The following is a 144,179-nucleotide window of genomic DNA, read 5'->3' as shown; positions in this document are numbered from 1 at the left end:
ACTTAGGTGCATAGCCTATACTATTTAATTTCACATGAAACCCAAATGGCATATTTCAACATTTCTTTTCCTCTAGGCCTCTTTGTTCTCCATATGCCCACTTTAGTAGCACACATGGTAGGTAAAAAGGTACTCCTGAGATCTCAAGTGGTTGATTAAAGTTATGTTTGGAAAAGTGAGCCACCATCACACCTGGAACAAGACCTCCAACAAAAACCGGAAGAGGGTCAGGTGCTGGTGGCTCACACCTGTAATCCTAGCTACTCAGGAGGCTGAGATCTGAGGATCATAGGTTCAAAGCCAGCCTGGGCAGGAAAGACTGTGAGACTCTTATCTCCAATGAACCACAAGAAAACCAGGAGTGGAATTGTGGCTCAAAGTAGTAGAATACTAGCCTTGAGTGAAAAAGCTCAGGGACAGTGCGTAGGCCTTGAGTTCAAGCCTCATGACCAATAACAAGCAAACAAAACACAAAACAAAACAAAACTAGAAAAGGTCGCACCAAGAGAGCCAAGGGAGTTTCCATTTCCATTTGTTGCGACACCTCATCCCCCTCTGTCATATAGGGTATCTAGAAGCTCTGTACCCAAAGCTGCCTGGTTGGCCCAGAGGTTCACAATAGCCTAGAGAGCAGTTATTCTTTCATCCCATCATCATTATTTTATTGAAGTTATGCTTGAGAATGCTGTGTGTGTGTTAATGAAACTTAGCTTGCTTTGAGCCTTGCCCCTGAGTCCAACGTGGAAAATAACATGAGCATGAGCTTCATCCACTGCACACTCAGTCCTGTCTTCATTCCCACACTGGGTTCCCCATGACCTAGCAGACTCAGCTCATCAACTTTGCAGCTGGAGAAACTGGGAAGGGAGCAGCAGCTTTGATTGACAGCTGTCATTATTCTTGAAAATAAATGAAGGGGTGGAAGGTGAGGTTTCTCCTCTTTCCTCAGACCTGCAGGACCATAGCAATAACTGTTCACAGCCATGCTAGCCTGGCAAGCAAGCTAGGGAGACAATGGTAGCAGCTCTGATCTGGCCAGCCCAGCCTAGGGCAGTTGCCTTGGTATACTTTTGGGCAGTTACTACTTTTTTTCTTAGTGCTGGGAGGAGGGGAAGAGGAAGGACATGACAGCTGTTGTCCACACCTCCTGTCATTTAAAAAGCAAAAAATGAATAAAAGAAACAAAACAAACAAAAAACAAAATGAGAGAGCAAGGGAAAGGGGTGACATTGTCCAAAAAGGAATGTACTCTTTACCTGACTTATGTAACTGTAACCCCTCTGTACATCACCTTTATAATAACAATTAAAAATTTTTTAAAAATGAAAAATGAAACATTAAGAGTACATACTTACTCCTGGGACAAATAATCTTAGGGAGCATTGGGCTCTTTCGATTTATTTCCAAAGAGAAAGAAACAGCACTTATGCAACTGTTAGGACTGAAAATATTCAACTAGCACAACCAATTCTGGTTTGATAAAACCTCTTCTCTTCTTGAACTGTCTTTCCTATTCTTCCTGCTCTGTGGATTCCCTTGCCCTGGTCTTAGAAGGGTCTAAAAAGAATGGTGATGCCAGGCATAGGTGGCTCACGCCTGTAATCCTAACCATTCAGGAGGCTGAGATCTGAGGATCACAGTTCAAAGCCAGCCAGGAAAGTCTATGAGACTCTTATCTCTAATTAACCACCAAAAGCTGAAAATGAAGCTGTAGCTCAAATAGTAGAGCACTAGCCTTGAGTGAAAAAGCTCAGGTCCTGAGTTCAAGCCCATAATTGGAAGAGAGAGTAAGAGAGAGAGAAAGAGGGAGAGAGAGACAGAGACAGAGAGAGACAGAGACAGAGACAGAGACAGAGATAGAGAGAGACAGAGACAGAGATAGAGAGACAGAGACAGAGAGAGAAAGAAAAAGACACAGAGAGAGAGACAGAGAGAGAAAAGAGAGATACACAGAGACAGGGAGAGAGAGAGAAAGCACCATGTATAAATCATAGCGTATACTCAGTAATTTTTTTAAACTGCACTGAATTGAGTTGAGGGGTTTGTGTAAGTATTGGGCAAATGGGATGTGAAGTCTAGTGTTTTGGGATTCCAGTGAGGGATGTATGAACATTATCCTGTAAGTCCTGGGCTCTCATCTGGTCTCTGCTGCCAATAATGCAAAAGTTACCTTATGCATGTCACTAGAACTTTCTGGGCTTTAGTGTTCAGATCCGGAAAATAGAGTCAATTGGATCAGCAAGTGGATTCCAAACAAACCTCCTACATGCAAATCACTCAGGAAGCTTTGTAAACACAGATGACTGGGTCTGGGGTGTCTAGGATTTTAGAATTTCTTCAATACAAGCTGATGTACAAGTCAGGTTAGAAACTACTGGTTAAGGTGATTGTTAAGGTCTGTGCAAGCTTCAAGGGTCCACATTACGTGCCTTATTTGAAAAATGGGAATAATCTTAGTAGCTCTCCCCTAGAGTTCATGTCAGATTTAGATGAGATGAAGCAACTAAAGGTTGAGAATTGTTTCTTGCACATGCTGCCTACTCAGGAAGTAATCAACCCATACATTATGAAAACAGGTATTTACCAGTAGAGTAGAATCATCAATTTCAAAATGGGTTTGAAACCCACAAATACAATGCCAAATCCTTTTGGCTGTTTTGTTTTTTAATTTCATTTTCTTACACGTTTCTAGCCTGGGACATGCTCCGTATCCCTCTCATGTGCTTATAATTATTCCCTCTTTAAAATGTTTTCTTATCCCATCCCACCCACATCCCATGCCTGTCGTGTGTTTCTCCTTATACTGGAACTATGGATGTTGCTCACTGATTTTCCAGTTCTCCAGGCAAAATTCCATAAGCACCTCTCCCTCCCCCTTCCTCCTTAAAAAGCCTCTCACATGCAAGCAAGCTTCCTATAAGTTCTAGGGTGAGTCAAACCAGGACTCAGTGGGTGTCTGTCCTTCTGTGGTCAAGGCAGGCCTTGGGGACCGGGGAATGACTGTTGTCCTGGAGATGGGTGATCTCGGTCACGCTCAGCTTTCTGGCTGGTTTTCATTTGCGTCTTGACTTGGCTAAAGCCAAACATTTTGTGCTAGGCCAGCAGTTGTGAAATCAACGGCAGATCCAAGTAGTATTGTGTGTCTAATTTTAGATGTGTGTCCTTGGGGCCACGGAGAATGGAGGTTCTGTGGTATTTTGATGCCTCTTTCAGGCCTTACTGTCATGCAGTTGACCTCATTTTTACTCACCATCTCGTAATTGACTGCAGAGCCACCTCTGGGGTTCTCTGGAACTCTCTGAGAGCTGAAAACACACTGCCTGGTTTCTTGCTTGAGAGAGAAAATGGATCTTGGCCCTAGGCACTGCTTCCAGTACATTTCTCTGAAGCTGCATAAGAATAGGCCAAAGATCAGTGAATCCCAACCCTTCTGCAGGTTCCTGATTTTACTGAGCTATTAAGGGGAAAACTAGAACTGGAGAGGATTGGGTACTCTTATTCAAATCTATCACAAACCCAATGGAAGGCAATGGTAGAAAGAATTTTCTGCTGTTCTCACCTATCCCCTGCCTATGATAAAGTGTTCCCAATTGAACCAATAGTTGCATGGGAATTTGTCTGCATTCACTAGCTCAGGCTCAGACAATATGATTTAAGTGGATTTCAAATGAGCTACTTGAAGACTGGGTATGGTTCACTCTTAGTAATTGTACATGGCACTTGGTGGTTGGTCGGCCCTTACAATGTTGGCAAATGAAAGAAGTTCAGCATCTGGGTCTGACAGATGCCAGCACAGGTTTCCTGTCTGAGCTGTGCTTCCTCATCTGCATGACAGTGATCATAATCTTGATCCCCTATGGCAGCACTAGCTTGAGGTTGGTGGACTACTGTACAGTTAATAAAACAATTCCTATGGAGACATCCTCAGGGATCAATGGTGAAGAAAGGCAAATTGTGATGGAAGAGAGGCAGAATTGAGATGAGGGCCATAGCATTTGTCTATTTCTCTCAACCACAGCCCCTAATTATCTATAGGAGGATTGTCCCAACACCCCTTAATACTTACAACAGGTAGTTCCATTCATATTTTTTCCCTGTATGTATCTATCTATGATAAAGTATAATGTATATACTAGACACAGTAAGAGATTGACAACCATTTCATAATTGATAATGTATGGTATATTATGATGATATTTTTGATATACAATGACAGTATGATGATATTTTGATCACCTGATAATATTTTATAATAAAAGTTATGTGAATATAGTCTGTTTCTAGAATTTTCCATTTAATATTCTTGGACTAGGTAACTAAAATCTGCAGATAAAGGGGAACTAATGCAGTAGTCATAATGGTACCAGCCTGCATTTCACTTTGGGATCAGAGATTCAGGCTCAGGAAGAAGTGGAGAAGGTCCCTTCCCCACTATTCATTCTCTTTTTATGCTTCATACTACTATGAGGAGAAGACAATGGATGGATGCAACAGTATGTATGTTTCTTTATTAATTCTTTGACTCAGGATTTAATTTAGTGCCATCTGTTGGTTTCTTCTTGAAACAACTTGGCTTATCAGGTGAGATTACTTTAGTAATGGGCTTTAGTTTATTGAAGTTGAGAGCTGCAGGTTTAGGGGTAGGACCAGATGTCCTAACAAGTGGCTATTTTCTCTCCTTTAGGTTATGTAAAGCTAAGAGGCCTATTAATAAATGCTAGGAAACTTTACACTAACTAAATCTGGATTCTAGCCTTTAGGCAAATCAGCAGGCCTGGCTCTGTTGGGTCCATCACTTTACATCTTGGCACCTGACTGGTGTAGAGTGGAGGCTGTAATAGCCTTCAGGTAGTTGAGAATTCCGCATTGGCCCTAATGACCCTTTGTCCTCTGTGCTTAAAACCATTAGCTTTTCTGCTGTTGCTGTGATAAAGGTAAGCATCCTCTCCAGGTCAGTGAGGCCTGTGCAGTCTCACTCTGATCTCATCCTGTGCCAGTAATATGAGTATCAAACACAAACTAAACACAGGCAAGGCTCCAGGAGCAAGGCTCTGTTTCTCTGTTTCTCTGTTGCTCTGTTTCTCTCTCTCTCTCTCTCTCTCTCTCTCTCTCTCTCTCTCTCTCTCTCTCTCAGAAACACTAGGAGGACCTCATGTTTAGTCAGTTTGTTTTCTTGGCTGGTACTCTACCACTTGAGCCATGCCTCCAGCTTAGCCTTTTTGCTGGTTCTTTTGGAAATGAAGTATTTCAGATTTTTCTGCCTGGACTGGCTTTGAACTGCTATGCCCTGGATCTCAGCCTCCTGAATAGCTACAATTATAGGTATGAGCCACCTGCTCTGGCCTGCTTCTGTCCTCCTATTGCAGAAGAAAGTGAGGGACAGAGAAGCCATATATCTTGCCCATGGCCAACAGTTGGGAAGAGCCAGGGATGAGACTGAAACTCAGTGTCTCAGAGCCTCTGCCCTTCACCATTTCATTCCCTCTCTTCCATGGCCTCTCTCTTCCTTTTTAGGCATATCATATGATTCCTTCCTATGTAGGCCTTGTGGACCCTGTTCTCCTGGCCCAGAAGGTTTTCCTATCCTTCCTCAAGCTCTTTTTCTCTTAATTTACTTTCATCCTTCAGTTCTGGCTCCAATGCTCCTCCCACAGGGAAGGCTAGCACCTCAGCTTCTCACAGAATTTGGGTTCCTTTTCTGTCAAGCAGTGTCCTCTGGGAAAAGCTTCTGTGCTGATGGATGGAAACATTCTAATTTATGTTGCCCAGCACAGTGGCCATTAGCCATGCTGGGTGAGTAGCTGGCCTTACTTGTCGTATTGGCTCTTGAGACTTGAAGAACAGAATTTATACTCATTTTGTTTCATTTCAATCAATTAAATATATATTTCAATGTCCCCTGGAGCAAGTGGCTACCATATTGGTCCATGAAGCCTTCTGTTGGGATTCTTGTGTTGAATGTTCCTGTTGATTTGCTCTGTGTCTTTCTTAGGATCTCCATAGGGATTGGTTATTTTTTTATTTAATTTTTATTTTTGTGGTTTGTGGGGCTTGAAATCTGGGCTTGGGTGCTGTCCTTGATCTCTGCAGCTCAAGGTGAGTCTCTACCACTTGGGCCACAGCGCCTCTTCCCTTAGGATGTCTATAGGGTAGACACAGTGTTTGTTGCTCCCCATTGTGTCCCTGGCCATTTTGTGCCTAATAATGCATCTCAGGTGGCAGAATAGATCAACTTCTACCTTCTTGTCTCTAGAGGAGAGAGTGTTTGGGAGAGTCATTTGATACTCCCAGGGCAGGTTGATGACATGGCAACAGTACAAAGTTGCTTATGAACCCAGACCACAAAGCTTAGGAGTTCCACAAGCCTCAGTTTCCTCAGGAAAATGAGACATATTTTTGTGATGAATGAATAAGTGAATGACTTGTGCTCATCGCAGTTAAGACGTAGGGTGAGTTTGCCATGGGCTATTTCATCTGGCCCTCTTGGCAAGCTGAGATGTGGAAGGTCCGGGGGACATGGGTTCACCCAGGTGGTAGCACCATGCAGGAGCTACGTGTGTGCTCAGCAGCTCTCCTCCACAGCTTCTGCTCACAGTCCCTACACAGATGCTGCTCCTGGCAGGACCCCTAGCACTTCCTACACTATCTTTGCCTCACCTGTGGTTTTTCTCTGAGTCCAGGCACAGGAGTGAACCTTGGAGTATGAGCTCCATTGGGGCAGTTCTGGGCATCTCAGGCCTCTGTGGAGTCTTCACAGTTGGGCTTACAAGAGCAGGGTTCTCCCCTCACAATAGCCCCATGGCCCTGAGGCCCCGAGGCCCCGAGGCCTAGGGACAGGAGGGCATCAGGTATCTTTGAATGGGCTCGGTTGCGCTCGCTGCTGTCTCTCTAGCTGTGACAATGTGAGGTCACGCAGAATGGCCTCCTTTCACACACCTTGCACACCCCTCTTTGAGGAACTCATTCTGAGGCATGGAGCGGGGAGTAGAGTGGGTATGAGGGACAGTGAAGAATAAGGAAAAATGCTGGTAAACTGGATAAGTCTCACAGGCTTTTTGCTGGGCCTGTCTTTGAATCTCAGGTCTTAGCATCTTGAATAGCTGGGCTTACAGGGTGAGGAACTGAGGCCTGGCTTGTGTATTTTTTGATAACCACTTTCCTCTTTGTGTTTTCTAAATCTTCAAGTACTTGAGCTCTTTTGTAGTACTTTGAGTGCTGACTGATAAGCTATCTAAGAGAAAGGAATGATCTGAGTATCTATCAAGATGTCTTGGAGAAAGAAATCAACACCTATTATGTGGTAGTTATTTTACACAGAAATAAGATATGATGGTAGGGGAAAACAAAGGAGGAGGCTACAATGTTTGATAAGAAATGTACTCACTATCTTGCCCATGTAATTGTAACCCCTCAGTACAGTATTTTCACAATGAAAAAATAAAAATTAAAAAAAAGAAAAAAAAAGATATGAATCCTGTGTGATTTTTTTTTATCTCCATTTTTATAGTTTGGGAAACTGAGGCTCAGGGAGCAGAAATATCCAAGGCAGCCCCAGGTAGTTTTCAACCCAGATGGGCTTAAATTCAGACTTTAGGCTGGCTCCAAAGTCTGTGCTCTTTGAGCAGTGGGGTAGAACATAGAATATATGGATAGTGGAAAATGAAAAGAAACCAAATGGAGAAATGAGCAGGTTTTGGAGTAAAGAAATACGAACAGATTGAGCCCCAGAGGGGAGGAAAGTATGACTTTTGCTGGGCCCCATGTTTCTCTCTGGCCAGAGTGCTAGGACTGGAGAGATAATTGAACAAATGAAGAATAGGGTCAAAGTTTTTCTAAGGTTCACAATCCAATAAAATGACAGCCTGCATCTAGATTATGGGATGGAAAATGGGAGTAATTGAGAGAAATTAGCTATTTCTGCTTCCTTTGGCTGTGTCTGGACCCGACATGTGTTCACTCTGGATCTATCATGATTTTCCTGCTCTGGGCTTAATTTTTTTTTAATTTCTGAAAAAGAAAATGACTTTGAAGCCAGTTTCTGAGAAATGAGTTTCATTTTGCACTGTGCAGTTTCAATGACTTTATATTACTTATTGTCATTTACAATAATCCTTTGCATATTGGAAATATAATCCTTTGGAGACAAAAAGTTACTTTCTCTTCCATCCAGGACTGATTATTCTTTTTTTTTTTTATAGGAAGAATGACATGAAACTTAGGGGAATTAAATGAAAAGAGAGGGAGAAAAAAGGTCTGGCAGGCAAGCTTCTTTGGGTTCTGGTCAGAATATAGTAAAATGTGAGGCACTACCTTGCTGGTGAACTTGGGGGCAAGTTTTCTTAACTCTCTGCATCTGTTTCCTCATTTGTTAAATAAAGGTGTCAAACCAGATCATTTATAAGACTGATGTCTTCTGACTATAATATTCCATAATGATATGCCCCTTGAGCATATATGAAATAAATAAATGTACAGTGAAATCCTGGGATTACCCATGATGCTTGCTGAGATCATGTGACCCAGTAGTTCTAAAGGGTGAAGTCTCAGTCTGGAAAAAATATCTTAGGTGCAGGTGATAGCTAGGAAACTGCTGCCAATCAGCACTCAGGTGTTTTCCATTTCTGAGATGGCTCCAAACTAGTCAGTCAGTAGCTCTGTCTGTCTTTCTATCTATCTATTTGGTGCTTGAACTCAAGGCTTGGGCTCTGTCCCTGAGCTTCTTTTGCTCAAGACTAGGGCTCTACCACTTGAGCCACTGCTCCACTTGTCACTTTTTTGGTAGTTTAGTGGAGGTAAGAGTCTTACAGACTTTCCTTTCTGGACTGAGTTTGAATGTGATTCTCAGATCTCAGCCTCCTGGGTAGCTATGATTACATGAGCCACGTGCCTGGCTTACCATTTTTTTTTAAATACAAAGGATTAAAATCAGCCTTACTTGGATCATGACCCCTAACCCTTTGGTTTGAATTTTGTTTTTTATATAATGTCTTATTAACTTTGCCCATGATCTTCCTACCTCTGCCTCCCAAGTATCTGTGATTACAGGTAATACCACCATGCCTGGATAAATCAGTTACTTTTAATTTTATCAATCGAAGTAATGAAAGTTATTATGGTGCTGACACTGGTGGCTCACACCTGTAATCCTAGCTACTCAGGAGGCTGAGATCTGACGACTGAGGATTGGGCTGGTGAAGTTTGGCTCAAGAATCCTGTCACCTGTTATTCTCCTCCACCGGGGCATAGTCTACTTTGACTAAAAAAATGATTAGCATGTATTAGTTGTGCAAGGAGGTTTCATTGTAACATGTCCATTCTTACATACATACACTCTACCCCACCAAATTCATCCTCTCTATCATTCTCTCTCATCCATTTCCCTCTCTTCTTAAAAAAATCCCACAGGTTTCATTGTTCCATTTTCACACATGTTTCTAAAGTACTTCAACCACATTCACCCTCCTTTACTCTCTCCATTTGCCCTCCCAACTCTCGCAGGTAGCCCCTCCCCGACAGAGCCTGTTTTACTTCACTGCCATTTTTGAGTATGTTAATTGAACAAAGGCAACTCACCATACCATTTTGTACATGAATATATTATACTTCAGTCATATTAACACCCACTATTGCTCTCTCTGTCCTTCTAATCTCACAGTGTTTAAAATCTTTCAGTGAACTTCCTTATTCTGTCTTCCTATATAGACACAATATATTTTGATATTATTTGTCTTCCATATTTTCTTTCCCTTGTCTTTCTCATCCCCATAACAAGAACCATCATGTTTTTTCTCTATGTATATATCCATGTATATTAATATCATTCAAATAAGTGAAAACATGCGGTATTTAACTTTTGAGTTTAGCTTGCCTAGCTCAACCTGATGATCTCCAGTTCCTTTCATTTTCCTTCAAATGACATGACTTTTTCTTTTTGGATGAGTAGTATTCAGTGGTATGTACATATTATATTTTCGTTATCTCTTCATTGGCTGTTGGATATATCAGCCGATTCCACAATTTTGGTATAGCAAACAGAGCTGTAGTAATATGGGGATGCAGGTATCTATCTTATGAGTTGATTTATGCTCTTTTGGATCTAGGCCCCATGGTGGTATGTTAGAGTTAGAAGGTAGTCTTCTTTTGGCAATTTTGCATACTGATTTCCATAGTAGTTGCACTAGTTTACACTCCCACCAACAGATCAGATAATTTTTCTTCCTAAATCTTTACCAGCATTTCCTGTTGTTTGTTTACTTCTGAGTGGCATGAGACAGAATTTCCTTTATGATTAAGGATGTCGAATATTTCTTCATATATCTATTAGATGTTTGTATTTTTTCTTTTGAGAACTGTTCAGTTTGTTTGCCTATTTATTAATGGGGTTACTTGTTCCTTTACTATTGAAGTTTTAGGATCTTTGTATACTCTGGATATGAATCTTTTATCTGTTGAGTAGTTAGTGAAGATTGCTACCACATTGGGTAGATTGTCTTTTGGTCCTAGTAATTGCTGCTTTGGATGTGCAGAAAATTTTTAATTTGACACAGTCCCATTTGTCAATTCTTACTATTATTTTTCTGGGCTACTTGGATCCTATTCACGGAATAATTACCTGTGGCTATATCTTGCTGGGTTTTTCCCCTGGGTTTCTCATAGTTCTTTCAAAGTCTCAGATCTTACATTAAGATCTTTGATCCATTTGGAGTTGATATTTGTACAGAGTGAGATAGTGATATTTGTACAGAGTGCAAAGTGTATAAGTAGTTTTGCCAGTACCATTTATTGAAGAGAATGTCTTTTCTCCAACATATGCTTTTTAACCTCTTTATCCAAATTCAGGTGCTATAGTTGTGTGTTTTCTTTTGGGTCTTCTATTTTGACCCATTGATTTTCATGTGTGTTTTAGTGCAAGTACTATGCTGTTTTTGTTACTATAGTTTTATAGTATAATTTGAAGTCCAGCCTTGTGATACCTCCAACATTGTTGTGTGTGTGTGTGTGTGTGTGTGTGTGTGTGTGCTGTTCCTGAGCTTTGAACTTAGGGCTTGTGCATTGTCTCCAGGCTTTTGTGCTCAAGACTAGTGCTCTACCACTTGAGCCACAGCTCCGCTTTGATTTTTTTGGCAATTGATTGGAGATAAGAGTCTCCTTGTTTTCCTGCCTGGTTTGGCTTTGAATTATGATCTTTAGATCTTAGCCTCCTAAGTAGCTAGGATTTCAGATTTGAGCCACCAGTGCCCAGCACATTGCTTTTCACTTAGGTATTTTTTGTTTTGTTGTTATTTGGGGAAAAAAGTCCTGATTTTTATAAATAAGCCAAAACATCTGGATTTAAGAACATGAAATAACCTCTCAAGTTAAGTGATAGCAAACTTTTACCCTCCTTGAAGTTTCATCTGTTACTTCTTTGAGAGGGTGTCCTTCCTCTTTCCCACCAGTATGCCTCATCCGCATGCTATCAGACCATCCTCTCTCTCCTCCATCTTACTCTATCACTTTGCATGACCCCCATGTGCTGTTTGCCTCTCTGACTTTCACACTCATCTGTGAGTTACAGTAGTTCCCTTTATCCATGACAGGTCCATTCCAAGATGCCCAGTGGATGCCTGAAACCATGAATAGTATCAAATCAAGGTGGCTATTGGGTGACTAACCGGCAAGTAGTATATATGTTGCAGAAACACTGGACCAAAGGATGATTTACACATGCTGAGCAGGGCAGAGAGGGATGGTGTGAGATTTCATCTCGTTACTCAGGATGATGTGCAATTTGAAACATATGAATTATTTATATTTGCAAATGTCCTTGTGATTTTCTGGCAGTAGCTGTGAAAGAAAAGCTACAGATAAGAGAGGAGGCTAAGCATTTTGATTTGAAAGGAGCCCCCCCCCCCCCCGCAGGGTGTCAGATTCTTGGAATGACCCATTCAGCTTCCTGTAGCCTAGCACAAGACCTGGTCCATAAATGTGCCCAATAAATATGAAATGAAAATATGAGGCAATGACTAATTGAAGAGCTAAATCAATATGCTATGCTGCTACAAGAGACAGCTTACAAAGTGCAGGAGCAGGCTGGTTAAAACAACATGCCCCACATCCCTGAAGCTACCTGGACTTGATACCATAGAAGCCAGACTGCTTGTAATGTGAACAAACTTGTTTCTGTTCCATTACGTAAGTTAAACATACTGTCCAACAAAACATGCCTTGGGGCTGCCATTCTTACATCCTCGCATCTCTCAAGCCAAGTGGGAGTGGACTATATATTATGCTCTGAAAAAACAATAATAACATCCATGAATAAAGACATGAACAAATAAACAACAGGATATAAATGATGACATCACTTGTTATGTTGCTCAGGATACAAGTGACATTCTTTCCAAGAAAGAATTATTATTGGATGGCAATTAATAATTCATTGAGTTGAAAATAAGTGGATAGGGGCTCCTCATCTTGAATGGCTGATAACATTTTGTCTTATGTGTTTCAAATATTTCTATGTGAAACACACATAAAATGTGAAGGTAAAGTTGCATGTCTCAGCCTTCTTCTGCCAGCCTCCTTCTCCTTGCCTCACATGCCACAGGACCAGTCACATGCAAGGAGTCAGGCTTTTCTTCTCATCTTTTGGTCACACTTGACGATGCTATTTTAAATAATAGGTAACCGGAGAAAAATGAAATAATTTCACTTTTTATAATCACAATTTCTCTCTTGTTACTTGTCAGAATGAGAGACGTAAATAGTTCACTTTTAGGACTAGAATTTTCCAAAAAACATTACCAGGATGAGAGTAATTCTTAGCCCTGGCAGGGGTGTCCTATAGGGCAACGTAGATATCCAGTGGCATTCTACCTATGGATTATAGCCAGAGAAACAACTAGACACTGACTCTTCACATCTATGACTTCTCCATCTTGGGTTCAACCAACTTCAAATTGAAAATGTTGAGAAAAATATTATCTATAGGCTGGAGGTGTGGTTTGAGCAGTAGAGTACCTGCCTAACAAGTAAGATGCCCCAAGTTCCAACGCTACCACCGCCCAAAGAAAATGGTGGCACATATGTTCAGACTCCTTATTTCTTGTTATTATTTCCTAGAGGCTATGCTGTCAAGACTGTTGGTACGGTATGTACATTGTATTGGGTGTTACAGGTGATCTAGAGACGATTTGAAAGCTAGAGAAGGCTGTACATGGGTTCTATGTAAATATGGTCCTACTTTATTTAACACATTTGAACAGCTACAGCTTTTGGCATTCACAGGGGTGAACTGGTCCTTAAGTGAGTCCTTTCCAAATATGAAGAGTTGGCTCTATCTTCAAGATTTAAGGCTTCAAGGCTCTGGTCACTGGTGGCTCACATCTGTAATCTTAGCTACTGAAGAGGCTGAGATCTCAGGATCATAGTTAGAAGCCAGCTTGAGCAGGAGAGTGTGATATTTTAAACTTCAATGAACCACCAAAAAGCCAGAAGAAAGGGAGCTAGGAATGCGGCTTAGTAGTAGAGTGCTTGCCTAGCATGCATGAAGCCCTGAGTTTGATTCCTCAGTACCACATACACAGAAAAAGCCAGAAGTGGTGCTGTGGCTCAAGTGAAAGAAGTGCTAGCCTTGAGCAAAAGAAGCTCAGGGATAGTGCTCAGGCCCTGAGTTCAAGCCCTGGGACTGGCAAACAAAAACCAGAAGTTGAGCTGTGGCTCAAGTGGTAGAGCACTGGCCTCGAGCAAAAACAAGCCAGGTAAAAGGGCAAGACCTTGAGTTCCAGCCTCAGTACCAGCACACACGTGCGCGTGCGCCTCTCCTCTCCCCCCCCCCCCCCACCAGAGTTTCCTAGAAATCTCAAGTGTATAGCCATGGTTAATTTTTCCAGATGCCTGTGTGAGGGAGGTATTTCACTCTCATTCTGCTGATGGCAAAACTAAGACTTAGAGAGATGAAATGACAGGTTTAGCTAGCCAACATCCGAGAGAGCTGGATTTGAACCACAGACTCCAGTGCTCATGAGAGGAGAATTTAATTCAACAACCCAGGCATCCAGCGGCCTCAGGCGTGCAGCCCAAGGCTCTTGTTCTTATTAATAATAGGGATGCCATTTGGCTCTCTGTTTTCTTTAACTCACAATTTTTCTGAAAATTTCTCTCCTTAGGGAAACTTTTTCCATCACAAAAGGTGATTTGTTTTGGAAAAGTTCGAGTAAAAACAGCTCTATTATTTCTTGAATTCCAGAGAATGGAAAAACACATGCTATTCAGTTGTATTTTTAATGGCAACTTTAAGAAATGACAGTCACTCACTCATAAATGATTTCTTGTTTGTTAATAACTCCAAATGTTATCCAATAGCCTTTCCAAAGAATCATTGGCAAGCAGCTTCTGTATGAAATATGTGTTCTCTGCTCAGAAAAGAAAGCAAACTGACTATTTCTCAGTTTTCAGTTGCTGAATATTTTCAAACAACTGGCAAACTTCCAGGGGTAGGTAAGATGGGAGCAATCCAATTAAATGGAGGTAATTCCTACATATTCAATTTTCAACTTCAAAATCTTCTAAGATGCACAAAGGTATATGGGTTTGTGTGAACTTTTTATGGCTAATAGATTTTCCAGTTGGTTTGTTTTGTTTTTGTTTTTGTGCTCATCCTGGGCCTTGAATTCAGGGCCTGGACACTATCTCTGAGCTTTTTTGCTCAAGGCTATTCTACCCCTTGGGCTAGAGCTCTACTTCTGGCTTTTTGGTGTTTCCTTGGAGATAAGAGTCTCAGACTTTCCTGCCCGGGCAGGCTTTGAACTGTGATTCTCAGATCTCAGGTTCCTGAGTAGCTAGGATTACAGGTGCTGAGCCATTGGCATCTGGCTTTTCTAGTGCTTTGTACTTCCAAAGCCCATTTACATACTGGGTTTCATCAGACAACCTTTGAAGGTAGAGGTCTTCTTTAGAATGGGTAGATGGTGTGAGTAGTCAGTGATTGGGTGGAGGGATGGAATCACATGGCCTGGGCCCAGCTTGTATGTCATCATCTCCAGTAAAGCTGCCTAGCAGTCAGTCAGAATGAGGCCAGATTTCTTCTGTGAGCACCACAGTCCACACTCTTTCCTTTCCAGGAGCACTTCTGGTGGAGAATTCTAAGACATGTGTTTGTTTTGATGATCCTAGTCTTCAATGATAAAGTTGTTGTTGTTTAAACCTGGACTGTCCATAGGAAAGTCTGCGCTGATCATCCTCCCTTGCAGCTCCCGTGTCCCTGTGGCTGAATTAGACTCTGGATGGAAGTGACATGGGATCTTCTGGACCCTTATGAAGGGAGAGCCTGTGTACCTTCCCCTCCTATTCCCATCAGCTGGGAGGCACATGGATGGTCAGCCATCTTGGCCATGGACATGAAGGTAGAACCTTTAAACTTGCTTATTGTGTCAGCCATGTCCAAGCCTAGGGGACTTCAATGACGGATAACTGTTGTCTTATGGCTCTCGAGGTGTTGACAGAGGGCTGGCAAAGTTGATCTGAAGTTGGTGAGGGAAAGAGCTGTCCGGATTTTTCCAGGCAGGTGTCCATCTTCTCCTTGTGGCTTCACATCATCTTCCTTCCAGATGAGTCAGTGGCCCATCTTTCCCTTCCTTGTGTATACTCCAGCCGCAGGAGATTAAGGGCTCATCTGCTATCCTATCACCCCATCAAAACTTAATTACATCTGCAATTGCCTTATTTCTAAGGAAAGCCTTGTTCCAGGGTCCCAGAAACTAGGGTTTTACCTATGAGTTTTGGAGGAGACTCAATGCAACTCCTAGTAGCCTGACAGTAGATGCTGCAACATACTACCCAGATTGCCTGGGGACTTAGTCCTCATGCTGCCAGCTCCCAGTCCCCAATTCTTAGCTGAGTCTAAGAATTCTTAGGCTCCAAGGCCACACTCCTTCCTGGGGTCTGACAGTCTTTTGTCTGTGTGTAGAAATGAAGCTGGATAGACTAGGAAAAATGAGGTATGGTCAGCTAACAGCAAACACAGGAGATATTCCTTCATGTACTTCCCTTAAGATTAAGGGAACAAAAGTCATTTGGGGGGAAAGTGAAGCAGGATAATTTATGGAGGCTTGGTGTAGGCAATCAGAAATATGGTATCTAGAAACTTAGAAACGCTATCTTTGCTTCAAAGAGATGCAACTGAATGCATTCTTTCCTAAGGGATGCCTTTCTCGCCCAAGAATTCACAACTGCCTGACAGGATGCCCCAAAATGCAGACAGAAGGGCATCTTCTTGTTTCAAGGGTAAGGATCTGTTTTATGGCACGATGCATTCTTACCTGGAACTCAGAGAATAACACCAAGTGTAGTTAAGCAAAGACAAAGTGCATAGTTTTGCATAACTTAAAGCCAGACCCCCTGCCTTTACCCTATAAATACCCAACAGCTCAAGGAGTTGTGTGTCTCTCTGAGTGTCTCTGTGTCTGTCTATGTCTGTGTCTGTATCTGTCTTTGTGTCCCTATGAGAGCACCCACACTCTTCTAGAATGTGCCCTTGCCCTTCTGTTTGTCTTCTTTTTTGTCTGTCTCCTTGCTTGTTTACTTAATAAAGCTCTGCCAAGTTTTCTTACCACTGTGACTTGTCCAGAAATTCTTATTCTGTGATCGAAGTCAAGGACCCTAAGTGAAGAATTCCTATATTTAAAGGGGAGCTTGGCTAAACCTCACCTCTGTCCGGTGACTGAAAGACCTCAGTCCTTTATCTTGTTTTGGTCAGCACTAAAAGATCATCACGGCTTCAGGTTTCTTCAGGGATTGGCTGGCTCCTCCTCACAGCCTGGCTCTTTCCTCCGCTCCGTCCAGTTTTGTGTCCTCTGCTACTGGGGCAGATCCTGAAAGCAGTGGTTACTAAGCTTCCTGCCTGCCAATCTCGCCACCTTGAAACACCTCACGTGGAAGCCAAAGCTGAAGGGAGTGGTGTGCCAGTAACACAACAGAATGACCTGTCAGCCCTCCACTGACACCTGGACAGAGATGTGGACCAGAAAGAAATTTCTCCTCCAATCTAGTTGCTGCTATTTCTGGTCTGGTCTGGCACCAAAGCTAACACCCTGAGCACTTGCTGAAAGCTATGGAGGATGATTTTTTTTTCTGCTGAGCAGGGTAGTAGGAAGACTCTGATGGTCTTTCTAGATCTAGGTTGGCTACTCCAGATCTCTAGATCCTGTGAACAGCTTCGTGTGCGTAGGGGAAGGAGGCTCTCCAAGTTTCTCTGACTATCACTGAGAAATGCTGGTTTGGGAGTTGTATGAAAGATGTGAGAAACTTGGCTGGGTTAGTTGTAGCAGTTGAGATCCACCTGCTGTTGGTTCTTGGGGCATCCTGGTAGTGTCAGAGGGAAGGTCTGAGCTATGATTCAGGGATTTAGTTCCATTTCTTGGCTCTGTTACTTTTTTTTCCCTGAGGCTCCAGTTTCCTTATCTGTAAAACAAAATCAAGTTATTTTATTTGGAAGTCCCTTGTCTTGCCGACTTCAGAAAGTCGGGTGAGGCCAAATTGAGGCCAGATGAGGCCGGGGAAAGGTCAGCAACACCGCCTAAACACACAGGTGCTATTATCATGATTGGTTTTGACATTAAAAGGTTGTTTTGGTCATAAGTTGTATGAGCTGATGCTTGACAGATGGTGCTCCCCAAATGCTCCCAGGGGCCTTGTTGGGGAGGGGGGTGATTTTCCACTGCACACAGCTCTCTTTCAAACTTTTCTTTGTTTTGAAACCAGAGAGCCAGTGAGGAGCCTGGGTTAATCCTGGATGCTGGATGAGTAATTCCACTAACTGTGCCTGGCACAAGCCTTTTTTCCAAGCCTGAACCTTTGGTTAGCCTGGGAAGAGATGGTCTTTCAATCTCTAAGACACCACAATTGACCACATAGGAACCTCAGGTTTGCTGAAGTTTTGAGAGATCTCAGGACTACATTGAGGTCAACACTGGCTTTGTCTTTATCTGATTTCTTTGGAGCAAGTGTTGGGAGTGGGAGGGAGAGGAAGAAGAAGGAGGAGAGGTTCGTAGTACAGTACAGTTGGAGGGGACTTGGAGTAGTCTAATCTAATCCTGAAATAAGGATACTGGAGCAAACTGGCACCATCTTGGCAAGTAGATAGGAAACTGAGTCTGACTTGCACCATCTTGGCTTCTTGGTGGATAAAGGGAAGTCCCACCCTAGATGATGGGCACACCTAAATATCTAGAGGCAGGGGCGAACACCAATAGGTTACTGGACCACCAGAACTGTACTCTGAATTCTCAAGACTCTGAACTCTGGAGCTCCCTGTGACCCTGTCCCCAGACCATGACCCTATTTAGACCCTGACCAGCTCAGCTGCCATTTTGTGCCATGCTTCTTGTCTCCTGACTCCCCTCAGTCACCATGGTGTCCCTCTTCAGCTCTCCATTAGCGTTGATCTGGTTTGTTGAGATTGTTTTTCTGCTCTTTCTTTATTACCCTCATGGCTCAGTTTTCTAACAGTAGTTAAGTGTATTTGAAGCTGCAAGCTTTTTGGGGACATGTGTCTGCATTCAGTCACTGGCTTTCTAATGAAGACTCCAGTTTAATCTTTCGAAATATGGCTTCTCTGTATCTTGCAATTGAATTCCTGTATAATGATCCAACCGCTTCATATTGCCAGTCCTGATTCAGGGCCCAGTGAGGTTTAGGATCTTGTCTAACATGACCCAGAAAACTTAAAGACACAACTAGGAGCAGAACATAGGATTTCTAGCCTTTAGAAGTTAACAGTCACCCTAGATGGGCTTGCAGATCATAGTAACTTAAGTGTGTCATCAGAGGTGGTGATGAGATGGAAAGGTTGGCCCCAATATCATGTCCTCCGAGATCTCTCTCATCAGGGTCTTCCTGAAGCAAGACACCTCATGGAAACTGACAGCATACAGCTGTTAGTGAAGTGAGAAAACTGGGTCTAAATAATGTGTCACAGGAATGGGGGCTGATCATCCAGCTCCAAGGCCTTGAGGTGAGACTAGCCATCCTTTAAATTACAGATGCCTGGCTCAAGGCGTAGAGCCAGGAGGGCCCTGCTTTGGGAAATGTATGGGTACACTGTGTTGTCTAGCCCCAGGAGAGCTGTGTTCCCAGTGCCTACGTATAATGCTTTGCTGAGGCTTGGTCTCCACCCAAATGTGTGGCTGTTGTCCTTCGGGACTACAGGTCCTTATGATAAATGGCTGCCTACAGACTTCTAGGGACTCAAATTTGGCCTCTCAAAGTATGGCTTCTCTATTTTCTTGTGATTGGATTTATATCTAATGTAAGGCACAACATTAATACTCTAATTAAGAGTTATCTAGCCGGGCGCTGGTGGCTCATGCCTGTAATCCTAGCTACTCAGGAGGCTGAGATCTGAGGATCGCGGTTCAAAGCCAGCCCGGGCAGGAGAGACCGTGAAACTCCTGTCTCCAATAAACCACCAGAAAACTGGAAGTGGTGCTGTAGCTCAAGTGGTAGAGCGCTCGCCTTGAACTGAAGAACTGAGGGACAGCGCCCAGGCCCAGAGTTCAAGCCCCACGACCGACAAAAAAAAAAAAAAAAAGAGTTATCTGGCTTAGCAAAAATGTAACTTTTAAGGACTTAGGATCTATTTCCCTTCACTGTTAAAACTGGGACTAAGTTTCAGAAATTCAAATGTAAACTTTAAAAAAATCATCATGAAAGAGATTGTCCGTTCTGTTTTATCTGTCTAAAATTGCTTTAATTTCTCTCTCATTCAGGAATCAAGAAATTCTCTAAGGGGGCCCAAGGAAAAGCTTGATTCACCTAAGGAAGGAATCAAGGAAAAGGCACAGTTCATCTGAGCCCTAAATGTGGTCAGGATGAACTGGCAAAGGCTTGATTCACTTCAGGAAGGAAGGAACCAACGAGAGAGAGTTTGGTTCACATCAGCTCCTGGGGAGGCCCAAGGAAAATGGCTGCCCACCCTGGATCTGGGGATGCCCTGTGCCAGGTTGTGGCGTGGTTGTGTGTGGAAACAAGGGGACACCCTCTCACCAGGACATGGCAGGCTGTGTATGGAGGTAAGGATGCTTCCACGTGTCGGAGTAAGGGGATGCCTTCTCACCAGGACTTGGCTAAACAGAATGGGTCTTCAATGGCAAAGGCCTGGTCCATTCTGTCTAATGGGTGTCTATGCCCATTCCAAAGGTGTTTCTATTTCTTTCTTGTTCTCTTACACATGGACACTGCCCCGGCTGGCTTTGAACCACAGTTTTCAGATCAACGAGTCTTTATAAAAGACCATTTTACTCCAACTAAAGCAAGAAGGAGGTCATTAAGTCTCCCAAGCATGGTCTTACCTGTAGCTTATTAAGGGCCAAAGTTACATCTGACATACTTATAAACATCTTTTGTCCTTCTCCGGGCCTGCTGGAAACAGTTACAGAAAATCTGTAAAAGCAAAGCTCTATAGCAGAAATAATGAGAGTTTTGAAATAGTAATTGATTAAAAATCATATAGATATAGATTTGTTAGCTGGATATAGCACTGTAGGACAAAAATTGAAACCACTGTTACTAAACCAAACCTTTGTGATTACGACAAAGAATGGCTCTGTATCCAAGGCAGTTCACTTCCTTGAAAAAGGGATGTAAGGAACTTGACATAAACATTGAAGTAAACTTAGATTTAATTACCATTTAGTTTTATACATCAAAACCTAGACAAACTTACAGGACACTATGTTGAAAAATGAACTTTACAATTTAGGGGGGAGGGGAAGGGGAAAGGGGGGAAGGAGGGAGTGTAGTTGTGGAGGTGGGAAGGAAGGGAGGGGAGGGGGAAAAACAAAAAAAGAGGTAACAAAACTTGATAGGAAATGTACTCATTACCTTATAACTGTAACTCCTCTGTACAGTGTTTTCACAATAAAAAACATATTTAAAAATAAAATAAAATAGGAATGAAAAGTTCATTGCTAAAAAAAAATTGACAAACTTAACAGTACACAATTTTATAGATGGACATAAACAATGAGATGTTGGTTTTACATCAGTGTACATCTTGACCTTATTTTAATCTTAGCCAACTTAAACACATACTAATTTTACTAATATTTTATAATAATCTTTATTTTATAAAATTTAAGACATATACATGTCATCTGCTACTTACTAGAACCTTTTGGGGTTTGTCTTATTTTTTCCCTTTTTAACAAACATTTAAGACAATTTTTACTTTTAAAATCCTTTTTTTTTTGCTAATCAAATTGCATTTTGAATTACTTTTTAGAAAACATTTCAACTCAAGTTTTTCTTAATGTAAGATAAAAACCCCTAGATATCCTATGACATAAAATCCTTCAACAAATATGTCCAACAAGCCTTCAATGATATTGTTAAAAGAAATTTCTTTGTTAAATTTAGAGGTACAAATAATGAGACAAGTGGTGCTCCAAATAGGATGGCTTTAGACAGCCTTACTGTAGCCCAAGGAGGAACCTGCACAATTAGAAAAGTTGATGTTGTGTTGAATGTTGAATATTCCAAACAACTCAAATGCTGTCTTCTCATCCTTTCAGGACTTACATGCTCGGATTAATGCCATGTTTGACTCTGCTGTTAGCTTTAATGAGCTTGTGGTTCTCTGGAGCTATTTGGTAGGAAAAAATTGTTGATTGTCCTGATGGCATTAATATGCGGGGAAATATTAATCTGCTGTATCTTGTATTGTTTCTATGGCTTATTATCCTCCCTAATTTCTCTTCTGGCTTCCTTTCCAGTTCAAAATCTAAAGATGCTCCTAATGACATCTGATCCCAGCAATAAACGATCTTCCCATGTCACCCCTTGATATGATAGGACATGACTTTAGGTCCCTGGCTAGGCAGGGCCAACGACCCGACTCAGCTTGAAGCAGTTACTCAAGATGGGTCTTCACTAATCACCTTCCCTTAAGATGAAGAGACTAAAGTCATTTAGTGGAAAATGAGGCAGGTACCCTAGGAAAATGAGACATGGTAAATGGATGCCAGGGATTCAAACATTCAAGTTTAAACCTTTGTCCATCTACTTCCCTTAGGATTAAGGGAACAAAAGTCATTTTGGGGAAAATGATGTAGGCTAGACTAGGAAAAATGAGGTATGGTCAGCTATCAGCAAATGCAGGAGATATTCCTTCATGTACTTCCTTTACGATTAAGGGAACAAAGTCATTTAGGGGACAAAGAAGCAGGATAATTCAAGGAAACTGAGTCCTGGAGGCAACTCAGAAATACAGTATTTAGAAACTTGGAAATGCTGTCTTTGCTTCAAAGAGATGCAACTGAATGCAGTCTTTCCTGAGGGATGTCTTTCTCACCCAAGAATTCACAACTGCCTGACAGGATGCCCCAGAATGCAGACAGAAGCACATCTCCTTGTTTCAAGGGTAAGGATCTGTTTTATAGCAGGATGCATTCTTACCTGGAAACTCAGAGAATAACACCAGGTGTAGTTAAAGCAAAGACAAAGCATGTAGTTTCCTATAACTTAAAGCCTTTACCCTATAAATACCCAACAGTACCTCAAGCAGAGGTACTGGAAACCAAGGGCTAGGGAAGAGGGCCAGCTGCCTCTTCTGGCCATTTCTGGGGTGTAGAAAGTCGTGAAGGCCTTTCTTATGCTTGAGGCCTCAAGAAGGGAGCAGAGATTGGGCTTGGCTGCTGCCACAGTGAAGGGGTGCTGGTACTGGGAGGGTCTATTGTAAAAGCAGAGGAGGCTCCCTGTTTCTGAGATGGCTTCAGGGCAAAAGAGGAAATATCTCCTGACTCCTAAAGACCACCCACTGCCATTGCTTCTGTCCTCTTGCCAAGGTTCAGCATTTGTTGAAAGTGCAACTCACTTCTCTCTTTCCTTCCTCTCTCCTTCACTTCCTTCCTTCCTTGCCCTTCCTTCCTTCCTTCCTTCCTTCCTTCCTTCCTTCCTTCCTTCCTTCCCTCTTCTTTTCCCTTTCTTGTTATCTCTCTTTCCCTCCTTCCCTCCGTCCATCTCTCCCTTCCTTCCTTCCTTCCTTCCTCCCTTCCTTCCTCCCTTCCTTCCTTCCTCCCTCCTTCCCTCCCTCCCTCCCTCCCTCCCTTCCTCCTTCCCTCCCTTCCTTCCTTCCTTCCTTCCTTCCTTCCTTCCTTCCTTCCTTCCTTCCTTCCTTCCTTCTTTTCCTTCCTCTTCTCTTTTCCCCTTTCTTGTTATCTCTTTTCCTCCTTCCCTCCCTCTCTCCCTCCCACCATGTCAGCCAAGCCCCAAGTCCTCTCTTCTACCTCCTTTATTTTTGAGGCAGGATTTCTGACTAGACTGGCTTCACACTTGTGATATTCCTGCTTTTGTCTTCTGAGTGGCTGGGATTACAGGTATACACTCTGCCCTGTAGCTTGTGTGAGTCTGAATTGTTAATTTACCTCCGTTTCCTCCTGTCACAATGAGATTAATGTCAGTTGCCACTGGTCTTAGATGAGTGGCTAGCTAAAGAACAACACCAGGCACAGAGTAGGAACTAGATCAACACCTCATCTCCTTAAGAACTAGTGAATGGTTGGGTGATATTTCCTAGTAGAAAAAGAGCCAACTTGGGTCCTGGAGGTGATGCTTAGATCTCTTGTCACCTACTTCTCATATTGGGTCACCTCAGGTTAGATTCGGCACCTCCACCCCCAGTTCCAGATGTGGCCCCAGGGGACTTTCTCTTTCTGGTTCAGCCTTTGAAAATGAAAATCTTCCTGAGAAGGAGTGGTTCTCACTGTGGTGCTAAGAATTTAACAGATTCTGGCTGGCAAGAAGGAGATAGTTACTCTGCCCCGACCCAGAAGGAGAGGCTGCAGAGAAGGCCAGAAGAAAGGAGGAGAGGAAAGGCTGCAAAAGGGACCCAAGGGACACTAAGGCCAGCTGCTTGGAGAGGCAAGTGCACTCAGTTTCCCTTGCTTCTTTTTTTTCACAAGTTCCTGCTGCCTGCACTGCTATGTGACTCGGTGGGGTCATCCAGTTCCTTCTCGGTGTGCCAGGGGGAAAGTCCCCAAAAGAACATCAGTTCCCTTATGTGTAAAATGGGCACAATAATCTACCACATGCAACCAGCGAGTCTAAATGGATAAGGCATCTGTGAGCTGCCAGGGTACTGTCACCAGACGGAAGTGAGGTTTAGTGAAGCTCCCCTTTAAAAACAGGAACTCTTCACCTAGTCCTTGACTTCAATCACAGAATAGAATTTCTGGACAAGTCACAATGGTAAGAAAACTTGGCAGAGCTTTATTGAGTAAGTAAACAAACAGGCAAGCAGACAAACAGACAAAAAGCAGACAAGCAGAAGGGCAGGGGCACACTCTAGCAGAGTGTGCTAGACACTCTTGGGACACAGATACACACATACACACTCACGCAGAGACAGACCCAGAGAAGAAGAGTCAGAGACAGATACACACAAAAGGAGACACCCAGAGAGATACACAGCTCCTTGAGCTGTTGGGTATTTACAGGGTAAAGGCAGGGGGTCTGACTTTAAGTTATAGGTGCTTTTTCTTTACTCTTGAGTTTCAAGCTAAGAATGCATCCTGCCATAAAACAGATCCTTGCCCTTGAAACAAGGAGATTCCCTGCTATCTGCATTTTGGGGCATCCTGTCAGGGAGTTGTGAATCCTTGGTGAGAAATGCATCCCTCAGGAAAGAATGCATTCAGTTGTCCCTCTTTGAAGCAAAGATAGTATTTCTAAGTTTCTAGATATCCTATTTCGGAGTTGACTTCACCAGGCCTCAGTTTCCTTGAGTTATCTTGCTTCAGTACCTGGCACAAAACATGAAAGATGATTGTGTGTGTGTGTGTGTGTGTGTGTGTGTGTGTATGTATGTGTGTGTGTGTGTATGTGTGTGTGTGTGTGTGTGTGCCCATCATAAATAAAACCAAGACTCAAATAGACAGTTCTCCACAGAAGGTATACAAATGGCCAATAAGCACATGAAAGCATGCCCAAGCCCATTAATCACTTGGGAAATGAAAATCAAACCACAATGAGTAGCCACACTTCAAATGTTCTAGGATTGCACCCATTTTTTAAATTTTATTTTAATTTTATTATCTTAGGTTGGACAAAGGGGTGACCATTCAACACATCCATTTATAAGTATAATGCATCTTGATCAATACCTTCCTTTACACCATTCTCATGACCCCTTCCAGCCCCTCCCCTTAACTTTCCAAGTTTCATAGGATATTGGATATTATGACTGTATTCTCCCTCCTCTTCATTCCCCTTACCCATTGTGCTCCCCCCTCCTCCCCTTTCAAGTGTCAGTTTCCTGGTATTCATTTGGTTGGTCTGTGAATTAGTTTTTCTAAGGAATTATACCAACTGAATTCTCCCCAGCAAATACTATATTTTGGCTCGTTTTATATTTACTTGTATATTTATAAATTCAATCTAGTTCCCATATATGAGGAAAACATGTGGGCATTTTGTCTCTCTTGCTTACTACACTTAACATAATTTTTTTCCAGGTAGGATGACATTATCTTGTTTAAAAAGAAAATGAAGAGCTGGGAAGGTGGCTCAGTGGTAGAGCGCTTGCCTTGCATACTGGAGGCCCTGGGTTCGATTCCTCAGCACCACATAAGCAAAAAAAAAAAAGAAAAGAAAACGAAGACCGCTAACAAATGTTGACAAAGAGGTGGGGAAATCAGAACCCTTGTTCTATCCCAATTAGAACAAGTTTGGTGGGAATGTAAAATGTCATTGTAGAAAATAGCATGGTAGTTCCTCAAAAAAAAAATCAAGCATTGAATTGTCATATGATCCAGCAGTTTAACTTTTAGGTATATGTGTACTCAACAGGGCATGGGGGTTTTAACTGATAGACTTTCACTTGGGAAGATGGATGGTAATGATGATTATGTAACAATATGAAAGATTAGGATGGTAATGTTTTTTGTCTATTTACTGCCAGAAAGCAAAAACCAAACCAAACCCAAGGAAGTTATAACAGTGTAACTAAGAACAATTACTATTATCATTGTGTAAGAAGATCCTATGTATTAAAATTACTTTTCCCTGACCCAATGTCAAGCTCCCAATACATGAACACTACAGACAAAAACAAAACAAATCTCATCATCCTAAGAAACCAAAGCCATAGTCATTTTTGGAGAATGTCTCTTCCTCTGCTCATCTCCTTCTCCATGTCCCCTTCTCTAGTAGCCAGGTGCTGTGTCTTTCAGTCCTATCACTGGGCTTACTACAACATTTACAATACATATATGACGAAGAAAAGGCTATCTCTGTCCTCCTTAGACCAGAGAAATACCAGGTGCCTGTTGACTTGGGGGTGTTTAAATGCAGCAGAGAAGAAAGACACCAATAAAAAGAAAACTCTTGTCCCCTGGAGCTATGAGAAGCTACCATCAATTTATCAAGTTATTCCCTTTTATGGTGGCTACTTTGAAATAGGCACTATTTCTTTGGGGGCAGGGTTTATGCATTCTGATGTGTTAAAAAATTCCTCCCCTCTCCCCTCTTCTTTCCCCCCCTTCCCTCCCCTCTTTTCCTCTTCCTTCCTCTCCTCTCCTTTGCCCCCTTTCCCAATTGCACTTCTGGGGTTGAATTCAGCTACATTCAATATTCACATAGCTCCAGGAATGCACAAGAAAAAAGACTTCTAGATACTGCCTTCAAGGAGCTCATAGTCTAGAGGGTAGAATAAGGGCACTAAGTGTAGACAAAAGAGGGAACTCAGGATGGTGATTTGAAGCTAGCCTGGATAGGAAAATCCATGAGACTCATCTTCTATAAACCACCAAAAGGCTGGAAGTGGGGCTGTAGTGAGTGGTAGAGCCCTAGCCATAGGCAAACAAAGCTCAGGGACAGCGTACAGGTCTTGAGTTCAAGCCCTAGGAAGGGCTTTAAAAAAAATGAAGACAAAGATAGAGGTTGCTGGTGTTTTTGAAAACTGTGGTCAATTTTGTCTTTGTCTTGGGCTTTTTCTTGCTTTAAATTGGAGGCTGCTACTTGCATTTCATTTCAATTTCAAAGGGACATAGAGACCCTCAACTTGGAAGCATAGCAGGCATTTCACAAGTACAAGTTTCCTTTTCATTTTGATGATAGCCCTAAGGCGCTACCCCATTTTATAGATGGAAAATGAGGCTCAGACAAATTGTGTGATGTGGTGGAAAGTGTTGGGGGATCCTGACAAAACAAAGAATTTTTTTTTTGGGTCCGGTCGTGGGGCCTGAACTCTGGGCTTGGGCACTGTCCCTCAGCTCTTCAGCTCAAGGCTAGCGCTCTACCACTTGAGCCACAGCGCCACTTCCGGCTTTTTGCTTATGTGGTGCTGAGGAATCGAACCCAGGGCCTCAGACATGCAAGGCAAGCGCTCTACCACTGAGCCAACTTCCCAGCCACAAAGAATTTTTTTAAGTCTAACTTTTCAATCCATTCACCTTCTCCCCTCATATTCTGTTCTGGTGGTGGACTGGGCTTCTTTGCTCAAGGTGGACACCCTATCACTTGAGCCACACCTTCACTTCCAGCATTTTGCTGGTTAATTGGAAATAAGAGTCTCATAGACTTCTTTTCCCCCAGGTAGGCTTTAAATTGTGATCCTCAGATCTCAGCCTCCTGAGTAGTTAAGATGACAGGTGCAAGCCACAGCACCAGATATTATTCTGTTTTCTTTCCATCATATCACTTCTTCCTGGCTCCATACTTTTCTTTGAGCCTTATTCGTGGAAGTTTTCTGTGAGGGTCCAGATAGTAAATGCTGTAGTTTTTGATGCCCCCCCCCCACATTCAATTTCTGTTGAAACTAAGTGATTCTACTCCTGTAGCTCAAAAGCAGGCATCTATGCTAGAGGAATAAATAGGCAAGAGTGTTTTAATAAATCTTTATTAGGTCACTGAAATCTTTGTTGCATGTGATTTTCATATATCACAAAATATTATTATTGTTGTTATTGTTATTAGTGCCAGTACAGGGGCTTGAACTCAGGGCCTTATGTTCTTCTGTAGCTTTTTCTGCTCAAGGCTGGAGCTTTACCACTTGAGCCACACCTCCATTTTCACCTTAATGCTTGGTAATTGGAGATCACAGTCTCTTAACTTTTGTGCCCAGACTGGCTCCAAACTGCATTTCCCCAGATTTCAGCCTCTTAAGTAGCTAGAATTACAGGCATGAACTACCAGTACCTGGCAAGAATATTATTCTTAATTTCATTATTTTCCCCCAACCACTTACAAATGAGAACACCAAGGCACCAAAATAGGTGATGGGCCATAATAATGGCCCCTGCTCTTTCTCTATAAATTTAAGGAGTAGTGACACCTTTGTCTTAGATGTACAGGGACTAAATGACATTGTCCAGAATCCATCCTTGCCCTCCCATCAGGCTATCAGGGCATGAATTTTCCGGCATCTCAGACTTCCCATCTGTTCAAGGGTCATGTTAGCTACTTCCAGTCCCGAGAGTCTTCTCAGCCTGTCTCCAGGGTTACCCCCCAGCTCCTGCCCCCGAATTTCCATGCCTTTTCCATGATGCCATTCTTGTTCTCAGTCCTAACTGTTGCTCACACTCAAAAAAGAACTACATTTTTTCCTTCCTGCTTTTTAGAGTTTTCAGTGGGCAGACATTCAGCCACTTGGTGGTGCTGTGGGAATTTTTTTCCCCCCCTGAGAACGTCACCTGGATAGTTCTCCTGGCGGAAAATTTGGAGTTTTAAGGTAGAGTCAGCAGTAATGGTGGGTGTGGGGAGGGAAGAGGGAGGGAGATGTCATGGCTTTTCAGCATTCAGTCCACACAGTGTTAATGAGGGCAGTCAGTGGTATGAGTCAAGGTGTGTCAGGACTCTTGGAGGTGGGGCTAATATTAGAGGGACCTGGATGGAAAGCTGGATAGATCTGATGATAAGCTCCAAGTTCATGGACGCTTCCAGGTCATCTGGTCTGTCCTGGAATAGACCTGTCCTTCTGCTTAGCAACTATAACATGCAGTTTCCTTTTGGAGTCCCTAAGTTTCCAATCCAATAGCCTTCATCTTCCAGTAAACTGCCCTTTTCTTTTTTTGGACTGTCCTATAAGGACTGTTTGTTAGGTGGGATATCTGGACACAAACTGCAGTGTAGCTAATACCTGAACCAGAATTCTGGCTCCTCATTAGTAAGCAGTGAGACCTCAGGTGGAGTCTCTTAATCTTACGAAAAAGGAGGAAGAAAATCAAAATATCTAAGCCCAAGTAAAGTATCATTATGAGGACTGAAAGAGACCACACTCACAGGAAGGAGGCTTGTAATCTTGTAAACTAGAAAGCATCCTCTGCATAGGGGGTCTTAGAAACCCCTTGAAGGCAGGGGACCATGTTCTGGTCCTTTCCACGCCAATCGTCACAGGCTGCATCATCACAGACGCTGAGGTCATGAATGTTGAATGAAGGAATGAGCAGGTGCTGCAGGGGGATGGCGGATTGGAAATCTGCCTGGTAAATGAAAGACTTCAAAGGATGACCTGGGAGAGGGAGCCAGAGAAATAGGCCCCTGAGAAGAATCTGGGGCTCGCACCTCATCTGCCAGGAGGACAGCTAGCACGTTCTCAGCCAGCTGGCTGTCTGGGTACCCTAGTTCCATTTTGGCCCAGTTGCCAGGCCCAGGCCATCTTAGGTCTGTGTGGCTGCCTCAGAGCAGGTGGCCTAGAGCTTTGCTGTCCATCATGGACACACTAATGACCCGCCTGGAATGTCCTCCTTCTCATGCTTGCTTTTAGTCTTAGTCCCTAGTGATGATAAACAGAATGGATGTAGTAGGTGATATGGAGCCGTACTGGGCCTTGGCAGGCCGGAGTTGAGGGAACTGTCTCCCATGGTTAAAAAACACAAATAAAAACAGTACAGGTAAATATAGGAGAAAAATCTGAGCCTGGTTTTTTTTTCCCCCTGACCTAGTTTTAATTAATTATTTATTTTTGTTGTTGCTGTTTGGGATAGATAGGATTACTTGGAAAATTGCAATTGCTTCACATGGTTTCTATAGACCCAGTTTTTTTTGTAAAAAAACAAGTCTACTACTAATCTTATGAAACAGTAATAATAGCAGGTACCATTTTTGTCTGTGTTTACCATATGCTAATTTAGGTATGAGGCTAAGAACTTTCTAGACATTAGGTTCATCAGTTTCACAGGGGAAGTATGAGCCCTGCAGGATTACATCACCCCTAGGAAGTGTCCCTCTTTTGCAGCTGAGGGATTTGGAGGGGGACAGTCACTTTCTAGAATCAGAGAGCAGGCAGATGAAGAAGCCAGAGCTCAAACCATTCATTCATTCATTCATTCATTCATGGTACAAGTAATTATTGACCACTTGCCTATTATGGATTCATATGTGAATAATACAGATAAAAATCCTTGCTCTGTGCAAATACAACAAGCCAGTTTCATACTATATTACATGCCAGTAAATGCAATAGTGAAGAATAAAGAGTCAAAGGGAGGAAGGTAGTGGAATGGGATGGCCATCAGAGGGTGGGCTGTAGGTTTAAACAGGAAGATCTGGAAAGACACCATGGACAAGGTGCCATCTGAGTAAAGAGTAGAGGGTACTGACTTTTTGAGCCACATGGATCGAAAAGTACAACTAGGGGCTAGGAGGTAGCTCAGTGGTAGAGCGCTTGCCTTGCATGCATGAGGCCCTGGGTTCGATTCCTCAGCACCACATAAGCAGAAAAAGCCAGAAGTGACATTGTGGCTCAAGTGGTAGAGGGCTAACCTTCAGCTGAAGAGCTGAGGGACAGTGCCCAGGCCCAGAGTTCAGGCCCCATGACCAACCAAAGAAAAGAAAAGAACAACTGTCTGCTCTTGAACTTTCTCCAGTGGGGCAAACAAGCAAATTGGAGTTTAGAGAAGACTTTTATGGACTTACATTTTCCTTACATTCATCTTTACTCTCTTTCCCCTGGACATTTCCAGGATTGGAAATGAGATAGTGAATTAAGGAGGAAGTAAAAGAAATTCATCCAATTACTCATCCACTTATCTACCTATCCATCCATTCATCCATCCATCCATCCATCTACCCACCCACCTATCCATCCATCTACCTACTCATCTGTCCAATGTATGTAAGGCACCCACTATAGTCTCGATCTATACTTATATTAGAAGAATAAAATCTAAAATATATGTATCTTTGGGTATAGTAAATACTAGCAACATGTGGCTGTCAGCCACATAATATCTGGCTATGTAAAAATCCTATGTAATTAACTCAACTGTACACTTAAATCATGACAAACCTGTTAAACACAACTTAATAGCTTGGCTGAGATTACATTTCACTTTAATAATTGAAAATCTAGGTCTATTAGTAAGAACTATTAGTATAAACTACTCAATGGATTTGGTAGACAGCATAAAAAATAAGTTAGGCTGTGTCAAGAATGACTTGTTTATATCATTAATTACTACAATTATGATGTTCTCACATATCTGGTAAAATTATTATTGAAGTTCATCTTTCTCACTTCTTTTTGCTGTGTGTGTGTGTGTGTGTGTGTGTGTGTGTGTGTGTGTGTGTGTGTGTGTGTGTGTGTGTGTGTGTGTGTGTGTGTGTGTGTGTGTGTGTGTGTGTGTGTGTGTTTTAGGCAGGGTTTTACCACATCGCTCAGGCTGGCCTAGGAACTTGCTATATAGTCTCAAACTCAAATCTTCCTGCTCCAGCTTCCCAAGTGCTGAGATCTCAGGCATGTTCCACCATTCCTGGCAGGTCTTTTGATACTTGTTTTAAATGTGGCTGCTAGAAAAGTTTAACTTGTGTATGTGGCTAACATCATATTCCTATTGGACACCGACATTCTGGATGTGGCCATTGTCAGTCCAGCGATGACTGGGCAGCTAGGAGAAATGGAACACACAATGGAGTCATTGTAATGTCATGAGGTAACTGCTGTAACTGACCCAGGAACCAAATGCCCTGGAGATAGAGAGACTTTAGTTCTGTCCAGGGGAGGATCAGAGGTGACATCTTGGTCTCTGAGATGAGTAGGAATTTGTCATTTAGAAGTCAGGAAGGGAAACATTCCAGGTACTGGGCATAGCACATGCAAAGGCCAGGAGGCACAGAACATTGAGAAGTGGCCTAGAATGCAGAGTGCTTTGGGGGAAGGAAGGGGAGTACATACTCATCAGGAGATACCTGTTTGGGTCAGACCAGGGAGTGGAAGAGAAGGGCCAACTACTCAGGGAAGAAAAGGAACATTGCATGGCCTCTGTCTACCAGCCACCGTACCTGAGGTCTGCTCTTGCCTGGGCTCGTTTCTTGATTCCACACTTATTTGCTGAGCACCGACTATGTGATACAGCCATTCTTCCCGTACTGAGCCAGAATTGTACAGCAGGAAACAAGAGAGATAAATCCCTGCCTGCAAGGAGCTGAAGTTGGATGATGTAGACAAAGTCACCCAGCTGGAGAATAAAAAGGCTGGGATTCGAATCTGGTGTTTTCTGCTACTAACACTAATGCTCTTCTTGCTCTGCCAGGATGCCTGTGTGTTGGGTTCAGGCCACAGGAGATCAACGAGTATTTTAGGATTGGAGTGTGGTGGCCATGGGGGGGAGGAGGCATGGTACTGCAAAGATGGAAGTACTGTTCCTTTAAAAAGTTTTTGTTCTGTTTCTGGTGCCAGGACTTGAACTCAGAATCAGGAAGCTGTCCCTTAGCCTTTGACTCAAGGCTTGTACTTTACTGCTTGGAGCCACAGCTCCACATCTGGCTTTCGCTGGCTTAATTTCAGATAAGAATCTCTTGGATTTGTCTGCTTCAGACCAGGATCTGGAGATTTCAGCTTCCTGAGTAAGCTAAGATTACAGGCATGAGCTACCAGCGCTGGTCTTGAAATATTCTTACATATGTTAGGGGTTACATTGTCCCTTCCTTACCTCTCTAAGCTTATTTTCAATTCAGTGGCTGGAGGGAAGCTTTTCAAACCCAAGTCTGATTAGGTCATTGCTCTGATCAGATCTGGCCAATGGTTTTTCAGTCTTACTCAGACTCTATGTTCCTTGAATATGCTGAGAACATTCCTGCCTCTGGGCCTTTGCACATACCAGCCCCTCTGCCTGGAAGGTGCTTTCCCTGGATATCCAGATTGTCTTCCAGCTTTCCAGATTGTCCACTTGTTCATGTCATTGGGATTTGTGCTTAAACCACCTCCCTCCAGAAAGCCCTACCCTACCAGCTTCTTCCCTCTCAGATCCCCTACACAGCTTTCTCTTTCCTGCTGGCCCCTTGCTATTAGCTGACATTGAATATAACTATTTGTTCTATGGCTGCTATCTTCCATAACCCAAGGGAAAAGGGAACTTTTTGGTTTACTTCTCTATCCCCAGTACCGTGTCAGGCTGGGCCATGGTGAGCCCTTAGTTCCTTTCATTGAAGGTATTAGCCCACTCCAGGAGCATAACATAGAGAACTGGGTCCCTCCATTCAGCCTCAGTGAAATCCAAGCCCCTCCCACTGCAGCCCATTGGAGTTTTCCTCCCACAGGACTCAAAACTACAGCCACACAGGACATGAATTTGCTCTCTCTCCACGCTCTAGGGTCCTGCTTTGCAAAGTGGCAGTGTATTTCCTGCTCTGGAGGAGTCCTGACGGTTATCTTCGCGATGAGAAATGATCCCATTTCATTTTCAACTCCCTTCCCCCCCTAGAACCTTCTTAAGAACCGGTGCTGTTTCTTCCCTCAGCAGGAAGCCATCTTACTTTTCATTATGAAGTTGAGGATAGAGAAAACAAGGCAGATGGAACTTCTGTCAATCATCCCCAGGCCCCACCCCCTTCACACCTGCGCAGAGAAGGGAGGAGGAATGGGAACTCCAAGGGAAGGCCAGGGCTGGAGGCTTAGTCCTGGGAGCCCTCTTCTTCTGTCCTGTCGGTTGTTCCCAGTGCACCCCTCTGCCTCTCAATGACAAATGGTCAGAGAAACAAAAGAGGAAGGCTCAATCTAGGCGATGCTGTGAATTCTGAACTATCTACTGATTCTTTCATCCAAAATGCTTGAATGGTTCAGATTCAGAATTTTATCAGATTGGGAACGTTTTTAAATATATATTTTTATTGTAAAGAGACTGTACAGAAGGGTTAGTTACGTGCGCAAGGTAAAGAGTCAATTTCCTATTGAACATTTTTACCCCCTCCTTTGTTTTTCCCATCCATCCCTTTCCTCCCCCACCTCCCACAAAGTTGTAAAGTTCATTTTCAACATAGTGTCTTGTACATCTCACTGTTACGATGGGTCACCCTGAATCCTTATTTCAGCATTTTGTTATCCGATTGGGAATATTTCTGTATGAATGATGAGACAATGTGGAATTCAACTCTAAACACTGAATTCATGTATGTGTCACATGCACTGTGTGTGTCCAGGCTGAGGTTCACTTGATATACACCTTTCCATAATTTTGTATAAGCATGATGTGAGATATTTTTCCTTTCTCACCTATTAGTCTGCTTTCCGATTGTTATGAGTGACACAGACAAGTTATAAAGAGAAAAGATTGCTCACGCCTGTAATCCTAGCTACTGAGGAGACTGAGATAGGAAGATTACAATTTGAAGCCTGCCCAAGTATGAAAGTCCATGAGACTCTTATCTCCAATTAACTACCAAATAGAAAAACAATTCCAGAAATGGGGCTGTGGCTCAAAAGGTAAAGCACTAGCCTTGAGCAAAAAATATGCTCAGAGACAGAGCTCAGGGCCTGAGTTCAAGCTCCAGGTTCAGCACACACACAAATAATAGAACAGCAAAAACAACAGAAACCACCTGTTGGAGTAGGGGTTATTGATATTCCCATTTTAAAATGGCAAAACTGAGAAATAACATGAGTTTTTCAAGACCACCCAGCCAGAAGGTGGTAGGGGTGGGATTTGAACTTGGTTGTTTTTGGTTCTGGAGCCTAGGTGCTCAGTCACTATTCTTATTGTCTCTCTAGCCACTAACTGGGGAAGAAACACAGGTGTTACTTTGGATTGGGAATAAAGCTTCATTTGTATCAATTCCACCTTCCAATAGCCTGGGTTTGCCTAAGTTTGGAGGCTGGAGGTCAGAGGACTGCTGGTACTTGTGCATCTTTCCTTAGAATGGCAGCTTGGAGTGGTACTCCTGCCCTGCACAGAGAATCCTGGCATGTCCTCAGCTCCCCATTAGGAAGTTGATATTGCTGGTGAATCCATTTCATTCTGCTGAATGAAATTCTGTTGTTGAAATTCTTATTTGATTTTTTGGTACATGTAATAATAAAAAAATATGAAAAGACCCTATTCTACAGTTTTTCTTTCTCCTCCTTCCCCTTCCCTTCTTTTTTCCTTCCTTCCCTTCCTTTTTCCCCTCCCTCCCTCTTTTTCTTCCTTCCAATACATATCTTTAGATTCTGTCCTTGAACTCAATACCTATTCGTATCGCCTAGGCCTTGAACTCAAAACTCTCCTTCCTCTCCCTTCTGAGTGCTGGGACTTAGAGGCATGTGCAACCAAACCAGCTTCTGCTGTTTTCTTGAAACAAGCAGATAGAGAATATGAATGCATTATTACTATTTTCTTGGTTCTAATGATCATGTAGTTGTCTCATTTTTTATGCATAAATATAAACTTAGTGTGAAGTGTACGCATTAGTTAGGGTACTTCTAGCTGCAGTAATGTCTAAACTGTAGTGATTTCAAGGATTTGACACAATAGAAGTTCGTCTTTCTTGTACGAGTCCAATATTCCAGTTAGAGAGTAGCATTATTCCTCAAGGTGACGGAGGCCCGCCAAACTTCTTTTCTCTTGGGATTCTAGTATCCCCTGGGGTCTTAAAAGACTTGTTTTTTCAGCTGAACCAAGTAGATAAAAAGGTGCCTCCACTTCTTAAACACTACCTGCAGACAACAAACCTCAGGAGTACACTAACATTCCATTAGCAAGAATGAGTCATGTGACCCCCTGCTGCAAAGGAGGCTGGGACATACATCTAGGCCAATCTACACTCTCCTCTGTGGACACAGGAAGACGGACTTTGGGGAAAACATCAGCTGTTTTCTCACATGGAGAGTGCTCTTAGGTTGTGGTTTAAAGTGAGCCCTCCACTGACCTGTTCGAGTTAGAAATATCACAACCTTAGGGCATTTGTCAAGCCTTGTCTAGCCGAGCTGATGAACAGTCTCACATGAGCTGTGCCTACAGGCAGCTTCGGGTAGAGGTCAGAGACTTGGCCATTCACGTTTGCCCAAAGAGCATCTTATTAGGCAGTGAAATGGTCCTGCCAACACTCACTTTGTAGCTTTATGTTGATCACAGTCCATTATAGATAGACAATAGATACGTGATCATTGAAGCCAAGATTTCCCTAGAAACAACATGTCCCCTTTCTTTTAAATTGCTTTGAAAATCCCAAGTATGATAAAGGATAGTAGTGAACTCATGGGTACTTAAGAAGCAGGGCGCTTTTGGGCCATGTGTCCTATCTACCTACTCAGTATCCTGCACAAAAACCAGAAATCAGAGGCTAAGCAAGCTGTGTAACTAAACTGCTTAAAATCGGTCACAATTCCAGGAGCCATGGTACAACAAGAAGTGTAACATCAATGACTGTGACTTACTGAGCATCTATTAGATGTCGTAGGCCTCACACCAACTTTGTGGATCATACACAAAGGTTATCACCCTTTCACAGATGCGTGAACCCAAGAGGACAGAGGAGAAAAGAACTGGAACAGTCATGGTAAGTGATAGGACAGGGACTTGAGCTCTGTTTTTCTGACTCTAGACCTTACACTCTTTCTTTTGAGTCCGGTTGTGGGACCTGAGTTCTGGGCTTGGGCACTGTCCCTCAGCTCTTCAGCTTAAGGCTAGCGCTCTACCACTTGAGCTACAGCGCCACTTCCGGCTTTTTTCTTTTTGCTTATGTGGTGCTGAGGAATCCAACTCAGGGCCTCAGGCATGCAAGGCAAGCGCTCCACCACTGAGCCACCTTCCCAGCCCTAGACCTTACACTCTTAAGCCTTGGTTCTGGTTGGAGGAAATGCTCTCTCCCTGCAAGCACACACACACATGCACACTCACACACACAATGTGCCATAACATCATGCTGACAGGTGGTTCAAGTTATAAATACTCCAGGAATTCAGGCTACAGGTACTTCCCAGGGTTGGGCATGGCTGTGTGCCAGGCATTGTACTGTGCTTTGCATCTTTCCCATTTAAGGAGAGGTGGTGTGGCACGTGAGGAGAGCAGGTGTTTTAGAATCAGACAGGTATGGTTTATATCCTGATGCTGTTTACCTGCTGGGTCATCTCAGCTGAAGGACTTAACTTTTCCAATACAATTTCCTCAACTGAAGATAGGGGTTATAATGGCTACCTTACAGGAGAAAGTTTGTTGTTCAAAATGTCTTCTAGCATTTACTGTCTATGCAACAGATAGGGATTAAGTCCTAATGCATTTGGGGATAACACATGTAGCTAGAGTAAGCTGGGTTATGTTGCTGTAACAAATACCTATAACCTTGCTGGTTTAACACAACACAAGCTTAGCAAGAGTTCGCTGGGAAGCTACCTTGAGAACCTTCCACTGTGACCTAGAGGTCCCGGTTGGCCCTGACTCTGCACTCTCTTTTTTGTTTTTGTTTTGTTTTTTGGTCCAGTCGTGGGGCCTGAACTCTGGGCCTGGGCGCTGTCCCTCAGCTCTTCAGCTCAAGGCTAGCACTCTACCACTTGAGCCATAGGGCCAATTCCGGCTTTTTTCTTTTTGCTTATGTGGTGCTGAGGAGTCGAACTCAGGGCCTCAGGCATGCAAGGTAAGCGCTCTACCACTGAGCCACCTTCCCAGCCCTGCACTCTCTGTCTTGCTGGTTAAGATGTGAAGAGGAAAGTTTGCTCGCTCGCCATTCAGTTTCCACACGGAAGAGAAGAGACATCTATCACGTCTACTCTTATCCCATAGCCACATCTAACCTTCAGCCAGTGGGGTAGGAGATTTCTGCCACCTCCCAGGGGAGGGTGAGAAGCAGAAAAACACCACACATACATCCACGAATCCCTATTTGAAGAAGAGGAAATAGATGCTGGGTGAGGTTAAGTCTCTTACCTAAAGTCATACAGCCAACCTACAGGGGGTTGGGGAAGCAACCTACATCCCAACTCATTTAACTGTGGGACCTACAAACACAAGTCTAGGCGGTTGTGTGTAGAAGGCACAATGCAGTTGCAGGGGAGTCCTGCAAGGGGTGGTGGGCAGAACAGATGGGAATAAACAGGGCCTTTGAGTTTGCCTCCTGGAATAGCTTCTAGGGAATGCAGGAAGGGGGCAGAGGAGCTATGTCAAGAGAAAGAGTTTGGACAGATTTAAAAGAATAGCAAGCTGGAGTGTAGCAGAGAGCCATGCGCGAGGCCTGGCCTATCCGGCCGGTTCCTGGACAGGGTGGGAGAATCCAGGGTCAGGGAGATCGGGGCGGACAGGGGCTTCAGACTTGCCTCTTCCTATCCCAGCCTGGTATCCTGCCCTATTACAGAAAAAAATAATCCCAAGACCTGTTTTGTGTTTCGGGGGTCCTTCTTGTGGACCCTCAGCTGGTGATGGGGGAGCATCTCTCCCGGTCAGGGGAAGCTCCCAGGGCCCAACGGGGGAACAAGAGGCCTCTAAAACTCACCTTTTGCTTGGCCTAGGGGCTGGCAGAGGCCCGGGAGGCCTCCCAGGCTCCCCGGTTGCACCTGCTGGGTAGGCCGCAGGTCCAGGGACCTTCTTCGGCCTCCTCCACCCTCCACCTTCTGCACCCCGCCCCCCATCTTTGGTGTACCCCCACCGCGCCTGCCTTCCTTCTCCTACCCCAGAATCGCTCAGCCCGGCCCCGGAGGTGGGGGGGAGGCTGGCGGGCCCGGCGGGGGGGGGGGGTGCCAGCCTCGGATGGCGGGCGCTGGGGGGTGGGGGGACCCGTGACTCACCGCCTGTAACCCAACACCGGGCGGCCTCCGTTCCCCCAGCCTCCCCGGCCTCCCCCAGCTGCGGCGGGGGGCAGGGAGGGGGGGGGGCTCTCCAGGCCGCGGCCACACCGAGGAGAAAATGAAAGGGCGTCGGGGTCCGTGCCGACCCGCGGGGCCGAGCCCCGGCGGGGCCTGGCTCGGGGCGCTCGGGGCTCGCAGGCCGCGGGGCTCCGGGCGCCGCCGCCAGCGCCCCGGCGGCGCGAGCAGGGACCGAGGCCCGGCCGGGCGGGAGCCGGAGGCGGCGGTTGCGGCGGAGGCGGGTGAGCGGCCGGGGAAAGGGGGCGCCCGGGCGGAGGGAGGGGTCCCCCCTCTCCCGTCCCCCGTCCCCGCGCCCGGCGCCCACCGAAGGCCTCGGCCAGGACAAAGCCCTGGGATCGCGGTGGCCGCGGCCTACACCCAGTCGCACAAAGGCCCGGGGGCGACCCGCAACACCCCACCTCCTCCCCTTCCCACTCCGTCCCGGCTCGGGGGGGGGGGTGGGCGGGGAGCTGGGAGGTGGGGAGGCCTAGGCCGCGCCCCCCCTCCGCCCCGGACCCCGCGATCGCCCCGCCCGCCGCGCGCCCGCCCTGCGCCCGCCTCCGCGGGAGGGGTGGTGGGCGGGTGAGGAGGGGCGCGGCGCCCCACAAAACACTCCCCCTCGGAGCCACCCTCTCCCCTCCCTCGGGCAAACACCGCCGCCGCCTCCCCGGCCGCCGCCGCCGCCGCCAGCGCCGCCGCCGCGCAGCCCAGCCCGCCGCTCCGCGCTCGCCCGGCCGGGGGGCGGTGCGCCCGTCCCGCGCGCCCCGTGCGGTGCCCGACGCCGCCAGGGACCCGGGCCGCGGCCAATGCTGCGGGGGAGACCGTGAGCCCCCCCGCCCCCCGCGCCGCTTCCCCTCCGCTGGGGGGGAATCCATCCCGACACCTCCCTCCTCCACCCCCCGTGCCCCGTGCCCACTCCCGCCCTTCCCCGCCCGGCTCGCCCCCCACGGTTGGACATGGAAGGGGACCCCGCTGCGCCCGCGGCGGCCGACGGCCCCGACTTGGGGCTGGGGGCGCCGGGCTCTCCGCCGGAGGCGATGGCCGGGGCAACTGCAGCTCCCGTGGCGGCGGTGGCGGAGGCCAGGAAGCCACACGGGGTGAAGCGACACCATCACAAGCACAATTTGAAACACCGCTACGAGCTGCAGGAGACGCTGGGCAAAGGCACCTACGGCAAAGTCAAGAGGGCCACCGAGAGGTTCTCGGGCCGAGTGGTAAGTGGGGAAGTTTCCCCGGGAGGTGTTGGGGGGTGGGATGGGGACACACGCGCGCGCGCGCGCGCGCACACACACACACACACACACACACACACACACGCACACACACGCACACACACGCACACACACACGCACCCCGGCTAGCGGCACCGGGGATCCGGGGCGTGTGGCACCGGGAAATCTGTGCGCCTTCTGGTTTCTCTGATGGAGAGGAGGTTTCCCGAGGTGCCCCCCCCCCCGACACCCCACTCTTCCCGCATCGTCCCCGTGACTCAGGCATGTCTCTCCTGAAACACTTGTTACATCCTGTCTGCACATATTTTGGGGTTTCTCTCCCCCCCCCATACCTTTTATTCCGGCAGTAGAGTAGGATTTAGGATTTGCAAACATTTCCAGCTTTGGGATCGTGGGGGCTTGCACGGGGCGCACATTTAGAGCGTGATCTGAAATGTCTATTTGTGCAGCTCTTTCCCCCCTCCGCCTCCTCCGCTCAGCCTCGGTCCTGTCTCCCCACTGCGCTCCCATCCATCCCTCTTTCTGCGTCCTTCCAACTCCCGTGGCCCGGTCCTCCCCCAGGCTGCTGACTCTTTCCTGCAAGGATGGCCAGACTTCTGCCTGTTTTGAACTCCTCTAGAGGGTTAGGGAGCAAAATACATAGCCACCTCCGCTGTGTCTGATTGTGACAGTTTGCACACGGTGGCTGGTGGGAAGACTGACATGGGTGGCCGGGCTCCGGTTCTGGCTGCTGCCAGGCTCCACAGAGGGCCTGGGGGTCTGCATTGTCCCAGCCTCCTTGATTTGTTGTCATGTTCCTTTTCTGCAGAGCAAGGCCTTGAAATCCATGCAACTTGTGGCTAGAGAGTTTGGTTCAAAGTGACTGACTGGCAGAAACATTTTGTGTGGTTGTGTGGCAGAAAATTAACATGGTTCTTTGATTTAAAGCAGATCAGATGTATTTTAATTGAGGCAGGGCCCAAGTCAGGATATTCCTCATGAGGCTTCTTAGGTGACCTTTGTGGGTAGGGGTGTGTGGCAGGGCCCAGGATTACTTATAAAGTCCAATACATGGCCACAGGGACAGGCAGAAGAACTGTCAGATGAAATGCTGGGGTTGACATTTTTCTTGTGCATTTGTGCAGGGACAGTTCTGTGGATGAAAAAAAAAATGGGTACCAGTCAGCAAAGTTCAACCCCCTAATTATCCAGTAACTGGATTCCCCACCTCCATTTCTCATCCTTGATTCTTGGGTTCAGGCAAAACTTTACCTCTGCAACTTAGGTATGTTATTAATTACTGGGAAATTTAGGGGCTTGGTACTCTATTATTATTAATAATTTTAGCTTCCTCTGTAGGAAACGAATTTGATGGCACACAAGTTGAGAAATTCGCTGTGCAGGTGTCGTGTTTATAGGTTAAAAATCCTAAAGAGGGAATGCCCTTTAATGAGAGAATGCGCTTTTGGGTTTGTGGAAGTGGCTGGGAAACGCACACTTCATTCATGCTTTTCTTCTGAGGTGAGATAACCCAGGCTGAATGTTGAATAAGCAGAAACTAAGCCTTGCTCCTTGCTCATCGTGTCTCAATAGCTGTTGAAGAATCGCGCTGGGAAGTTGGAAGGCTGGATAATGAGAAGCAGATGCGGTTTTTGTGGAGCAGGTTGAGGAGGTGCGAACGTGCACAGGGTGTGTCTGCTCTCTGTGGAGGGACCCCGATATCTAAGGAAAAGCTGGGAGCACACCGGAAAGAGGCGACCCTGTTATTTAATAGCAGACGACTTCCTGAGCTTCTCTGTGGCTTCCTGTCAGACGTCCTTCTCGCTGTCTGGTCCACAGGCCGGGTTAGTCTGAAAGGCATCAGTAGGCAGGAGCCTGCCTTTCTCTTTCGGTGGGTGTCTGGCTCTTTATTGGTAGACATGGTGAACATTCCTCCAGGATTTATTCCTATTGCCACTAGGGGGCGCCCTGAGAACGCTCTAGATTCACTTCGCTGCAACCAGCGTCAGCTCTGCTTTTCCATTGTGCTATTGATTTCAGCTAAATTTCACATTTTACTAATAAAATAAAATAACTGTGTAAAGGTTTTGAAGCTGGAAGCAGATCCAAGCCCAGAGTCTGGCCATCCCCAAATGGCTTCACTTGCCCGCAAGATTTTCTCCTTGAGAGCTAACCGTAGAGTCCCTCTCCACTGAACACCTTGCACTTAACAGATGGTAAACTGAGGTTTGGAAGGAGGCTGTACGTCCGTCCTCCTTGGCTCTGAGTCTTCCCTCGCTGAGCACACTGCTCACAGATGGTAGAAAAACTTAAGTGAGAAACAAGAATTGTCAGATGGAAAATTCCTTGTGTCTGGCTGAACAGAAAATAATACACACACACACACACACACAAATGAAACAACCACAAAAAAATGAAACAGGTCAGCAAGTTGTTCTTGCCCATTCAGTACCTGGCGACTCAGACTGTCAAGAGAAGCAAATAATAATAATAATAATAATAATAATAATAATATATTTTTCATCTAGAGTCTAAGCATGGAGTTCTGGTTCCAGGGATCCATGAGACTCTACCATTGCGTAAGGTCTCAATCCCTGCCTGCTGCATCTTGGGGTAGGGTGGCTGTGATGTTTTACGGCTTATATTGGTACCAACCTTTTCAGCATCTCTCAGGAGGAATGGAGGGGTCTGCTCTGCTTTGCCAGTGTGAGTCAGGTGCTGCCCGAAATGTTGGGAAGGCCGCATCCCTGTTGAAAGCAGAGAGAATCTCTTCTCGTTCAGAAGAGACTCTTTTGTTTTTGAGATGAGAATGCTGTGGCTTGGAGTTGCATATCTGGAAAAAGGCTTCCTTAGTCAGCTAGCCCTGTCCTGTGGTACTGCGTCACCTTCCTTGTTCCATGGAGTACAGTTGTGAGGACGGTTGTAGAGGCCAGAGCTGCGAGTCAGCTGGGCCGGTCCTCTGTCTACTCCAGGCTTCTCCTTGCTTCATCCCTAAACAGGAACTCACCACCACTGCGTCAGCATGCCCATGAGACGGGGACTCCACGTCTCTGGAGATTGTCAGGCTCATACTCTGAGCTAAGAGCCCTGACTTGCATTTAGATCCTTTGTAATGTGCCAGTTGCTCTGTGACTTTAGCTAACTGTGTAATGTTAAAGCCTCAGTTTCCTCATCAGCTTCTTGGGCTTATGAGAGGTGAATAAAATTATCCATATAAATCCCTGAAGTGGAAATGAGCCATTTTAGTTTCTCTTTTCCAGAAGGTTTTCTTTCTTACCTTACTTAGGGTTTTATTTAGATTTTTTTCTTTGTGCCTGTTGTGAGGCTTGAACTCAGGGTGCCTGAGCTTTTTCGCTCAAGGCTAGAACTCTATAGCTTGATCCACAGCTCTACTTTTGGGTCATCATACAATAAGAGTCTTGCAGACATTCCTGCCCAGATTGGCTTTGAACTGTGATCCTCGGATCTCAGCCTCCTGTGTAACTAGGGTTACAGGCATAAGCTATCTGCGCCTGGATGGTTTTATTTAGATTTTTAAGGCCATTCCAAAAGCAGGATACATTGGGCAATTAGCCTTAGATTGTGCAGAGAGGGTAGGGGAAATAATCAACTTTTTAGGGTAATTAAAATGCTAGATTAATTAGGGAGGCACATGCATAGGGGGGCGAGACAATCAGGCTAGATAGGATCTGAATATGTTTCTAAAGCCTGCAATTCAGGCCTCATTTATTGCACAACCTTTGTGGGCAGAGCGCTGGGGTGAGCCTCTGGGTCATCATACAGCATGCATGCACCCTCAGTGCCAAACTCCTTGGACCTTCAGGCTCTACAAAGCATTGCCAACAACAACAACCCAGATCAAAACTCAATGTTAGCCAGGCACTGGTGGCTCATGCCTGTAATCCTAGCTATTCAGGAGGCTGAGATCTGAGGATCCTGGTTTGAAGCCAGCCCAGGCAGCAAAGTCCATGAGACTGTTATTTCCAATTAACCACCAATAAGCTGGAAGTGGAGGTATGGCTCTTGAGTGTATAAGCTCAGGGACAGTACTCAGGTCTTGAGTTCAAGCCCCAATACTGGCAACAAACCCAAACATCTCAAGACGTCCACACTAAAGGCCAAATTCAACTTTGTATCTGCATCAGGTTTCTTTGGCATATGCTAGTAGGTGGTGTGTGGTGAGCTAGTAGACTGTTTCTTAGAGGGGTCTGGAATGGGGGTAACAAAGCCATAGGTCTGCCATGATGCTCCCAGCTACTAGAGCAGTGGCTGTGTGTGTGTGTGTGTGTGTGTGTGTGTGTGTGTGTGTGTGTGTGTGTGTGTGTGTGTGATACCTGTGTGTCTGTCCATGTCCAATATGGCTTTGGTACCATGTTGCCAATCAGGCCCAAACCAGATTGTATGAGGCAGATTTCAGAGTGTAAATCTGTCATCCAAACTTCACATCCCTCAGATGGGGGAAAAGAAGCCCCAGAACTGGTGAAGCGACTTTCCCAGGTTGCACAGCTGGCATGAGTGAGCTGAGTGGAAGCAACCTGCTTCTTGGTTTGGAATTTCTCTGTCATTTCCTGCGTTTTCATTAGCGCAACACACAGTCTGGCCATCACTCTGGAAGAACTTAAGAGTCTAGTAGCACAGAGGAGTTGGGCCTTATAAATACGGAACTAATTCTGTTCAGCGTGACATAGATTTAGACCCCATCTGCTGTATGCCAATCAACTTGGGAACTGCAGAGACGCAGCGATGAGTGACCCTCGCATTCCCTAGGCCACCCGTCCCTCTCCACAGAGAGGACACAGTCATTTCCAGTGAGTGTGAAGCTTGGTGAGTTCCTTGGATTCGACCCTGGGCAGGATCCGCTTCTCCCACTTTCACCCCAGTTCCTGTCCTTACCGCAAACGAGATTCTTTTGGAGGGTATCACAGATGTCACGTGGTACAGTGCACATGCTTTCCAGAGATCACCCCTCATTTAGCCCTGATGCCTAGGGGGTGTGCACTCTGCTTGGACCCATTTTCTAGATAGAGAACATGACATGTAGACAGGTTCAGGGTACTTGCCGTGGGCCACACAGCTGGATTGTGGTCTTCATGTCTATCTGTTTGGAAACCCAATGGTAGAGACACTGAGAATTTGCCTGATGCTGCACAGCTGGAGTTCTCTAGATCTGAGCATGGTACTTTGACGATGATGCTACAATCACAGCTGAGGTGATTCTTTGGTGGAGTGTGGTGATTCTTTTGTGGAGTGTTGTGGGTTTGTTTTTGCTTTTGTTTTGTGTGTACGTGCGTGCATGTATGTGTGTGTGTGTGTGTGTGTGTGTGTGTGTGTGTGTGTGTGTGTGTGTTTGTATACCAGCCAGTCTTGGGGCTTGAACTCAGGGCCTGAGTGTTGACCTTGAGATTTGTTGTTGTTATTGTTCAAGGCTAGTGCTCTACCATTTGAGCCAAAGCTCTACTTACAGCTTTCTGGTGGTTAATTGAAGATAAGAGTCTCAGGGACTTTCCTTCCTGGGCTGGCTTTGAATCATGGTTGTCAGATCTCAGCTTCCTGAGTAGCTAGGATTACAGGTGTGAACCATGTGCACATGGCTTGGAGTGGGTTTTTATTGCTACTTTGAAAGGGGACATAGAAAAGGGACTATGACATAGTGTGTGTGTGTGTGTGTGTGTGTGTGTGTGTGTGTGTGTATGTGTGTGTATGTGAAGGTATTCTTCACCAACTAAGGGAAGGGCAAGTATTTTTCAGAGCAACTTTGGATCTGAGCTTCGAAGCCTGAAACAGTGGGTGTTTTAGGAAGATTCACTGGTGTTGTTTAGGGAAAGGTGAGCAGGCTAGGCATGGAATGCAGGTTTGGAGGCAAGATGAGTCAGGTGAGATGAGGGCAAAAATAATAATTAATGTTAACTGATGGGCTCCTCATCACAATCCTCTATCATTCCACTTTTTCATATGAAGAAACTGAGTCACAGAGAGGTTAGCCAGCGTGTCCAAGGTCACATGCAACAGCAGAGCCAGGTGTTAGACCCAGCCTTGTACATGCAAGGCCTGTAGCCTTCTGAAGGTGGCTGCCCTGCCCTGCTCTGTGTGTGCCTGTGGGGATGGGGTCCTGGCATGGGAAGCGAGACGTTCCCAAGAGTTGAGGTGGGAGAAGATAAGCATCAGAAGCAAATTCGAGAGCGGGGAGGGGTCTGCTGATGGGGCGCTGCCTGACCTGAGCTTGTTGGACCCCCTGAGCATATTAGAATGAATCAGATCAAGGAATTATCCTACACACACACACACACACACACACACACACACACACACACACACACACCTCTTTGTTCTCCAAGGACTCAGACCCGGGCATCCCTGGAGGGTCTCAGTGGGTGAGCAAGCTCACTTCCCTGCCTGCAGACAGAAAGGCACCCACTCCATGCCAGGTTGTGTTGATGGATATTCTTAGGAGGCTGTGAGCGAGAAGGGACAGGAGTCAAGGTCTCCTGTTTGAGTTCTACCTGGTCCGCCTTGAATCCAACCCACACTGATGCCCATGGTGGAAGCCTTGCAGAATGCAGGCCCTCCGCAAAGGCCTACGGGATGGGACCGAGGGGAATCAATGAAGCAGGAGAAGGTTAGGGGTGGGATGCGGAAGTCGAGAGACTGTGGGTTATCAGCCCTGACCTCAGGAAGCATTTCAATTGGTCAGCCAGAAAAGACGTGCCTGGGAATGAATGGATGGCTGTGCAATGAAGTCTGCAGCGGCCGGCGGACCCTTCCTGGCACAGATTGTCTCTGGGTTCCATTTGCTCATACACTGGTGAGGGAGAGACGTGGTAGTAGTTCCAGGGTTTGTCGGGGTTCCTGGCCCGTGGCTTCCTGTCCTCAGTGGCTCTGGAGTCAGACAGCAGAAGTCTCATTTGTCTTTCCCACATGAAAGTCTTGGAGAGCATCTGTAAGTTATGATTTGTGAAGTATCTGCTTTAAAGCACAATGCATTTATCATCCTGCTGGCGCAGACAAACACTGGTGAGTACAGGAATGAGAAGATCTCAGGCCCCGCCATGGGAGGAGGGGGCTGGGCCATATGACCCACCCGTGAGTAGAGTCTGGCTGAATTGATAAAATTCCCTGGAAACAGCCCAAGAACAGCCAGATGTTGGCTTCACAGTGAGACTCTTTGGTAAACTTTTAACTGGATGTTAAAAAAAAAAAAGAAAAGAAAAGAAAAAGAAAAGCCAGGACTGGGCAATTCCACTTAGTAAGTAGTTCTGCTTAGGAGAAATGCAACCATAGATACACATAGACATATAGATACACATGGACACATAGAAACTTGTACATATAACATTCAGCGTGGAATCATTTATAAGAGCCTCAAAATGGAAACTCCCCCCACAAAAAAAATACATCCACCAGTTAATGAATGGAGGCATGAAATATGTTATGCTCACTTGATTTAAGGAGTGTGATTTATGATGGATTGCATCATTTTGCTTTTGGAATATGTATGGAATGTAATTTAGCAGGAAGAAGAAATGAAGTAGTTAACATGCGCACACAGCATAGGAGCACAGTTCAGACCCACCGCAGCATCAATGATCTAGAGGACCTGGTGGCGAGTGAAAGGTGCTCGTAATGAAAGCCATCTACGTGCAATGTACCATTCCATTTCTCTGAAGTGTCCAAACCGAGCCATCCCGGAGAGGTTAGTGGTAGTGAGGAATATAGTGCAAATTGGTCATCAAGAGGACAGTAGTAGCTGCTACTGGGCATGAGATTTCTTAGTGGGGTCATGAAAATATGTTTCAGTTGTGATGATGTTCACCTCACATTAAAGATGGGGTACAAGGAAGGGATGGGCAGAGAATGGCAGCCCATATCTAACAGGCCTTCAAGATGCCAATCCTCTGCCTTGGCAGTTAGTTACCACCCCCACCTCTCTCCTGAAACTTGAACTCAGGGCCTGGATGCTGTCCTTTACCTTTTCACTTAAGGCTGGTACTCTACCACTTCGAATCACAGTGCCACTTCCGGTTTTCTGGTGGTTAATTGGAGATAAGAGTCTCACAGATTTCTTGCCCAGGCTTACTTTGAACCGTGATCCTCAGATCTTAGTCTTCTGAGTAGCTAGGCTTACAAGTGTGAGCCACCAGTGCCTGGGTCCTGAGCCTCTTTAGAGCTAGTGCTCTACCACAGCTCCATGTCTGGCAATGTTAGTAGTTTATTGGTTATAACTTGGATATGAGTTTCACAAACTTTCCTGCCCAGGCTGGCTTTAAATCACCATCCTTAGATCTCAGCCCCCCGAGTAGCTAGGATTATAGGCATGAGCTTGTACCCAGCTTATCTGTTGTTTTTCAGATAAAGTCTCACTCACATTTCAAGGCTGGCCTTGAACTTGTAAACCTCCTGCTTCCATTTCCCCAGTTGGTGGAATTATAGGCATACACCATCACACTCAACTTCACAGAAGACTCTCAAAAACTAGAGCTGGTATTGTTACAATTTTGGAGAGAAATCTTAGCATGGAGATCCTGAGGATCTTTTGGCTTATGATCCTTGCTGTTAAAATCCTTCTGAGGGTTGCATGAGGACTAAAGTCTCTGCTTGCAAACTCCCAAGCATCCAGGCCCCGAAGTCCTTATTCCTCTTTCCTGGTATTGGGGTTAGCTTCCCCCCTGGATGCTGGTTGGATTATTTGTGTGCCTGTTTCCTGTGTTTCTTCCCTGTTAGGAAGGAATTGGGCTACTGTCCATCTTACTGGCTCTGCAGCCTGGTCTGTAGTGCAGTGCTAGGCCTCCAGTGGATGCTCAATAAGAACAAATGAGTGAATCACAAGTCCCTAGAGGAGAGAGTGCAGAAGGCAGAGGCAAAAGGAAGGACCCCCGGGGCTGCGTCCTCCTTCGCAGGGTTACCTCTGTCCTCACCACTGCGCCCAGGGAAGAGATGCCAGCCCTGCCCCCGTGTCTCTCCATCACGCTCTACACTGAGGCGGGAGGGGGGAGACCCAGCCCACTCCTGTAGCTTTGGGGAGCTCTGCGGAGCCCTTTCTCAGTGGGGATTGTTCCTATCCTGTCTTCTTCTGGATTTCAGCTCCACCCCCTGTCTTCCACGCTCTGCTTGGGGCAGCCCTGGTTCTCAGCTCTGCAGAGCTAGATACAAAAAGGCGTCTGCAAGGTTTCCAAAACATCTCTTCCTGGGGTTGTAAATCAAGCACTTTAAGAATTGTAAACCGGCTGGAGTGTGGGCCTTATTAATGCATGTCTGGAAAAAACACCATCGTGATGTGCCTTTTAAACTGGAGGCAAGAATTCCATTTTGTTGACTTTCATGAGAGCTCTCCGGCGAAGGCTCGAAGAGGAGGCTGCGGTGGGTTTGTGGTGGGGTTCAGCGGCTCACTGCTTAACGTCCGTCTTTTCGGCTGAAGGGCAGATCTTCAGCTTAGGAAAGGCAGCCTTTGTCCCTCCTGTCTGGGCAAAACTCCTCTTAAACATTGTCGATAGTCAAGCTGTGACTCGGTTTCTACATCTGTAAAATGGGAACAACTGTGAGGGTAAATGAGATGTGTGTGGCCTTCTGTGGGCTGTTTTCGGAAGAAATCCCCTTGAGACAGGCAGGCTGGCCTTCTCTCCACCTCCAGCAACCTCTGATACTGCATGACACAGAGTAATTGCCCAGTGGTCAACTGTCTTGGCTTTACCTATTAATGGAACAGTGGAGACAAAATGGAGGCTTCATTGCTTGTGGCTAGGCTTTCAGCAGGAATGGCCTTGCTGGGGGAAAGGGAAGTAGTTTCAGCTTTCAGGGGTTCAAGGCCAGTGCTCTACTACTTGTACCACAGATCCACTTCTGGCTTTTTTTTTTTGGTGATAAATTGGAGATGGGACTTCTTTTTTGCCTGGCTTGGCTTGGAACTGTGATCCTCAGATCTCGGCCTCCTGAGTAGCTAGGATTTTAGGCATGAGCCACCAGTGCCCAGCCCCCGGCTTTCTTAAGTAGGTCTAGGTGGTGGTTCTCAACAACTAGACTTGGTGTGAGAACACCATGTTTCACCCTCTAAACTCCTTCCTGAGCTGGATGGTTGTTGGGACTGGGTCCCCAAATGACAAGATTATCTGCCAAGCCTGGTGCCTGTCACCTCGATAGGAGCTGGGACTGTGTCAGGTTCAGGGATGGCACACTTACATTTTACCAGGGTGCTCAGAGCGGGTCTTGACTTTTTCTTTCGCTATTTTGAGCTCCAGGGGGGCTTAGTGTTTTGGGTCTAGCAGGGCCAGCGGCTCACGGCTGCCTCTGCTCTTGGTCAGACGTTAGAATCTCCCTGTGGACCCCATGTGTTCTCTCTGTGGCTTTCGCAGTGACTGGACGGGGGAAGAGGGGAGGCATTCAGCACCCAGAGACAACTCAGCACCACGGTCTCTGGGATAAGACAGGAGATACAGGAGGTGAGGCTCTGGACTGAGAAGATGAAGATGGGAGCCCTCTACCCCAGTGAAGGCTTGTTTCTGGAAGTCACACTTAATAAGTTTGTGTCACACACTAATAGGTTTGTGTCCAGCCCTTACTCAGCATGTCCCATTTGCCAAACCCAGTGCTAAGAGCATCACCCGCACCCTCGAATATTCTCAGAACCCTCCTGAGAGGTTGATGCAGTCACTGTCTTCACAGAGGTTGCTGAAGCCCAGGGCCAGGCTACTTAGACCTAGAGGATGATGGAGACAATGCATGAACTCTGAACAGTGACCACAGATGACTTCCTAAGAGGAGTAGAAATACTTCTGTTACATTTCCTTATGGAAATGATTCCTCTATCTCTTCTGGGTAGCAGGTAAAAAATTATTTATTCACATAATTGTCGAGTTACTTTTGTGTGCCAGGCTCGGTCATAGGCACCGGGGCACCTTCGGAAATAAAGAGAGGGGCACTGTCCCGAAGAGTTCACCCAGCTAACCCTTGATTGTAGGTTATCTATCCAATTAACCCTTTTCCCTGTCCGGATCATCAGTCTTTGTGGTCCATAGTAATCCTCCTTGCTGGTTCATTTAAGGAGATCAATTCCCTGTTGGCTTTTTTTTTTTGCTATTTTAATCTTTCAGAGTTTCATCACTTTACATGAAAGATCCATTCTGTAAGCCGTGTCTTCCTCCATATCAATTAAAAGAGATGCAAACAAACTTTGAGAAGCTCCCAGAGGTCCCTGATGCAGCCTAATTACCTTGTGCATGCTTCTTCGTAGATCCAAGAAGTACATTGTCTTCAGCTCACAAAAGCAGTGGGTGGGAAGAGGCTAATAGTTTATTGGGTAGGCTCAGAGCCAGGCTTCTGAATGCATTCTCACGGGAAGTCATGTGATCACTCCAGATTGAGCCCCTGGTACAAGCTTAGTAGCTGAGTCCCAGGTAGAACCAGGAACAAATGAGCAGATGATGGAGCGAATGGATGTGTAGACAGCCAGGAGCAGACATCCTGGAGAGAGGAGAGGACTTACATGGAAATCTGAGTGTCAGGGGCCTTCTATGAGCCGAAGGGAATCTGCTCCCCCCGTTCTTTTTTGGTCAGGAGTGAGGCGGTGTGCTGGTACTAGGGCTTAAACTCAGGCCCTGGGAGCTTTTGGTTGGCTCTGTCATTCGGGGATGATGCTTTTACTATTTGAGCCACTTTAGCTCCACTTCCAGCTTTTTAATGATTAATTGGAGAGGGGAGTTTCACAGATATTCCTACCCTGGCCTGGCTTCAAACCTTGATCCTCGGATCTCACCTCTCTGAGTAGCTAAGATTACAGGTATTGACCTATAGATGCTCAGCTTCTCTAACAGTCTTAGAAACAGGAAACATTTATTGCGTGACCTGTATGTGCCAGGCACTTTATAACCTTCCCTTCCCATGTCCCCTCCTCTCTCTTCCCCTTTCCCCTCCTTTCCTCCCTTTGCTGGGGATGGAGCTCAGGGCCTTTGCAAGAGAGACAACTTTCTCTACCACTGATCTGGGTCCCCAGATCATCATCACAAGTCATTTTTGCAGACTAGGAAGTGGAGGCTTCAAGGACATCAGTGACCACAGTCATGAACTAGGATTTAGGGTCGGGCTGCCTGACTCTGGGGTTTGTGATCAGAACTTTGGCTTCATGCCCTCTCAGGTTGGTAAGCATCTGATAATCCCTGACTCAGACAGCACAGAGAAGTTGTCTCTCATGCTTCTGCAAATAGCACTTGGGAAGTAGTGAGGCTCATAGTCCCAATCATTCTGGGTCTTACTCATGTCCTCCTCTGGTCATGTGAGCCGGGCCCGGCGGCACACAAGAGGAATGCAGCAGATGTTTGTGGAATAGCCGTGGAGTGCTGGGGATCCTGTCAGGAGACAATGGTGCTGGTCCCACTGTTGTGTGACAGCTACATTTGTGTGACCTTGAGCAAGACAAGCCTCTTTGGTGGCTTCATCTAATTTTTTTCTTCTCTTACATGAGAGCTTTGGGACAGATTTTTGTTTTAGGATTTATTCTTCAGCCAACAACTGGAGGAGGTCCTCAACTTACGATGGAGTTTACATCTAATAAACTGGATAGTGTAAGTGGTAAATACATTTAATACATTTAGTCTACCAAGTATGATAGTCACCTTGAACATGTGTGATCCCAGGGTTGGCGAACACCTGCGGTTCCATGCCAACACCCAATACCAGGCGAGATGGTTACCTGGGAAAAATATTCAGAATCTGAAGTGTGGTTTCTACTGCAGACCTATGGCGTTCACACCAGGCCTTTATGGAGTGTTTGCTCCAGTCCCCTACTGCCGCAGGTAATAGTGCTAGAGTGAGTGTAGCAGAAGAGGTTTCTGCATCTTTGTTGCTTATGTTCTAGGCTCTTCCGCCAACTGCATCTTAGGGATGGATACATCTTCTTGTCCTCACTTTGCTTCAGAATGGCAGGGGCTGGATCCTCAGGGTAAGGGATCTCATCAGCCTCCCAGAAATACTAGTAATAGGCATGCATGAGTGTCTTCTCTTTCTCTTTCTTTTTGTGCTGGTACTGGGGCTTCAACTCAGGGCCACTAGCTTTTGCTTGCCTTTGCTGATCAAAGCTGGTACTCTACCACTTGAGCCACACTTCCAACTTTTTACTGGTTTACTGGAGATAAGATTTCTCACAAAGATTTCTTCCTGGGCTGGCTTTGACCACAGATTTCAGCTTCTTGAGTAGCTAGGATTACAGGCATGAGCTAGCCAGCACCCAAATAATAATCATTTTTCTAATGCAATCTCAGGATGCAAAAATTCTAGGACTACATAGAATTCAAGAAGAAAGTGAAGTCAAGCTCTGGTGGCTCAGGCCTGCAATCCTAGCTCCTTAGGAGGCTGAGATATGAGGATCATAGTCTGGGAAGGAAAGTCTGTGAGATTCTTATCTCCAGTTGACCACCAGAAAGCCAGAAGTGGTTCTGTGGCTCAAAGTGGTAGAGTACTAGCCTTGAGCAAAAGAGCTCAGGGACAGCGCACAGGCCCGGAGTTCAAGCCCACAACTGACAAGAAGGAGGAAGAGGAGCAGAAAGAGGAAGAGGAAGAAGAGGAGGAGGAGGAAGAAACAGCAGAAGAGAAGGAGGAGGAGGAGGTTGAAGAAGCAAGCAAAAGAGGGAAAGCCCTATCTTGCAGGGGAAATACCACTGTGTAAGTCAGAATGCAGCTGAGACCAGGAAGGTGTCAGGATAATGGAGTCAGGAAGGACACCTTGCTTCTTTGCCTGGTGATGCTTTTTTGTAAACCACAGGCAAAACCAAGCCACACCCATTCTGTCCCCACCCCCTCTACTTTGCTTCCAGCAGAAAGAGCAGTTGCATCTTGAAAGGACTCACAGAGGGGAGAGAAGACAAAACGAACTTTACAGCTTGGGGGTGGGGAGGTGGAGAGGGAAGGGATGGTAGGGGAAAAACAAAGGAGGAGGTAATAATGCTCGATAGGAAATGTACTCATTACCTTACTCATGTAACTGTTACCCCTCTGTACACTATTTTTGCAATAAAAACCGTATTTTTTTTTTTTAAAGAAGATCATGACAAATATTTAGCATTTCTCGGGTGGCAACACAGTCTGAATTCCTCTCAGTCTCACAATGAGTTCTAATTTTGTAAAATGTTTGCATTAGCCACCAATTTTCTGGTAGAATTTAGGAGGCTTGTGTTTGTACTTAGGCTTGAAGTGAAGCATGCTCATAAAAGTCCATGCGGTGTATCTGTCCCAATGGGATGTTCTAGCCAAGGACAAAATGGCCATCAGCAGAGTGATGGGGAGAAGGAGAGCTCTTTGACAGCTGGGGCCAGGCTTTGTGGACAGCGTTGTGTTGTGGATCTGCAGCCCCTGGGGTTTGGCCATGCTGCATACCAATTCCAACTGATCATGGGCTATAAGAATTCCAGCCCAGGGGCTGGGAAGATGGCTCAGTGGTAGAGCGCTTGCTTGTATGCATGAGGCCCTGGGTTCAATTCCTCAGCACCACATAAGCAGAAAAAAACAGCCAGAAGTGGCGCTGTGGCTCAAGTAGTAGAGCGCTAGCCTTGAGCTGAAGAACTGAGGAACAGCGCCCAGGCCCAGAGTTCAGGCCCCACAACTGGACCAAAAAAAAAAAAAAGAAAAAGAATTCCAGCCCAAGCACAATGCCTTGTACCTATCTTTGACCTTCTAGTTCCCAGAGAACATTAGGGCATCGGGTAATTGGATGACAGGAGTTTGAAGGTGCATGTGTACTCTGTATACTTATAGCACATGCTGCCCTGGGTTCTGATGATCAGTTCCCATCTCTCCCCTCACCTGTACTGTTTACTAAGGAATTCACACGGCTATTAAAATTAATTATAATTAAATACAATGCAAAAAAAATTCTGTTTCCTGGTTGCACCAGCCACATTGTAACCGCCTGTAGTCCTGGGTAACTAGTAGTCACCCCTGGACATTGCAGAATTAGTTTCTACAGACACTCAGTTTAAGGAGAGCAGAGACAGGCTGTACCTCTTACCTTGCTGTTAGCAAGTCGGTAACTCTTGTTTTTATCTGTCTCGTATCTCTAGTGTATGGAATGTACTCCAGTAAGTAGGACACACCTACTAAATGACTTTTAGAATGCAGGAGTGAATGAATGAATAAATGAATGAAGACTTTTAGAATTGCCACTCAGTGACTCCTTTGATATTTGTTGAGTGTGTACCATGCATCAGGCAAAGTTCAAGACTGGGATTAGTGATTAGAGACAGATAGGGATTTCCCAGTGAAAGGAGCTTCTCTAGTCGGATGATCCTTCCATTTAGCAGGACGAGTGAATCTTTGGGGTGTGCTTGTTGAAAGGCATCGTGCCTCCTGGTTTGATTCAGATAGACTGTGGTGGGACCAAAGGACACCTGGTACCCTCTGCATTGTAACCAAGCAACTCAGGTAAATGATGAAGAGATCCATCCATGGTCTATACTTTGAGAACCCTAAGGTAGTAGGAAACTAGTAGTTGCACTTACCTTTCTTTAGTCCTTACTTTCTCTTGTATTAAGGGTAGGATTCTAAGACCTTGAGTTCTTATTTTGGGCTAGAAGCTTGAGAGCTCTTTCCTTGCTAACCTATCACGGAATAATAATCACATCAATGACTTCACAACAGTTAGTGGGTGTCAGGCATTAGTTCAAGTATGTTAAGTCGCTACCCTCAGTCCGTCCTCATGGTTAGCCCTAAGATGTACACAGTTAACACTGCCATTTGACAGGTGGTTAAACCAAGGCACAGAAAATTAAATCACTTGTCTGCATTTGCACGACTCCTAAGTGGGATTCTAACCCTGGACTTCTGTGATACCAGCCATTCACTGCCACTGAACTTGACTTAATGGCTTCTTGAATATCAAAGTGGGTCTTCAGGGCCAGTTGCTTGGAGTCAGAGGTCGGGAACATTTATGAAAAGTCTGTTTAGAAAATTAACACACATGGCCTTATGGTGTGCACTTGCCCATCTCTGCTCTTGAGGAGCACGGTGAATTCATTCAGTGGACATTCCCCGGGGCTTACTATGTGCCACATTTGTGCCCATTTGGATGGGGATTTTCTGCACAAATATCTCACCCAAGACAGCTTTTCTTTTACACAGGAAAAGCCAAGCAAGTCTAAAAAGTAATTCCCACCCCCTCCCTTTTTGCTGCTTAGGATCCCTTTTTTTAAAAATATAGTTTTGATGTTTCATCCACCAGAGGTTCTTTTGTGTACGTGTACATCTTTCTTGCTACTAGAGGTTTAGGCAACCTGTGCTGTCAGCACCCTTGTTCATGCTTGCTTCTTGGGAAAGCTATAACCCTCTTTCCACTCCCCCACTCTCACCCCTTTAAATCACTTAGGCAGGAAATTCCTTAGATTCAAGAACTGTCCAGAACTCCTGAGACACATGAGCCAACTTTGCAAAGAAGAGAAGGGAGTCGGGTTGGTATGATAGACTACACATATGTAGGTATGCATGCATGCATGTGTGTGTATGTGTGTATGTATGTATCTATCTCTGTATCTACATATATTGCATTTGCTCAAACTTTTATTTTTCTCTTTTTCGTATTATCTTTAAGTAGTTGTACAAAGGAGTTGCCACTCAGCATAGCAGTTTATGAGTAGAGGCCTAGTTCATGGCAAAACAAATGACAGCATTGAGCGTCACTGGCTGCAGCAGGCCCACAGTGGGGGTCCAGGGTCTGTACCCCTGACTGTGTCTTCATTCTGGCCTGGTCACACCGGCGGCCTTGCTCTCTGGGAAGATGTGTGCCTCCTCCACGTTTGCTCCCAGTACATTTTCTTCATAGAGGCCGAGTTGTCCAACAAGTCATCCCACCAGGCCTGGGCCCGGGACCTTTTGCTCTTGCATCATAGGCTGCCTGTAAATCGGTAGCTGGCTTGTTTTCTTTCTAGGCCCCAGTTGTGGTGACCTTTGTGTGTTTGTTTATTTCAAGGAAATAATTCCGTCCTGCAAAACTGATTCCCCGGGGGCTACAGAAGTATATTTGGAGGCACTCCTTGTAGTGGGGTGGCCTGAAATGGCCTCTCTGAAGAAGCAACAGCTGCTTCCTTTCCCTAGCCCCTTCTGACTCTGCCCTCTGAGAGCGTCCTCCCCTCCTGAGAGTTTGAAGGCTCCATGGTAGGGCTCTTCCACACATGTCTGCACAAAGCTCTGCTTGTTAACAACTGCGATAAAAGTGATGAGAACAGTCAGCCTGTTGGCCGCATATGGAGCTGAGGTTTAGGCACGATATTAGGCTTTTCCTTTTTTTGTTGGTCGTGGGGCCTGAACTCTGGGCCTGGGCGCTGTCCCTCAGCTCTTCAGCTCAAGGCTAGCGCTCTACCACTTGAGCCACAGAGCCACTTTCCGTCTTTTTCAGTGGTGCTGAGGAATCGAACCCAGGGCCTCATGCATGCAAGACAAGCACTGGACCACTGAGCCGCCTTCCCAGCCCCTAAGACTTCTTTTTCTCTAGTTATCCAAGCTCACTCATTTATGAGCCATATCCTTTTAAAAACTGTAGACATTTCTTCAGGAAATCTTCTTCAGGTAAATGTACACCTTTTTTTTTTTTTTTTTTTTTTTGGCCTGGTTAAAACAAAGTACCTTGGAGGCAGGTTGAACCCTTTCCTTTGACAGTATTATTTATTATTATAACTATGTCTGTAATCATTTATAGTTATTGATAGTTTATGTATCGAGTGCATTAATTTCTTTTCATGATCTTTTTGGAAGAAAATCCTTTGTTTCTTATAGTAAATGGAATGTTCCACGCTGCATTTTCACAAGAAAGAAAAGCTTAAAGGGTAAAATGGAAGCTGTGTCCTGTCCTGGTTCTGTCAGTGAGGCTGTTTCTACTTCCATTCTAGTTCCACTTTTCCAGCTTCCCTACAGATTTGCTGTGACTAAGGCTGTTGGAATGGTCTTAGCAGGATGTAATTGCGAGTGAGCCTATGCAGAGACTCAGTGAGTAGATGCCATTGGCATTTTGGGGGGTTGGCTTTCATAGGGGTTATCCGCCCCTTCTTTGAGCAGTCTTTAAGGCTGAATGAGCCCTTGGCATGAATCTAGACAAGTTTTGTTTTCTTGAGTAAACAGGATGGGCAACCTTTTTGGGGACCAGGCTGGCCAGTCCCCCTCTTTCCCCCTCCCCTCCCCCCTCTCCGTTGTTGTTCACACATAGTTGTTTGGTCCCCTGACTCCAGGGCAGGTGCATTTCCTATGTTGCTACCTGTTAGGTGTGTTTTATATTGTGGATGGAAGGAGAAGTGATTTGGGAATAAAGGACAATTGAAACCAGGAAACAAACAAACGAACAAAAATCTGATCTTTACCTCAATCCATCTAGGTTGCTCCAGCGACAGATTTTTAAACTTTTTTTTTTTGTCTGTCTTGGTGCTTGAACTCTGGGCCTGGGCACTGTCCCTCAGCTCATCAGCTCAAGGCTAGGGCTCTACCACTTCAGTCAAAGTGCCACTTCTGGTTTTCTGGTGGTTTTTTGGAGGTAAGAGTCTCAGGGACTTTCCTGCCCAGGCTGGCTTTGAACCATGATCCTCAGATCTCAGCCTTCTGAGTAGCGAGGATTACAGACGTGAGCCACCAATGCCTGGCTAAATTTCTTTTTTGAAGGAATAAGGGGCAGAGTTTATTTTAGTCCCTTCTTGAGTATGCCAGAACCCAGTTTCTGTTGGAACATCAGTCTTAGATTAATAGTGAGATGGATTCAGAGACACACTTGAAAGCATCTTGGATTATTATCTGTACATAGCTTACATTTTATGATCTGCTTAAAGATGCAGGGAACATAAATCTTGGGAAAGGCTGTCTTATTTACTTCTTCGTCTTTTCTGCAGATGGGATGTTCACCATAGAGGCAGACTGGCCTCAGCTATCTGCTCCAGGATGTTTTAGCTGAACTATATGAGTCCATTAAACAAATGTAAGAGTTTTGGGAAAGAGGGGCTGTGTCTCAAACCAAATGTTTTACATGGAGAACATCTGGGGAAGATTGGTATTTGTGTGTACGATACATCAGAAAGCAGCTTGGCGGGGTTCCGCTGGGATGTTTCTGGCCTGTGGTTGCTAGGTTTGACAGTTGTGTTGTAAGGCAATGGTTCTTATGAGGATGATGCTTGATCCAGGAAGGAGGGCGTCTTTGTGGAACTGTACACTCAAGTTGTTCTGATTAGCTCCCTGACTAGATCTTCTACAGCAGTCAAACAGTCTGAAAGCCAAGCTCCGTTTCCCCAAGGCTTGCTCTCCAGAAAAAGGAAGTGTTACAACGACCAGGGGTCTAGGAGTTTTCTTCTTCATCAGACGGTGCCACAAATTTGACAGAATTTAGAAGCAGGTGTGTGTGGGGGGCAGTAGGAAAGCGGGGTTGATCACAGATGGGTTGAAACTAAGGTGTTGCCTTAATGAATTTTGGGGCTTTGGGGGTTTCTTGGGGGGTTCAGTTTTTCTCTCCTGGAGAGAGAAAAAAAGCAAAGCCTGTCTCATGGGATAGTAAAGTGCGATGACAGTGTGTTACACAGGAGGAAGTTGTTTATACAGTGTAGCCCTGCACCTGTGGGTTCACGGGTTCCTAATCTTGTTTGCAAGTACAGAAGCTACGTGGGTCTCACTGGAATCTGGGAAGATTGACCTTACAGCAACTTAGACTTTCTGGGCCAACTTGGTGTTGAGGAGTGGGTTTGTAAAAATGGATCAATTCCTTTTTCTTTTTTGTAATCCATACTGGGACTTGAACTTAAGACTTTGCACCCTTGCTTGGCTTTTTTTTTGTGTGTGTGTATGTACAGGTTCCCAAGCTTTTGTGTACAAGGCTCGTAGTGCTCTACCACTAGAGCCACAGCTCCACTTCCAGCTTTCTGCTGGTTCATTGGAGTTAAGAATCTCATAGTTGTTCCTGCCTGGGCTAGTTTTGCATCTTGATCCTCAGATCTCAGCCTCCTGAGTAGCTAGGATTATATGGGCCACTGGTGCCTGGCTTGCTTGGCTTTTTGTTGTTGTTGTTGTTCAAGGTTGGTTCTTTACCACTTATGCCCTGGCCATTCCTAGAGGGAGTGGCAGAAAACACCAATGGATGTGCTTTGAAGATGGAAGTAGAGGATAACGTGGAAAGTCTTTGAGTGAGATCTTCATGTACACAGATTCCAGTTGGGCTCATAGATATCAGTATTAGCACAGACACTGTGCTAATCTCACTGTCAGTGTGGCACAGAGCGTCTACGCACTGATCACAGTGAAGACCCTTGTATGATAATTAAAAATATAAGACAAACGCAGTGTGGGCTCCGGCCTCAGTGAGCCCCAGCTCCTCTCTTCATTAGTTGTGTGTGGAAGGGCATGCTGCTTCACCTTCTCAGACTCCATTTATATTCATTGAGACAGAAGGCATAATATTGTTTTTGCAAGGAGTTTAATGAAGGAGAGGTTGAAAGATTTAGGGAAAAAGGAAGGAAGGAAGGATGGAAGGAAGGAAAGAAAGTAGGCAGGCAGGAAGGCAGGCAGGAAGGAAGGAAGGAACCCCCCAAAAAACAAAACAACAACAACAAAAAACGGTACTCGGTGCCTGGCACTTAGTAAAAGCTTGATAACTGGTAATTATTAGTATTGCTGTTTGTAATGATTATGAGTCATTCTCCAACCTCCCTGCAGTGAACTCGGTTTTTATATTCCTCTGGAAGACAGGAAATTCAAGCTCAGTGATTTGGGAGTGACAAGTGGAGCTTGAGAGGTGAGAAAATGGAGCAAGACCCAGCCGCAGGAGTGGTATAGACTGGGTGGAATAAGATGGCTCACTGTGGCTTTATATTTTTTTAACAGTCCTTTCTAATATTGAGGTGCATTTTAAGAGCTACCGCTTCTTTGTTATAGACAATACCTTAGGACCTGCGTGACCCTGGATCTGCTATAGGGAATTAAGTAGAGATATCTTGGCACAAATGAAGTTTCCAGATAACAGTGAGCAGATTGAGATGAAGCGACCAAGGTGTGCGTCATGGGAGCTTTGGCAGCTTTGGTCCACGTCTCAGGGGAAGGATATGGAGGTGTTGGCCAGCTGTCGAAGTTAGTCGCAGGTCATATTATGTGGAAGGAGCTTGGCGGAGAAAATGACAGGTGCAAATGTCCTGGGGCCTGAGCTCACTCCCCACACTCAGGTTACACCTTGGGTCCCTCTGATGACCACAGATCCTTTCCCCAATCTCTCAAGAGTAATCAACTGAAGACTGAATAAGTCTTGGTGCCTACGGTGCAGCAGGAAATGCCTACCAGAACAGAGTGCACAGTATTTGAGGGGTCACATTGTCATTGTTTGGGCTTGCCTGTTTATAGCCAGAGGGGCCGCTGCTACAAGCACCCTGGGGCAGGTTTGTGGAGCCCTCATTAGGGAGCTGACAAATGCCCAGACAGATGCTGGGGAGCAGACCAGTCTATTAACTCTGAATAATGAGTAATTTCAGTTCCTCTTGTAAGAAGCAAGCAAGCATGCTGCTACTTGTGGAAAGGCGAGAAATGAGCCCAGAGGCTCCACCTGGGCGCTCTCCGGAGGGCGGAGGGGACAGACAGACCAGGCAGAGACTGCGGCTTGTAACATCTCCCCCCTGAGCCTGCAGGCTTCCTACACATCCCTGAATGACTGTGAATCAGAGGCCTTTGGTGAGAATAAACATCATTTGCAATTCCTTTTCTTTTCCTTCTCTGTGGCATCAGCCCTGGTGGAAATATCAACTCAAATGTAAGACCATGCCTTGGTTTTGCCGCCTGTTAAAATGCCTCTCGTCTTAAGGAATCAAACACGTTGTTTTCTTCGTTCTGCCTCCCTAGGCCTGCTAAACTCCATGGACAGTTCCCTTTACTTTGGAAATCTGATTGAGCCTCTTAGGTGGTTTTTTTTCTTTTTTCTTTTTGTCTTTTGAATCCTTTGCTTGTTGTTCCCAAAGCCAGTAGCGGCCTGCAGTTAATATTTAAAAGCAGTATTTGCCGTGAATGAAGAAGTCACGGGTGAGAAACTCCGGGGGATGCGTGTTCTAAAGTCAGGCTTCAGCAGCTGGAGCAAGGTTTGGACTGAAGGCGGCCGACTGCACACAGTGTCTCCCCACTCTCCACGTGAGCGCACGGCCTCCCCTGGCAAGAGATGGTGGCGAAGCCATGTGCCAGGCTGTGAAGCGAGTCATAATTTGCCAGCGCACTTACAGATATCTGTCACTCCCCCATCTCGAGTTATTAATAATGCAACAGCCTGGGCCTCGTGGCCTGTCTGGGAGATGAATGTTAATACGTCTTTGTGCAGCAGGTTTAGCCCTGCTGCTGGGGCCTGCGTTTTTAGTTCAGACTCCTTGCTCACTCCTGGAGGAGAGGCAGCTAGGTCTGTCCTGTTGCAGGTTTGCTGTGTGAACTTGGATCTGTGCAGAAGCTCTCTGGGACACAGGGAGCTGTCCCACGAGGAGGGGGCTGGCTTAAAACACTCAAAGGTCTTGAGAGCTGTATCTATCAAGTCTGTGGATGTTAGCGATGCTGGCTGTGGCTTGACTTCTTTCAGTCATGACTGTCCTTGGCCTTCTGCAAATTCGATCTGAGCCCTACACCATCCATGCTGATCTCATCTTCATTTACAAGTAAAGCTAATGGCTTGATTCTCCGAGGACCTCTCCTTAGAAGAGAGTTCTGGGAGTGCTGAGAAAACCCATGTGTGCATGCTGGGTTCTTAGCAGTTTGGGTTGGGGCTAGCACTCTGTTCATAGGAACACATTGCCAGTCCTGGGCTTTCTACCTAAGCTGTGCTAAGAACAGCGGCGTCTGCTGGGTCAGAGGTCGCTGGAGGAGGCCATCCAACTTAGAAGAGCCTCAAGCTTCTGGCTCAACTCTTTTCCCTCCCTCTTCAGGACAATCGTGACCTTGAGGAAAGCAATTTTTGGATTTCGGCTTTCTGCTCTGGTGATGCATTTGGCCTTTGGAAATGTGCAAGGTGAATAATAAATGACAGTTTGGCCGCAACTCCAGTCCCAGTTCCCAGGCCTTGTATTTTTGAGTCTTTCTGTGAGTCCAGCATTGTCTGTGTTAACCTCTCTCCTGTCCCCAGAGCCTTGGCGTGTTCCAGGTTATGTTCAGACTGGGAGATAACCCTGGCCTGCCTGAGGTCATCCTCACCCCTGAGCCTGCCTCGGGCTAGGATGAGGGAAATGTTTGCTGGGAGCAAACTTTCCATTTGCCAGGGGTAAATTATCCGGGTCACTGGGGCCTTCTCCAGGAAGCAGCTTGTTTTTAATTATCCTTTTTATACCCAGACAGCTCATTACGTTCATCTGTCATCTAGTATGTAATATGACTGCGTCATACTTAAGTGTCCAGAATAATAGGAGCTGGCAGGGTTCACACTGAATCTGGCTCAGGATGATAGTTCTCAAACCTCTCAGACTATACAATCACCTGGACCCCACCGTAAGCTCTGTGATACTGGGTCTTCTGCAGGCCTCCTCTCTTCTTTTCTCCCCTATCCGTGCAGTCTGATGTAGGTACTCACTACCTACCCGAGGGTAGAATGCTGGCTCAGAGAATCTGCCTGTCCTTCTTGGATGGCTACTGGCTCATTGTTGGCACAGTAACCCGTGATTAACTTTCTACTTCCATTTCTCCTCTCGTTGGGTTCTTGCCTGGTCATCCATGGTCTCTGTCTTATGTTGATGAGCCCCATTGAGGGATGAACCCCCTATTGAGGGAGTAGAAGTCTGTCTGGAGAGTTCTCAGCCATTGCTCCTTTCTATTCCTTGAAAGGGCCAGGTGCAGGAGATGTGCAGGGCCAGCAGTGGCAACTCATGGGGCGGGAGGTGTCCCCTGCCTGCACCCCTGGGCAGGTCCTGGCTTGTTCAAATACAAACAGGCCTTGCTATTGGAATTCTGGAAATAGAACCCATTTTCCATAGCGAGAGACACCTCACCGGCATCTCCATCTCCCATGTGAGATTTGGGAAATAGAAGATTGAGAAACAAGCCCCAGGAGAATATATTGTTCAGGCGCTCTTCCAATGGTGGGGTGCTCTTCTCAGAAGGAGAAGTTACCTTCTGGCCTTGGGGCCTCTGTACTCCAAACCCCATGCACACAACTCTCGGCTTCCACCTGTTCTTGCCTAAGAAAACCCCCCACACACAACATGAATGAACAGGCCAAGGAGGAAGGGAGAAAGAGACGTGTGCCTTGGGCAGAGCTGGCTTGGGTGGTGGTTAGGGCAGAGCTGTTCCATCCTGGCAACTTGCTGAGTTGGCTGGATTCTCCCACAAAGAGCCAAAGGTCACTGAAGTAATTTGGGGCCTTGGTTGCCACATGGCCTCCTGGGTGGCACCACTGAGGCGATTTCCAACAGAAGCTTTCTGAGTAAAAGCCACGTCGAGGGACCTGGCACCCCTTGGGCCGGAGTGGTCTCCAGGAAGCAATCACTGGTACCATTTGATGGGGCCCTGGGCCCCGTGGAAAGAGAAGATGCTGTTCTGACTCAGCCCCTGCGGCCCTGTCAGTGGCTCTGGCAGGTGTGAGCTCACACCTTGTGAATGGCAGAGAGGTTGCCAGCTCCGGGTTGCTGGGATTAGATGCTTGCTTGTACTCACTAAGATGCTAATGCTGTGTGTGTATGACACGCTGCTGCTGCTGCTTCCGCTCTGCTCATGGTCCCTTGCCTTTCTTCAGGGACCTTGGTGCTTGGGGCACCTTGGGGAGTCTGTCACCTGCCATGTGGCTCTTCTGCCTCCTCTATTCACAGCCTCAGGAGTGCTCGGAGCATCTGGCCTTCATGGAGTTCTAGCTGTTTGTTTGACTTGAGGTTTAGTAAAGTAAGATCTGCCTCCCCGCTCCCCCCCCCCCCCCATGACCCCGTCATCACATTCTAGATGTCCATTAATCGTTACCATGAATGCTACTGATCAGGGCTTTAAAAATGGTGGTTCTGTTGGCTCCAAAGACAAAGCCATCCAGGGACCAGTGGGATTCCTAGATGAGCATCCACAGCACCACCGGGGAGCTCGCGAGACATCCCAGGATGATGACCATGGCAGACATCTCAGATCCCAGGCCCCAATCCAGAACTACGCACTTGGACAAGACAAGACGCCCAGCCACTCCCGCTTGTGAGACGCCCCCTGCAGTTTGACATGTGTCAGTGAATGAGTGTCCAGGGTGGGTGGCTGAGGGTAGAAGAAGACACTTAAGTGTCTGCCCAGGCTCCCGCCTGCCCTTCCCTCACTAGAGTAGGACCTTCTCATCGCTCCTCAGGGGGTGACTAGCTTTTAATTTGAAACTGCATTTGCTACTGTACAGGGAAGGGTGAGGGGAGTTGGGGGTTATAGGTGGGGAGGCCTGGAACATGATTTGCTGTGGGCTTCTTGTTCCTTAAGTGTGGACCAGGACCCTGTATCTCTGTGTCCCCTGCTCAAGCTTCGTTTATAATCACGGATTGAACTGGATGCCAGTGGCTCACGCCTGTAACCCTAGCTACTCAGGAGGCTGAGCTCTGAGGATCATGATTCAAAGCCAGCCTGGGCAAGAAAGTCCATGAGACTCTTTCCCTCCAGTCAATCACCAGAAAACTGGAAGTGGGTGTGATGGCTCAAATGGTAGAGTGCTTGTCTTGAGCTAAAGAGCTTAGGGACAATGCTCAGGCCCAGACTTTAAGCCCCAAGACTGACCTCCCCTCCCCTCCTAAAAAAAAAAATCATGGATTGAGGGAATACTGTCAGGGTGCTGGTACTTTACATCCATGATTCCCATGTCTCACCACAGCCCCAGGAAGCAGCACTTGGTAACCCCATTTACAGATGTGGAGACTGAGGGCTGTTTCCCATGGTGGGGGTGAGGAGATAGAAATGTTCACTTGGCCTGTCTGCCCTCTCCCTCCTTCCTGAGTTATCAGCCTCTCTGCCTTCACAGCTGCTGCAGCGGAGGAGTCTGTCCTGAATGTTTCAGAGTAGGTGGCTTTCAGTGATTATTCAAGAAAAGAAAAAAAAAATTGTTCCCCTCCCCTCAAAGAAGAGAGCCAGGCCGGTTAGACTTAGCAAGCAATGGGGTTGATTGAGCTGAGCGTAGTCTCTTACCTCATCAGCCATCACAGGACGGAATGAGAGGGCCACGGCCAAGTCTGCTGCTACATAAGGTTTCGACATTAAACTATAGGGTGGCCGTATTTAAAAGCTGGCTGTTTTATAAGGCGCTCCGTGCTGTCTAGACTGGGGAGCATTTATGACAGTGGCTGTTCTGTCGGGCTCAAACACCTGTGCTCTCCGACTCAGCCTTCTGATGACGCAGGAAAGAAGTGGGTCTTTCCTTCTCCGGGGGGGATGGGAGAGTGTGTGTGTGGTTTCAGACACTGAGGAATCTCTTCCTGGGGAGCCCTTTGCCTACCTCCATTTTCCTACGTAGATGTGAGAGTGGAGGAAGACTGGAGAGGGAGTTTCTCTGTGATATGGCGCACAACTTAGGTTCCCGTGGTAGCCCTGGCCACTGGAGGAATTCTCTCATTGTTGGTGTAATGTTTGGTAATGGTCACCTCCTGCCTCCATGGCTGGATTGGAATCATGTTATCTGCTGCTGTATTGACTGGTACATGGCAGGTGCTTAGAAAAAGAATAGGTTAATAGATAGTCCACAGTCATTAAGTATGGAGTGGGTTATTATTATTATTAATTACTCCTTCTCCTCCCCTCTTCTTCCTCTTCCTTCTTTTCTTTCTTCTTCATCTTCCTCTTTTTCTTCTCTTTCTCCCCCTCTTCCTCCTCCTTCTTTTTCTTCTTTTGGATGGTCTTAGGGGTTGAACTTAGGGCCCGAGGCTTGTTTTAGCTTTTCCTCAAGGATACCACTTGACCCAGAATTCCCCTTCTGGCTTTTTGGTGTTTAATTGGAGATAAGAGTCTCACAGACATTCCTGCCTAGGCTGGCTTTGAAATGCAATCCTCAGATCTCAGCTTCCTGAGTAGTTAGGATTACAAGTGTGAACCACCAGTGCCTGGCAGAGTGGGTATCTTCAGACAAGTCTTTTGAGCCTGAGCAGCCAAATTTTATTAATTTTTTCCCACTGTAGCCAAAGGGGCAGTAGTAAGGAGGAGTTGGGGATGGGGAGATATGGTTCTGGGGTTGTTTTGGGGGCTCAAGTGTTTACCTTCTTACTTGGCTTTGGACACTGTTGTCATGACCTCTAGCTACTCTTAGCTTTTTTATTTTTTTTTCAGATGAGGTTACCATTTAAATGCCCAGGATGGAAATGTCCTGTATTCATTTTTGGAAACAAATGTGGTCCCAGTGCTCAAGACTTCTACTTCCTGTCGCTTGAGGAACCAGGAGTAATTCAAGCTTGCTCTGAGGAAGAAAGGAAGGGTTTTACTGAAGGGACACTTTGGGTACAAGTGGCACATGTTTACTGAGCAGTTATATGCATAGGCATGTTCTTAAGCACCTGACATGTCATCTTTGCAGGAGTCTGTGAGGCAGGTACTTAGGTCACGCAGCTAGAGAATGATTTTAGCTAGGACTCAAAGCTATGTGCTCAACTATCATGCTATCCTATCTGTGCAATGATAGTTCAGTTTACCTTCCAGCTTCAGGAACCAAGGTACTCATGTAAGAGGTATGTTTACAGATTTTCTTTTTGGAGAAACTTTAAAAAAGTGTCCCAACTATAGCTTGGAGTCCATGGCTCACACTTGTAATCCTGACTACTCAGGAGGCTGAGATCTGAGGATCGTGATCTGAAGCCAGCCTGGACAGGAATGTCTGAGACTCTTATCTACCATTAACAGACCTCCCACTCCCCAGAAAAAGCTGGAAGTGCAAGTGTGATTCAAATGGTAGAGTGTTAGCCTTGAGAGAAAAGAGACAATGCCACGTAACAACACAAAAAATATCCCAATAATTCCTAATTCTACGGGTCCTACAAAAACAGGTCTAATAAGCAGTAAGCAAGTGAAAAAAAGAAAGATGATTTAAAACTAAATGGGAATGGAGGGTGTAAGAGAAAGGTGTGGTTTTGTCAACTAGAGGAGGCTGGGAAGGGTCCCCAAGGGGTAACAGGGAGCCGAAGTTGACTGACAAGCTTTAGGATCACTGTCGTTACTGTTTTCTTGGCTTGCCATTAGCTGGCTATCTGACATTGGGTGGGTTCTCATGGCTGTCAGGACATGGAATCTAGTGTCTTCTGAGCCTTGGCACTCGCATGGCTCTTTGTGGTGTCTAGCATTGGGCTCTTCTTGCTTTCCAACCACCCCTTTGAAACAGGAGCAGAATGAGCCCTCTGGCATTTGTAGAGGAAGATTCATTGTAAAAGCAGCGGGCATCTTTTGTGGAGGGAAAGCCAGCTTGGTTATTAACATTTGTGAAGCTCTTGTGAGTTTCCGAAGCACTGAGTAGGATCTGATTAGAATGTAGGCACTTTTTCTGTTCATGCCCAGCTAGAAGCAGTGTCCTGGCAATTGCACCACGAGACCATCAGCCTGTTGTTTGACTGTTGGGAGGGAAATGACAGTGGGCCCATTTTCTTAGGCTAGAATGTCACTGACCCAAGATGGTGAAAGAATGTGTTCCTATTGTAATTTGACAATAGGGCCTTCTTAAGGCCAAGTTCAGCTTGCTGCATAAATAAAGGAGGGAGGGGGGCAGATCTGTGTGTGGCTCTATCCTTGGTCCATCTTTAGTTTATGGAGGAATGTAGGAGTTGGTCCAACAGCCACCTACATCCTCCATGTCCTGTGTGTGTTTTGCTGTCTGCTTCCTCTGAAAACAGATTCCCAGGATGCAGGCCCGATTCAGGCAGAACGCAGCCTGCCACTCATAGTGTGGCTGACTTCTGACATGAGCTTGAGGAGAATCCTCTTGGTGCCTTTTTTTTTTCTTGGTCAGTTTGGTTTGAACTCTGGGCCTTGGCGCTGTCCCTCAGCTCTTCAGCTCAAGGCGAGTGCTCTACCACTTGAGCCACAGCACCACTTCCAGTTTTCCAGTGGTTTATTGGAAATTAGAGTCTCATGGACTTTTCTGCCTGGGCTGGCTTTGAACCATGATCCTCAGATCTCAGCCTTCTGAATAGCTAGGATTACAGGCGTGAATCCGGCTCTTGGTGCCTCTTGAATGGGACTGTAATGAGGGTCAAGGCAGCCCAGAGTCTAGCTCCATGAAAAGGAGCCTTGGAACTGGAAGGCTCATTCATCTCTGTGTATCCTCCTTTAATCGGCCACAGGGTCCATGCTGGGGTCTTCCTGTGATATGGGAAGGATGGATGATCCTCTCCGGGATTCATAGCTCTGTATCCCCATATCTCATATCTGCGTTTTCCATTTTTTGCCCCTCCTGGGCATGTTGGAGCAATGGAAGATCATGTTTTGCTAGTGCACCTTTGTTGTCAGTATTATTTGGTTGGGTGGTCCTTTTTGCCTGAATATTCCCACTACTTCTGCTTTTGGGATCCCCATTACTCTTAATACTATCACCCCTTCTTGCCTCTTGCCTCCTTCCTTCCTGCCTTTTCTTTCCTTCTTCTTCTTTTTTTCCTCTTTGTCTTTCTTTCCACCTGCTGCCCTGAATGTTTACTGAGATAGACCAGGGGCCAAGCATGAGGGTGAGGGCTGGAGCCAGAGCAGTGAATATGATCCCATGACTATAGAGCCCGGTACAGACCTGTGTCTGGGTGTAACCATAGATTAGGAAAGGGACTGAATGAACAAGACAGAGCACAAGAGAGAGACAAGAAAGAGCAGACCTAACTCAGGTGGATTTAACCTGCTTTCTGGGAGCAAAATCAGGAACAACCACTTCCCTGTTCTTGTTGAATCCCAGATAGAAGGACTATCTTTTAGGAGTGGTTTTGGTTTATCAGGCTGGGTCAGAAGCTGCGAACGGGCATGTGAATCCCTTTCTGCTGTGGCTGGCTGTGGTCAGCCCAGTGCTAGTCAAGGTATAGCTAGAGGCTACTTGCTTTCCTCTGATGGTTAGTTAAGGGCATGATTTTATCATCCAGAAGCAGAGGGTAGCTGCCTTTCACCTAGGAGTGGTACAGGTGAGCATAGAGGTCACAAGAGGGCCCGATTGGGAGGGAGCTTAAGCAGGCTGTCAGAGATGGCAGTGGGTTGGTTGGTAGCTTTCCTTTTGACCCCTGGGTGCCCCTCCCCCATGCACTTTTTGCCCCTCTTAGAGCCAAGGCGGATGAAATTACTAACTGAGTTTGTTTATGAGCAAAGATGACTCCATTGGCAAATGTGTTTTTCCTTGTTAGATTCCTATTGTCACTTAATGCCCTTTTATTTATGAGCTGCTCTTGAGTAATCACTGTGCTGGCCTAGCAATTCTCTAGTTTAGATTTGCAGACTCCATTGGCAAGGAGCGTTTGGAATCTACTGGGCTGGGCACAGAGTGGAGCTGAGCTGGCATTCCTTTTGTTTTATCCTGGTTTGTCTCTGGAAAAGCCTGTTTGTCATGTCACGCGCTGTTGAAGGTACCTGGGAAGGGAAGAATAATCTGTCTGTCTCCCAAGCAAATGTATATAGGCAGCATAGGCTGGTGAAAGTGCTTAAGGTGACTTTGTTTCTATGGCAGTACTGGGGCTTGAACTGAGGACCTGTGGTTCTCTCTTAGCTTTTTTGCTCAAAGCTGGTGCTCTACTACTTGAGTCACGCTTCCACTTCTGTTTTGTTTTTCTGGTTTGTTGGAGATAAGAGTCTCTGAGTTGTCTGCCTTGGCTGGCTTCGAACTGTGATCCTGTTTGCAGCCTCCTGTGTAGCTAAGATTACACGTGTAAATCAGTGGCACCTGACAATGTAATTGTGTGTGTGTGTGTGTGTGTGTGTGTGTGGTCCTGGGGCTTGAACTCAGGGCCTGGACACTGTTCCTAAGATTCTTTTGCTCAAGGCTAAGACTCTACCAATTGATCACAGCACCACTTCTGGCTTTTTCTGAGTAGTTTATTGGAGATAAGAGTCTCACGGACTTTCCTGCATGGGCTGGCTTTGAACTGAATCCTCAGGTCTCAGCCTCCTGAGTAACTAGGATTACAGGTGTGAGCCACAGTGCCCGGCCCCAATGTGATTTTTTTTTAAAAGCCATCACTGTGGGCAGTTTCATGATGGAGCTAAGTGGCCCAAATAGCACCTTGCCGTGTTTCATCATCAATTACCCTATAAATGGAGCTCACGATTTCTTTTCTTTTCTTTTTTTTCCCCCAAAGGATCAGAATTCCCAGAGTAAGTGAATCTTACTATCTTAAACAGACTCTGCTTTATGAAAAAGAAAAATATTTTTTTTAAAAATCCGGGAGCCCAGCCCTCAGACTGTTAAAACCTGATGTCTTCTATTGCAAGTGAAGGGTGTTTTTACTACAAATAAAAGACATGACAAGGAGGGTATTTCGAAGCTTTGTTTTGATGATTGTCCATTCTGCCAACAAATAACATCTGTATTTATTTTCCAAACTCTCTCAATAGCTGATTTGCATCTGTTTAGTTCTCTGAGTAACATTTCATTTCCTGACTTTATAGGTTGCTATAAAATCCATCCGTAAGGACAAAATTAAGGATGAACAAGACATGGTTCACATCAGACGAGAGATCGAGATCATGTCATCCCTCAGCCATCCTCATATCATCAGTATTTATGAAGGTCAGTGATTTTTTTCCCCCACTCCTGTATTAGTTACCATTTTTCATACCGTGGGAGCTGCCAAAACTTTTAGGTAATTGCCCTTCTGGGCAGGAGCCAAATGTTTTGCCTCATGATGCAAAAATAGCCTGGTGTTATCTATTTGGTTACCTTGAATGCAACCAGACACACATAGGGCAGTTTATTTGAGTCATAAAACATCACTGGCAGCTGTCTGCTTCTCTCTTCCCAGTTCCCTGGTGGTTGCTAAGCAACCTGCCTTACTGAAAGCTAGTGTTTGAGGTAGCTACTGGTCTCTGAAAACTCACTACTTGCCGGGTGACCAGAAAAAGTTGTCAGTGTCATTCCCTGAAGCCGATCCCTTTGCTGGTAGTAGGAAGGAAAGTGAGGCTCTTTGAGTTGGGAGTAAAGTCTGAAACAGGTCCAGAAAGCATCCCGAAAGAGGGTTAGTGCTGCAGATGCTTCTAGCTGGAGTTCAGGTCGTAGTTGGTGTTTATAAAAGCACAGGGTGGAGAAAAGCTTATAAAAATGCTCATGCTTCAGTTCATCTCTGATCTGTCAGGGGAAGAAATTAAAAAAAAATGTAAACCTCCCACAGCCTGTAATTTTTTTAATATCCTGGAAACAATCATACAAGCAATGTGTATTTATTATAGAAATGATTGAAAGACATGACATCTCTCAGTTTGTTATATGACTATGTTATCTGTATTTTCTATCTATTTCTCAATGTGGTTTTTATCCAGAATTAGATGATAACATTTATACTGCTTTTTAGCTTGCTTTTTAAAAAGAATTTGTTATATCATGTATCTCTTCCTATGTCAATAAATATTCCCCGTAAAGACATTTTAAAAGATGTTATAATATTCCATTTATGGACATACCATAGTTTATTGAATCTAATTCCTTTTTGCCAAGCATTTAAGTTGTTCCAACTTTCTGGTTATTATAAACAGGGCTTTTATTGACTCTTCTTGTACATCATTTTGACATTCATTTCTGATTAGTTTCTTATGAAAATTTCCTAGTTTTGGACTTACTGAGTCCAAATATTGCCCAGAATATTTTTTAAGATGTGGTTGAGTCAATAAAAATGAACCTCTTTTTAATTTCTGATCTGATCATAAATTATCAGGTAGGTCTAAAAGGAAACCAGACAATGGTTTCAAAATGTTTTACTTTTAGTATTCCTTCATCTGATTCCCTGATCTTTGGTCCATTTTCCCCTCCTTTGCTGTTTCTATTTTTATTTCCTATCTAGAAGTAAAGGTTGGTCATATCATTTGTCCTGATCTTTCTGAAGCTCATTTTTGGAGCCCTCAGTGAAGAAGATTTTAAAGGGAAATTTCCATTCACTCAATTATGTATTCACACACATCTTACATTGGTTCTTAATTTTGTAGACCTCGGGTCAATAGTTCACCATTGCTTGAGATGATAGACGTGCATACTCTCAGGTCTCACTGGTGACCACGGAACAGGAAACTCTGAAGATAGTACTGGCAGTCTGTTTTAACAAGCTTGAGCACCATTGTTCTACTTAGTGTCTTATTTCTTGTTGAGCCTCCTGTTAAGTGAGGTTATGAAAGATGAACTGATATGTATCGTATAATTATGGCATGGTACAAGGCAGTATGAGAAATGAGTATAGGGCTAGCAGTGTAGCTTGGTGGTAGACCAATTGCTTGGCATATGTAAGACCCTGAGTTTAATTTTTAAAAAAAGTATTATGTAGACATGTGAGCAGTGCACTCTGGCACCCTTGGGCATTACATGTTTCCTGCTTGGGCATTACATGTTTCATGCAGATGAATGATATCCTGGCTGAACCTTGAAGGAGATTTTAGGGGAAGACTTGGTAAAATGGAATTTGGTATTGATGATAAAACAGTTCAGATGCCCTGCACTGTGTGGGCCAGTGAGGGTCCTGTGCTCTCTGAGTATTGTTGTGTTTCTGGGCCTCAGGGCCTGGGCACTGTTCCTAAGGTTTTCCCATAAGGTTTGATCTCTGCAACTTGTGATTTTTTGGGTCATTAACTGGAGATAAGAGTCTCATAGATTTTCCTGTCTGGGCTGGCTTTGAACTGTGATCCTCAGATCACAGCTTCCTGAGTAGCTAGGATTACAGGCATGAGCCACTGGATTTGGCCTTTTTTTTTTCTTTTAATCATCAAAAATGAAGAGTCACATTGCATTGCCATGGTCAAATTGGCTTCAGTAGGACCACTGCTAGAGGCTTCATAAAGAAGCGCTGCTTAATAGCTTTAGAGATGACTACCTGTTTGAGTTAAAGTTCAAAGCCTCAGGAAGGAGCTGGGGCCCTAATATGTAAAACCCTTAGAGCAGGCAGTAGGGAGTCAGGGAATAGCTTGTGTTTGCATATTGCCCATCAGACTGACCAGAGATGAGCAAGATGGTGGTTCAGTAACCATACCATCAAATGGACATGCAAGCCTACCTCTCTTCCAGGGTTGTAGATAGAATTAAATGGTAATAGACACCTACCACTCCAGAAAGTAATTGTTACGAGGATGCCTTCATTACCATACTTCATCAGTAACCACTTGTGACTAGTGGCTTCCATACTGGACAAGATAGATCTAGAATATTCTCAGTATTGCATACATTTCTTTTGGACGATGTTGATATATACATAAATGAGAGGGAATGCACTTTCTTGAAGTGTTCTGGGTCTGCCAGTATCATCCAAATAAAATGTATTATCTTTATCCAGAAAACTCTTAGAGATGTGGTTGATTTTTGTTGTTGTTTGCTTTGAATTTCTTAGAGCTCTCTGGTTTCTGTTCTGTTCTCTTTCCCTTCTCCCATACAAGTTCTGTTTCTCCCGTGTCCATTAAATAACTGTAGGCAGCTCCCTTCTTTACTTGGGGGTCAGGAGAAAGAGCTTGCCACAGCTCTGGTGCAGCTCTTACACCTCTGGCTGTCACCCCACAAGCCTCTGGTTCCAACCAGTACCCCATGATCCAGCTCTGATCTAAGACTCACTGGATCCCTCCAGCAAACCTGGGAGGCAGCAAGGTCAGGTATTTCCATTTTTTAATGGAAACTTGGGCTGTCTGGAAGATTAACCAGTTGTCGTTTTAGTTGGCTGGGACTGCCAGGACAGAGCACTAGAGACGAAGGGCTTATTTTCTCACAGCTCTGGAGGCTGAAGTCTGAGATCAAGGTGAATGCTAGTGGCTTCCATTACATAGCTAGGAGGGAAGGAGGAGAAACAGCCATTCCTGGTCTTCTGTCCTGGAGTTGGAGATGACCATTTTATCACTGGGTCCTAAACGGCCAAGTCAAGCTGGATTAGGGTCCAAGTCACCTCTTGAGTGGTGGGTGTTAGGGTTTCAGCATGAGTTGTAAGAAAGAGAACACAGTTCTGTCCATCACATTTGATGTTACAGCTAGCTGGTGGCCCTGACACTCACTGTGGGTCTAGTCCCCCCCCCCCCCCCCGCCCTTCACCTCCCCCATCCCTTGACTCTGCTTTCTGATGTCATCTCTTGCTTTGCTGGCTTTGTTGCCACCTCTGAGTGGCCTTTGCTGCCCTGACCTTGCTGCCTGTATGCAGCGATATGATAGGGACAAGGGTGCTAGCAGCAATGGTGGCGGGGCCTGTTGGTCTCCTGCCATTCACAGAATGGAGGGAACCTTTTTTTTTTTTTTATTTGTTTCTGGAAGCAGATTGGTGACATTGCCAATGAAAAGCCTATGTTGAGTAGGGAAATGCATTTGTTTGCTTAGTAGGAATTTAATGCCGGGCACCTAAGTGGCTATTTGGCTATTAGCCAGGTAAATAGAAGCTCTTAAAGAACATTATACTTTCTTCTTCCGTAAGAACCTTTATAATTGACATACGTGCAGAGCAATGTCTTGCCCAACCCCGTGCATTTAGGAACTTGGGCATTTCATGAGGGGTAGGCACCATCTGGTTCTACACTAATGGGAGATGTTAGTCTGGGAAAGAAAGACATTCACTCATTAAATACGTGAACTCAGTACCCACAGTGCACAAGGCCCTGTTTCAAACAGCAGAACTACAAGGACAAACAAAGCAAGTGCAATCTTTCCAGGGCAACTTTCTGACCTTCAAGAAAAGACAACCATGTGAGCAGATGAGGTGGTCAGGAAGGTCTTTCTGATTCACTTCTGAGCTGAATGATTTTTAAGCAATTGCGTCCCCCCCACTTCTTTCAGAAAAGCATTCCTACTGCTTGAGCCTCCTTCCCTCCCTCCCTCCCTCCCTCCCTTTCTTAACTGGGTCTTGTTCACTTTGTCTGGACTGGCCCGGAACTCTTTCTGGTTCCACTACTAAGTAGAGTGTACCACCAAGTTTGGCTTGGACAACTGATTTTTGAGGCAAGTTCTGAAGGAAACAATGTCTAAGCTAGGCCTTCCAGGCAAAAGGAACAACAGCACAAGCAGATACACCGAAGAAGGAAGAGCTTATGTTGACAGAAGTGACAGGGAAAGGGAAGGAAAGCTTGAAGAAAGGCGAGGAGGAGGAAGAAGAGACAGGACTTAGGAGAGAGCCAGATATGGACCACACGAGTTAGAGGAAGGGGTGTACATCCAACATCAGGAACATTGGAGAGCTACTGGAAGGTTTTAAGGAGGAAGTGTTATTAGATTACTACTTAGAAGCAATTATATTTACATGGAATACACATCTCTTTCTTTATATATAATTTATAGCATATGTAAGACAATACTGATGGTTAGGAGCTGCCTCAGTGCTAGGAAGTATACATACTACCTTATTTAAACCCTTATGAAATATGAACTATTAACACTCCTGTTTTATGGGAGAAGTGTTGGTTTAGAGACAAAAATTTTTTCTAAAGTTATCCCAAGTAGTGAATGGTGAATTGGACTTTGGAATTTAGACAGAGGCTTGCCGAAGTCCTAGCACTGACCAGGGTCTTTGGTGTTCAGTTCTTGCTGAAGGTGACTATTTTCTTAGGTGCCATAATGCAGAGATCCTGGCATTCTGAGACTGTGAATTCCCCCAGCTCTGTAGGGATTGTTGGAAATCTTTCTGTTCACATCTCAGGAAGAAATCTTGAGGCCTTCACATCTCATAACCTCACAGGCCAAGTGTTTTCTCAACGGCAGAACACTGTGAAAATAGAAGTTATTTATAGATCATTCACAATGCCAACGGGCCCATAAAATTGTGACTTCATTGAGTGATCTCTGTTCTTTACCAGCTCCGCAAAAGTAATTTCTTTCAAATGTGTCTTTCTGGGTCCAAGAGCTTGGGGTTAACCGTCTTATTGACCCATGGGGTGAAGGTGATTTACTCTCAAATTTGTCAACTCTAGGTTAGAAGCAAGCCATCACTGACTCCTAAGGCAAAGTCAATAAGAAGTCAGACACAGGCTGTGTGGTGTGAAATTCTAGGGTAACCCAATCAGGAGAGCAGACAGAAATCTCCCACAGCATCTCAGAGGTGTGATCACTCCAAAGAATTCCATTCACTCAGCAGGGAGGTAATTGACAATTTGGGGGGGGGTCGGGAATCCAGCTGAAAAGGAAGTTCCTGCTGGAAGCTTTGAACTTGGTTGCCTAGGATGGAGGAGATAAAAAGGTTTTGCCTGAGGTTTTGATTTCAGGCTGAGTTCAAACATCAAAGGCAAACTGTTTCCCCTCCCCCCTCACATTTCCCTCTTTGAAAGCTTAGGAGCCCCAACCTAACAAAATGCAGGGGATACCCACCTTTGTTACACAGCAGGCTAGGAAAACCTCACCCTCACCCCTCCATCTGGTAAGTCCTGCAGGTGAAAGAGAGAGACATCAAGTCAGGGTCTTTAAAAATCCAGAAGAGCCGAGGAGAAATCAAGAGTCAGGGTGTCTGCAGAGAAGCCTGTAGTCCAAACGGTGGAAGATGTTTCAGCAGAGTCTAGCAGAGGATCTAGCAGTCTAAGTGTGCCTATTCTACCCTTTGCCCTTGGGAAATAGAATGGCAAGACTCCTAGTGAACTTCCTGAGTGATGCATCTGAGCAGCAGTTCTCTCAAAGGGAGACCCAGGATGAGCAAAATTAGCATCAGTTGGCATGCAAGATAATGCAACAGGTATATGCTCAAGAGTGACAACTGTGGTGTTAGAGAAACTCTTTTGTAGCAAGGTAGAAACCAAAGTGGTACCACATTTCTTACATACCTTGTTTAGCAATAGTGGCATCCATTTACATCTCTTCAGTGGGCTCATCCAGGGTTCTCAGGCAACAAAATTTACAAGAGAGCTCTAGTTTAGGCAGGGCCATGATAAGGATGGCTGACATCTGACAAGATCTGTGGTCATTAGTCTACCTACAGTTCTCAGTATTTGCTTGTTTAGTTGTTCATTAATTATGAGTTGTTTTGCAAAAAAAAAATATTGTATGTGTGGGAGATCAAGGGGAAGGGAAGACTCATGGAGAGAAGAAGGATGGGAAAATTAGTCATATTATTCAATTGAAGATGGACTCAGGTAACTTGAAGGGATGGGTGGGATTGGGAGAGATGGGGGAGAATAATAGAAGGGGTAATGTTAATCAAGGTACATTGTACTCATAAACTAACATGTTGAGTCAGGCGCTGGTGGCTCATGCTTGTAATTCTAGCTACTCAAAAAGCTGAGATCTGAGAATCATGGTTTGAAGTCAGTCTGGGCACTAAAGTCTGTGAGACTCTTATCTCCAATTAATCACAGAAAAATCTGGAAGTGGCACTGTGGCTCAAGTGGTAGAGCACTAGCCCTGAGCAAAAAGGGGCTCAAGGACAGTGCCCAGGCCCAGAGTTCAAACCCCAAAAACTCTTAAAAAATAAAACAAACCTAACATGTTGAATTAAAGCCCCTTTGTACAACTATTTAAAGGTTATAAGCTTTTTAAAAAAATCATTGAACCCTTATATTTCAGGAACTACTAGTTAGGCAAATATGTAATTTATCTTCCAAACAGGCTTAGATTTGACTAAACTCTCTGAGACTCAGTTTTCTTATCTGCAAAATGGACCATTACCTAGCTATTCTCTGGATAAGACTCTAAGATTAGATGTGCTAATGAATAAAATCACTAAGCAGAATGCTGGGGTCAAGTTCAGTATATGATATTGATGATGATGATGATGATGATGATGATGATGATGATGATGATGATGATGATGATGATGATGATGATGATGATTGTTGGTTGTGGGGCTTGAACTGTGGGCCTGGGCGCTGTCCCTGAGCTCTTCATCTCAAGGTGAGCGCTCTACCGCTTGAGCCACAGTGCTACTTCTGGTTTTCTACTGGTTTATTGGAGATAAGAGTCTCACAGACTTTCCTGCCCAGGCTGGCTTTGAATCACGATCCTCAGATCTCAGCCTCCTGAGTAGCTAGGATTACAGGTGTGAGCCTCCCATGCTTGGCTGATATTGGTTATTCTTGATGTGATATTTAGGAATGAGTGAGAAGTCTTTTCTGGCTGGAGTAGAGTTCTTTTTTTTTTTTGTTTTGTTTTGTTTTTGGGTGCCAGTCCTGGGGCTTGAACTCAGGCCTGGGATGCTGTCCTTCAGCTTCTGCTCAAGGGTAATGTTCTACACTTGAGCCACAGCACCACTTCTAGATTTTTCTGCATAGTTTATTGGAGAAAGAGCTTCATGGATTTCCTGCCAGAGATGGCTCTGAACCATGATCATCAGATCTCAGCTGCCTGAGATTAAAGGCATAAGTCCCCAGCCCCCAGCTCTAGAGTAGAAAGTTCTATCAGGAGTGGTGGAAGAAATGACTGGGGCCTTATCTTCCAGATCTGTGATTTTAAATGCTAGGTCCACACTGGACTTTCATGAGAAATTTGCAGAATAAGATTATGCCTTAGTGTCACCCTCAAGGATTCTAATGTGTTTGTCAGGCTAAGAAGTATGGATTGACTCTCATACTCCTTTGACCAAGAGTATGAGAACATTGCTGGAGAGTTTGTCTGGGTCTGATCATTTGTTATCAGTGGATTCCAGAATGTGTTTCTGGCAGTGATCACCAAGGGACAGTGAGTGACACCTTGGGTCGACATCACTGGTCCTTTGGTTGCTCCCCTCCTCAGAGACCTAGGGCCTGTTTGTTGAACTTGGCAATGAGGTGTATTATCCTTCTGTTTTCTCTCTTCTGAACCCATCGCAAACTGCGGAGCATTTAAACAGACACTCTTTGCTGCCAGATTCACAAGCTCCCCACAAAGTCCCCCAAGACTGGACCCAAATGCAAGAGGACTCACCCCATTAATAAGCCAGGCCCAGAATTTTCTTCCTTTTTAATTACCGTCACAAGCTCTTTGGCTGTGAGTCTGTCCAGCCACATTTCTAACGAGCTTCCTATGAAGTTAGCTATTTGGCCTTCAAGTGTATTATTTTCATTGTTTTCCTTTGATTACACCCAAGTCATTTTTTTTCTTCCCTTATTTTTTTCTTCTAGAGGCCAGAGATTAGAAATAAAACAAGTGAAAACTAACGCTACTCCCCGGCTGGGCTGCCTCACCCTCTTGGGTTTCCTGGAATTCAATATTTTTTCAGTGCCTTAAATAATACCACTTGTACTTGAAGCAAAAATTTTTAAAGAAAAAAAAAAAAGAACTGTTCTCCATCTAATGGAGGGCCTGTTGGAATGGGCTGCAATTGTCTGCCTGCATAGTTTGCATAGGGGGTTATAGTGTCTATTTAGGAGGGTTCAGAGAATATGCAAGACGGATCTTGCAAGGATCCTTCAAGTCCATCCCAGAGGACCACCTGAAGAAGGCAAGCAGGCACACCAGAAAGATTATTAGAAGGTTTATTAGAGGGGCCATATTTCTCTGAAGAGGGAGCACACGGCACCTTCCATATCCAGGTAGCAGGAAGTTTGGGGGCAGGAAGTGAGGTAGGCGGGTGCTCAGTTGGGTCTGGGCGGAGACGGGGAGTGGTCACCTGTATAGTGGGAACTCCAGGGCAGGGAGGAGCTCAGGTCTGTGTGGAGCTGAGGACCAAAGGTGGGAATAATGCTAACAGGTGTCTCTGATGACCTTGTCCAACAGAGAGATGTGGATGGACATGGAAGGGGCATTGGATGAGCCGTCACTTTAACTGGGGAATTTGGGCTGCTTCAAACTGCAATTTCTGACCGTAGGCCATCTAGGCAGTTGATCCATGCACTGGGACTTTGAGATTGACAGATGCATGCTTTGAATGGTGCTGGAGACTGAAGTGGGGATCCTAGTGAAGGGAGTCAGGCTTGCTGGCAGCTCAGCCTTTGGGTGGACAGGGCAAAGCCATGTTAGCTCACCATCTTCACCATTCTTCCACCTCTTTTCATCATGCACAACACACTTCTTGAAGTCACACGTGTGGTCCCTGGTGTGCATTCTGTCAACACAGATCACAAATCCTGGCTCTGACCCCTTTCTTACACTAAGACCTGCTGCTGGGCTGTCACAGCGAACTCCTGTTCACATTCTTGTTGCTCTGTGTGTTGCGTAGTGGGAGACAGGCAGAGGTTTGGTTTCAGCAAGTGAAGGCACTGAGGCACAGAAAAGCTAACTCTTTTGCCAAGGAGGCAAAGCCTCGATTAGAACCCAGGAGTGCCTGACTCCAAGGTCCAAGCTCTGAACTGCTTCCCTTGGATACCCAATGAGACAGAACGGAATTGGTTCCAGAGTGGTTCAGCAATCCTTGCTGTGAGGTCAGGCAGTGGCTAAAACTCGCTCTATGATACATACAGGTTTGGCTTCCCACCCTGGCAAGGTGGCTGAGCTACAGCAAAGTTCTGGGGGAAACTAAGTTTGTATGACCCTCCATCATATGACCCTCTTGTCATGCGACCCTCTTGTCACGTGACCCACTGACAGTGACCCCCCCCCGGCACGTGACCACTATCATGCGACCTCTACCACGTGACCAGCATCATGTGCCCCTGTCACGTGACTTGCATCATGTGACCTCCCTCATCACGTGACCCTCCTCCCTCTCCAATAGCCAAAAAATGGTTTGGGTTTTTGAAGACATTGTCTGAACTAGAAAGTCTTGTATTGTCCAAATCAGGAAACAGAATGAGTGACTCAGCTGTGACAGTAGGGGAACTCCCAGTCTAGTTGAATTTTCTCACCCTCACCACACTGGGCTTCCAGACTCAGGAACACAGAAGCTGGGAGCCCCTGAGGTATTTGGTGTTTAGCTCTGGGGAGGAAGCTCTGGAAGAGTAACTCCTGTATTGGCTAAATTACTCACTTAGATCGCAGAGAGGTCTTTCATTTCCCCCAGGACAGAGCATTGTGTTTCTTTTGTTTTTCTTTTTGGTCGGTTGTGGGGCTTGAACTCTGGGCTTGGGTGCTGTCCCTGTGCTCTTCAGCTCAAGGCAAGTGCTCTACCGCTTGAGCCACAGCGCCACTTCCAGTTTTCTAGTGGTTAACTAGAAATAAGAGTCTCACAGACTTTTCTGCCTGGGCTGGCTCTGAACCATGATCCTCAGATCTCAGCCTCCTGAGTAGTTAGGATTACAGGTATGAGCCACCAGCACCTGGCTTTGTTTTTCTTATAATATACATTGTGTCACATTGTACAAGTTCTGTTTTTAACCCTAGGACAGCAGGAGGGAATTATTAGAAGTCGGGTAATGAGTGTGGCTGTGAAAGTCAGACAATCAGAGGGCAGAACTGGACTTTCAGAGCAAACATCCGATGAAATTCAGGATTAACTTGGAAAAGTAGCCATTGCTCTGGTAACCATTGCTACCAGTCCCCATGTTCCCTGGAAATGGAAAATAAACGGAAAACAAGAAAAGTAATTCAAGTTGGGAAGGAGGAAGGCCTTTGGCAGAGGAAAAAAGGTGAGAGTTTGGCTATTTGGGGTATGCAGAAACAGTGGTAAAATTATCTCATTCAACCCAAGTGAAGGCCACTTTTGCTAGGAATTGTTTCTAGGACCTGTAGTGTCATCTCATCTAGGTACACTGGAAGTCTGGATTACACAGGTAGGGTCCTGGATTATTGTGTAAATTCTAGTCATTTCCAACTAAGAACCAACTCCTTGAGAGTGAAGACTGTGTCTTCTGCTGCTTTTGTATCTGCTGTGACACACAGCAAAATGCTCAAAGCTTCAAGTAGGCTGATAAAAAGGCATTCTTCAGAAAAGGCCATGGAGTATTTTAGGCAAGGAGAATCTTCACAGAGGACAGTGCAAAGAGGGAAAATGGGTGCTGGAGAGTTGTGGGAAAAACACTGACTTTTTTTTTTGTACCTGGGATTGAACTCAGGGCCTCACACGTGCTAGGCTGGTCCTGTGGGCCACACATCTGCTCCTTTTGGTTTTTTAGTTTGTCTTTCCGACAGGGCTTTGAACTTTTTGCCTGGCTAAACTCAGAACTGAAATCCTTCTGTCTCCTGAGTAGCTGGGATTACAGACATGCACTACTATGCCTGGCTAAAAACCCTAGCAACAGCAACTGTAGAGATGCATGAGTATTGCTCATGACAGTACTATTCATAATGACTCTTCAGATACACACAGCTCAAATGTCAAGTCAGCAGTCCAGTGGTTGAACAAATCAAGATAGAATCACATAATGGAATAATCTACAGCTGTGATAATGAACTATCTTCAACTACATGGGACTAGATGGATTATTCTCGTAAACGCTGGACTGTTGGAGCCAGTCACAGAGAGTATATACTGTATGTTCTGTTTCTTTTTAAATTCCAAAATGGCAAAATTTGACAATGTTTCTGGCTTATGTTCAATGTATTCACTGTCTGAAATGTCTCTTGGGGAGACGTGAGCCCTGAATAGATGTAGGATCGTGGATACCACCCTGGCTCTTGTTTTTCCATCTTTTGGATTGTTCTTGGAAATGTTTGGTCACCTGTCTGATGGTCCAGTATCTCCTAGAGGGCATTCCAAGGTCTTGGTGTGTCATCTATTGCCCTCTTGTTGTTCTTTTCTTCCTTGGCATCTGGAAGTGGCTGGTAGTTCTCCTCCAACTCCTTCCCTCCTTCTCTTGACTGGTGGTCTTCTTTCATGATTCCCCAATGGCATCCACACAGTAGATGCTTAATGAAACTTTGTTGCTTTTCGGCTTTGGGCCACATGGGCCTTGGCCCAGTGCTGTGGGCTGTCCAGGCTGAGCTAAGTTTCTATTCATGGCATTCAGTTTCCTGGTAGGCTTGATATGTCAAGGGCCATAGTTTTCCTTACCACTCTAGAGCCACTGACCTTCTGGGTAAAGCTGTCTGGCCAAGAGACACAAGCTTTCATTTTTCAGAAAGGAAACCCTTCCCAAGTGGTGGAAAATAGGCTTTTGCTTAGTGACTAATAACATAAACACAGACAAGACTTCTGGGCTTATAAATAACCAGTTGTAAAAGTGCCCGGGGGAAGGGGCCCATTTTGCCAGAAGAATGGCTAAGAGTGTTCCTACCACCTCGCTGGCTAACAGTGGCCTGAGCCACGGGCAGGGAGCTCTGGGCTGAAGGATCAGAAGCTGGTTATTCTTCAGTGCGAGTTCCCAAGTCTTTGCTCTTATACATTAACATCCTGGGTATTCTGGAAAAAGTATAATCACTAGTCCCTTCCGACGTGAAAACGCTGTGGTTCTGCAACATGCGTGGCATGTTTCAAAGGATGCTGGCTGGCAAGGAGAACTCTTAGGATTTTGTTTTGCCCTAGAGGCAGGTGAAGGAATGATGAGAATAGCTTCTGTGTATTGAGCACTGGCCAAGGCACTGCGCTGATGGCGAGCTCCCTGTGTTTGGAAAGTTTTAGCCTCATTAGCTTGGTGAGGAGAGCAAAGTGAGGAGATTGATTGTTGTCTGTGGAATGGTAATAGAAGGGCTGAGAGTTGGGAGTCTGCCATCAGATTGTCCGAGACCAGTTCTGGCATAGCCTGTGCCTCTGTGACCATGGTAATTATTGTGAACTTAGCTGCACCCAGTCAGCCTCTTCTCCCAGAGCTCAAGAACACCTCAAATATCACATAGCCTCCTTGATGAATCTTCTTGCTTCTGGTCTAGAACACAGCATCTACATTTAGGTCCTGTCAGGTTACATGTAGGGTTATGATTATGAGACTGTGTTCCTTCCTGCGAGGGTGACAGATGGTGTCCCAGAGCCAGGCTTGGCTGATTCAATTCTCTGATCAGGCTGCTCAGCCATGATGATGAGAGGTGATTTTTTTAAAAAAAATCACTCAGGTGTCCTTTCATTCATCCAGGATTTCCCAGGCTGAGTCCAGATTTGTTCTTGGTGTCAGCAGGAATGTGATGTGGCCCAGGTTACCTGTAGAACTGAGTGAAGGACTAGCTGTCCAAGGGCGGTCATGTACAGGACTTGGCACTTTCCAAACATCCTACCTGTGTCTGGTCATGGCACACTTTCTCCTCCGGATGGCTTTGTGGGGAATGTTCTGGAGAATGTGCCTGTGGTGCTGTGCAGAGCCCTCACACAATCCAGTCAGCACAGCGGTGAGAGAGGAGGTGGAGACCCACCTGCCAGGCTTGTAGAGAAGATGCAGGTGCATGGACTTGTGATGTGTTTTACAGGGAGTCTTTACTAGACCTTCCTGATGGAAGCTGTATGGGAAAGAGTTGGTTGTACTGGGCTGAATAGAACTAAATTGTTCCCTACCTGTCTCTATGGTGGCAAGTCAACCAGTTGGGAAGAGGAAAATCCCATCGCTGGGACAGTCCTTGTGTCTATGTGAGCAAGTGACTCCACCTTTCATGACAGGCCAATGGCTTTGGTTCCTTTTAAGGATGGGCCACACTCTGGGGGGGGGGGTGAGGTCTTTGTTTATACCTCCCTTGTTCTAGTCCCACTTAAAGTGAGCAAACCTGCTGCTTCCCCAGGGTGCATCCCTCCAAGTTTGGAGCCGGAGCCACACATCCCAAGGCATCCTTTCCAGTTTCCAAAGTTTGCTGTTAATGCGAAGTCCACACCAAGCTAACTCCTGGTGGGAGCCGAGGCAGCAGGGTACAGCGAGGCCAGCAGACACAGGGGCAGCCAGTTTTATCTGGCAGTCCCTCCTCCTCTTGCCTGCCTTCCCTCCTTCATTTTATCAGAGGGGTTTGGCTGGACTTGAAGGAGTCAAAGAAGAACTGGAGTGGGGAGAGAGAGGGGTGTGTGTATGTGGCGGGAGGTGGGGTGGGTTGCTGAGTTTCTAGTAACCAGTGACAATGTGGGGGAGGACAGGGGACCCAAGCCTGGGACGGGTCCCAGTTCCAGTCAGTTCTCAGCGAGTATCATGTGTCTATTTCTGTCCCCATTGTGTGTCTAATAATACTGACATCAGCAGTAATCGTTAACATTATCGAATATGAGCTGGCTTTGCTGTAAACACTTACCTCGCCTGCAGTCAGTAATTCTCCCCAAGCACTCCAAGGAGGACCTAGGAATTCCACTCACATTTTATAGTTGTATAAACTGAGGCTCAGAGCGGGAACTCAATATCACATGGCCATTAAGAAAGGGACAGAGCTAGGAATCCTACTTAGGAATATCTGGTTCACAAATGAAGGTTTCCAGTCTTGGTTCACAGTGCAGGCTGGGGGAGTGGACATATAATGTAGGAAAGAAGTTGGCACTATTAGCAAGTACTGTGAACTAAGTATCAACTGGTGAGAGATATAAAAGTGCAGTCCAGGACAACCTGTGAGTTAGTTTCCATGACAGGTAGGTGAGGGCAAAGAGGAGAGCAGGTAGGTGGGAAACAGCTGTGTGTGTGTGTGTGTGTGTGTGTGTGTGTGTGTGTGTGCGCATATAAGTGTGGATATTCATGTGTGCATGTGTGTGAGTGTGCAGATATGTGTGTATGTGATTGTAAGAAGCAGCCAATAATTTTGGAGCCTAACTGGAGGTCATAATCTCTACAGGCTTCAGTTTCCTCATTTTTTTTTTCAAGTGGCACAATGAAGTGTGAGATTTAAATGAGTTTGTATATCTTTATGAGCCTGGTACACAAGAAGTGCTATGTGATGGGTTATTATTGTCTAATATGCATTCAAGTTTGAGTTTCCTCATTTAATAAATAATTAAGCTCTTCCAATATGCCATATACCATTCTGTTTGGTAATACATCAGCGGGTGTTATAGACCAGCCCTAATTTACATTTGAGTCAGGGAGACATGGTAAATGAATTCACAGAATGGAAGTGAAATCAGGCAAAGAAGGGCCCATGTACAGGACTTGATGGACCACATTAAGAAACAATGGTTCTATTTTAAGTGAGATGGGAGGTCATAGATCTGTCATCGACCTGACTATGTCAGATGCTTAATAGATGGCCAGGCTTAATGGCTCATGTTTGTAATCCCAGCTACTCAGAAGGTAGAGGTAGGAGGATCATGGTCAAGCCAAAGCAGAAAATCTTATCTTGAAGCAAACTAAAAGGACCAGAGGTGGGATGTGGTGCAAATGGTAGAGCACTTGTCTAGGAGGCATGATGCTCTGAGTTCAACCTTTCCCCCAAAAGAGAGGACAACCCCCCCCTTACAAAATACCCACAACCAAACAGGCACTAAATGATCATTGTATTTGATTATTGCCCGCTATCTGATGCATAGGAGAGCTGGACTGATGGGAAGAGGTGAGAAATGATCTTGGCAAAGGTAGTCAGAAAAGAATCGCATTTCCCGCAGTGACTTCCAGTCACCATAACGGTGCGGACATTGTGCGTCTTGCAGGAGACTTTGTCCAAGGCCTCGGGATGGGGAATACGCCCATCTGTGCCTTCATCCCTCAGAAGTGGTTCGTCCCCTATGGCCACCTGCTCTGATGTCTCCATCATCTTTCATGAGTTGAACTTGCTGGGTTAACAGGATCCTTGTTGATTGTGCCCCTCTCCCCTACCTTCCAGTGTTTGAGAACAAAGATAAGATTGTGATCATCATGGAATATGCCAGCAAAGGGGAGCTGTACGATTACATCAGCGAGCGGCGACGCCTCAGCGAGAGGGAGACCAGACACTTCTTCCGGCAGATAGTCTCCGCCGTGCATTACTGTCACAAGGTACCACCCTGCCTGGCCCGTAGCTCCCACCACAGCTGGTTCCCAGGGCGCCCTGTGATGCTTTTCCTATTAGAAAAGTGAACTCTGTTCTTTGTAGTATGTGTGGGGATTTTTACAAACTAGAAAGAAGAAAATGGTCATTGCTCAAATCCCAAGCACTGAGTAAACCCCAAATGTGAGCAGTAATTGACCTCTCTGTACACTACCATGACTCAGACCACACGCTACGTCAGAGTTGATCCTCTTGGTCATTACCAAGGACCCCAGACCATGTTTTTATTACTTGAAATGTACAAAAGTGGATTTTGGATGAATGAAGTTTTTCTTAGACTCATTGCACCTTAGTATGAAAACCAGGAATGTAGCCAGGTGCTGGTGGCTTATGTCTATCGTCCCAGCGACTCAGGGGGTTGAGATCTTAGGATCATGGGCTGAAGCCAGCCCGAGCAGAAAAGTCCGTGAGACTCTTAGCGCCAACTAACCTGCCAAAAGCTGGACATGGAGAGCTAAGTGAGAGTACAAGGTCCCAAGGCCAGTACACATGCACACAAAAGAGAAATGTAATAACGTGAACCAGACAGCACCCTGTGTTTAAACTCGAATTACTTGGGCTGAGACCTCTCCTCTAGGAGACTATGTATTCCTGAATTCAAAGCTCATCACAAGGGCTTGGATGAGGAAGAGAATAGTAGAGATACACGTGGAATCAGATACAAGTTCAGCCTCCAGCCTTGCCAGATGAGGTCACACAGTTGTACCACAGTCACCTGTTTTAGTCCCAGCTGGTGCTGAGCAAGAAAGGAACGTTCAAAGTCTTTTCCAGCCAGCTACTTAAGAGGAAGTACCCTGGTTACCCTCAGAATGGATTTGAATCCATTTCATGTGACTGATTGGTCCAGGCCCCTTTCCCCAGTATGGGAGGTGCAGACAGAAAAGCAGACGGGCAAAAGCAGGCAAGGCCTGACAGCTACCCACTCTCGAGTCTGCCGCTGGCCTGGGAATCCTGTCTCAGACAGCAGAATCCCATCCCGACAAAGAATCCCCCTGCCGCTCTACAAGCTCTGGGGGAGCCGGGATTCCTGTCATTTTTCCCTTAACCACACAGCAAGTGACTAATGCTGTCCTGTCGCTGGGCGCTGGTGGGGGAGTTTCCTGACAGCCAGCACAGCCCTGAAGGATGGAGGTGAAGACCACCAGGGCTGGGGCATTTCTTTCATCTGTCAGACGTTTCCTCCTTCCTCTCCCCTCGCCTCTCATCCCTTCGGCGGCTCCCAAAGTCAGTGCTCTCCTGTCTTCTCATTGTAGAACGGCGTGGTCCACCGGGATTTGAAGTTGGAAAATATACTGCTTGATGACAACTGCAATATTAAGGTAAAGCTCCCTGGCCTTGTGGATTGATAGGCAGGGTCTAGGTATTCCAGCCCCGTGGGGGCTTCGCTTACAAGGCTGCAGTCTGAAATGCCGTAATGGCCTCCCTCTGCTGGCGGGAGGTTCCAGAAGAGTCCTCCTGCTTATACTCAGTCCAGTTCAGAAAGTTAAATTCCACAAGCATTAATTGATCTGCTACGGCATGCCAGATTCTATTCTTCCTGCTGGGATAAAAAGAAATGATTAAGATTTCTGTCCTCAGGAAGCTCATAACCTTTCCCATAACATAAAAGTACTTACAAATATTTCCTGCGAGCCTTACATCCTGTTTGCCTGGTAGCCACCCCTTAAGTTCTGTCTTAAGAGCCACTGTGTGAGATAGGTACTGTTTTGTTTATGTCATTTTTACCTACAGGGAAACTGAGACACAGAAAAATCAAGGAACTTACCCACAGTAACCCAAGGCGAAGTTAGTGGGACAGTTGAGATTTGTACCTCACCAACCCAAGTTTACTGGAATTACTTGTAGGGCTCTAACTTCTTTTAGATGTATTGTTCCTTTTCTGTTCCCCCCCCCCCCATCATTTCCCAGTCTCCCCGCTGAAGTATTTGGTGGGAGATGCTGCAAAAAGCTATTGGTGGTGTTTTCTATTGAGAAAAAGGCAAGTGATGGAGTTGACTTTTGTGGAGAGTATTGTTGCTGGGTGCTCCTCTAGCTGGAGAAGACTTTCCTGGCCGACAGGGTTCAGCTGCCTCCCTGGGAGCTCTCTGAATGTTCTTTTGATCACGTCTGCAAAATAAGCAAATAGGGTTTCAAAATAAACGGAGCTCGCCGCATGGGTTTCATTATGAAATGGCCTTAGCACTCCCAGCAGCAGTGGGAACTCTCCAATTGGACACTTGTGACGTGAATGGCTTATCCCTGGTCCCCAGACAAAGCATGGGAACTAGCTCATACCTTTGGGGGTATTGTGTGTGTGTGTGTGTGTGTGTGTGTGTGTGTGTGTGTGTGTGTGTGTGTGTGTGTGTGTGTGTGATGGGACCATTTTCTTTCTTTTTTTTTTTTTTTTTTTTTTTTTGTCGGTCGTGGGGCTTGAACTCTGGGCCTGGGCGCTGTCCCTCAGCTCTTCAGCTCAAGGCGAGCGCTCTACCACTTGAGCTACAGCGCCACTTCCGGTTTTCTGGGGGTTTATCGGAGATAGGAGTCTCACAGTCTTTCCTGCCCGGGCTGGCTTTGAACCGTGATCCTCAGATCTCAGCCTCCTGAGTAGCTAGGATTACAGGCGTGAGCCACCAGCGCCCGGCCCATTTTCTTTCTTAGAAGGGTCTAATTACTTTGGGCTTTGGATTGTGTTTGTGGGTCAAGGCAACCACCATTTGTCTCCATCATTCTGTGGAGGTCCCTGGAAGCCGTGACCCCAGGACCTCTTGTTCTTGCAGAGAAGTTGACCTTGGTCACATATTTCTGTGTCGTCCATAGAGTAAGGAGGACATAGTTGGTCCAGGCAGTTCTCCTGAGGAACAAGAAGTAAAGTTGCAGGGACTCTCCCTTTCTGGTGAAGTGGCTGGAATTTTCTAGAAGGAGCACTCATTGTAGAGTTCGATAACTCTGGGCCATATGGTGAAGTAGCTATTTGACATTGGGAAAGGCACGTAATCCCATTCTCCTCAACTGAAAAAAGGCTTGCTTTGGGGGGAGGGGGTGAAATCAGATTTTCTCCATGTTTGGTCTTGTGAGCTGCCAATGAGCCCAGTGATTGTTTTAAGGGTAAGGGGAGTTACTTTGATGGAGTTGAATAGTCAGCCTGAGGTTGTTTTGCAATCCTGTCTCTCACTAATTGCAGGATTTGGGGATAAATTGGTCTGTCTTAGTTTCTGCATATGTCACGTTTCCAGGGCTGCCAGTTCCTGTTGTTAGGATTTGTTATTGTTGTTATTTGCAGTGAGTATTTTCTGAGCAGTTACTGTGTGCCCCATATGCAGTCCTGGAGCATGAGTAGCCAATGTAAAGACTTTGAACAACTATAGTCAACGCAGATAGCACATCGTTATGACTACACCCAGCAGCCTGCTTCAGTGGCTGGCCCCGAAGAAGGAATTGAACCAGAAGCCAGCTAGCTGTCCTGTGAAGGTACTGGCTTCTGAGGCTTGGTAGGAAGGCCCAGACTGGAAAATTAGGTCCTGGCTTTCTAAAGGTTTGTGTCATTAACCCTGATGACTTTCTCTCCTGATCCTGCCTGCCACCTGCCCCCAGAACCCTCAGAACTAAATGTAGTCTTTACAAGGCCTGGAATGTGAGCCTCTCGCCTGGGGATTGGGTTCTGTGGTACAATGTGACCTCTTGGTCCCATGATGTCGTTTCAGAAGTGATAAGGCACATAGCTTCCTGCCGAGTCATAGAATTCCCCCATGGAGGAGGAGACTGGTTTAGGATTCTGAAAGCAATTGTGCAGGGGATAATGGGGCAGGCTCCTGGAAGAATGGCTCTTTTGCTGAAGCAATAGGACAATGATGTTGAGCCTCACAACTGCTCAGACACCAGGTCCTTCAGTCTAGAATTTTATTATGTATTATACAGGCAACTACACACACACACACACACACACACACACACACACACACACACACACACACACACGAGTGTGCACATCCCTAACAGAAATCAAACCTTCCCGGTTTTATCGATCATTAATTCTTCCTTTCTCTACCTATTCAAGGAATACCACTCTGATCATCAGATCCTAAAGAGCATGAAGAAACAGGGATGATCACTTTCCAACTCCTTTGTTTTGGTTGTCCCAAGTGAAATGCCTGAGAGACTGTGGTGGATCATTCGATTACTGTGTCTTAGTTTCCCTGGCTTGTCACCTAGTCCTGACACACAGTAGGGATGTGAGAGCCCTTTTCATTTTGAAGCAAAGGAATGATGAGCCTGGATTAGAACTCACGTGTTTGACATTGTCTTTTCATCATCTAACACTCACTTCCAGGATCTTTTAAAATGTGTTTCAGCTGGCGTTGGTTTGTCTTCTGGCCACATAGGCTGTGCTCTTCCTGACTCAGCATTTTGCTGAAGCATATTTAGAAAGGGCACTTGCTGACAGAAGCAGGCAGACACATGGCCACAAGCTGGCCTTTGTGTACACAGAAAGCCCTGGCTATTTCTGCCTGGACCAGGAGTCCATGGGCAGAGATGAGCTGCCCTCCAGCCAGATATAAGCAGCAAGGTCCTCTCACAGCATGCAGTGGCCCAAATGTGGGGCCATCTTCTGCCCAGAAGGGTGGAGGACTGTGGCCTTGGTAGTTGGGCCTTGGTAGCTCACACCTATAATTATAGCTACTCAAGAGGCAGAGAGCTGAAGATTCAGGTTTGAGGCAGAAAAGTCCATGAGAGTCTAACCTCCAGTTAACCAGCCTCAAAGCTGTGGCTCAATTGGAAGAGTACCACCCTCAAGTAGAAAAAGCCAAGTTAGAGCTTGAAGTCCTGAGTGCAAGCCCCAGTACCAGCACACAAAAAGATGCTATTGGTCCAGGTGTTGGTGGTTCATAATAGTAACCCTAGCTACTCAGGGGGCAGGAAAGTACATGAGATTCTTATCTCCAATTAACTGCTTACAAAAAAGAAAAGCTAGAAATGGTGGCTATGGCTCTAAAGTGGTAGAGCACTAGCCATGAGCACATAAGCTCAGGGACAGTGCCCAGGTCATGAGTTCAAGCCCCAGGACCAGCATCAAAAAAAGAAACAAATGCTATTGGTTTGAACTTGTCACATACTCTGCAGTTTTGCTCTGAGCTGTGTAGCTCTTCCCTGCTTGATGTTGATATGCAGAAAAGCACCTGTGGCAATGGAAGTTTATTGTGGTTGCTATCATCATTTTGCCGCGCCGGGTTTGAACCCAGGGCCTTGTGCATGCTAGGCAATCACTGTACTACTGAGCTACTCCCTCAGCTGGAAATTATTTATCTGGCCACTGCGAGAGGGTGTGGTTTCTAAAAATATTTGCACTCGCGCAGTCGGTCAGCAGAAGGAATGAAAGCAATGTGCTGCTCTGGGTTGCATTCCGTACTCTGTAGAAGCATGAACTAAAATAGCACCCAGCATAGCATTAATTCACAATTAATAAAAAATGGAGCGGCTTCTCATCCCACTCTCTGGGAGAATGGAATGCTGACAATTCCCATAGATGGCTCCTGTAACAAACGCCTCCCCAGGAGCAGAGGGCCAGGCACTAGGGTCAGCTGACCTCCTCAAAGAGTGCTGGGAATCTGCTAAGCCTCAAGGGCTCAGGGTAGAGGGGCCTAGGGGAGATGGCCTGCTGCCCCTGGCGACAATGGGAGCTGAGCTGCTGGGGATAAGAAAAGGAGCTTTGAATGGCAAGGGACAAGATGAGATAGAAACCTCGGGCCTTAATAAGCCGGAGGCTTGGGATCACAGGCCTCCGGGCTTTGGTTATATCCATGTAAGGACTGCATTCATCAATTCATTTGTTCCTGCATTTATCCATTGTGTGTGCAAGTGTGTATGTGTGTGTATGTGGGTGTCAGTCTACCTTTATTCCATGTGTGCTGCCACCATCCATCTATTCCTACATTATAATAGGTATTGTTTATTCATTCATTGAACATCTGCTATGGACGATATTGATTTCCAGGTTTCTATTATGTATTGGTTATTGTGGGATTTAATAGTGAATCACACAACCAGAATGCAGAATGCAGAATCTAGCAGTAATAATAAGCAAGGAAAGATAAGATCTAAAGATAAAATGAAGAAGGCACTTCTCTAATGGATTTGGAATTCTAGATAGGAATAGAAGCAATAAAGAAAGAATTACACGGTACAATTGTCTACAAAAGCACAGTGCCAGGCTAGTGCAAGGTGAGTGTGTGGTAGCCTGGATGGGCAGAGCGGGTCCCTGGCATTTTAGCCCTGCTAGTCCACCATGTTTTCTCTGGCTTTTTGACCGTGGACATATCTGGTTCCTTTTGTCTGAAATGCCCTTCTCACTCCTCCTTGCCCCCTCCCTCCCTCGGAGTTCCTTTGAGTGTCTCTTCTTCCAGGAAGCATTCTCGGATCCTTTGGGCGGGACCAGATGGGGCCCACGTCCCGCGTGTGGAAATGCTAACGAGGAAGTTGATGTGGGTCTGTGCACAAATTGTGAAGAGCTGGATTTTGAAGGATGAGTTAGGGGCTTGACAGAATGGATGGACATCAAGGGTGAGGAAGAGGGCCTGGGAGCTGCTCGGAGCCAGAGCCCGGTGACAGACCTTCCAGGTGCCTCATTCATTTGGCCCTCAGGTTGTCTCCAAACCAGGGTGGGTATGAGTCGGTGAAGAAGCTCTGCTAGCTAATAACTACAAACCTATGGTTATTTGACTCGAGGTTCTACCGTCCATCGTACCACCTGAAGTTGCCCTCAGTCCGAGAGTGCATCACCTGAGCACCTCTTTGGTCCTCTCTTTTGTCAGCTGTTTCTCATGTGGAGGAGGCTTGCAGACACTGTCTCAGATGAGCTTTTCCCAGTGCTGCCTGTGGCCCACAGCCAGACTGCCTGGGTCATAGAACAGAGGAGGCCGCCGTGGTGTTATGCGGCGAACCAACAATGGCTGGGCCTTCGCATCCCCAGGAGGGCTGCCCCTGGATGCGCCCTCCATTAAGAGCTTCCCCAGATTGCTGTGGATTGCTCTTTCTTGGTCTCTTGAGGAAAGCCATGTCCCTTCTACCCATCATTCCACTCCCTGTGTGTGTGTGTGTGTGTTTCTTTCCCCGTCACTGCCCAGGCATGGGGCTGTCACGGATAAAGCCAACAGTGATCAACTCTGAGGCCAGAAAAGAGCCGTGAAGCGTGTTTTCCTGGTTGGGATGGGCTGTCTTCCTTGAGTCACAGAAAGCCCATTTCTTGGGTGACCCCCTCCCTGCCTGAAAGCAATGACCTTTCTTATTGTAAAGCTTCACTGCCAAAACAGGTTTAAGCGTAATAGCTGACACTAATGGAAAGCCTCCTCCGTGTTGGGTCTTGTGTGAGTGTTTTGCATGTATCAGTTTGCCTGGTTTTATACCAGCCCAGCCAGACTCCTTGAGCATCATCAGCTCCATTTGAAGATGAAGAAACACAAGGCTAATGTCTTAAATGAGCCCTTAGGCCTTTTTGTCAAGATGTAGATTATGAACTGGGCATAGAGTAAGGGACCCAAGTTTCCAAGATGCTCCCAAGTGGTGTTGCTGCTGCTGGTCCTGGGACAGGATGGAACTGATATGTCTTGAGCTGTGAAAAGAGGAGGTTGGGATTTAAAACTCAAGTACTTAAGCCCTACAGTGCCTTCTTTTCCCCATCCTATAGTACAGCCTCGCCACTGGCCATGCTTGTTTCCTACAGCAGCAGTGCCTTCAGTTCTGAGTTTGCTGTGTTTGGCAAACAGTTAAAAAGTTAAGCCACCCACCATGATGATCATGATGGCCGTGATTTATAGTTCTCTTTACCAAGACCATTTCATGGGTTTTACCTGTCTATTCTCTGGGCTTTTCTACCCTTGAACTGAGTCCTGCCATGAGTCCCATTTTGCAGTTGGAGAAACAGAGTGGCTTGGTGGGTCCTACCCGGGAGATCCATAATAAACAAGGCCAACTTGGATGGGTCAAGTGCACCACACTTCCTTTTAGACACTGCCTGTGAGTGCCAGACTACTGTTGATTCTTATCAGCTTCCTCCTTTAGTGTTAGTATCAACAAGCTGATGCTTCCTTTCCCCCTAGGTGAGCTCATTGCTCACAGGATCTAGGCTTAATCTGTTGGGTTTTTTTTTTTTTTATGATTACACATATTTTAATATGTGTAATGTAACATCCAGTGGACTGCATTGGTGCACACAGCACAGGAGCATTAGACATGTTCTCACTCTGCAACCATCACAGAAGAGGTTCAACCCACTCTCCCGTACCCCCGAATCCCACTTCCATTAAGCTCTGTGCTTTCCCCCTCCCCCAGCCCCTAGCAATCACCGCTCTGCTTTCTGTCTCTATGAATTTGTCTACCTTAGGGGCTGCACATAAATAGAAGCAGACAGTGGGCCTGGATTTGTTCACTTAGCACACTACCTTCCAGGTTCATCCCTGTTAGGATAGGGTTAATCCTTTTGACAGGTGGATTACTTCCTAATTTATCTTTTGAATTCTGATTTCTACTTAGCAGGGCACATACCTATAGAGGACTGATAGTAACAGAAGTTCCCGCTCCCCTCTCCCCTCCCTCCCCCCCCCCCATTAAGGAATGAGCCCCACCATCTCCATCCCTAAGCAAGAGTAGAGGCTGAACTGCTGCCCAGTCCAGTGCAGGGCAGAGACAGAACAAATGTCTCTGAACAAACACGGGACCAGGGAACAACTTAGCACCAGCAACAATAGAAGTGAGGCACCTTTCTTTAAAGCTTACTGGTGTGGCAGCAAAGTGCTGCTCTGAAAGCAAAGCCTAGTGGCCTCTTTGCTGGAAAACAATGACCTTGGTGTATAGCTGATGTTCTGTTGCTGAGAAACTGGACAGCTAGGCAAGACCCACTGGCCTGTGGCTTGCATCTCATCTTCCTGACCTTTAGCAAAGCTTCTCATGCCCAGACCCCTCAGCTGCTTCATTTCCAGAGTAAAGGGTGGGATTACCATTATTTGAGGTTCTTTCATGTGGAAAATAATTCTGACATATGATTATTTTTGTCTTATTCTGTTTGAATTGAATACCTCCCAAATTTCAGTTTGGCTTTCATTCTTCCTGGATTATTATTATCATTATTTTTTTTCCCTTTTCCTAGGCTGGCTTAAGATTTTTAATTTACTTCAAGTCATTTTTTTTTCTAAAGTAACAATTATAAGGAAAAGAAGCCCTTGCCTATAATTGAAAACCAGTGTGGTGAGCACAACATAATCTCAAAAATAAACATAATAGAAACCAAGTAGAACCAAGTGGAATTTCAGCGTTCTGGTTTAATGGAGAGCTACTAAAGATACTAAAGTCCCTCCCTTCCCCTCCCCATTTCCCCTCCCCCTGCCCCTTCCCAACAAGGCTTTCTCCTGGCTTTAATTGGAAGGACTGGAACAACATTTCACAAAGAAATGATTTCTTCCTTTTGTGATTCAAAGCCATGCAATTCCTTCACGGGCACCTAAGCCTTCTCCATTTCTTCACTGTTCAGACCAACTCTGTCTCAGCTATCAGGAAATAAGCTATCTGAATTAAAAAGGTGGCAGGCAAACATTGATTTAGTTCCAATTGGGTGTCTATTATTGGAAGCATCCTTATTTCTGTTGTATTGTTTTATCATTAAACACTATAGGGGTAGAGACTCTTCCTACCAACCCTCATAGAAAACTGAGGCCTATAAAGGGCCAACAGTTACACATAAGCTCCCTGTGGCATTAAATCCTAACAACTAAAGCCCAGGTTTGAAAGGCTTAGGATTTGAGAACCCCCCACCCGCTGCCCGGGTTTCTCTCTCTCTCTCTCTCTCTCTCTCTCTCTCTGTCTCTCTGTCTCTGTCTATGAGTGTCTTGATTAATATTGCTTTTCCATTCAAGTGCCAAGAACATGGGCTAATCTAGGTTTCTATTAATCTTGGGTCCGCGGCAATGACAGCTTTACGGGGAGAGGCTGATAAACATCGGTCTGGGCGGATGGGAGGGGGTCATAACATAAACACACTTCTCCACAACGGCTGCTCCACATAGCCAGGGTGCCCAGCTCTGGTGGTGTGTGTGTACACAGCGGGGACTCTCACACACATGTGTGAAGGAAGCACCAGTGTGTCCCAGACATCACAATGTACACACTGCTGGGAGTGGATTTCCCTGAGCTGTGGCTGAGTCTGCTTTAGCTGTACCAGCCTCGGGACTTGATCCTCAGAGCTGCAGCCATACTATTCCTCTTCTGATTGACAGAACACACTTCATAAAGCTTCCAACCAACTTCCTGAAAGCCTGTGTGTATGTTGGGGGGCCGGGGCTGGGGTGGGGAGGGGAAGGCGCCTGATAAGCAAGTGGAATTCAGGGCAATTAAGTGCAATCTGAGCTCTGAGAATGTGCTTTTCTGAGCGTGGCTATACACCAGCTGCTTCCAATGACATTCTCTTCATTCAAGGATAACTGTGACCAAATCGGCTGCTTCTAGGGGCTTCATTCAAAACAGAGGCTCTGGTGGTATTCAGGCTGGGCTGTTTGCTGTGTTTGTGGCTTGTGAACCACCCAGCCTATTTATAAGCTGCAAATGGAAATCAGGTTGGGGAACTGAGAATCCACAGGAGGGTGGGGCTTGGGGGGGCGTGGCTTCACAGAAGTGAAATACCCAGATCATTCATCCAAGGGCTCTGTGGCTTATAGCTCCATCACGGCTTACTATTTACAAGACTTAGCAGGAGTAGCCCTGTCTCCCTCCCTCCTTTGTTTCCTCATCAGTGCAATGCATTCTTAAAAGTATCCATAATGTGAAATAGACTGTTTTTGAGCACTTTTAGATGTAAAGTGATTGGTGAGAAGCTTATTCACACAGTCATATCCACAATGTCTTTGATAGGATGAGATTAGAGCATGCAACTGTGTCTGATCATTGAAATTTGTTGAATAGGTGGTAATTATAAAAAGTTTATAGTCCACTGCCATTTTTTTGCATTATCTATTGGTATCTTGGGCTTTTTAGGATAGATAATGCTGTTGTGATAAATATTTGTTGGTGGGCTGATGCTTAGCAAGGGATGATACAGAAATGGGGGCGGGGAAGGTGTAGAATCTACCAATTGCCTCAGGACTTAGAATCTGGTAGGGAAGGTGAATATATATGCATCAGTATTCATGCATATGTAGGGTGTACAAATGTGTCTGTACTTATATGTGTCATATACTAGGTACATCCACACATACAAGGAAATAAATAAAATACTTGAAGCAACCAAAGAGGAGATTGATGCCAAAGAGTATGGAATAGAACAGAAGCAAGGTTAGGTGAAACATTGGTATGAAGTGTACAAGTTTTGAAACATGTTTTCATTTATGGTCTCAACTTGATTATTATTATTTCACAATCATCTCCTGAGCTAGAACAGGGTAGGGATCATGATTCCCATTTGCAGGTGGATACACTGAGGCCCAGAATTACAGAGTCACCCAGAGGGGTAGTGTACAGGGAAATAGGGTGCCTCAAAATCCAGTGCCCCTATGTATCTCACCTGGTGTCCTACCGGGGTTAAAGGTAGTTCTGATCAGAGTGAAGCAGGTACAAAGGTGGTGGTGTCAGTGCAGAAAGTCAGGATTTCCCATTTCGTGATATAGACAACATGGTGGGTGTGGTGTGATTTTTGAATAGGCCATAAGTGGGACAAATGTTAAATGAATAGTTATGTGTAGTCTCCCACATTTGAGATGTTACTTGCCATGATTTTAGTGGGCTACAGTCTGAAAGTATTACATGGAAAATAAACAATTCATAAATGTTAAATTGCTGCCATTCTGAAGTAAACTTCCAACTCCATCTTACCTGGAAAGTGCATCATCCTCATGTGCATTGTGTCTCCATTGTCTGTGCTACCCCTCTATCTCCCCCCCCCCCGTTCTGTGACTAGTTGTCTCATTTATCTGATTGACTGTCCTGATATCATAGTGCATTTGGTCACATGGCCCTTATTTTGCTTAATCACAGCACCAAAGTGCAAGACTCGTGATATTAACAGCTAACTTTATTAGAGTCTGTCGTTAATTTTTTTTTTTTAGGGCTTAGATCCTGTCTCTTACAGTACTTGATTTATAAGTTAAACTTTATCAGGAATGTATGTATGAAAAATGGGATGTATAAGAAAAAGAAAAAAATTAAAAACCATAGGATGCATAGGATACAGTACTGTCTGAAGTTTCAGGCATTTACTGGATGTCTTTTTTTTTTAACTATAGAAAAAACACAGGCATAGTTTCTATCTCAAATAGGACCAAATAAGTTAATTTTTATTTTATTTTTTTTTGTCAGTCATGGGCTAGAATGCGGGGCCTGTGTCCCTGGGCAATTTTGCTTCAGGCTAGCATTCTATCATTTTGAGCCACAGCTTCACTCCCAGTTTTTTGGTAGTTAATTGGAGATGAAGCTAAGAGTCTCACAGACGTTCTTGCCTGAGCAGGCTTCGAAGCAGGATCCTCAGATCTCAGCCTCCTGAGTAGCTAGGATTACAGGTATGAGCCACCAGTACCCAGCTTAAGTTCATCTTTAACATCACTACTGCACTCCAAAACTGTAGGCAACACAATTATTGGGGGTCTTGGGACACATTTTCTACAATAAAGACTTCTGTACCCTCTGTGTTCCTTAGACTATCATGTAGGTGATTGTGTCTGTATGAGTGTGTGTGTGTATGTGTGTGTGTGTGTCTATGGTGTTCCAGTAATGGAACTTGAAGTCAAAGCCTTGCATTCTTTCTGGGCTTTTTTTTTTTTTTTTTTTGCTCATGGCTAGCATTCTACCATGTAAGCATGCCTCCAGTCCTGATTTTTTGTTGGTTAATTGTAGATAAGAATTTCATGGATTGGTCTGCCTTGGCTGTGATTCTCAGGTCTCAGCATTTGAGTTGTTAGGAATATAAGAGTGAGCCGCGAGGGCCTGGCTAAGTTGGTGAATTTGTAGAAATGATTTGTCAGTTTAAGTGTAGACTAGAGTCCATAGGAAGAGTGGTTTTTGAGTAACAGAGCCTGCAGTCCACAGATAGGGCAGAACTGGAGATGGGTCCGATGGACTGCAGCGGGAGACACAGCCCATCCCAGTTCTGTCAATTGCTCCTGTGATGAAGACTAAGGATAGTCGAGAAGATGGCCATCCAGGTTTCCCATCAGCTCTGTGAGGGGATGAATTGATCTATTGCTGACACTAACGAATCTTGTGTTTCTCTTCTCTTTGTAGATTGCGGACTTTGGGCTTTCCAACCTGTACCAGAAGGACAAGTTCTTGCAAACATTTTGTGGGAGCCCACTCTATGCATCCCCTGAAATCGTCAATGGGAGGCCCTACCGAGGGCCAGAGGTAAGAAGTCTGCCTGGTGTACACCACATGGGGCGGGGGAGAAGGATGAGGAGAAGGTGGTGGAGGGGAAGGGAGGAAGAGGGAGCAGCAGATAAGCAAAACCAAACAAAAGAAGCAAGCAAAGAAAGCTTATGATTTGATTGAAATCATAATATCAGCTATAAAAGCAAAAATATTTGGAAAATCCTAAGGGAGAAAATAACGTTATCTGTAACTCTTCACCCAGTAGAGACCACCTAAGATATATCATAATACATCTAAGTCTATATATCTATGTCTATATCTATATATCTGACTCTTCTTTTAGACTTTTCCAAGCTGATTTCAGAAATAAGTGAGATCTCAAAAATAATTGAGATCACCTAAAAATAACTGAGGCCACCTTACTAAAAGGCAAGGTCTTCTTCCTGTGACACACAAAACATGTACTTCTGCTCTTTGTTAACTTAAAATTATATTGTTATTTCATTATATTGTCATATTACTTAAAATGTGATTTATGATGATCACATAATTTTATTTATTTATTGTGGCCAGTCTTTGAGGTTGAACACAGGGCCTGGATGCTGTCCCTGAGCGTTCTTGCTCAAGGATAGTATTGCACCACTTGAGCCATAGTCTTAGGGACTTTCTCCTATGTGGGCTGGCTTTGAACTGTATTCTTCAGGTCTTAGCTTCCTGAGTAGCTAGGATTATAGGTGTGAGCCACCATTGCCCAGCCATAATGTCTTTTATATAAATATATTTAACAGTGTTTTTGGATTGAAACATTTAATTTTTCCTATTATATCCCAGTAAATAGAACAAGCAAAGATGAAAACCCTTGACTCTTCAGTGAGCGTCTCTTTTACATGTATTTTTGACAGCACATATATTTAACACAGAGATACTTTTTTTTGTCAGATATGGGGCTTGACCTCAGGGCCTTGTCGCTGTCTTTGAGGCTAGCACTGTCTCTTACCGCTTGAGCCACAGCACCACTTTTGGTTTTTGAGTGGTAATTGCAGATGAGTCTCATGGGTTTTTTGCCCTGGCTGGCTTTGCACCATGATCCTCACATCTCAGCCTCCTGAGTAGCTAAGATTATAGGCATGAGCCAACGGTGTCCTGCCAGAGATACATTTTAATTACATCTTTCTTTCATGAGAAAAGTATTTCATGTCTAAAGCATCCAGATACTTAGATATGAAAATATTATTTTGCAAATGGGCGAGGTGTTGGGGGGTCACTCTCCATTAGGAAGGTGGTTCTCTTTACAGAGAAATTCACTCTGTGTCCTTTAAATAGCAGCTGCCCAGTGGGTGGAAATGTTTTCTTACAAATATTTATGTGTTTGAGAGTGCTCGGGGGCAAAGCTGGGTGTGGGGTGAAGGGTGCCAAGAACTTGCATCAGAGGAGGGAAGCACCAGAATCAGTGGATATAATGGTTAGAACTTGACATTGTAAATTTATCATAGCTCCTGAGTGCTGCTTTGGTTTCTCATGCTCTGTGTCTGAGGCACAAAGTTGGTAATCTATGATCTAGCCAAGCAAGCATGGTTTATTTGGCCACACTTGTATTTGTAAGAAAATCAAACAAGTACTTAATAACTGAGAGACTTCATAGAAAAGTCTGGGTTTTGATTTTTCTGTAAAAACTGAAGGATCCCACAGTACCGGTCCTGCATTTCTTCACAGTAGCAATTAGCCAAATTTAGCTGCCTGCCCAGGATGGATGAATATACGCTACAGTTAGTTTCTGTCCCTAAACTTCCATATTATGTCTCTTCTTTTTTCTTATTTCTTTCCATCTGCCTGGCTCCTGTGCAATTTGAGTTTGCAGCCCATGGTGCATTTGAATCTTGAATTGGGAATAAAGAGTCCTCCGTTCTAATTTTGCCTCCATCACTGGGAGAGAGCCACTGGAAAAGCCAATTTGTGGTCTTATGCCTCAGTATTCTAATCTATTAAAAGGAGCTGAAAACATTCCAGGCCCACCCTGCTTTAAAGAATTATAGCGAGGACCAAAGGAGATAATCTACTGCAGACAATTCTTATGTAGGCAGGATCTGCTGCATTGATGGCTGTGTCAGTTGTCTGGCTGTCTACCCTGTCTGCCAGGTGTCTCATTCAGTTCCTAGGAGGCAATGGGGTGGCTGCTCACAGCCTGTGATGCTGACAGTTTGAAGGATATGTCAGGAGTCGGTTTCTCAGCTCCTATGTCTCCCATCTCCCTGCTCCAGGTGGACAGCTGGGCTCTGGGCGTGTTGCTTTACACTCTCGTGTACGGAACGATGCCCTTTGATGGTTTCGATCACAAAAACCTCATCCGCCAGATCAGCAGTGGAGAATACCGGGAGCCCACGCAACCCTCAGGTACGTGTCCTCAGAGGGCTGGGGAATGGGGAGGGAGCCCACACACTCTCCTTCATATGTTTCTACATATGTCTTTAAGGAGTCTTCTGCTTTACCTCATCCATCTTTCCAGAAAAGTCCTCCTAGACAAAGCCGCTTGTGAGACTGCTTTAGCTGAACTGTCCTAGGTGGAAATTTCAAAAGCAAATATTCTACATGGCAGCCTGGGGGGCTTGTATACATCTGTGCTGTATACATCTGGGCAACTTAGTCTTACTGGCTTGAGTTTCTCCATGTAGACAGATGACCCACATTTGCCTATACTGATGTGCCAAGCGAGGGTAGTGTTCTGTCCTTTTCACCTCTTTGCCTCGGCCTAGAGTCAGATTCCTGGGATCTGATCCTTCTGACCCCAAAACCAACTCAGTGGTTTAAACAACCACCATGTAATCATCTCTCTCCATCCTCTAGGTTGAGCAGAGTCTTGGCCTTGCTTGGGGGGTGGGGGAGTGTCTTTCTATTTGTAGCCAGCAGGGGGCACTGCAGCTGGGGCTGAGTTTTGCCTGCCTCAGCACCCTTCCATGTGGACTCTGCCTCTTTGAGGCCCTCCTATCCTATGGCCTCTTTTCCAGGATGGAACCTGGCTTGCTTACATATCAGCTCAAGATTCTTAAGAAGGAAAGAAGCTGGTAGATGTTCTCATTCACTGTGCTTGGAAGCTGGGTACTGTTGCCTCTGGTGTGTTCTGGTGGTTAAAGCTACCAAGCTCGGTCTCTTCAGCGTGATGCATACACGGTGTGAATGTGTACAGATGACTATCGGCGGTGTACTTAACCCAGGATTTCACTTATCTACAACAGAGATGTGTGCATACTGACTGAGACACACACATACAGCGGACTCTCATTGCTTGCTATAGTTATGCTTTATGAAGTTGCTTCAAGCACTGAGAGTTAGTGGATACAGATCCATTTTTTTTCTAGGGGGAGAAGCAGGGAGGGAGGGAGAAGCAGGTGAATTCTTGTCATAGTATTTTTGTCTATTAATCAACACTCAACAATGTTTGTGTATTTATACTTAAACATACCTTGTGAAATATATGTTATTAGCGGGGCACTGGTAGCTCACGCCTATGATCCTAGCTACTCAGGAGGCTGCGATCTGAGGATCGAGGTTCAAAGCCAGCCAGGGCAGGAAAGTCTGTGAGACTCTGATCTCCAATAAAGTACTCAGAAAAAGCCAGACGTGGCACTATGGCTTAAGTGGTAGAGCCATAGCCTTGGGCAAAAGAAGCTCAGGGACAGCCTCCAGGTCCTGAGTTCAAGCCTCAGGACTGGCAAAAAAAATGGAAAAGAAATAAGTTATTGACAATTTAACTTTGAGGTCGGTGATCAGTAGCAGGCCTGAAGTTTGTCTAACACATCCTTTCTCTATAAAGCACATCAAGGTCTTTTTGGACTTAGGAGTGTTAAGCAGCACTTCTGCACTCTGCTTTGGACCATTCTAAGCAGAGGAATCACAGCAGAAAGTCCCCAGATGTAAAATACGCTTGCTCTCCTAAGTAGTCTAAGAAAAGCATGCTCTTGTACTGGCTGAGAGCTGAAACCACCTGCTAGCACACATAGGTTTTGGGGCCATTAAACATTTCACTGCTAGGTGAATGTGCAAAAATGCCTACAAGAGCTGGGAGTGGCGATTTGGGGATTACAAATAACTTTTGCTTCATAGGAGAATTGGTAAATACAGCATCCATGGATAATGAGGACTGACTTGCCTATGAATTTATAAACACATATATATATAAGGTAGTATATATGACACATGCACACACATTTGCACATCTATACACATATGTGTGTATGTTTGTATATCCATATATCTGTATATGTTTAGAAACATACTGAGACAGAGTGAATTCCAGAGAGAAAGGGGAGGAAAGAAGTACATATATCCTATATCTAGCTGTAGATATATATTTGTTTCTCAATAAGCTAAGCTGTTCTTTTGGGAAATTTTTGAAATAACTTCTTTGGTGGTCTCATTTGCTTTCCTCCTCCTCCTCCCCTCCTCCTAACTGGTGCTGATAGAAATCCTGGCACATTGTGGGAGTTCAGGAAATGCTTACCGAATGACTGAAGACCATCCCATTGCTTTTCAGGGGTGCAGCTCTCTGGTCCCCATTGCCAAACCTTTGCCAGCTGCTCAGCAGCCTTCTTAGGTGGCCGGGGAGGGGTGGGGGTGGGGGGAGGGGAGTGGCAGCTTCCCAAGATATAATCCAACCCCAACTAGAGGAACATAGTTTGACCTAACACTCAGCTTGTTGGCCAGGAGCATCCTTGATCATCAAACTCTCTGGCCAAAGAGATGTACAAGGAGAATGTTTTTGAGACAGGCTGCGGATAGAAGAGTAGATAGCAGATACAGGTTAACTCTCTCATTTGACATCTCAGTGAATACCAAGGAAAAGAGGTGAGCTCGGCTGGGAAGGTGGCTCAGTGGTAGAGCGCTTGCCTTGCATGCATGAGGCCCTGGGTTCGATTCCTCAGCACCACATAAGCAAAAAAAAAAAAATAAGTCAGATAAAAAAAAAAAAAAAAAGAGGTGAGCTCATTGGGTGTGGCTCTCAGAACATGGCCAAGACCTTGGAGTGAGGCTACCTTTGGGGACAGCTGCTCTACTTGCTCAGGTGTGTCGGTGAGCACCACACCTGACACCCTTGAACTCCTCTCTGCCCTTGCCTCCAGGACCTTTTCCAGGGATTGGAAGCACTGAGTGTTTATAGGAGCCACAGTGCTCAGCCACCTGCTTTCTGTGTCGATAAAGTGATATTCACTAAAGGAATAGCGAGGTCAAGCCTGAATTCTTTCCTAATTAAACCTGGCCTTCTGTGCTTTTGGAAGGCCTGGGGTGGTGGAAAGGTGGGTAGTTATAGCACATTTTTTTTTCTGTCATGGAAAAGCAGGATGTGCTAGTTTCCTGGCTTGTGGGTATGGGTCTTGGTCGTGCTTTTTGTTGTTGGTGGTGGTGGTGGTCATGGGGTTGAACTCTGGGCCTGGGCGCTGTCCCTTAGCTCTTCAGCTCAAGGTGACTGCTCTACCACTTGAGCCACAGCACCACTTGCGGTTTTCTGGTGGTTTATTGGAGATAAGAGTCTCATGGACTTTCCTGCCCAGGCTGGCTTTGAACTGCAACCCTCAGATCTCAGCTTGATCATGCTTTTGATATCCAGTATGAAGAAAGGGCTCTGGCTTCTTGCTCCATAGTGAGACAGGCCCAGGCCTCCCCATGGCTTTTTCCTGAAGTGAGTTGTCTATTAACTGCTTCTGGAGATGCATTTCTACCCTAAAGCCAAAAGATCCCATGCATCTTTCCCAATCTTTCTGTCTCTCATCCTCTAGATGCTCGAGGACTCATTCGGTGGATGCTGATGGTGAACCCCGATCGCCGAGCTACCATTGAGGACATCGCGAACCACTGGTGGGTGAACTGGGGCTACAAGAGCAGTGTCTGCGACTGCGATGCCCTTTGTGACTCGGAGTCCCCGCTTCTGGCACGGATCATCGACTGGCACCACCGTTCCACTGGGCTGCAGGCTGAGGCTGAAGCCAAAATGAAGGGCCTGACCAAACCTGGAGCGTCGGAGGTCATGCTGGAGCGGCAGCGATCGCTGAAGAAATCCAAGAAGGAGAATGACTTTGCCCAGTCTGTCCAGGACTCGGTACCGGAAAGCCCATCCAAGTTGAACTCCAAGAGGCCCAAGGGCATCCTGAAGAAGCGAAGCAACAGTGAACACCGGTCACATAGCACGGGCTTCATTGAAGGAGTGGTAGGTCCTGCCTTACCGTCTCCTTTTAAGATGGAGCAGGACTTGTGCAGGACTGGTGTGCCCCTGCCTACCTCTCCTGAGGCAGATATGCAGGGGAAGCTCAGCCCCAAGCAGTCAGCCACTATGCCCAAGAAAGGAATCTTGAAAAAAACCCAGCAGAGAGAATCAGGTTACTATTCATCACCAGAACGCAGTGAATCCTCAGAGCTGCTGGATGGTAATGACGGGATGGAGAGTGGTCTCCCTTCCCCCAGCCTCCCAGACCCAGCCAGGGTGACTTCCCACAGCCTGTCCTGCCGTAGGAAGGGCATCTTGAAACACAGCAGCAAATACTCAGCAGCCACCGCAGACCTGGTCCTCGCTAGTCCCGAAATGCCCACACTGGAATCTTTGTCAACATCTGGGGTCCCCACCGAGGGCCTATCTAGGAGCTACAGCCGCCCTTCCAGCGTCATCAGCGACGACAGTGTCCTGTCCAGCGATTCCTTCGATTTGTTGGATATGCAGGAGAATCGTCGCGTCTGCCAGCGCATCCGCAGCTGTGTCTCTGCTGAAAACTTTCTCCAGCTCCAGGACTTTGAGGCACTCCACAATCGGCCCAGACCCCAGTACCTGAAACGGTATCGGAACCGGCTGGCAGACAGTAGCTTCTCCCTCCTCACGGACATGGATGATGTGACTCAGGTGTACAAGAAAGCGCTGGAGATCTGTAGCAAGCTCAACTGAGCCCTCCAGGGCACCCAGGATCAGGGCGGGTGGGTGCAAGGGAGGATAAGGAGCAGGACTTGTACTAACAGGCTGGTTAGTTACCTCTTTGCTGGCCACAACCACAGACTGAAAAAGGACTGGCGCCGTCTGGCTTGGCCAGGTTTGCAATCTTGAGCCAGCGCCTCAAAGGGAGAAGCAGCTCTCTGCCAATTCTGCCAACTGCCAGTCTGAATAAGCATCCTAATTGGCATTTGCATATGACACCTTGTGGAGGACCAGCTGTCCCAGGAAGGGAAGATGGTATTGGCTAGCACTTAGTGGAAGGGGGACGGAGAGGGAAGATCACATTCCCCAGAAGCATTTTTAAATGCTTTTGGAGGTGGAATAAGAGAGACTGGGGCCATCCACTGTGGATGAACCCAAAGAGCTTGCTTGTTCTTTTTTGTTCTCACATAAGCAAGCTTGGTCTGATTGCATGGGTTGGCAAGATTTCATCAATCTGAGCTTGAATCAGTGATCAATTGTTGATGTCTACAGGATGTGCTGATCTGAGTGGCCCAAGCACATCCAAGAGTGCTGTGACTGATAGTAATGGCTGCTGTGGGAACAGGAAGTGGGAAAGTAGCAATCATGCTATGTAGTTGTCATTTTTGATATGTCTAAGCCCTGGGAATCAGGTCAAAGCATTTTATGCTATGGGATCTGTATTAACTCTTTCATGCCATTTGTTCATTTGCTACTCAACTTTAAATGGGAAACAGGGCCTTAGTGAGACAGAGAGTCAGGGAGAGACAGAGAGAGAGACACACAGAGGAAGAGAGAGAAAGAGAGAGAGAGATAGAACGTGTGCTTTTAGCTCTATTAGGGACATGACAATTTTTTGATTCCTTGATGTCTGCTTCCTCTTTCCTGATGTCTGCCTTGCTCTTTAGCACAACCTCTTGAAGATGGACAGGAAAAAAAAGATGGCAATATATCAGAGTCTGAAACTAATAGTTGTGATTAGAGCACAAGACCCTTTGTGGTTTTTCACAGTTGGATGGAAGGTGAGCCCCACCTGTAAAGGACAACTTGACATTTTTCTTTAATATCTCCATAGGAACTAGAATTTTCTCACCTGCCTGAATGGATGTAGTACCTCACAGTCTCCATGGAAGCAGCTGGCCCAGCTTTGAGCCCCCAGGCCCTAATAGAGCATGCCTAGGAAGTGTGAAATCCTCAGTGGTAGACGAATTTGCATCTAGAGTTGGTGTGTAGGTGGCTAAGTGAGGAAAGGAAAGTCAGGTTGAAGGAACTTCATTCCCCAAATCTAAGTATTCTGTATTGTGGTCTTAAACTTTGACATCCTGGGCTTGGGGGAGAAAGCCATGTTCTACCTGTTTAAGGGAACAAAGTATTGAACAAGGAGAGTGGGTCAGGAACAAGCTCAGGAGAGGACTGCTTCCTGAGGAGTCATCTAGATGGCTCAGGAGGAGGCAGAAAACAAGGGTGACAGGACTCTTAAACTACTTATATAATTGATAAATTTCCAGATGATAAGAGATGAATATTCCCACAATAGGCTTGAATGATAAGAGATGAATATTCCCACAATAGGCTTGAATATTCCCACAATGGGCTTAGGCAAATCAAAATCTTTTTCTCAAGGTGGCTCCTTACTTAGAAAGATTGGAAGATGGGTCTCAGGATATCATTGGAGAACCTTATAGCACTGAGAACAGTAATTAGGATGACATCGCCCCTTCCTTATGGAGACAGTTCTGTTTCTTCCTTACCCACTAGCCCTGGTGGCCTTCCTTCAGGCTGAGCTGAGTAGTGCATTGTGGGAAGCTGCTTAGTTTATTCATTCAAGTTCACCTCTTTCCTGAACTCCAGTAAAGACTAAAAGGGAGAAAAGTCTATAGATAACTCACTGGAGGTGTGGGGTGCATGGTGGGAAACCCATAACCTCTGAGTTCCCATCTCCTTACCTCTTTGTATGCAGCCTTTTGTGAACTGCTTCTGCTGCTTCACCGCAGGCCTCCAAGCATGGCTGCTGGCCTCATCAGTAGCTTTCAAATATGGCTTAGGTGTAACATCTACCTACTAGTTGATGTGATTTTTCCCCCCCATTTGCCAAGTGATCACATCTGGTTTGTGTTTTCCATCCTTCTAATCTTTAAGCAAAAACGATGGGATTCAGGAAAAATCCTTCTTCTCTCGTCTCCTTCCCTGCCAACATCAGTATGCTCTTACCACAGATGGTGGCAAACAATATCCTCCAGCCAGAAGCGGGGACTCTGAGCGGAACCCTGCCTGCTGGTGACATCTGATGGTCTCAGATACCTGAGGGGCTGTGGGAGAGAGCTGATTTTTTTCTTTGTAATCCACGAGGGCGGAAGTGGTGAACAGGCTGGTCACCCAGACCCTGCTCTGTTCCGACATCTCTTTCTAGATGTGATGTGAACTGTGCTCTCTAGGAAAAACTTAGACTAGAGGGGAAATCTCTTCAAAGCAACGTTTCCATTGCTTCTTAAGTCTTCTTATCCCTACCAGCCAAACTCCAGCCAAAGAATTTATGCTTGATGAATTTCTATGGAATTACAAGTGAGAGACACTTGAGGACCTGGTGTCCTGGCTTTTTTTTTTTTTTTTTTTTTTTGCCTCTGGGGCCCTTCCAGCTCTTAGTTTACATACCTGCCAAAGGGGTGGAATAATTCTTCCTCTTCTTCCTCCTCCTCTTCCTTCTCCTCTTCCCCCCTCCCCCCTCCTCCTCCTCCTCCTTCTTCTTCTTCTTCTTTTTTTTTTTTTTTTAAAAACAGGTAAATTTCAAGGCAAGATCAGTTTTCAGGAAGTGCTTCAAGACCCCAGGCGAAATGAAAAGTTTTAAGTACCCTCTGAATTTCCATCCCTGTTAGCAGGCGCTCTTCCTTGCTCAGCTGAACAGAGCGCTTTGCAGGGTGAAATTCAAGTGAGTTTTGCCCAGGCCTGCTGTCTTGAGTACAAATGTGAATGATCGACTGACTGCTTGTTGCCAAACTGGAAATGTTCTGTAGGGAATTTACTGGCATGGGATCATTCCTAGGAGAAAAAAAGAAAAAAGAGAGAAACTTGACTGCACATTTTTTTTTAAAAAAAAATCCGTGTTGTGACTTTTATTTAATTTCTATTTTTTTGGTAATAAAAAGTTGACTTTTTCATTTGAATTTGTCTTTTTTTAATTTATTGGTCTGAAAGGCATTTCAAAGGTATAATAATATATTGGTGTAATTTAATTGGTGCAACATTCTTTATGGCTCCAGTCAAAATTGGTTTTCACTCATTTGATTGGTTTGAGAACAGGGGAAGGGGGAGAAAAAGCTGGATAACTACCCAAAGTGTTTGTTCTTTATTGGAAACTGATTTTTTTGTTTATTTCTATTTTTATTTTTAAATTAAATAAATTGCAGTGAACCAAACTGAACTGGGACCTTGCTTCTTTATATGTTATTTACGTTAGTTACATATGGGATGGGATGGGTATAGGTGATAGAAACTTACCCAAGATGCCATGAACATCTAGAGCACATTTATTCTGCATTCTCAAGGAGACACAGCTCGGAATGCACTGGAACAGATGGCTGGAGGCAGTGGGTCCCAGAATACTAAGTGCTTTCTCTTTTGTTTCTCCTTGTACATCTCTTTCTTCCTTTTCAGTATCAAATGACATCAAACCCTACCTTATTATCAGATATTGGAGTCCTATTCTGCACCTAGTAGTAGATCCAAGCAAGAAAAGCCTGCTTCTGCAAGGAAATGATCTACTGGAAGAAGCTTAGCTGTGGTATTGTCATGGGTGTGTGTACACGTGTGTGTGTGTGTGTGTGTGTGTGTGTGTGTGTGTTTATGCGTACACACACTAGTCCTAAGGCTTGCAACTCAAGGCCTGAGCACTGCTCTTGGCTTTTTTACTCAAGGCTAGTACTCCATCACTTGAGCCACATATCTACATCCATCTTCTTGGTGGTTAATTGTAGCTAAGAGTGGTTGGCGTTCAACTGCTACCTTCAGATCTCAGCTTCCCGAGAAGCCACTGGTGTCCAGTAGCATTGTCATGTTTAGCAAATAAAACTATAGGATGCTCAGTTAAATTCTAAGTCAAGATAAAGGGTCATTTTTTTAAGCATAAGTCTATCCCCTACAATATTTGGATCATGTTTATTGCCTGACATTCAAATTTAAGTGTGCATTCTATATTTTGTCTGGCAACCTAATCTGATGGTACTCCCTTGGCATGAATAGACCAGGTCTTGGGTGTCATAAAGTTTGGGAGTATATGCTAATGTTGAGGTCTACCAGGTACATTAGTTCTTCTCAAGTGGAGTGTAGAACAAAGAACCCCAATTCCGGTTTGGACTCGGTGATCATTACGGAGTCCAAGTGCTCTTTGGGACTTGATTTCTTTCAACTGTGTAAGGACTTTCTTAATTACTATCTGGAGGAATAAGAGAATTTCTATGATGTTACTCGAGTACAAAACTCAATATGAATGAGAAAAATAGTCCTCTCTTTACAAGGCAATGTCCATTGACTATTAAAAGAGAACATTCATTGGCAATTCACTTGGCCCATAGGCTCTTAATTCTTGCTGAAGTCCCTGTTGTCATTAACAAATGGGAAGTCATTTGCAGAAGGGTCAAAGTGGAAAGATGTAGACACTCGGGAAAGACAATTCTGCATCTAGATCCGATTGGTCTGTTAACAACTCTTGATGGAGCTAATATAGGTTGTGGTCCCTTTAAAAGAGCAGAATTGGAAGAAATAACATTGTGTTTCTACATGCTGTTCATTGCATTCTTAATTGTAATTGGTGACAAGTGGCAGAAATCCCTTCACAGCATCTTAAGTTATAAGAAAAATTCACTGTGTCATAGAACTGAGAATTCCAGGTACAGCTGGAGGCGGGGGTCCAAGGGAGCATATTCTTTTTGTTTTTATCCACTTATTTTCACTGAATTTGGGCTTCTTTCCTAGATAGAATCTCTCTGCATACAGCAAGATAAGTCCTGGCAGCAGGAGAGTTAAGAGTTCCTTCTATTGTACCATCCTAGTTCAGGCTGTGTCGCCCTGTCCTAGAAGGTAGGCAATAATAAAGGACAGTGGTTGGGTTTGCTTGAATCTTATGGTTCCATCTGGTCCCATCAGAGTGCAAGTGGAGATCTGCTCTGATTGGTCTGTCTGGACCATATGACTACCCTTGTGGTGTAATTAAATGACAATTGCTTTAGAATCACAACAGAGTGTGGGAGTGCAGATACCCAAAAGGATACAGAACAGACAAAAAGTTGCCCATTAGTTACACTTTTTTTTTTAGCTTCAAGTATATAATAACATTAATCTCAAATGTGAACAGTACATGAAATAAAATACCTAACAGTGCTTGGCACACAGAAGATTTTTAATTTATAGACAATCTCAGTGAAGATAGTAGTAGTAGCAGTACTGTAGAGAGGAGATATATTTGTTAAGGAGATTTTTGCTGTAAAATCAGCTATCATCAGAAAATTCAGCTGAGGAGGGCTTAAACAGTGCAGATGCACTCAAATACTGGAATTCTAAAGGTAGGGACAGGTTTCTTGGTTTTTTAGAATGAACAACAAGCAAATGCAAAACCTCTCCAAGTTACAAACAGCAGTAATGTGTTATAAGAGAACTCAATAGGGTCCAGAGAGAGGAATGTGGAGGGCTACTTCCTGTAGGAGTAGTCAGAGAAGGCGCCTCAGAGGAAATGGTCTTTGGTCATAGATCGAAAGAAAAGAGTCATGGGAAAAGTAAGCATTCAGATGGGGAATGGTACATGCAAAGACTCTGGGATCTTCAAGACAGCTTTGCAGGGTTGATTCTGGCCCGTCGGCATGGGACAGCCATGATGTAGAGAGTGGGGTGTGTGTGTGAAACATGTGTGGCCACATGCTGACACCAACTGGCTCTGATGAATCATGACTTCGTGTGCCCTTAATTACAAATGGCAGCTTCCCTCAACAGGTGGTCCCCAGACGAGACTCGTGCTGTGATGTGAGATTTTAAATGAAAAGATGTTTCCGCTGCAGATATCCACTGCCAATTTATTGAAATGGAAAGGATGTTTTTAATCTACAGATGCATGCAAAGCTTGAGACATGGAAATGGAATGGCAGGGATGCTCTATGCAGACTGGAAGGTACAGACTAAGGTGTTAGTGTCAGTATGCATCTCCCACACAAGTGCCACAGCCTCTTCCCAACAGGAAAATATGTGAGAAATCAAGCAATAATTTTGTTTCAACTTTGTGACCATTACATTCTTCCTGATAGGGAGATGTCCCTTGAGTCATGATAGGCTGGGCCCCTTGGCCCAATGTCTCTGTCAGTTTTTGTTTAGTTTTGAGTTGGTCTGAATAGGCTATGTGATGCTGAAGTAACAAGTAAACCTTGACATGTCAATGGCAACAATGTAATAAACATTTTTTCCTTGTACTAAGTCTATGATGGGCTGGGCTGTCCTCCTTTCACACAATCTTAAGTAGACAAGGGATTTTAGCTTGCTGCATCCTTTGGCCTTTCAGGGTCTTCAGTCCTGGGTCTGTAAGTGAGTGAGAAAGCACAAATTAGAGTCTCTAGAGATCTGGATGTCACACTGGCCAGAACTCAATCCCCTAAGCCCAACCTAACTTGGAAGATAGTCTTTGCATCAATAATGCTTAAAAAGAAAAAAAGAACCAAAGATAAATCATACGATTCCATTAGGACACTAAGCAATGTTTCTGCTGCGGTTTTTGCTTCCCATAAGGATCTCCCAGCAAAAAGGAAAAAAAAAAGTAATTACTGATATTACTAATCAGTGTAGCAATCTGACTACCTTTTCTATATGTGACATCTTTTAATGCTCCTCATTAGATGAAGGGGCAGTCAGTGACTTGCTCAAGTCACCAACAATTATGTAAGGAGCTGGATTTAAATAAGAGGTCTAGCTGGCCCACTTCAGAGCTCAAGCTGTTGATTGCTCAGTTAGCCACCTGCAGTGGTTCTTCTGCAACTCCACACTCGTTGATTATAAGTCCAAACTTGTCATCACCCCAGTTCGTGTAAATAGTATTTTCATTGCAGGAGCTGAAAAAAAATCAAGAGGGAAGACACTGGCCCAAGACAATGAATTCTCCAAACAAATAATGAAGTGAAGAGCAACACTTTCATTAGTTTTATATTTATGTCGAGTTCTAAAAGAGTCAATCTACAGAGTTGGAATTAGTAGAATGATTCAAGTTTAAGTTCTTGAGAATGGAATGGGATGGAAGTTTTTCTTGTCCCTGTTGGAATACCTGAAACCAGGTACCTGGTCTTCAAAATTGTGCACACAAAAAAGAAAAAAAATGGTGTACACATGCATCAAATGACCCCACATGCTCTTTCCTGTGCAGCACAAGGCTTCAGGAACTTCTGCTTCTAGAGGCTGGAGAGCTCGTATCAGCCTTCCTGGAGCACTAGGCAAGCCCAGAAGTGAGGCTGGGCTGCATGAACCTACCTTTTCTCAGGTACTTACAACAACATATTTCATTGTACCATAAACAGAGCAGCACCCAGTTTTTGAGCCCTGAGCATAGGTAACTCAGGCATCATGCCAAACCAGACATCCAAAGAACACTTCATTGTTGGGTGAAACAGGGTCTAGGGGACAGTTCATTTTTGAAGCTATTGGAGAAAAAAAAGCTCAAAAAAATATAGCCAGCCTGAGAACAGTCTGCAAGTTGGAATTTGTAAATCACCGAAAGCTGAAAAACATCTGATTCAGCAGAGCCCAGGGCATTCCAGAAGCTTCAGCCATCCAGCTTTGGAGACCAGACAAAGCATATGTGCAAAGCCGAAAGCCAGATGCAGACCTCAGAACTAGCCCTTGCCAATCTGCTCCAAAGAGGTCCTGGTTGTATGTAGGTTCAACCCCTGCGAAGTGCAGCCAGTCCTGGAAGTGAGCCTGCCTGCATGGGCTTCTCAGAAACACATGTCACTAGGTACCATGACAATGAAGTCAAGAGACACGGAAGGCTGGGAAGAAATTGCCTTCCCTTTTAGAAAACAAAAAACAGTCTATAACCACATACCAGCTCCTCCTCAAATTCAGAATGGTGGGCTTGTGTTGCCATGAGGTGAAGTGGAAACTTCTTACGGAGAAAAGGGTTTCAAAGTGAAGAAACTGGTTGAAAAGGCAAGCGATCCCCTGAGGGTCTAGTGTGGTTGCACTTGTGTTTGCCTTGGGGTCTTTCTTTCCTGGCCCCTTCCATTCTGGGATGTTGCCCCCGGAGTCCAGACCTATTGCATGTCCTTCCAGCTATATTGCTTGAGGCCTAAGTCCTGGACCTCATTGCTCTGAGTCCTTCCTCCCCTTCACCTGCCGAACCAATGCTACCTTCTCTTGACTCTTGAACTCTGGCTTTGCCTTTGTTTATAGCCTCACACCTTGCATGGGACTTTTGGATCTGTCCGTATCCTCAATCAATGTGGGACAACTTTGTTGTCTGACCCATTGCCTAGTAAGTGATCAAGAATCATTCTTTCAAGCTAAAGGAAGTCAGAGTGTGTAGTCCATTACAGATATCCATGATGAACTGGGAGCCAGGAAGTCTTAGTTCTATTGTTGTGATCGTAATCCATTGCTTTCCATTTCAGGATAAAGGGAGGAGTTGTATTGAAATACTGATGTTCACATTGTTCTTGAAAATCATCTAAATATGGCTTGAAGAAACCTAAGCTGGTTGATTTAGAAAATCTCCTTCTGCATTCCATTTCATCTGTGTGTATATTGTCTTCTTGAAAGCTCTTTGTTTGGAGAGTAAAAGTCATGCTTAGAAAATCTTCAAGAGTACTGGAAGAGAGCCTTTGCCAGTGACAATATTATAAACAATGCTTACCAACCTGTCCGCTGGGGCCAGAGCAGCTGGGCACTGAGGGTCGAAGTAGAGTATGAGGTGAAGTATCTGTAGTATTTGCTAACTTAAATCCTCTGGCCCCAAACAAGTACCGCTTAACAATGTGATATCAACCAATGAATTGCAGGAAATTTAAAAAAAAAAAAAGGTTCTTGTGAGCCTCCTTCAATACTAGGCCTTCCCAAATAGAAGTTTCTGAGGAGTGTTAGTGTTAGTTCTTTTTTTTTAAGGTCTGATAAATTTAGCTGTGAATCCATTGGTCCATTGATTCCCTGGGCTTTTGTTTTCTAGACTTTGTTATTACTTCAGTTTTATTGCTTATTATAGATTTGTCTATATCTATATTCTGATGTTTCATTGTTAATTTTTTTTCAAGTTGACCTATCTGTGGGCCTTTTATTTTCTGGGAGACTTTATTACTACTTCAGTTTTATTGCTTGTTATAGATTTATCTATATCTATATCCTGATGTTTCTGTTGTTGATTTTTTTTTGTAGTTGACCTATAAGTGTATAAGAGTGTCATACTCGAAGTCTCCCACTATTACATTGGAATCTCACTGTACTTTTAAGTCTAGTGGTGTTTATTTAATAAAATTGTACCCATGTTATCTCATCTTGATGGATTGGTCCCTTTATTAATATGAAATTATCTTCCTTGCCTCTCCGGACTAATTTTAGTGTAAAGTCTGTTTTACCTGGTATGAATAAGTGTCTTCTGACTAATTGTAGTTTAAACTCTGTTTTATCTGGTATGAGAAGAGCTACTTTTACCTACTTTGGAAGCCCATTTTCTTGGAAACATTTTCCCATTCTTTTACTATAACCCAGTGTTTATCTTGGCCAACGAGATGCATTTCTTTTATGCAACAAATGGGTAGGTTTTCTTCTTCTTTAAAAAAATTATACATATATTTATTATTTTTAAGTAGTTGTACAAAGGTATAGCTATTTAACAAAGCAGTTTATAATGCATTATATCTCGATCAATATCAAAGTCTTCTTAATCTAACACACCGTTCTGTCTTTGATTGCTAATTGAGAGCATTGACAGTCACTATTAATATTGAACAGTGTATATAAACTTCCTGTCTTTTTTTGGTGGCATTTGCTTCTTTTCTAACTCTCGTTTACTAGTTCTCTTATCTTGTGGGATATATTTTTCTTCTGTATTTCCCTAGGTGCATTTCTTCTTCCTCTTTAGTGTGTGGTATTTCTTTAAGTATCTTCTGTAGTGCTGGGTGAAAGGTCATGAATTACTTCAGTTTTTGTGTATCCAAAGGAGTTTGTACATTTTCAGATATGAAGGATATACCAATCTACATTAACAATTACTTTCTTTCAGGGCTTGGAAAATATAATTCTATGACTTTGACTTCTTGCTTTCTTGAAAAAAATAATTTGCTGTTATTCTGATAGATTTACCTGTATATCTGACTTGTTGCTTCTCTTTGCAGATTTCAATATTCTTACTTTCTTTGTGTATATTTTATATCTTAACTACACTATATCTAAGAATTTTTCTTTCCTGATATAGTGTCATTTTGCTTTTCTATAAACCTCTGTACCTGAATGCTCTTTTGTTTTCTAATACTATTTTTGCATGTTTTGTATGCCATTAACTTTTATCTCTTCTCCTGCTTCTATATTCATGATTTATAAGTTGGGTCTTTTGTTGGTATCCATCCCAGAGTTCTCTCATTTTCTACATGTTCTTGTTTGACTGACAGATCCAGTCCTTTATCTTCAATCCTCATTATTTTATTTTCAATTTGTTCCATTTTATTAGTGAGAGTATCAGGAATTTAGGTTATTGAGCACTTTATTCCTAGTATTTCAATTTAATTCTTTCCTCAGGATTTCTATATCTTTACTGAAATTTCCCCTTCATACTATTTCATTCCTTGTTTGCCTGAATATCTCAGCTATTTGTTTCATCCTATTTGATTTCATCAAGGTGCTTATATGTGTCCTCTTTAATTTTGTTGATAATTCTTATTCTGTTCTTTTGACATGATTGTTTAAAATTTGACACAGTGGTGACTTTTTCTTGTTACTTTACTTTGTCCAGACTCCTTGGTGTGCAAATTGGTATGAACCCTAAGCCCAGAATGCCTCTAATATGGATTTTTGAAGCTCTTTCTTTAGTGCCTTCCTCTCTAGTACTCTGTGCCTCCAAATCTAGGTATGGACTTCCTAATCTCTGCCACCTGCTTTGACTAGGTTCTTATTAGGGGCAATTCAGTGCAGACATGGGGTTTGTCTTATTTTTTCTTTTATTCAGAATCGTGGTCCTCTCTTACCTTTTGTCTAATATCTGAAAACAATTCTATAATATATTTTGTCCTACACTGCAGTTTGTTTTTCCAGTGAGCAGGGAGTATAACATCTGGAGAAACAGAAGTTGGAATTCTCTTGTCCATTCACAGCAATTAGAAACACAGATATGGCAGACTTCAACTTCACTATTATCAAGATGCCCTTCACTATTATCAAGATACCATTTCTTCCTTTTTGATCATGTTCTGGGAAGTAAGCAGTCAAAAAAGCAAATTATTTGTTTTGCTTGTTGGCAATTCTGGTGTAAAAAGGATTAGCCAAGGGGCTTGCTGTGACAGTTGGCTGCTTCTCAGAGTTCCCTGCAGGTTCACTGTCATTTATTTTCTTCTTTGTGAGTAAATGAAGACAGGGCAGGTCTTTATGTGTTTGTTCACTCATTCATTAATTCTATCACCCATCAATCAGATTATTTATGGGAGTTTTTTTTGTGGTTCAAAAACCATAAGTATCAGGCTTTTTTTCCTTTTTCTCTAGGCACTGGGCTTTCTTTCCCCTTCTTTTTCTCTTTTTCTTCTCTCTCTCCCTTTCCTCTCCTCCCTCCCTTCTTTTCCCCCCTCCCTCTTTTCTTTTCTCTCCCCTCTCCTTCCCTTTATATGACACCTACTGTGTTCTAGTCATTAAGTTCCCCTTGCTTTCTTTTTCTTCCTCACTTTATGTACTATTACATGCCTTCAATGTGATCACATAGAACAGGCTCAGATGGTGACATTGTAGGGATGTCTTGCTGGACCCTGGAGGAAATTCTGGGCAGTTACCAGGGAAGTTAGGGGCTCATTCTCTATAAAATAAATCTCAGTACTCCTAAGAAGAATCACGTATTAAGCTATTGTCAGATAATCCATCCAGTCATTAACATTTCAGGAGAGATTGATGAAGTGTTGATTTAGAAAAACCCTGTAAACAGAAGTGGCTGCCAAAGGCAGAGGGGTGTTGAGAGACTAGAGAGAAAGGTAGATAACTCCAGATTTTAACAAAGTGCAAATTACTATCAAATTATGGATAGATGTCTACCCTCCGTGAGTGGCAGCAAGACAAGTAGATCCTCACACCCTAGTGAAGTAAAAACGGTTTATATATGTTCAACCAGGCAAACATAGGCCAGCGCCAATTGGAATATACCTGGCTTTCCTAAAAACAACAAAATAACCCCCTCCAGCAACTATTAATAGGTTTATTAAATGGTTTAGAATAAGTGACCATCACAACATTTCAGCTGACTGTCTTAATGAATCCGTAGTCCTATAGGTCTGGCATATACCCAAGGTCATTTGTGGACAAGAGGTGGTTGTGACCATAATGGGTGGTCAGATACAGTGGGATCCGTACAAATACTGAGAGTAAAAATGGAGAGCACCACAGGCTTTTTAGGATATGGGAGAGGAGGACAAGGAAAAAGTGTTCTCATTGGAAGAAGCTAAGAATAGAGCCTAAAAATTAGTCTCCCAGCTAGGTCATTTAAGTGAATAACCCCTCTTCATTGTCTCTGGCCAGGGTGTCATAACTAACAAAGCTGGGTTGCACTCATTTTTTAAATAAATCTGCCTCTCAATCGATCTTGAAGGTGAGCATCTATATTACTGATGGAAGGGAAGCTAGGAGAAGAAAAGTCACAGGCTCAAATGGTCCAGCTGGAGGTTCATGGCACAAATTTGAACCCATGCCATCTGTCTCTGAAGCTTCTGATCCTGATTCTATTCTGTTGTCCAAGCATGCAAACACACTTGCTACGACCAAATAGTTTCTATCTTTATTACTGCTGCCATCAATTAAACATTCTGCATGTGCAGCCTTTCCATAGTGTACCAGGTTTTGTATCCATGGTCATCTGGGCTCTTTCCACATCATCCAGATGTTTGTTGCCAACATTGAGAATTTCTTTCCCTTTGTGGCTGGTGGTGGGAATGGAAGTGAAAAGGCAAGTCGGGCCAGCTACTGCCTGAAAGACCAAGGAATGTCAAACAAAAGGACAAAGATGTTCTCATCTTAGAGGTCTGCAAAACATCTGGGCAACTCAACTAGAAAAAGGCTTTCTGAGGAAAGCAGGAGTCAAATGTGAGTCTATTGCAATGTCTGTTGCTGCAGGAAAATAGAGCATAGTATAAAGTTGTAAGTCCACTCATCAAAGAGGCTGGAGTGAAGGCTAAATGGGTTAATGAAATCAGTGCATTTCCTGCTTCTTCATAACTTCATTTCCAAGGCAGCACTGTATAATAATTCAATAAGGCTGCAATGGCAGGAATGTCTGGCCGAGTCTTTTGCAGTAGGATACTTATCTCATTAGGGTGGGTCAATTTCAGTATAAGCTGGGAGAAGAAAAGTCATAGGCCGATGGGTGAGGTACAAAGGAACCTCAGAAGCAGTGTTATGTTTTCCTCGTTCAGTATCTACTACCTCAGCACTGCCTATTCCACCTTAACTTCATTCATGTGAGCATAATACATTATTTACTGACTGCTTCCTGAAGCTTAAGGTCTATTTGAGAATGAGGTTTTCACTGCCTGCTAGTCATGCTTTTCACAATTAGGAAGTTTACGCCTCAGTTAATGGTTTCTCTTTTCCTCTTGCTGTAACAAGAGACTTCATCTCTTTCCCCTGAGTAATGCCTGGGATAAATGCAATGCTCAGGGCCATTTTCCACAGCAAGGGCTCTGGCGACTATTTGAAACCTATTCCTTGGGTGTGGGAGTGAGAGACAGTGTGTGTGTGTGTGTGAGAGAGAGAGAGAGAGAGAGAGAGAGACAGACAGACAGACAGACAGGAGGGTGGTATTGGAGATTGAGAAGAGGGAGAGAAATAGAAAAAGAGAGTAGAGGAGAAGAGCTAATAACATTAGTCAGAGTTTCCATTATGGTATTTATTGAACATATACTATGTGTCAAGTGGTAGAAATCTGCTCCATTCTTCATGTTCTTGTGTGTACTGTTTCTCCTAATGCAATGACACTATAGGAATATCACCTGACCATAATTACTTCCTGCACTATAAGTGTATATTCTATGTCTCTTGCTACATGGATTTCTCTTTATCTAGATCCATGATTGATTCTGAATTAATCCAAATTCTCAAATGTGTCCTCTCAATGATGTTTGGTTTAGCTTGGTAGGAATGGTGGGTGAGAGGGATTTATCCTTCCTTCCTTCCTTTCTTCCTTCCTTCCTTCCTTCCTTCATTCCTTCCTTTCTTCCTTCCTTTTTTCCTCATTCCCCTCCTCTCTTCTGAATTGCCATGAGAAGGATGGCATCAGCCTAATGATATAGTAGTGTCTCTACTACTATCAGATTTTTTCACCAGATGGTAAGAGAGATGGGCTGCTCATGTAGGTGACAAAGAGAGAAAGAGAGAGCAAGAGGTGAGGGGGACCAGAACTAAGAAAGTAAGTGCAATGTGTGCTAAAAATCTTTGAGTTTGGCTGTCCCCAAAGCAAACACTGAGGTGACACTTCATGGTGCTGAGATGTTGAGAGGTTTCCCCTGCTTTGGGCTCGATTTATTTATTTATTTATTTTTTATTGTGAAAATACTGTACAGAGGGGTTACAATTACATGGGCAAGATAATGAGTACATTTCTTATCAAGCATTGTTGCCTCCTCCTTTGTTTCCCCTTCCCATCTCTTCCCATCTTCCCCCACCCCCTCACCCAATCCTCCTCCCCCCTCTCCCCCACCAAAGTTATAAAGTTCGGTTTCAACATAACGACTTGTACATCTCATTGTTGCAATGGGTCCACCTGTATCCCTATTTAAACAATTTGTTTTTTTCCCTTCCCCTCGACAAATTATACCAACATCAAATACAGTGAAAGCAGGGGTTATACTGTGGGGGAGGGACATACAAAGCAACAAAGAAATAATCTTATAAATGTATTAGAAACAATCGCATGAAAGAAAAAAAACCATTTGAATACATATCTTAGGGTTCATTTCCCTAAGATCAACTTATCTGACCTTTTCTACTTGACTCAGACATATACTAGAAATTGCAAATAAGGGAAACCATGGGACCTATGTTTCTTTGGGCTTGGCTTACTTCAATTAATATAATTTTTTCCAAGTCTTTCCATTTCCTAACAAATGGGGCAATGTCATTCTTTCTGATGGAGGCATAGAATTCCATTGTGTATATATACCACATTTTCTTGATCCATTCATCTACTGAAGGGCATCTGGGTTGGTTCCATATCTTAGCTATGGTAAATAATGCTGCAATAAACATAGTTGTGCTGGTAGCTTTAGTGTGGTCTTGTTTGTGATCATTTGGGTAAATGCCCAAAAGTGGGATTGCTGGATCATAGGGGAGCTCTATGTGGAGTCTTTTGAGGAACCTCCATACTGCTTTCCAAAGTGGTTGAACAAATTTACAATCCCACCAACAATGCAGTAAGGTTCCCTTCTGTCCACATCCCCTCCAGCATCTGTTGTTAGAGTTCTTGATTATAGCCATTCTAACTGGGGTGAGATGGTATCTCAATGTTGTTTTGATTTGCATTTCTTTTATGGCTAGGGAGGTTGAGCATTTCTTCATGTGTCTATTGGCCATCCTTCTTTCTTCTTCAGAGAAGTTTCTCTTTAAGTCTTTAGCCCACTTATTTATCGGGCAGTTGTTTCTTTGAAGATATGTTGTTGGGGGATTTAATTTTTTGAGTTCCAGGTATATTTTAAATATGAGACCCTTGTCCATTGTATGGCTAGTGAAGATCTTCTCCCAACCCATGGTCTTTCTATTGATCTTGCTAGCTATGTCCTTTGCCATGCAGAAGCTCTGCAATTTCATGCAATCCCATTTGTCCAATCTTTCTTTGCTTTGTTGTGTTGGGCTTGATTTATTTGATTTGGGCTCTGTCACTTGCAACCAAAGGATAAAGCTGCTGAGCATAACATGGGATAAGAGGAGGGGGGAAACTGTTAGCGGTAACCAAGACAATGGTCTGTACATTCACATTGTTTATAGTGAAGGGAGATGTCATTTCACTGGTTATATCTCATCAGAATTCTCAGTTTCAAATGCCAGAAGCAAATTTTGTATCCTTTAAGTAGAAATAAAAGGTATTCAAAGATCTTCAGTAAACCCAGACTCTTCTAGAAGACTAGTCTGGGCCTGTGTGTGCAAAACCAAAACTCTATTGTAGAACTTGTCAGCAAGAGACCTCACGATCACAGTCATGCGAGGAGGTGATCTTGAGGACAGGGCACTAATGGTACATCATTTGTTGTGGTGTCTCTGAAAATCGGGAGGTATACACCATTGCCCTTTCCTGACTGTACTATGTGATAAGGTATGTGTGTGTGTGTGTATGTGTGTGTGTATGCAAAGAAAGAACACAATGGATTCTGTGATTAGACTTGGGGACCATTCCAAAGCTAGCTCATAATGTATGGACAAGTATTTCAAAAGCCAGAAAGTCTGAAACCATGTCTGGCCTCAGACATGGTTCAGATAAGAGATAATCAACCAGGATCTTTATCGATGATGAAAACAGAGTTCAGAGAAGTCTCACAGGTGGTGGGATTGTATGAAGAAGTAGCTGAGTCAGATGGCAGACAACTCATTCTTCCTGACTATTCAACTCTTCCTGGGACTCCGCCTCTGAAGACGAGCCACAGGTTTGAAAACTAACATCCATTCAACTTTTACTTGGTGTCAGGTAACTGTGCTAAAGGTTTTATTCACGATGGTGCCACTGAGTTAGATACTTCTGATTCCATTCCAAATGTGGATAACCAGAGCATTAGAGAGGTCCAATAATGTGCTCGAGGCAACACAGCCAGTTAAGAAACTAGCTTAGCTCTAATGAGATTCCAGAGGCCATGATCTTTCCAGTGTATGCCAAGGCAGGGGCCCAAGGAAAGAATGGAAGAGTGAGAGGGAAATCAGAAACAGGCTGTGGTGGGGCATATTTTGGATATGAGAGGCAGGAGTGGAGAACTCAGGTGGCGGTGCCCTACTTGGGCTAGGAAACATAAGGGACACAGGCAGGAAGCCCAGAGTGTCATCTGGATCTCCAAATCATCCCTGAGCAGCATGGTGCAGACTTGCACGGAGGCAGTGAGCTCGTGTTTCGGAGGAGAAGGCCAAGCTGGCGTGGAATGCTGCAGCAGACGGACGCCAGGCAGACGCTGGCTCCCAGCCACCCCGTGGGTGTGCCTGGGAGGCTCATCCTCATCCTTGCTCCGTGCTGGTACTTTCTACTTTCAGACCTCCTCCCCTTCCTCCTTTTTTCCTTGGCTTTCCTTGCTTTTATTTTTTAATTTGGTTTTCTCAAGTCCCTTTGCCTAGGCATGGGATGCGGGGGCAGGGGGGGGGCAATCTTCACTCTGCTGGTTCTTCATTCTGATGGTGCACAGGGTTTCCAGGTCCAGAGTATTCAAATCAACACCACATTCTCCCCACCTAGAGAACCCCTTTCTCCCTCTCCCCTGGCTTCCCGTTTGGCTGACTTGGCAGTGGATGCTCAGGAAGGACAGCTGGGAAGATCAGCCATGCTTCCTGCCCCTCCTCCCTTTTCCACCTTCCAATTCCAGTCATTTTCTATCATGTTGCTGCCTGGCCCAGTTCCACTTTCTCCATCTCCCCCCTGGAGATTTCAGAAGGTTTTCCAATCTGAGTCCTTGACTGTACTGTTTCTTCTCTTCCTTGGGCATAGCATCTTGGCACCGACTTTACTCTGAAACATTTTCTAGACAACACAGTCTTAGCAAGAAGAGCAAAGCAAGGCCTTTTGGGAAGGAAGGGTTGATGGGCAGATTTATAACTGTTACCTATCTCCTGCCCTAATCCTTAAGGCTGGGCCGTTATGCCCATGGCCAACATGACTTTGCAGATGCCATTTATGTTGGATCACCAGTTGACTGTGAGATACAGAGATGGTTCTGGAATAACTAGCTTGGCCAATGTGATCACACAAGCCCTTAAGTGTGGAAGAGGAAGGCGAAAGGGGAGCAGAATTATTTAAATAAGGATTTAATGCTCGGGTGATGGTTTGGAGATAGAAGAGGGCATAGATTTTTTTTTTAAATAAAAGGAGTCTTAGTCTTATAGCTTCAAGTAAATGAGTTCTATTGAGATCCTCACTGACCTTGGAAGTGGATTCTGCCCCAGAGCTTCCAGCAAGAAATGCTGCCCTCGCCAAGCCCTTGATGTTGGTCTTATGAGACGCTAAACAAAGAACTCAGTCATGTGGGGCCAGACTTCCAAACTACAGCATTGTTGCACAATGTGTGGGTGTTGGATCTTAGCCCCTAACTTTGTAGCCCTTTGCGATGGTAGCCTGAATGCCACTTGACACAAGCAGAAAGTGAACAGAGAAATGGGCATTTCCCTTTGCTTCTGTCCAGGTACTGTAATGTCCGGCGAGTGCTGGGCTAGTCATGGCTCCTGAGTATAAGCAAGAGAAAGGAACTTCCACTGATCTAAGTGGAAAATAACATCTTTGAAAGGATCTGGTAAGACCCCAGAATCCTCAGGAAGGCTGGGAAGCCAAGCTAGGAGAAAGTTGGGCACATGAAGGAAGCAAGATGGGTAGAGTGGAGCCACAGGGAATTTGCTGAGCTGATCACCGCTGCTCAGCCCTGGCACTGTTGCTCCAGCCAGGTCTGCCCCTGGGGCCAGGCAATTGTGCCCAAAGTGAGTGTCTTTTGGTCCCATATCTGTGGTTCACTACTTGTGGGCTTAATCCTGAGTTTGTAGATTTACCACCAGAATACTCTGAGGCTGGGCAGGCAGAAAATGGCCTGCTATGAGTGACAAATCACTCTACACCATCTCATCTCAGTTAATCCATAGAACAAACTGGCAAGGGGCTACCCCCATCTCACAGATGAGGAAACTGAGACTTCAGGGAGAGGAGACTACTTCCCCCAGCTCCTCAGCTCATCCAAGCTGGAGCTAACACATACATCTGGGTCGTCTTTATCTGTGCATCATGTGATCCCTTCCTGTGGGGATCGGAACGGGTCCAAGGTCGAGAGGTTCAATGGGATGCAAGACTAACACGCAGTTGTGCTGAGGTCGAGGATTCAGCTGGTTCACTCAGTGCTCAGCCCATCCATCCAGTGTCCTTGATCTAGTTTTTGTTCCCCACCCCAAGCCAGGCCCCAAATGGGGAGAAAATGGAAAGAGGCATTTATTTGGATTTGTAGAGCAAATCTAGCCACAGGCCAATGATGAAAAAGAGATGAGTTACCTGTGTAGAGTGAGGGCCAGGCTGAATGGAAACAAGCTAGGCTCAGGCCTCACAGCAAGGAAACCCCAGTTCCAAAGTGCCATGTGATAAACCCCAATAAAAGCCATCTGTGCATGTGACTTGCAGTGCTTGACAAGACTTGGTCATTTAGGCTTCTTCCTCCTTCCTTCCTTCCTCCTCCTCCTCCTCCTCCTCCTCCTCCTCCTCCTCCTCCTCCTCCTCCTTCTCCTCCTCCTCCTCCTCCTCCTCCTTCTTCTTCTCCTCCTCCTCCTCCTCCTCCCCGAGGCACTGGGCTTTTTTTCCCTCTTCCTTTCCCTTCCCTTCCCTTCCCCTTCCCCTTCCCCTTCTCCTTCCTCTTCCCCTTTCCCTTCTACTTCCCCTCTCCTCTGTCCCTCTCTCCTCTTCTCTTCTCTTTTCCCCTCTCTGGCCCTCCCCTCCCTTCCTTTCCCCTCCCATCCCTTCCCCTCTTTTTCCCTCCCCTCCCCTCTCCCTTCCCTCTCCTCTTCTCTTTTCCCCTCCTCTCACTCCTTCCCTCTTCTCCCCTCTCCTTCTTCCGCTCCCCTCTTCTCCTTTCCCCTCTTCTCCCTTCCCCTCTTTTCCCCTCCCCTCTCTTTCCTTCTTTCCTTCCCCCCTCCTTCCCTTCTCCTTTCCTTCCTCTCTCCCCCTCTTTCTCCTCTTCCACCTCACTCTATTTCTCTCTCTCTTTTGCTGGAACTCAGGATCTTGCACTCTCACTTGGCTTTATTGTTCGTGACTGTTGCGTACCATTTGAGCTATACCTCCAGTCATGCACTTTGCTGGTTAATTGGAGATGGAGTCTCAGACTTTTCTGCCGGGTCTGGCTGCAAACTGTAACCCTCCAGGTCTCAGTTTTCTGAGTAGGTAGGATTACACCAGAGCAGGAGTAATTTCTCTCTACTCTTGTGGCTGTAGGCAGCCTCTACTTATTTGAGCACTTATGAGGTATAGGGATCTTAGAGACATCCTTCCTAAGCCAAAGTCAATTGAGACTTGAGAGGTCATTAAGCTTGCCACCCCAGGCCATGTGAAAATGAGATTCAGTGGGGCTGTTTGGTTGCAAACTCAAGCTCTTTTAGACTAGGCCTTCAGCTAGCATTGATAGAGGTACATTGGGGCTTCTTTTTTTTTTTTTTTTTTTTTTGGTCCTGTCATGGGCCTGAACTCTGGGTCTGGGTGCTGTCCCTCTGCTCTTCAGCTCAAGGCTAGCACTCTACCACCTGAGCCACAGCGCCACTTCTGGCTTTTCTTTTTTTTTCTGCTTATGTGGTGCTGAGGAATTGAACCCAGGGCCTCATGCATACAAGGCAAGCGCTCTACAACTGAGCCACCTGGAATACGACAGCCCCAACTCGTTTGCATGGCTACCTCATAGCATCATTTAGGTCTTAGCTCAAATATCATTGAGAAAACAGCAACCCAACTCACTGCCCTCAGGTCTTGTGGGTATCATTTCTGTGTCTCTCTTCCTGCCTGGAACTTCTTGCTTTCTGAGGCATAGATCCAGGTGCAAGGCCACAACGATGCAGTAGAAAGAAAGGGTAAGCTGGCTGTGTCTGGGGCCATTCCTAACGCTGTGACTCAGATCTGTCTGTTGCTTTCAGAAGATGCTAGAGTGAAGGGTGAATCCTGTGTGCATTGAGTCAAACTGCAAGCGGAGCAGAAAATAAGGCTCTCAGATATGCGGGAAAACAGAAAATACCATCCCTGGAGTAGGAACCAGGGAGCAGCTGTCTGGTGGTTGAGAGGGTGATGTTGTTATATTCATTTATGTCCCTGAACACTCCTCTACCTCATTAGGAGGACTCTGGTGGGAGTTCAAGCTCCCCTGACTATGTGGCATGGAACAAGATAAATTCTGCTGTTACTAGTATTGCAACGTGAGGAAAATTGCGGCTAAGATGATGGACCCTCTTCTCCATTGGAAGTAAAGTACAATTCACTGGACTAAGGCAGAGACAGAAGGAAAGAATGCTGACTCCACTCAGTGCTCCACAGCCAGCCCCACAGGACATTTTTGTGGGCCAGTTGTAAGGGGAGAGCTTAGCCAGTGAAGGACTTTTGGTCTTATCAGTCTTCCGGCTGCGTCAGTTCTGAGAGCATTTGGTGTGTTGGATACTTATGGTGGTGTGGGGAAGAATCTCGCCTCCAGCCACAAGTGGTTAGAGGCTTTGACCCAGAAGGACCTTCAGCAGAAACTTCTTCCCTTATTTTCCTGTTTCCATGAGGAAAGTGGGGAAAATGTCCAGGATGTGAATGGACTATTTGGGAATAGTAAACGTGCAGCATTTGGTCTGCCAAATCAGAAGCAGGGAAGGTCTGATCTAATTAATTGATCAAATTGGAAAGTGTGCTCATCCCTTCTTCCCTTCAGACTTTTTTTTTCATGGTCTACATAGGCTTTCTCACAGCCTACATAGACATTTGCTCAAGCGATGCACTGCAAAACTCTATAGAATTCCACCTGCGTAGAGGATGCAGGTGGTCTATTGTAGGGTTGAGCCCAGTGCAGGAGCAGAACTACTCTGTAGTTTCAGCCCTCCCTGTGGGACTAAACTCTCCAGTGTTTATTCCCATGGGGTGAAAATACCTTGGAATCAGAGTCCAGAGCTGGGCTTTAATGATAGATCTAGAAAGCCATCTCTTATTGTTCTGGTAAAGGGCTCTATGGTGTGCAGAACATTGACACCTTCCCCTTACCTCAAGACGTCCAAACGCCAATCACTAGAATCTCAGAGCATACTACAACAGGGCCTGGCAGACATTATTTGGAGTCTAAAAGCGGATGCTTGTTATGAATGCTCTTGGAGAGGCCCTTCTCTGTTGGTGTGATGATGTGAGGAAGAATGAACAGAAAGACTCAAGGATGTTCTGCTGTTGACTTTGAAGGTGAAGCCAAGGAAATTTGGGGCTGAGGAGAATGTGACAAAATTAAAAGAAGACAAGGGCTTTGCCTTGTGATGATAGAAGAGAAGCCTTGGAAGCATTTCCAGACTGGTGGGATCTTACTCGCTGTCCACACTCAATGGTGTAAAGCCTAACTCATTGGAAAGATTTTGATTTGGGAGGCAAGCTCCTAGGTGCCCTGCCCACATTTATCCATCTAGACACTCAGAGGTAGGTACAAGCCATGGCCCACAGGGCTTGGCTACTGTTTGAGCTGGTGGGAGATGCTGGCATCATCCATGTGATGTTGGCTTTGCAGGTACTCTGATTACAAGGGTTCTGGGGTTATGGAGACTTCCACCCAGATATTAAAGGAAAGCACAGAAGACCTGCCAATCCATGGAAGGCCAGCGTTTGGTTTTGCAAGCAGCCCCTGAGAGATGTGATGTGTAAATTTAACAGAGTAAAGGCTATAAGATGATGAGACTCCAGGAAGTTCAAGATACCAGGAATGTAGACTGTCTACCAAGGAAAGCTCTAAGCAACAAGCTGAACCAGTCCAGGAGAGAGCATGTGTGCTGCAAATGACAGAATCATGGGGACAAGACAAGCCCTTGGAAGTTCACATGAAGCCACCATGTGCTACAGCAGTGCCAGACATGGAGCTCCAGGATTTAATATTTGCCCTGCTGGATTTTGGTCTTGCTTTGTTCTAATTCCTCCTGACAGTTTTCAATTACTCCTTTCCATAATGAGAATGTTGGCCCTGTGCCTTTTTTTGTGTGTGGGGGGGGAAAGTAAGACACTTGTGTTTTGATTTTATAGTGGCTCACAGCTAAGAGTTTGCTTTGAGTTTTGGAGGAGGCTTTGAACTTGCACTTTGGAACAATGTTGAAACTGTTAAAAGACCATGGGGCGCTCTTGGAGATGGACAGAATGCCTTTGAAATGATGAGATGACTATGACACAGTTGGGAACTGGAGGTGGAATATTATGATTCAACAAAATGCATGTGAGTGTCACATTTACAAGGAATGGATTGGATTGGATTGAGAAGTGCCTAGGAGAGTGGAAAGTCCATATTGGGTGACTCTGGCAGGATGTTCCTAGACAGGCTTCACTAAAGGAGGAAGATCCTCACTGAATTGGAAAGCACCATTACAAAGGCTCTTTATGTCTGCTCAGCTTCTGGTGCTGAAGGTTCTACCACGGATGGTACCTGACTCCTCTCTGTCTCCTCTTCTTCCTCTCCCTTCCAGACCTGAGGACTCCTGAATGAGAGTTCCAGTTGCTATAGCAGGGTGCAGGGCTTTATAATCTAAGTCCCCCACAGGAGGGTTTTTTTTTAAACCATTCCAGATTGATTACTCTTCAAGTGTTTATGCCAGTGGCATTTCAGGCTAAAATAGCTGCTGTTATCTATTTCACAGGAAGCTTCTAGACATTGCATGTGAACAGCTGGCTTCAGCTGAACCAGTCATTCCTGGCCTCCTTTCTGCAGGGTTGAGGCTGGGCCTGCACTGGAGCCACTCTGAGGTTTATTTTGGGGTACTGCCTAGGCACATTGAAGCACTATTCCTCTACGAGACAAAACAACAGACCAGAGTGGCTTACATGGGAGGAACTAGCATGGATCTGAGGGGAGAAAAGATTCAGGTTTCATGCCGGCACTGCTACCTAACTCTGGGAACTTTGGGAAAATTCCTTCACCCCTCTCACTATTATTATTATTATTATTATTATTATTATTATTATTATTATTATTATTATTATTATTATATTTTTGTTGGTTATGGGGCTTGAACTCAGGGCCTAGGCACTGTCCCTGAGTTTTTGTGTTCAAGGCTAGTACTCTACCACTTTGAGCACCCTCACCGAGCTCCAGCTCTGCGTCTGGTTTTCTGGTGATTAAGTGGAGATAAAAGTCTCACCAACTGGGGCCGGGAAGGTGCCTCAGTTGTAGAGTGCTTGCCTTGCATGCATGAGGCCCTGGGTTTGATCCCTCAGCACCATATAAGCAGAAAAAGCTGGAAGTGGGGTTGTGGCTCAAGTGGTAGAGCGCTAGCCTTGAGCTGAAGAGCTGAGGGACAGTGCCTAGAGTTCAGGCCCCACAACCTGAAAAAAAAAGTCTCACCGACTTTCCTGCCCGGGCTGGCTTTGAACCATGATCCTCAGATCTCAGCTTCCTGAGTTGCTAGGATTACAGGTGTGAGCCACCAGTGTCTAGCCTAGATCTCAGTGTTTTTTCCTCTGTTTTTGTTTTGAAATGAAAGCAAACAAACCCACTATCTCATGTCAATAGTGACTTCCTAAGCAATCTTGAAGCTCCTACTTTCAGAATAGCTATGTTCAGTGGATGGTGTGTTTGAAAGGTAATTGGGCATTAAAAAACCTTAGTGTACTGTCAGCGCTACTCAATAAACAGTGATTAGAACTCACTACTTCAATGCTCACAATACGATTATAAGGCAGGTATGAGGTCCTGCTTAGGTGTCCAATTTCCACAGGTCACAAAGCTAAGAAATACTGGAGCCAGTATGGTAAGCCCAGTGTCTGATTCTAAATATTCTGATTCATTTTATATGTGGTACTACCCAAGAACACTATGAGTACATTTTCTTTTGTTAAGAAAAAAAACACTTCGTAACAATCCAGAATTCATCATCATCATTAACAATCCATTAATTCATCTCTCCTACTGCTATGGTTTGCATAAATGTCCTTTGATGTGATCAAAGCCTGGTGCTCAGCCTATGGCACTCTTGGGAGGAACCTTTAAGAAGTGGGGCTGAAAGCCAGTGGCTCATGCCTATAATCCTAGCTACTCAGGAGGCTGAGATCTGAGGATCTTTCCTGGGAAGGAAAGTTCCTATGAGACTCTTATATTCAATTAACTATTTAAAAAAAGGAAGTGGAGCTGTGGCTCAAAGTGATAGAGCGCTAGCCTTGAGCAAAAAGGCTCAGGGACAGCGCCCAGGTCCTGAGTTCAAGCATCATGACCTACAAAAAGGGAAAGAAATGCTGTGTAGCTGAGTGCATCTCCTGGTCCCTGAAAAGGATACTCCAGCCTCTGCCCTTCCCTTTCTCTCTATATTCCAGTCATTATGCCAATGGTTTCACCAGGACTCTTGGTAGGATATACAGCCTTTGCTCCAGTGTCAAATGCAGGGGGGCCTGCCAACCATGGAGAAGAAACGCAAAAACCATGAGCCGAAATAAGCCTTTCTTTCACCTTGCCTCATGTGTATTTTAATGAAGTAATACACATACCTAGTTACCTCATTTGCCTGGTAGAAAAACCAACTAGCAGTTCACTAGGTGTGACTGTAGTCTAGTTTCGGGGATTTGTCTTTCTTTCTCTTCCTACTTCCTTTTCCTTACCTGTCTTTCCACCTTCCTTCCTTCCTCCAGCCTCTCCCGGTTTTTCTATCTGTCTAGGCAGTTCTGTGGCTCAGTTTGATACTCAGCACTGGATTTTGGTTCTCTTGTAACTTTATATCATTCTTGGTAACCACTCTGTAAGATTCCTTAGAATGGCTGTAAGACAAATTATGCAGTCAAGATTATTGATGATCTCCCTATTGAAGAGCACTTAGACTATTTGTACTGCTTCATTATTTTAAACTCCATTTGTTGGTTTTCCTTTGACATGATTTTGTTTTTCTTTTCAGTCAGTCTTTTGTCTTCCAGCTTGAGTTTTGTGATGTGCATTGGAGGCTGTTTTCTCATGTCAGGATTTAAAAACATTCTTCTACTCTTCTTCAAGCAGGCTATAATTCCACCGTAACTCTAGAAGAGCTGCCCAACATAGGTAACACCCCCTTCAAGTGTGAGGCTGGTGTGGTCAAGCTGCTGAGGATAAGAAGTCGTGCTTAGGTATTTTGGGTCTGAATGCAGAGTGTGCTTTGTAGCCGTGGTTTTTGTTTTCTAGTCAGATGCATCTGGGACTCGAGGTTTTGAATGGTGTGAAGTAGGATCTAATTCTATTCTTTCCTTTGTAAATGAGCAGTTTGGTTAGTGCCATGTATTGTCCAGTCTTTCCCTCTCTATAATTTACATCGTCACGTTTATCATTAAAGTAGATCCCTGTGTATGGATTTGCTTCAGAAAGCTCCTCTTCTATTACTATATTTTGTAGCCATAACCATGCCATTTTTTTTTGGTTCCATTACTGTGCTTGAGCCAATACGAGACTGGGAGATAATAGGTATTCAGATAATACGATGAATATTTTTGTATGAGTTAATGCAGTGAATTATAGAAGTAAGCGCCTTATTTCATGATTATGCTATTTCCTTTATTATACTGCTAAATACAGTTGGTTAGTATGTATATAGGGGTTTGCATTAAATGTAAGGAAAGGAAAGATAGATGATGTTCTACATTTTTTTCTGTTTTTTTGTTTTGTTTTTGTTCTTTAACTTGTGTGATTTCCTTGTCTGACTTTAGTAACAGCAAGTGAGTCCTATGTTGTTCCTCCTTCGCTCAATTGGATTTGCACATATGTTAGTGACAGATTTTATTTCTGCTGTCATGATAGCTCTTATCTCTAGAGCATCAGAGAGAAGCTGAAACTTAAAAAGAGGCAAAAACAACAACAGATCTTGATCATGGAGAAGTAACTGAATGTAGAGTAGTAAGAGGAGGGAGTTGCAGCTGTGAACCCAAGGATCCTGGCTTCTTACTTCCATCATATGTGAAAGCGAGTGTGTCTTTATAATGCATTCGCCTGAGTATTTGCATATGTAATGGTGATAAGTCTGCGTATATGAGAATGTAGTATATACACTGAACAGGTAAATGAGTGTACCTGTCTGGGAGTATATGTATATGTGTATGGGTATGTGTGCTTTGGAGGTGGTGTTCTTGTGTGTGTGTATTGATGACATTCCTGCGTCATTCCAGGGCTGGGCACTGGACATTGCTTTGGCCTTTCCAGGTTTAAAAGAGGGCCATTCAGAAGGCCAAGGTGAGATATACCTGGGAAAGGCTCAAGCCAGGAAGATGAGACACAGATCTGACAGGGTGACTGCACGAAAGTAACTTAATACATCTCAGTCTCAGCTTCCACCAAAACAACAAAAACCAAACAAGAACAAGGACAACATAGGAGAGATTTAGCATGGCTCTGTCCCTTTACCTGGCCTCAGACTGGGTATGGGGCATGATGAGCTGAGGTCTCTGAAAGGTCAAAACTGAAGGATATGCTATCAAGCTCTGGCTTCTTATATCCTGTTTGGTTATAGTCATGGCTGGGACAGTGGCTAACATGAGGACTCTCTCAACTGGCTGTTTTGCTTCCTTTGAGTTATCAAGCAATATGTGGGAATGTGCTTTTCCTGCAGGAGCTGGTGCCCTTGGTCACAAGACACAAAGATTCACTATTCAGATACAAGCTAACATCACTTTTTGCATCTGTGGACATAGATATTGGCTCCTTTTCCTCCATTTTGCCCTTGGCACACACATAAGCTAAGTCAAGACTGTGCCTCTCTCCTTAGGAAGATACCGGACAGGAAGTGCAGCCACCCTGTTGCTGAAGTCATTCAACAGAGCCTACTTTCTCTCAGGTTTCTTTCTTTTCAGGTTTAAAGGGAGCTTTGAACACCCTTTACAAAGCGGTCTTAACTCTGTCTTCTTAAGTGTGAGTGTGTAGGCAGTGTGGTTTCTTCTTTTTTTACCTGGGGCTTGAACTCAGGGTCTGGGCTCCATCCCTGAGCCTCTAGGTGCTCAAAGCTAATGCTCTACCACTTGAGCCACAATGCCACTTCAGGCGTTTTCTGTTTATGTGGTACTGAGAAATAGAACCCAGGTTTTCGTGCATGCTAGGCAAACACTCTACCACTAAGCCACATTCTCAGCCCATGTGGGCAGTGTGTTTTGTAGAGTCTTCAGGAGCAAGGCTTCAGATGCTGGCAGCTGCAGAATGGATGGCCAGAAGATCAGAGCAGCAAGGAGACCTGCTGCTCTTGGGTCTGAGGAAATATGGGAAAATAATTGCCCAACAGTGATCCACTAGACCAAATGGAACCAAAACACATCCTGTCAGGTCACATCTCATGGGAAGTATATTGGGACTCTCAATGTAAGTGACTGAGACAAGATAAAACATTAAGTACCGGAGTCAAATTAGCTTATGGAAAAATCAAAGCTATTAGCTTAGGTGACTTGGAAGTCCAAAGTGTGTTTTAAGCATAACTGGCTGAACACCTCAGAGTGCTTTTTTTTTTTTTTTGCTGTAGTTATTGGATGTGGGGCTTGAACTCAGGGCCTGGGCACTGTCCCTGAGCTCTTTTGCTCAAGGATAGTGCTCTACCACTTTGAGCCACAGCTCTACTTCTGGCTTTCTGGTGGTTAATTGGAGGTAAGAGTCTGTCAGACTTTTCTTCCCAGGCTGGCTTTGAACCATGATCCTCAGATCTCAGCCTCCCTAGTAGCTAGAATTACAGGCGTGAGCCACCAGTGCCCAGCTGTATTCCTTTTCTTTATCTCTGCCCCATTACTGCATTGCAGAATTCTCTCCTCTTACAGACAGATTATTTCTCTGTGATCAAAGAAGAGAGTTGTTAGCTTTTTTATCCCCTTTTTATTTAAAAGCTTTAATGAGTAGTGTCCATACAGGCACATGATCAACTTTAATCATATTCATATTCCTTCCAATCATTCTCTCCTTTTTCCCTCTCAGCTGCTACTATACTCCCACAAACAGTCCAACTTTTACATTCATATAATTTTTTTTATAAATCTAGGTTTTCTGCACGTAAGAGAAAATATTCAATATTAGTCTTTCTGCATTTTGATGATTTTGCTTAACATGATGATCTTCAATTCCATCCATTGTCCTACACATGACATAACCTTATTCCTCTTTGTGTTGAATGATTGTCCATTGTGTGTATATAGCACAAGTCCTCTATCCAGTCTTCTGCTGATGGACACCTAAGCCAGAAATGGAGCTGTGGCTCAAGAGGTAGAATGCTAGCCTTGAGGGAAATGTTAAAGGAGGGGGGCCCATGCCCTGCCCTGAGTTTAAGCCCTAGTAGCAACACACACACACACACACACACACACACACACACACACACACACACACACACACACACACACACACACACCATTGCATAAAATATGGTAAAAATTCTAGGTTTGACCACCTAGCAATACCAAAATGTCTGTGGTATCTTTAAAAAACAAATCTTCCTTGTAATGAATTCCCACAAGCAGTGGCTTAAGCACACATTAGTTACCTTACAGTCTGGTAGACAAGGAACCTGAGTATGGCTATTCCATCCTCTGCTTAAAGGACTCTCATAATATATCAGCAGGGCTGGGCTCTACTTGGAGGTCTGATTGTTCTTTCAGACAGGTGCTGCTAAGATGCCTGAGTTTATTTATATTAAAAATATCTTTAAATAGTGGTTGCCATTTAACAAAGTAGTTTATGCATACAATATATCTTGCTCAGTGTTAGCCCTTTCAACATTTTCATCCATCCCTTCCTATATCTACCCCCTCCCTCCCTCTCCTTAATTTTGTAGGATATGCCTTGGATTCCCGTCTGCATTTTCCTCCTCTTCTCTTCATTCATTTGCTCATATCGCCATCACCCCACACCTTTTGAATACTGGCCTCCTGGCTTTTTTTTCATCCTTCCTTCCTTCCTTCCTTCCTTCCTTCCTTCCTTCCTTCCTTCCTTCCTTCCTTCCTTCCTCCCTCCTTCCCTTCCTTCCTTCTTTCCTTCCTTTTTTTAAATTGAATTTTGATTTTGGATTTCTAAGAAATTACACTATTTGAGATCTCCTTGAGTCTACTGTATTTCAGTTAATACAGTTGTATACACTTGCATACTGCCCAATGTATTTACTTATGAGTTTGTAAGCTAAATATAGCTTTGACATATAAGGGAAAAGCACGGATCCTTTGTTTCTCTAAGCCTGATTTACTTCACTTAACCTAATTTTTTCCAAAATACATTTTAGTCTTATTGTACCCAAAGAGTCCTTCCTAAATTGTATAATTTGGATCTGCCTCTCTTTGTCTCTCATTATTGGTTCTGTGATTCAAGATCCTCTTTCTAAATCACTAGGCATCTTTGGGAAAGCAGTAGAGGGCAGAAGAATCACAATGCCTCTGCCTTCACACCCCCCTGGGGATCCCATTTAGCTCTAAGAGCAGAGCTAATGTGCCCAAGCGACAGGCTAGGTGCCTTTCAGGATCAGGCCTATAATTCATGAACAAGCCTGGTTATTTTATAGGCCAATTAACTAGGGAGGTTGTTGAGGAGAAATTCAACGTTGTGCAAGGCTGTGTCTCTTTGTCCTCATCTCTCTTTTCTCTCCACTGTAGTCTGGGACTCTGCCACTGTTTAAATTTAAGCCGATTTGCTCTCAGCATCTGCAGTTTGCTTATTTGACTATTGCCTGGCTTCCCAGTAGGATCATTGGGGAGCCCACTCGCCAGTGATTAAATATGGGCCATGATTATAATGGTTTCACTTGAATGGGGCCTCTGTTTATGGGCCCACTGGTATTAGAGTGCAGTGTTATTGTAATAAAGAATTAACCTCCTAGAAATAGCCATGTGAAGCACATCAGCTGAGAAATGTTAGGCCGATGGAGTCAGCTGTTCGGTCTTTGCATCTTTCATCTTGCTGTGAATGAGAGCATGTAGGAGCACTAGCGATTCTGAATGGTAATATGCATCAGGCAGGACCTAGGCATGTTTCCATGTCATACATTTTATTTTTAAGTGATCAGGTAAGGTAGTAGCATTAGCACATCTGTATTTCTAGAGGAGGCACAGAAAAGTGAAGGGAATAGCCCTCAGTCATGCAAATAGCAGGTGGAGTTGGTATTGGCTGGGTAGTTTACTTGACTTCAAGCACTCTGACCTCTCTCCTTTCTGTTGGTTGATGGTATATAATCAGGCAAGCACTCCTCCCATTAGTAGCAGGGACATAGGTTAGTGCCTTTCTTTCTCCTGTGGGATATTCTTGCACAAGCACCTCTTGTTCCTGTCTGTCCTTTTGTTTTATTTTTGGTCCACTAATCTCAGTATGGGAACTGCCCTTTGGCAAGAGGAAGTTCTGATAGGTAAGAATTCAGGTGCAGTCATTTTGTAGGAAGAATCACAATGATTTTGGAGGGGGAGAATTAAGTTTGTGATTGTTGTAGAGTTTTGTAGTTTTCCTGTTGTGGTAACAGAAACCGTTATGGAAAGTGGATTTATGAAGGAAGTTTGCTTAGCTCTGGTCTTGAAGTTCAAGAGCAAGGTGCTGTGATTGGCGAGTTTCTGGTGAGAGTCTCACCCTGCTTCAACTTGTGGTGGTGGAGGCGTAAGCAAGCCTGCGAAGAAGAAGTACCTACTACAGGTGACTCGCTTGATCATGCCCACCTTTGTGGTAAATAAAATCTAGTTTTGTGAAGAGTAAGAACTCAGTCACTCCTGAGAGACAGCATTGATCCATTTATAAGGACCGAGACACAGACCTGAGCACCTCCAGGGGCTCCATTCCCTATCCTGACAGCATTGGGGCTGCACATGAATTCTGGGACATTTTCAGACTATAGCAATGACATCTCAGTGAGACCTCTGAGGTGGGCTGACCTGTGTACCCCAGGCTATCCATTAACGCTAGCATTTCCCTCAGACAGGTCACTGTGTCTGGGTACTCAACAACCTGCCACTTCTCCAACATCTTCGCTTTTTGTCTTTCTCATGCTACTTGGCTTCATAGAATGCCATTCCATCAATTTGGAAAGTGATTCCAGGAACTGTTTTGAAAGAGAAGGATAACGAGGCTTGTTTTGAGTTGGAGTGTCATTGCCAGAGCCTCTACCTGAGAACAGAGTTGCCCGAGCTCTGAGAAAAGGCTGAGGAAACTGGGTCAGGATTTGGCAGATGTTTTTCTACCTAACAGCCAGCAGGGTGTGTGGGGGCTGCAGCGGGTGTGTGTGTGTGTGAGAGAGAAAGAGAGAGCAAAGCTATCCTAATTGATTGGTGAGGAGGAATTGTTCCCTTTTCTGTCTTTGGACTTCCAGTTGGCAGACAATACCTGGAGATGGAGCCAGCCATCCTGGAAACATAAAGGGAGCCGGCCCAGGCAGCCAGGCCAGCACAGAGAGGATGGCACGGTGAAGCCAAGAGAAAGGATCCTTGAAGACATTATGGAGCAATTGATTACCTCGTTACTCACCCCGAGGAGCTTTTAATTAAAAAACAGAATTGCTAGTGGAACTGTTCCTAATATTGACAAAGGTCCTATACCTCAGTCTTACCCCATCATGTACAAGTGAAACTGGGATTTTACACCCCAGAGTCTAAGAGTCTCAAGTTAGGCCTGGCCACTCACCCCCCCCCCCCCACACACACACTGCCCGCCCCAATAGGCCAAATAACTAGACATGGGAAGGACAGAGAAAGGAGATTTTATTACATGGCAGCCATGGGTAGACAGCGCTTCAATACCTCTTCAGCCCTCTTCACACATATACATATAAGCTTCAGGTTAAATCGGGAGGACTGGGACAGAGATTGAGAAAGGCATGCCTGTCAATCACAGGTGTGGCTTGATACCATTAATCTCAGTCTTTTTTTTTTTTTTCTTTCTTGAAACAGTTCTGGAGAATTGTTACCACTTTACTGCTAGAACTGAACAGGAACAAGATGGTCTCCTGAGTTTGGGGCTGTTTGCTTTAAGATGATGAAAAGAAGGCATTGCCTTCCACACAAGATGCTTATCACCTGGTCTTTTCTTTCCTGGAACCCAAGATGATTGCAAAGGGACTACAGCTCTGAAGATCAAAAGGCACAGATACAAATTTGGGGGAGGACGTTTAGCTAGTTCACAGAGGTCAGGAAGAGCATGGATTCATTTTCCTCTTACCCAAAGAAGTACTGAACCACCTTTCTCAATTCTCTAGTGATCTCTTGGACCAGATGATGCTTCATTAGGAAGGAATGTTAGCTTACTATGTGTTGTGTTATTATTACAGAATACATAGACTAAGCAGTTTATGAAGGATAGAATTTATTTCTTAGGGTTTGGGATCTGGATAAACCCAGTGTCAAGGTGTTGGCCTCTGGAAAGGGCCTTCTTGTGATGACATCCTTGATGGAAGACAGAAGGCCAAAGAGGAAGTGAAAGAGAGCAAGAATCTCAACCACCGAGTCCATGGTGAAGATAATAAATTGGCTTCCAAGATAACAACATTAATCCATTCACATTGGTAGAGCTCTCACGACCAGATCACTTCTCAACACCATGGCTTAGGGATTAAGTTTTTAGCATTGAACTTTGGGAGAACACCAACCACAGCAAGTGTCCTATGCATCATAGGATGTTTATCAGTATCCCTGCTCTTTAGATGTCCAGGTGTGACAACCGAAAATATCTTCTCACAATGCCAAATGTCCCCAAGCAAGGGAAGAGGAGACATCATTGTCCCTAGTTGAGGACAACGACTCTCTATGAATAATTCTCTTCAGATCTGCTTCCTTTGGAGAGAATGGAGAGAATTACTCAGAGATAAATGCATTTCTACTGCCTGCAGGCTGGCCAGTCTGTAGAAGCTGCTGGAGCAGTAGGCTGTTGGAGCTGAGCATATTTCTTAGGACAACTTTGAGATGTCTGATGATTTGGGGCCTTGAAGGACTGTTTCCTGGAGAAGGATAAAAGGGAGAAGCTGGCTGGAGTGAGCGGCACATCAGAGTAGCAAAGATGAGGGCCCTGGTGGGAGAGAAGCAATAGGATTGTTGTGTTGATTGTCATGTCTTTAAGAGATTGTGAGTTGAGGGGAGAGCACATGGGATGTGTTGGAGAAAGGTGGTGATCCATCAGTCACATGTGGGGCATTACCTATGCTGAAAACAATCCAGCTGGTAGCCCTCATGGGCTGAGCACTCAACAAGCATTGAAGGTCTCCACATATGGCTGCAATTTCAGCTAACAATGGTACTCCCTGAATAGAACTCGCCTCTCATTCCTGCTCTGAGCCTGCCTTGAAGGACCCAGAAATAACTTGAGCAAGTGAAGAGACTGCATAGGAAAAGGGATGGAAAAACACCTCCAGCTCTGTAGGCTCCCTCTGCTCTGTAGGCATCCTAGATGGTGTGGCTTGAACCAAATGGTAAGAGGCCCAGGTAGGAGGAAGGAATTTCCAAGTGGGGGAGAAATTGCACTTCTGACATTAGACTTGCCTGGGTTTTTATTATCTGAACAAACAATAGAGGTAATGTCGAAGAGCACATAGAAGAACTAAGGGTTCTTCTCCAGCTATCATCCATGGCAAACTCAGCAATCTTTTCTCTTGAAGAGGTCGCACAAACATTTTAAGTTTACTGAGCCACAAGTGTCGGTTGTGCATACTGAACATTAATGACCATTGTGACATGAAAACCACTGTGGTCAGTTTGGAAATGAATGCGTGTGGCTGTGGTTCATAAAGTTTTGTTTACCAAAAAAGAAAAAGAAAAAAGCAATAGGTTGGATCTGCCCTATGAGAGATTGTTTGCCAACCACTAATAAATGGGTTCATGGTCTGAGGTCTAGAAGCAGTGAACTATTGGAGAAGTTTTGAAAGCCTAAAGGTGTTTCCTGCTGAGCATCCTCTGAATCCAGCGTACTTAGTAAACCAGTTACATAAATGCATTTCAGTTATTTATTTATGTAGTGTGATACTGAGGTTTTGAACCCAGGGCCTTACTTAACAAGGACTATCACTTGAATAATGATCTCAGCCCTTTTGCTTTTAGTTATTTTGTCAATAGGATCTTGTGCTTTTGCCCAGACCATTGTCTGGACTGACATCCTTTTATTTATCCTTCCCATGTGGCTTGGATGACGGGTGTACCCACCAGGCTTAGATATACTGGCTGAGATTGAGATCTCATTAACTTTTTGCCTGGTCTGGAACTGTAGGCCTTCCATTTTCTACCTTTCAGTGTAGCTGAGAGTTATAGGTGTGAGCCATGACACCTAGTTCTGGGGGCCTTATTGCTGAAGACTTCTGTTACATAGGATCAAACCAGACACAGAAGAATTGCAGGTCATCTAAATCTGTAGGCATTATAATTGCTACCATCTCTATCTCCTGAGAGAGGCTTGATCCCCAGAGCCTTTTGTTGTTGTTGTTGGTCATGGGGTTGAACTCTGGGCCTGGGCTCTGTCCCTCAGCTCTTCAACTCAAGTGAGCACTCTACCACTTGAGCCACAGTGCCACTTCTGGTTTCCTGGTGGTTAATTAGAGATAAGAGTCTCACAGACTTTCCTGCCTGGGCTGCCTTTGGAGCATGATCCTTAGATCTCAGCCTCCTGAGTAGCTAGGATTACAGGCATGAGCCAAGGGCACCCAGCCTCCAGAGCCTTTTTGTTGTGCAAAACTGGAGCTCTGTAGCTACTAAACAATACTCCCCATGTCTCTCCCCCTGTCCCTAGCATCGACTGTTGTACCTTCTGTTACTCTGACTTTGACTATTCTAGGCACCTCACATAGAGGCATTCACAATTTATGTTATTTCACATAGAATAATTTCCCAAATGATATAGCACGTATAGCAGCACAGTATATGAGTAAACCACATTTTGTTTATCCATTCATGTGTTGATGGATACTTGAATTACTTCTAGCTATTGGTTACCATGAGCGGTGCTGCTGTGAACATGGGTTAAAGTCTCCTTCTGGAGAGCCTGAGTTCAATTCCCAGTGTTCCAGAGTGGGAGTGCTGGATCCTATTGCATTTCTGTTTTT

The 144,179-nt window shown here is 45.0% G+C and overlaps 1 protein-coding gene across 2 annotated transcripts; it reads left to right on the top strand.

Moving 5' to 3' along the window:
• The first annotated feature begins 39,611 nt into the window (after positions 1-39,611).
• Positions 39,612-111,534, top strand: Nuak1 (NUAK family kinase 1). Of its 2 annotated transcripts, none has more exons than XM_070014444.1 (7): positions 39,612-40,215; positions 71,701-71,821; positions 87,671-87,822; positions 89,128-89,193; positions 101,105-101,224; positions 103,447-103,579; positions 106,957-111,534. In XM_070014444.1, the coding sequence occupies exons 1-7, from the start codon at positions 39,958-39,960 to the stop codon at positions 108,108-108,110; spliced, it is 2,004 nt and encodes a 667-aa protein (XP_069870545.1). In that variant the 5' UTR covers positions 39,612-39,957; the 3' UTR covers positions 108,111-111,534. The 2 variants fall into 2 exon arrangements, with proteins under 2 accessions (XP_069870545.1, XP_069870546.1); XM_070014445.1 differs by lacking the exon at positions 39,612-40,215 and adding an exon at positions 65,215-65,319.
• The last annotated feature ends 32,645 nt before the right edge of the window (positions 111,535-144,179 follow it).

Source organism: Dipodomys merriami, unplaced genomic scaffold (genome assembly GCF_024711535.1).
Source record: "Dipodomys merriami isolate MVZ:Mamm:240054 unplaced genomic scaffold, mDipMer1.0.p SCAF_97, whole genome shotgun sequence".
Lineage (NCBI taxonomy): Eukaryota > Metazoa > Chordata > Mammalia > Rodentia > Heteromyidae > Dipodomys > Dipodomys merriami.
This window is presented reverse-complemented; position numbering and strand designations above follow the sequence as displayed.

What these genes read in the sequence shown, in the direction of transcription:
- Nuak1 (XM_070014444.1), top strand. Translation starts at nt 39,958, where the DNA reads ATGGAAGGGGACCCCGCTGCGCCCGCGGCGGCCGACGGCCCCGACTTG. An exon ending in TATCATCAGTATTTATGAAG is followed by an intron (nt 71,822 to 87,670) that starts GTCAGTGATTTT and finishes CCTACCTTCCAG; the next exon opens with TGTTTGAGAACAAAGATAAG. An exon ending in GGAGCCCACGCAACCCTCAG is followed by an intron (nt 103,580 to 106,956) that starts GTACGTGTCCTC and finishes CTCATCCTCTAG; the next exon opens with ATGCTCGAGGACTCATTCGG.